Source organism: Lepidochelys olivacea (assembly GCF_965140295.1).
Source record: "Lepidochelys olivacea isolate rLepOli2 genome assembly, chromosome: 24".
Taxonomy (NCBI): domain Eukaryota; kingdom Metazoa; phylum Chordata; order Testudines; family Cheloniidae; genus Lepidochelys; species Lepidochelys olivacea.
The window spans coordinates 800150-934877 of NC_140434.1; the positions used below are offsets into that span (position 1 = coordinate 800150).

Genomic DNA, 134728 nt, shown 5'->3' on the forward strand with positions numbered 1-134728 from the left:
CTGAAAGGCAGGGTCAGGAACTCGCAGAGCCCCAGAGGGGTGATAAAGGCTGATTTCAGCCGGGCATCTGCATCCAGTGGCACTTGCCAGTAGCCCTTTGTAAGGTCCATGGTGGTGAGGTACCGAGCTCCTCCCAGCTTGCCTAGGAGCTCGTCCGGCCTGGACATGGGGTAGGCATCAGATACAGTGATGGCATTGAGCTTCCAATAGTCCACACAGAACTGGATCGACCCGTCCCTTTTGGGGACCAGCACCACCGGCGAGGCCCAAGGACTGGCCGATGGCTGGATCACCCCCAAAGCCAGCATGTCCCGGACCTCTCTTTCCAGGTCCTAAGCAGTTTTCTCTGTGACTCGGAAGGGGGAGCATCTTATCGGCGGGTGCGACCCTGTCTGCACCCGGTGGACAGTCAGATTAGTGCGTCCAGGCTGGCTGGAAAACAGCTGTCGGTACGGCTGCAGCACCCCCCTGACCTCAGCTTGCTGGGCAGGGGTTAGCTGATCCGAGAGGGGAATTGTTTCCAGGGGGGAACCAGCTCTGGTCCCAGGGAATAGATCTACTAAAGGGTCATCTCCCTGCTCCTCCCACTGTCCACGCACGGCCAACACCACATTCCCCCTGGCATAATATGGCTTCATCATATTTACATGGTACACCCGGCGGTGGTGCGCCCGGTTCGACAGCTCCACCACATAGTTTACCTCGTTTAGCTGCTTGACAACCTTGAAAGGGCCCTTCCAGGCGGCCTGTAGTTTGTTCTTTCTCACAGGGATGAGAACCATCACCGGATCCTTGTGTGGTCCTACAAGGCCTTCTGCTTCCTCTAGGCTCTGGCTAAATTCTCTCTGGCCAGGCCCATGAGTTCCGCCAGTCTCTCTCGGAAGATCAGGACATACTCCACCACTGACTCTCCATCGGGAGTGGCCTTCCCCTCCCACTCGTCTCTCATCAGGTCCAGGGGGCCCCTCACCCTCCTTCCATATAGCAGTTCGAAAGGCGAAAATCCGGTAGACTCCTGGGGCACCTCCCTGTACGCGAACAGCAGGTGAGGTAAGTACTTGTCCCAATCCTGCGGGTGCTGGTTCATAAAGGTTTTCAGCATCATCTTTAGCGTCCCGTTAAACCTCTCCACCAGCCCGTTGGACTGGGGGTGATAAGCTGAGGCCCAGTCGTGCCGGACCCCACATTTCTCCCACAAGCACCGGAGCAGGGCCGACATGAAGTTGGAGCCTTGGTCTGTCAAGACTTCCTTGGGGAACCCCACTCGGCTGAAAATGGTCAGGAGCGCGTCTGCCATGGTGTCGGCTTCAATGGAAGCTAAGGGCACTGCCTCGGGGTAGCGGGTGGCGAAATCTACCACCCCCAGAATGTATTTCTTCCCCGACCGGGTTGTCCTGCTGAGAGGCCCCACGATGTCCATGGCCACCTTCTGGAAAGGCTCCTCTATGATGGGCAAAGGTCTCAAAGCCGCTTTCCCCTTGTCCCGGGCCTTCCCCACCCTCTGACAGGGGTCACAGCATCGGCAATACTGCCGGACCGTGGTAAAGAACCCGGGCCAGTAAAAGTTCTGTAGCAACCTCTGCCGGGTGCGCCGGATTCCCTGGTGCCCTGCGAGGGGGATGTCATGGGCCAGGGACAGGAGCCTGCGGCGATACTTCTGGGGGACCCCCAGCTGCCTCCTGATCCCACAGGACTCTACTTCCCTTGTGGGAGCCCATTCTCGGTACAGGAACCCCTTCTCCCACAGGAACCTCTCCTGGCAGCCTCTCCTCATGGTCCGTACCACACTGAGGTCGGCCAGGTCCCTGAGCTTCCGCAAGGAGGGATCTTTCCTCAACTCGGTCTGGAACTCAGCGGCTGGGGAAGGGATGGGGCCCAGTTCCTTATCGCTGGCCAGGTCTGAGGCCTCTGCCTCTCTGAGCCGTGCCCCTCGGCGCTCCCTCCCCACCAGGGTAGGGTCCTGCGCCTCCGGTGTGGTACCCTCCCCAAGGTCAGGGTGCAGTGCCCCTCGCCAGCTCTGGCTACGCGTCACAACCAGGGCGGTCTGGGGCTTGCTTGGCCAGTCCTCTAGGTCTCCCCACATCAAAACCTCAGTGGGCAAATGGTGGTGCACCCCCACATCCTTGGGGCCCTCCTTGGCCCCCCATTTCAGGTGTACCCTTGCCACGGGCACCTTGAATGGGGTCCCGCCCACCCCCATCAGGGTCAGGTAGGTGTTGGGCACCACCCGATCTGGGGCCACCACCTCAGGCTGGGCCAGCGTCACCTCCGCGCCCGTATCCCAGTATCCATTGACCTTCCTCCATTCACTTCCAAGGGAACAAGGCACTCTCTCCGCAGGGACAGCCCCGCGCCCATCCTGTAAACCAAGAACCTTGAGTCCGGGCATCCAACCGCCGAGAGGAGCTGGTCTGGGGCCCTCCCCTTCCTGAGCAGTTGATAAGCTGCCAGCCCCCCTTGCCTGGGAAGCCTGCCCCTCATCTGGCTGGGTCCCTACCCAGTTAACTCTGTGTGGGTTCGGTCTGCTCAGTCTGTCCCTGAGCTTGGGGCACCTCTGGCCACAGTAATAGCAGCCAATGTCCCGTTGGTCTCCTCAAGCCGGTTGATTGGCCCTGACGCCGGATGTTCCCCTTGGGAAGGGGTTCTCCATATTTCCCTGCTGGGAGGTCCCATGGTGACTCTCTGCATCATGGGGGCCTGTTCCTTTGGGACTCCTCCTTGCCACCCTGTCCGGCTCGTCACAAACTCATTGGCCAGCCGCCCTGCATGTCACGGTTTCTCTAGCTTTTCATCCACCAGCCACAGCCTCAGGTCGGATGGGCACTGCTCATACAGTTGCTCTAGTATGATCAGTTTAACCAGGTCTTCTTCCGTCTGGGCCCCCTCTGCCCACTTGGTGGCATATCTCTCCATGCGGACGGCTAGTTGCAGATATGAGGCCTCAGGGGTTTTATGCTGACTCCGGAAACTTTCCCGATACATCTCAGGAGTCGGCCCAAACTCATGTAGCAAGGCCTTTTTGTGTAGTTCGTAGTCCCCTTTCTCCGTCCCTTCCAGTCGGTGGTACAATGCCACGGCCTTGGGGGTCCAGTAAGGGGGTGAGAGACCGGAGCCTGTCTGCAGGATCAACCTGGTGCAGCTCGCAGGCCGTCTCAAAGGCATCCAGGAAGTCATCCATGTCCTCCCTCTCCTTACACTGGACCAGGAGGCACTTATCAACGCTCCGTGCCGTCCTGGGTCCCCCCTCCCTCACCGCAGCCAGGGGCTCGCTGCTCCTCAGCCTGGCCAGCTCCAGTTCATGCTGTCTCTGCTTCTCTTCATGCTGCCTCTGCTTCTCCTTCTCCTCCAGCTCATGCTGATGCTGCTTTTCCCACTTCTCCTGCAGTTCCCGCTGCCTGAGCTCCAACTCTCTGTTTTAGCTCCTTCTCCCAGTGCAGCCGCCTCAGCTCCAGCGATGGGGAGCTCTGCCAGGAGGGTCCCCTGCGGGCCTCAGGGGTCACAGTGCCCTCAGTATCCACTGGGCTCCTCCCGGCCCTTCCCCTAGGCATAGGTCGGAGGGGTCTCGGGAAGCCCTCAGCAGCCACCTGTTTGCTCCCCGCTGGGACAGACACCGGTGTCCGCACTGCATCTGCCAGGCTGCTTCCCTCAGAGACAGGGATCGGTTCGTTCGAGGATCTCCCTCCTCCAGCTGGGCAATCAGCTGTTCTTGGGTCTGCGTATTGGGAGGCTCACCACTCTGCCTGCACAGCTCCACCAGGTCACTCTTAAGGCATTTGCTATGCATCTCCCTGCTGGCCACTCTCAGGCCTGTGTGCTCTCAGCTCCCCACGGACTCCAGGGAGAACCCCGAGGGTGCCAGCTCTTCTCGAGGTCACCACCTCTTTGCCAGGGTCGAGCTGCAGACTCCTCCGCCCCTGGGACCACTCGCTGCAATCCCCCGGGGGACCCTGTTACTGCAAAAGTCCTTCTCTCTGGTCACACACTCCCAAGGGTTAACCGCTCCCTGAAACCGTCTCTCTCTGAATCTTCAGCATGCCTGGTCCCCGTCAATCCCCCTTCATTTTACTGCTCCCCAGTCACTTACTGCTGGAAGCGCTGTCCATGGGGTGCAGTAGATCCCATGGCTGCCGCCAGTTGTCACGGAGTGTGGGGGAGTCCAGGCCCTGCACCCCTCTTCCTGGGATTCACCGCGAGACTCAGCCAGCCAGTAAAACAGAAGGTTTATTGGACCACAGGAACACAGTCCAAAACAGAGCTTGTGGGTACAACCAGGACCCCTCAGTCATAATCCTTCTGGGGGAGCAGGGAGCTTAGACCCCAGCATTGGGGTTCCCTGCGTTCGACCACCCAGCCCAAAACTGAAACCAAACTCCCCTCCCTCCCCCAGTCTCACTCCTCCTCTCCCCGGCTCCCTCCTCCAGCCTTTGTCCAGTTTCCCAGGCAAAGGTGTCATCTGGGTCCAACCCCTCCCAGCTCCAGTTACAGGCTCGGGTCTCCTCACTCCAGTGGAGTCACCCCCGGCTCTCCCATCTTCCGTGCAGACAGTCCCAGCGGAACTAGACGACATTCCCCGGTCAATCCACCCTGCTCCATCATAGGGCGTCCATAGCTCCTAGCTCTGGGGGCCACCCCCTGGCCTGCGGGGCGCTGGGAGAACAGGGCATGGGCGAGCTTGAGGGTGATGGAGAGTCTGCCCCCAGGGGGAAGTTGCCCAGAGGCAGAGGGGCCCCCCCAAGCCTGCCCCAGAGGTCGTGGTGCATGTATGGGGAAGGGGTGCCCCCTTGGGAATAGAGACAGTCCCCCACTCCCGGGGATCCCCCAGCCCTCCAAGCCCAGGCTGCCTGGCCAGTGCTTGAGCCACTGCGCCACCTAGTGGAGCATTGGGGTAACCACCGGGGGAATTTTGGGGTCTTGGCTCCAGCAAGCAGCCAGGCCAACCCCAGCCCCCCGGCCAGGAGAGACCTGGGCAGGCCAATGGCACCAGCTCAGAGCGCTCCCCCCGCTGGCCTGCCCTGACGGGAGGAGGCATTAGAAATTTGTTTCTGGGTCTGGGCCTTGCCACAGCGCCCCACAGGGTGGGAGGGGTGGCATTATATGGAGTATATGTCATATATAATGTCATATAATATCAGGGTTGGAAGGGACCTCAAGAGGTCATCTAGTCCAACCCCCTACTCAAAGCAGGGCCAATCCCCAATTTTTGCCCCAGATCCCTAAATGGCCCCCTCAAGGATTGAACTCACAACCCTAGGTTTAGCAGGCCAATGCTCAAACCACTGAGCTATCCCTCCCCCCTAGTTCCAGAGCATTGCCTGGTGACTCTGTGACACCCTGCAGCACCCCAAGGCTGAGGGGAACCCCCCTGAAGCCTCCATTAAGCCACATGGGGAAGGGATCTGACCCCCTGGAGGCCTCCTGGGGTCACGAGAGCACCACATGCCCCCCAAGGGAGAGCCAGCCCCAGGATGGGCAGCTTGGGCTCTGCCCTGGGCACTGCCTGGGCCCTGGCCTGCACGACATGCCACTCCCGGGGCACAGAGAATTCACGCTGGAGCAGAAGGCGTTAACTCAGGCAGCTCCCAGACTCTTTATTAGACAGTTTGCAGATGATCTAAAGCAGGTTCAGAAGCAGCCAGCGCCCCAGAGGAAGGGGGAGCCCCCACCAGGGAGTCCCTCCCCACACAGCCAGGCAGCGTCCCTGTGAATGGCTCTGGCGGTGCCGAATCTCCCAGGACAAGTTCCGGCACGCACCCACTCTCACCTGTGCTCCCTGCCCAGACGCAGCCGCTCCCCTGGGGTGCGCCCAGCCACACCCAGTGCTCGGAGTCCCCAGCACCCAGGGGCTCTCGGGGCCCAATTCCCAGGGGATTGGCAGGTCCAGCCGAGGGGATGGCGCCCTGGCAGGGTGTGGGCAGGCGAGGGGCTTTGGGCAAAGACCCAGGAACAGCGTCCACAGCACAGACCGTAACAGGCCAAGACTCCAGCAGCCCATGGCAAGTTCTGATCCAGCTCTGCAGCGTCCCCGAGCTGGCGGGCAGGGCACCTCCGTGAGGGAGGCGGGAGGAGCCCAGAAAGAGATCCCAGCGCTTGGGACCTTTCAGAGTCAGCGACGGAGGGGACATGGGGGGCCATGCCAGCGACGCAGGGACCAGGAACCCTGAGTCCAACAGGCAGCGACGGACGGGAGGTTCCTGAGGCCAGGCAGCCCACACACAGGGAGCAGTATCCGTCTCACGCTAGATGTCCTGGAGATGCCCAGCGGGGGGTGGGGGAGCTGGCCTGGGGGAGGGAGGAAAGAGGAAATGTGAAACAGATAAGTGGTGGGGGGGGGGGCGGTGTCTGCCTTAGTCACCCCCAAAAAGTCCCAGCTCAGCCCACCCCCTAGTGCCAGCGAGCGAGACTCCCCCGGAGCCATGTCTGCAGCCAGCACTCACCTGGAGGGCAGCACCATGACATGGGGGACGTAGGAGGGCACAGGGGACAGCTCAGGCCTGGAGATGAGGGGCCCAGTGGGGTCCGAGGGCAGCAGCCTCCTGGGCAGGGGTGGCTTGGCAGGGCCTGGAGGCTGCGGAGAGACACCAGGGCGAGTTACTGAGGAGGGCCCATGTCCTGGGGCCCCGTGCAGGCCCCCCACCCCCCGCCATGCCCTGCACATCCCTCGGGGGGAGACGAGGTCGATCCCCCCCACCCCACACGGGCAGCCTGGCACCTGCTTGGCCCCACAGCCAGACGTCCCTCCCCACACACAGACCGCGCCACCGTCACCATCACCCCGCGTGGCGCCCGCCGGCGCCGTTACCTGAGTGCCTTTCAGCACAGGGTCTGCAGGCAGCGGGCGCGTGGGGGGGGGCGGCCTGTCCCGCAGCAAGGCCTGGGCAGAGAGACAATGAAACAAACACAGCGCCCCACGCTGGCGGCTGCTGGGGGTCCGCACAGACCCCTGGGGAGGAGGCAGGTCCTGCCTGCCCCAGCTGGGGGGAGATGTGAGCCCAGCACTGGGTCGGGGCTCCAGGGGCAGAGTGGGGCCAGGGCTGCCCTGCGGGGAGACCAACGCCATGGGCTGGAGCTTCAATCTCCCCACCCAGGGGCAGCCCCAAGGGAAGGAGCTGCAATGCCAGGGGGCCCGTGGGAGCTGCCAGCCTAATGCACCACCCGTGGCCAGGCATGAGAGCCTAGGGCAGGGCGCGCGGGGCCCCTGGGCGGGGGTGTGTGGGTCAGGCTTGGGGGAGACTTTGGGGCAAAGGCCACACGTTGGGTGCTTGCTCCGTCCCATGGCAGCACCCAGGACCCCACAGCCCGGCACAGGGGGTTCCTGGCCCATGGGGCTACACCCCGCCCCCACATTGGGGTTGGGGAAGAGAGACTTATGGGTGACGTGGGGTGGTGGGATGGGGCAGCCCCCCAGACCCTGCGGGCGCCAGTTTCACACTCAGGCCCTGCTCTCCGCTGCTGCTCTGACCCCATCACCCCCCCGTGCACGGGAGGGGAGGCAGAGCCAAGCCCTGGAGCCCAGCCACGTGGGGGCAGAGACCCGGTCAGCCGGGTGCCCGCTGGGAGGACATGCAGTGACAGGCATGCAGGAGCCTCTGCGGGGGGGTTAGAACAGCTGCTGCCCTGGGCCCCCATCCGCGCCGGGCAGGGCCCAAGGACGTTACCTGGGATTCCTTGGGAAGCGGGTCAGGCGGGAGAGGCTTGGAAGGCGGGTCGGGCCTGGCCCAGCCGTGGGGAAGGGGCTGCAGAGAGAAGAGGAGGAGAAAGCGGCAGCCGGGGGGGCGGGGTTGTCAGTGAGATGGGCAGGGGGGTGTAAGAGAGACCAGGATGGGGGGGTAGGAGATGGGCCGGGGGACCATGCAGGCGGGGGTCAGTCGGTCAGTCAGTGGCCATGCAGCATGCGGAGAGTCAACGCACAGGACAGACGCCCGCCCGCCTGCCCATGACCCCCAAGACAGAGCAGATTGCCCCCCCCACCCCCCACCTCCAGCGCAGGCTCCACTCGCAAGGACCCCCCCAAGATCCCAAGAGGCCGCAGCCCATGGACAGGAGCCCCCCACACCAGCGTCAGGGGGCCCTGGGCTGAGGCACTGCCCTGTACCAGGCTGCTCCCCGGGCGGGAGGCCCTTTCCTTTTGGGGGGATGCACAGCACATGATGGCTTCAGGCCTGGTCCCCACTCCTTGGGGGCCGATCCCCCCCCTCACACTGGGGCTGGCCCAAGGCTCCAGATAGCAATCGGACCCCACCACCCGAGAGCCCCTCGCCCAGCGGCATCCACTGCCCACTCCCCTCCCTCCCTCCCTCCGCCTGGCAGCGTCGGAGGGGGCGTAGTGCCGGGATCCGCATCCCAAGCCTTGTGGCCGGGCCAAGAATGGTCAGCAAGCGAAGTCCTGCTGTATCCCTAACCCACAGATCACCTCCAGCCCCACAGCAGCCCTATACTGGGGCCAGCAACTCCTGCTGCCCCCCCATCCCGCTCCCCGCGGCACGCCCCCCGCCCCACTCCATCACCGCCCCGGGGCCAGCCCCGACGGCCAGGGGAGAGCGCCCCCTGCTGGCCCCCGCCCCCCAACCCCGCCCCGGGGCCAGCCCCGACGGCCAGGGGAGAGCGCCCCCTGCTGCCCCCCGCCCCCCCATCACCGCCCCGGGGCCAGCCCCGACGGCCAGGGGAGAGCGCCCCCTGCTGCCCCCCATCACCGCCCCGGGGCCAGCCCCGACGGCCAGGGGAGAGCGCCCCCTGCTGCCCCCCATCACCGCCCCGGGGCCAGCCCCGACGGCCAGGGGAGAGCACCCCCTGCTGCCCCCCATCACCGCCCCGGGGCCAGCCCCGACGGCCAGGGGAGAGCGACCCCTGCTGCCCCCCATCACCGCCCCGGGGCCAGCCCCGACGGCCAGGGGAGAGCGCCCCCTGCTGCCCCCCGCCCCCCATCACTGCCCTGGGGCCAGCCCTGACGGCCAGGGGAGAGCGCCCCCTGCTGGCCCCGCCCCACGGCGCAGGGTGTGACTTGCCGCGCTGGTGCAAGGGGCAGCTGAAGTGGCACCGCCGTTCCCCACACCCCCCCCGGCCGCAGCCCGAACGCCCAGCGCAGCCCGGCACGCGCAGGGCTGACACGCTGCCCGGAGGGAGCTCACCGCATACACGCAGGCATGAAATGCAACCACTCGGCTGCTCATTCTGGGGGGGGTTAGACCTCCCGTTCCCCCCCCCGGCCGTGTCGGGAGCCCGACTCTCCCAAGTGCCCCCCAGGGCCAGCATGGCCCGGGGAGACCCCCTACTTGAGCACCTGCCGTCCGCCAGAGGGGCTGTCTTGGTAACGGTGGCAGACCCCATCCCCGGGCCATGGCATTGTCCATGGCGACGGGACCCCGGCCCCACAGCCCATCCCCCGTGGCCCCCCACCCCAGCCCTGGTGCCCCAGCAGGCATGAGCAAAGGCCTGTGGGGCCCCAGGGAGGGCGGGGGGCACCCCGGGGTGGGGTGGGGGGCACTATGCTGACTCCACCCTGGCACTCACCTTACTGGTGGGCATCACCTGCAGCTCGGTGCTCTGGGGCCGCGGGTGCCCGGGCTGGGGCTGGTTGGAGCCTGGCGGCCCCGGCTGAGAGATCCTGGGGAGGGAACATGTCTCAGGTGCCCCCAGGGCAGGGTCCCCCCACTTCACACATATCCCCGCCCCCAGGGTTAACCCTTCAGCCGCCCATTCCCTGCCATGGGGGGGAGGGGCAAGGCTGCACACACAGGGGTGGGTCAGTGGATTGCCCGGGGGTGGAAGTCAGGACTCCTGGGTTCAATTCCCGGCTGTGGTCCTGACCCCTCTCTGGGCAGGATGGGGCTGGGAGCCGGCGGAGGCGTCCAAGTCTCTGGCCAGGCTGGAGCCAGGTTCCAAGCTATGCAGGGCGGGCATCAGCACCCACCCCAACCAGGGCAGCCCCAGGCGGTCCCCAGGAGTGCCCAGCCCTCGTGTCCCCAATTCCCCAGCCCAGGGGCAGGCAGGACCCCCACAGGAGAGCAGGGCGTCATCTCCCTGGGGCAAGCTGCCCCCAGCATGGCAGGCCCATGGTGACCAGCCACCCCACTGCGTGTGCTGCTGTGGCCACACCCCCAACCTCCTTGGGGGGCCGATCCCCAGCCCCCGGCCAGCCCCCCACGCTCCCAACTGCCAGGCCCCACGGAGCTGGGCATGGGAGACTGGACAGTGCTCAGCGACCAGCAGAGACAGAGGGATTCCCTGTTCAGAGCCTGGGGGGCAGGGGACGGACAGATGGACACAACCCTCTGGGCAAGTGACTCAGAGCCCCCCCTACAGTGAGGGGAACCCATGACGCTCCCCACTCTATCCACCGGGGCCCGTGGGCACGGCACGGCCATGGGGAAATGCCAAGTGAGCCCAGCGTCCAGCCCTCCGCAGCGACGTTACCCGTTCGGGTCGGCCGAGACGCCTGCGCTGAGCAATTGCGCCTGGGTGCTGCAGGGAGAACAGAGTCAGGGTCGCAGCCCGGGCCCAGAGCGTACCCATGGGCCCCGTGGGGAAGCTCTGCCCAGAGCACGTTACCTGTACTGGCAGCTGGTGCCCTTGCCGAGCTGGCAGAGGTGCCGGTGCAGGCTGGCACGCTTGGCGTAGCAAAGCCCCAGAGCGAGGGCCAGGATCAGGGCGGCCAGGATCAGCAGGGTGGTGGGGAGCGCGCTGCCCCCTGGCAGGAGAACAGCCGGTTAGTGTCCCTGGCAGCAAAGCCCCCCACCCCCACCGGCGCACAAAGCCCCATTCTTCTCAAGCCCCACGCAGCTGGGGGGGGCCCTGCATGCACCGTGTGTGCCTGGCTTGGCCCTCTGGTGCCACCAACCCCACCCCAGGGGAGCCAGGTCTGAGGCCCTGCCCCGCCCTGCCGGACGCCTGGGTTCCAACCTCGTCAGTGTCAGAAACAGCGCAATAAGCCCTGCCCCCCATGCCCTGCCCTGCCCTCCCCCAGCCCCCTCACCTTGCTCCAGGCCCCCGGGGCCACTGTCCACGCTGCCCCCGGCCCCCGGGCTGTTGCAGGCGGGGGCAGCCCAGCCCGCCTCACAGTGGCAGTGACCCTTGTTGTTGCAGACCTGAGGGGAGACATGGAGCCTCCTCACTGACAGGCTCTCAGCAAAGGGACAGCACAGTCCCCCCCCGTCCCCCCCGACCTGCTGCCCCGCTCACCCCGTGCCCGTGGCATTTGCTCCGACACTCCTGCACCCCCAGCTCGGAGACGTCCCGGCACTGGCCACTGCTGCACACCTGCCCAGAGAGAGGGGGAATCAAGAGAGAGAAGGGGGGGTCCTGGCCCAGCAACCCCCTCCCCACTTGGCTCCTGCACCTGCTCCTTCCCTGTGCCCCGGGGCGCCCCCCCAGCTCACCTTCCCAGGGCCACAGGCCGTGCCTGGCAGTACCATGGCCAGGTCGCTCACATCCTCGCGCGGGGGCAGAGGGGTCCCGCGGCAACCGGGTGCTGCCCCATCCTGCCGTGCGCCCTGGGCTCTGCCCCCCTGGCACTGCAGCCTCCCGCAGCCAGCGTCCCTGCACGGGCAGACAGGGGTCAGGAGGATGGACCGACAGGGTGGGGGGCAGGAGACAGATGGGTGGTGTACGGGGGCACTCACTGCTGGGCACAGGGGACGTAGGTGCTGTTGGGGTGCTGCCCGCAGTGCCCGTGCTCATCCCCCCTGGCGTTCAGGGAGGCCATGCAGACGTCGGAGACGGGGCCCGAACCTGCATGGGACAGAGAACCGTGATCACCACCGGGGGCCTCGGCACCCACACAGCTCCCTAGCCCCCCTGGGGTGCTGATTCCCAGCAGCCCTCCAGAGCCCCCCCAGCTGTGCACTCCCCCACTCAGCTCCACGGCAACCCGTCCTCCCCTCCCACAGACCCCTGGCCCCTTACCTGGGCCCCACAGCTCCTGGCACTGGCCCTGGTAGGTGGTGCAGGTCCCCCCGTAGCAGTAGGCCTGGCCTCCGGCGCAGGGTTGCCCATCCTGCAGGTACGTGTTGCGGGGGCAGCGTGGGGACAGCCCGTCGCAGAACTCAGGGAGGTCGCATTCACCACGGGGCTCCCGGCACAGGGAGCCGGCCCCTCGCAGCTGGGGATCAGAGAGCATCAGAACGGCGGGGGTGGGGGGCCTGCCCTGAGGGACGAGGGGGACCCCTGGCACACCAAAGGGCCCAAGCTGGGGGCACAGCGCCAACCCCACAGAGCGGTGAGCCCCCCTTGCAGTAAAACCAGCTGTCGTGTGGGACGGTGCCCAAAGCCTGAGTAAACCCAACAGCTCCCGCCAGGTCTGTCTGTGACCCGTCCACAACGGCCGTTCCTGAGCACCTGCTCCAGGGGCTCCCGAGCCGTTTAACGGTTTGCTCCAGGCTCTTTCCAGCCAGCGAGGTCAGTAACGCCCTGGGCCCCACGTTTGCCCTCTCCACCCTCTGGGGGCTCTCGACAAGAAACACCAGTGGGTCTGTGATTGCTTCAGCTCGTTCTGGCAGCAGCCTGGGCCGCATCATATCAGACTGCCCCGGGATTCCAGCGATCGTAGCCCGTTACATAGAACCCCGCTGTTAATATTATTGTGCCGACATTTGGTCCTTGCACCCCCAGAAAGTGAATACGTGGAGCCCAGGACTGGGGTAGCAGGGGCTGTGGGTCAGGAGTGAGGGGCACTGGCAGAGCTTGGGGGGGAGCCCAGGGCTGGGGTAGCAGGGGGCTGTGGGTCAGGAGTGAGGGGCACCGGCAGGGCCCTTCCCACTCACCTTGCAGTCCTGGCAGCAGGTATCCCCCTTGGCGCACTCAGCTCCGGTGGCCAGCTGGCAGGTGCTGGCATTGCAGCAGGGGTCAGCGCACTCCTGTGGGGCAGAGGGGCAGCAGTGAGCGGGGCCCTGGGGTCGGCGGGGGGGGAGCTGTCATGGAGTCCCCGGGTGATGCTCTGGAACTGCTCCCCATGAAGCTGTGACGAAGTGGGACTGTTCTTAATGTTTCCTCCGAATAGTGTGGGGTGCCTCAGTTTCCCCTAGGCAGTTCTTAAGTATCTAGGTGGTGGGGTAAGGGTGTATGATCATTGCAGAGCCCTAGAGGGCAGGTGTGTGCAGGGGTCTGGACACAGAGTCTGGACACAGACTCACTGTGAGAAGCACACGGAGGGGCAGAGGAGGCTGAATGCTCCGAGGTCAGACCCAGGAAGGTGGAAGCTGTGTGAGCTGTGTGTCCTGAAGACAGGCTGCTCACAGAAAGGAGACTGCCCCAGAGTCCTGACTGGCTTCATGGGGAGCAGTTCCAGACCATCGCCCAGGGACTCCGTGACAACTGGTGGCAGAGTGGGATGTACTGCACCCTGTGGATGGCGCTTCCTGCAGTAAGTGACTGGGGAGCAGTAACACGAAGGGGGATCGCTGAGGACCAGGCCTGCTGAAGGCTCAGAGAGGAGCGGTTTCGGGGGGTGGTTAACCCCTGGGAGTGTGTGACCAGCGAGAAGGACTGTGCAGTAATGGGGTCCCCCTGGGGACTGCGGGGAGCAGTCTCAGGGGCGGAGGAGCCTGCGGCTTGGCCCTGGGAGAGAGAAGGACTTTTGCAGTAACAGGGTTCCCCTGGGGATTGCAGCGAGCGGTCCAAGGGGTGGTCTGCCGCTCGACTCTGGCAAAGAGGTGGTGACCTTGAGAAGGGCTGGCACACTAGGGTTTCTCCCTGGAAACCGTGGGGAGCTGAGAGCACACAGGCCTGTGAGTCCACAACAACTTGGGAAGAGCGAAGTGATGGCCTGTCACCATCTCCTTAAGAAGGACATTGTAACCCTGTGCAGAAAGAGAGGGTCGCGCATTGGAAAGTTCACCAAAGCAGAGTTAATCGTGCAGCTGGAGGAGGATGACCACCCTAAGGAACAGATTCCTGACCCCAAATGGGGCTATTGCAGGATCTGGGAGCAGGGAACTCCCTGGAGTGGGAGCCAGGCATGCCCAAGACTCCAGTCCCCAACCAGACGAGGGTCTTCACGATCGGGTTCCCCATCGGGGGATCGAGACGGATGGGATTGGAGCTGAGTCCGAGAGAGCAAGAGGACCGTGGGAGACAGCGAAAGCCCGAGAAAGAGCTGCAGAAGCAGCAGCAGCATGAACTGGCGGTGGTGGGGTGGAGAGGCCTAGGGGACCTCCCCGGGGTGAGTGGGGATAGACCCCGGGGGGCCAGTTCCGCAGGGAACCTCGAGACTAAATTGTTGCCCCTGGTTAAGGGGCGGGGATGTGGATGCCCCCCTCACTGCCTTTGAGCAGGCTGGCGATTTGAACCAGGGGGACCCTGCGGAAAAGCCCCGGTGTCTAGTTCCCTTGCTGGGTCCCAAGACCATAGACTCTGTCAGCCAGATGGGTGGGGAGGTGGACAGGCTCCCACTCCTGACCCCAACCTATATGTGTGACGAAGTGGGACTGTTCTTAATGTTTCCTCTGAATAGTGTGGGGGTGCCTCAGTTTCCCCTAGGCAGTTCTTAAGTATCTAGGTGGTGGGGTAAGGGTGTATGAGCATTGCAGAGCCCTAGAGGGCAGGTGTGCGCAGAAGTCTGGACACAGAGAATGGCCGACACCCTGTTTCCTGGCCACTGATGGCCTGGGCCCTTCCCCCCTGCAAGGTGAGAGCTGAAGGGGTTGGAGAACAAAGGAATCCGGTGACCTCCTGGCCCCGGAAAGGAACAAAGCCCAGAGGAGGAGGGGCTGGAGGGAGTTTCAGTTTGGGGCTGGCTGGGACATGGAGTGAAGGGCAGATGTTGTTGTCTGGCTCACTGCCCCCCAAAATGGACCCTGCTGAGGGGTCCTGTTCTCTGCACCTGCAAGCTCTGTTTTAGACCATGTTCCTCTCATCTAATAAACCTCTGTTTTACTGGCTGGCTGAGAGTCACGTCTGACTGCGAAGTTGGGGGGCAGGACCCTCTGGTTTCCCCAGGACCCCGCCTGGGCGGACTGGCTGTGGGAAGCGCACGGAGGGGCAGAGGATGCTGAATGCTCCGAGGTCAGACCCAGGAAGGTGGAAGCTGTGTGAGCTGTGTGTCCTGCAGACAGGCTGCTCACAGGAAGGTGACTGCCCAAGGAGGGCACCTGCTTCCTTTGTTCTCCAACCCTTTACTCTCACCTTGCAGGGGGAAGGGCCAGGCCATCAGTTGCCAGGAGACAGAGTGTCAGCCATTTATGTACCCTGGCCCTTTGCTCTGCAACAATTACACCCCCTTATCCCACCCCCTAGAGACTTAAGAACTGCCTAGGGGAAACTGAGGCACCCCTACGGTATTCAGAGGAAACATTAAGAACAGTCCCACATCATCACAGGAGCAGACATCCCCTCATGCACGTGCCCCCTCCCCTGCCCTCTCACCTCCCGCAGGCCGCAGTCGCACGTCTCGTCCTTCTCCACCAGCCGGTTCCCGCAGCGCGGGCGCACGGCCAGGCTCTCGGGCTCGGGCACGTTGAAGAGGCACCAGCCCTGGCCCCGGCGCAGGCTCCGCTCCACGTCCTGCTGGCTGCAGCTGCTGAAGCTCAGACCGGGCATCAGCCTGCGGAGGGGAGCCCGTGAGTGCGGGGGGGCAGGGACCGGGGACCCTCCTGCCCCTCGCCCCCCCCATCCCGCGGCACCCCCAGACTCACCCCGTGGGCGGCGCCATGATGCAGCTCCGCTCCTGGTAGGGGCCGACGCAGTCACACTGGCGCCCGGCCCCGTCGTGGCTCATGCCCAGGTTGTGGCCCAGCTGGTGAGCCACGGTGGAGGCCACGACCAGGACGCTGACCGAGTGATCCTGCGCGGAGAGGCCGGGTCAGAGCGGGCTGGGGCAGGGGCAGGGGCAGAGGCAGGGGGAGGGGTTGGGGGAGAGGCAGCTACTGACCACGCTGACCCCGCCCGATCGTGCGGCCGAGCACATGGAGGCCTGGGACGCCATCCCCACCGCCGCCCCCTCCAGCGGGGTCCCCCTGCAAGAGACAGCGAGCGTTAGGGGGCCGGAGCCGAGATCCCAGCCGCACGCCCGGCATCGGACAGGTTCCAGCCTGGCCCCCCCCCGGTCCCCGCACTCACGTGAGCAGCTGGGCGTTGTCGTGCGGGAGCCGGGGCAGCAGCTCCTTCTGCCTCCACTGCAGGAAGCGCTCCAGCGTGGCCTGGGCGCTGGGCCCCACGGCGATGGGGTCCCCCTGGTTCCACACTTCCACAGCCAGCAGCGCCACGCGGATGCCCAGGGGCTGATAGAACTGGGGGGAAGCTGGGGTTAGAGATGCTGGCCGGGCAGCGGGGGCCAGACCAGCCACCGATGGCACCACTGCCCGCACCAGGGCCGTCCAGACTGGGCGTCGGGCTGGGACAGCAGGGGTTGCAGGGCGGGAGGGAGGGGCACTGGATGGGATAACTGGGGCTGTGGGTCAGGAGGAAGACGACACAGAGCTGGGGTAACTGGGGCTGTGGGGTGGGAGGGAGGGGAACTGGCAGAGCCGGGGGGGGGGAGAAGAGGGCATCCCAGGGCCACTAGTGACCCACCGTGTCCACCTGGTTGGCGATCTCCAGCATCCGGGTCTGGATCCGTTCCATGTTGGGGTAATTCTGGAACTGCAGGGGGGAGACAAGGTGTCATGGGGGGACGGAGCCACCACAGGGCCCAGGAGAGTGAGGCAGGTCCCCCCCCGCCCCCCGAGCACAGCCAGGAGTCACTCACCTCTGCATGGTCCACCACCATCACCAACTCCACGAACGGCTGCTCTGGGGCTGCCTCCCGCTTCCCCTGGGGAGAAGAGCGAGCCAGTGAGGGGGGCGGGGGGGGGGCGAACACATGGACACAAGAGCCAGGACCGGGGCGGGGGGGCAGCGGGGGTTGTAACCCGAGGGGTCCCACAGATGAGGGAGGGCAGGAAGCAGTGGCCCAGGCAATAGCTCCCCCCATCCCAGAGACAAACGAGACTTGTCTGGGGTCACAGCTTCCCCCCCCCACCTCCCAATTCCCCTCCCCCACCTACCCTGTGCGTCTCCTGTTCCAGCAGCGGCTGCGTGTGGTTGGGGGGGCCCAGCCCACACTCCCGCCGTCCCAGTCGCATGTCCCGGGGCCTGTAGGCCAGGTGCCTCCCGCGGGGCCCCTGGGGGTCCGGCTCCAGGCCGTAGCTCCTGTTCTCCGAGGCCACGAGGATGCCGCTAGGAGGGGAGGGGGAGACGGGGCGTTAGCTGGGCGGCAGGGACGGGGTTAATCCTCAGGGCGGATCACAAGAGAGGCAGGGGTCAGGAGCTCAGCCAAACCGCAGCCCCTGCTGGGGAGTGGGGTGTCACGGAGTGTGGGGGAGTCCGGGCCCTGCACCCCTCTTCCTGGGATTCACCACGACTCTCAGCCAGCCAGTAACACGGAAGGTTTATTGGACAATAGGAACACAGTCTCAAACAGAGCTTGTGGGTACCCCCAGGACCCCTCAGTCACGTCCTTCTGGGGGAGCAGGGAGCTTAGACCCCAGTCCTGAGGTTCCCTGCGTTCCACCACCCAGCCCCAAACTGAAACTAAACCCACCCAGCAGGTTCCCTCCTGCAGCCTGTGTCCACATTCCCAGGCAGAGGGGTCACCTCCCCGTCCCCCTCCTGGCTCAGGTGACAGGCTCTCAGGTCTCCCAGTGAAACTCCCCTGCCACATTCCCAGGTCAACACCCTGCCCCCCGCCCCCGCTGCATCCCATCTCTCCCCCCTTCGAGACTGAACTGAGCGGGGTCACTCTGACCAATGACCTGGGGAAGTTCAGGGTCCACTATCATGTTGGCACTTCCCTTCACATGGACCACGTCCATGTCAGGAGCCTGCTCCTGCAGGATTATTTCATCTGGTGCAGCCAGGTCAGGGGAGAGGGGTCGGTGTAGATGGTGAAGTGTCGCCCGAAGAGATGGGGCTCTAGTTTCTTGAGGGCCCACACCATGGCCAGGCACTCCTTCTCGATGGCCGTGTAGTGTTGCTCCCGGGGTGGCAACTTCTTGCTCAGGTACACGATGGGGTGTCTCTCCCCCTTTTCATCCTCCTGCATTAACACCGCCCCCAGTCCCGTGTCTGAGTCGTTGGTGAACACCATAAAGGGCTTGTCAAAGTCTGGGTTTGCCAGAATTGGGCCACTGTCCAGAGCCTCTTTCAGCGCCCAGAGACACTCCTGGCACTGCTCGGTCCAGACCACCTTGTCTGGCTTCCCCTTCTTGCATAGCTCAGTGATGGGGGTGGCTATGGCGCTAAAGTGGGGCACAAATCTTCGGTAGTATCCTGCCATCCCAATAAAGGCTTGGACCTGCTTTTTGGTGTGGGGAGCGGGCCAATCTCTGATCACCTGCACCTTAGCTGGTTCCAGATTTAGGAGGCCGCTCCCCACCCGATGGCCCAGGTAAGATACTTCCGCCATCCCCACCTTGCACTTCTCCGCTTTTACAGTCAGCCCAGCCCCCTGGAGTCGGTCCAGCACTTGTCTAACCTGGGACACATGGTCCTCCCAGGTCTGGCTAAAGACACAGATGTCATCAAAATACGCCACGGCAAAACTCTCCATCCCCCTCAGTAGCTGGTCCACCAGGCGCTGGAAGATGGCCGGCGCTCCCTTGAGGCCGAAAGGCAGGGTCAGGAACTGAGAGCCCCAGAGGGGTGATAAAGGCCGATTTCAGCCGGGCATCTGCATCCAGCAGCGCTTGCCAGTAGCCCTTTGTAAGGTCCATGGCGGTAAGGTACGGAGCTCCTCCCAGCTTGTCTAGGAGCTCGTCCGGCCTGGGCATGGGGTAGGCATCAGATACAGTGATGGCATTGAGCATCCGATAGTCCACACAGAACTGGATCGACCCATCCTTTTTGGGGACCAGCACCACCGGCGAGGCCCAAGGGTTGGCAGATGGCTGGATCACCCCCAAAGCCAGCATGTCCCGGACCTCTCTTTCCAGGTCCTGAGCAGTTTTCCCTGTGACTCAGAAGTGGGAGCATCTTATCGGCAGGTGCGACCCTGTCTGCACCCGGTGGACAGTCAGATTAGTGCGTCCAGGCTGGCTGGAAAACACCTGTCGGTAGGGATGCAGCACCCCCCTGACCTCAGCTTGCTGGGCAGGGGTTAGCTGATCCGAGAGGGGAATTGTTTCCAGGGGGGAACCAGCTCTGGTCCCAGGGAATCGATCTACTAAAGGGTCATCTCCCTGCTCCTCCCACTGTCCACGCACGGCCAACACCACATTCCCCCTGGCATAATATGGCTTCATCATATTTACATGGTACACCCGGCGGTGGTGCGCCCAGTTCGACAGCTCCACCACATAGTTTACCTCATTGAGCTGCTTGACAACCTTGAAAGGGCCCTCCCAGGCGGCCTGTAGTTTATTCTTTCTCACGGGGATGAGAACCATCACCGGATCCCCGGTGGCGTAGGCACGGGCCCGCGCCGTGTGGTCATACCAGACCTTCTGCTTCCTCTGGGCTCTGGCCAGATTCTCCCTGGCCAGGCCCATGAGTTCAGCCAGTCTCTCTCGGAAGATCAGGACATACTCCACCACTGACTCTCCATCGGGAGTGGCCTTCCCCTCCCACTTGTCTCTCATCAGGTCCAGGGGGCCCCTCAGCCTCCTTCCATATAACAGTTCGAAAGGCAAAAATCCGGTAGACTCCTGGGGCACCTCCCTGTACGCAAACAGCAGGTGAGGCAAGTACTTGTCCCAATCCTGTGGGTGCTGGTGCATAAAGGTTTTCAGCATCATCTTTAGCATCCCATTGAACCTCTTCACCTGTCCACCAGACAGGCACTCTCTCCGCAGGGACAGTCCCGCGCCCACACTGCAAACCGAGAACCGGGAGTCCAGAGCCTCCAGCCCCCCAGAGGAGCTGGCCTGGGGTATTCTCCCCTCCTGAGCAGGTGGTAAGCTGGCAGCCCGCCTTGCCTGGGCCATCTGCCCCTTGTGCAGCTGGGTCCCTACCCAGTTAACCCTGGGTGGGTTGGGTCTGCTCAGTCAGTCCCTGAGCCTCTGGCCACAGCGATAGCAGCTCATGTCACTTTGGTCCCCTTGAGCGGGTCGGATAGTCTTGACTCCAAGTGTTCCCTTTGGGAGGGGGTTCTCCATATTTTCCCGCTGGGAGGTCCCTTGACGACTCTCTCTCTGCATCGGGGGGGGGGCCTGTTCTTTTGGGATTCCTCCCTGCTACTCCTAGACCGACTGTTCGCAAACTCGTCGGCCAGCTGCCCTGCGTGCTGGGGGTTCTCTAGCTTTTAGTCAACCAACCACAGCCTCAGGTCGGACGGGCACTGTTCATACAGTTGCTCCAGTACGATTAGGTCCAGCAGGTCCTCTTTAGCTTGGGCCCCAGCTGTCCACTTGCGGGCATACCCCTGCATCCGGTTGACCAGTTGTAGGTAGGTGATCTCAGGCGTTTTATGCTGACTCCAGAACCTTTCCCGGTACATCTCAGGGGTCAGCCCAAACTCAAGGAGCAGGGCCTGTTTGAACAGTTCGTAGTCCCCTGCCTCCGCCCCTGTCATTCGGCTGTACACCTCCACGGCTTTGGGGTCCAGTAAGGGGGTGAGGAACTGGAGCCTGTCTGCAGGGTCAACCCTGTGCAGCTCGCAGGCATTCTCAAAGGCCGTCAGGAAGCTATCTATGTCCTCCCCCTCCTTACGCTGGGCCAGGAAGCACTTATCAAAGCTCCTTGCAGTCTTGGGTCCCCCCGCACTCACCGCAGCCGGGGCCCCACTGCTCCTCAGCCTGGCCAGCTCCAGTTCATGCTGTCTTTGTTTCTCCTTCTCCTGACGTTCCCTCTCCTTCTCCTCCTGCTCATGTTGACGTTGCTTCTCCTCATGTTGACGTTACTTCTCATGATCCTCCAGCTCCCTCATTTTCATCTCCCTCTCCCATTCCAGCCGCCTCCGCTCCAGGGATGGGGAGCTCCGCCGGGAGGATCCCTGCTGGCTGCCGGGGTCAGGGTGCCCTTGGTATTCGCTGGGCTTCCCCCAACCCCTCCCCCAGCCCTAGGTAGGAAGGGTCTTGGGATGTCCTCAGCAGCAGTCTGACCCCTCCCAGCCCGGTCAGGCCCCAGGGCCCACGCTGCGTCCGCTGGGCGGCTTCCCTCAGGGACAGGGATCGGGTCATCCAAGCGATCCCTCTCCTCCAACTGGGCAATCAGCTGTTCCTTGGTGGACCTCCCGATGCGCAGCCCCCTCTGCCTGCACAGCTCCACCAGGTCGCTCTTCAGGCGTTTAGCGTACATCTCCCTGCTGGCCACTCGCAGGCCGGGCAGCTTTCCACGGTTTCCAGGAAAAGCCCCTCGTGTGCCAGCCCTTCTTGAGGTCACCACGTCTTTGCCAGGGTCGAGCTGCAGACTCCTCTGCCCCTGGGACTGCTCGCTGCAATCCCGCGGGGGACCCTGTTACTGCAAAAGTCCTTCTCTCTGGTCACACACTCCCAGGGGTTAACCGCCCCCTGAAACCGTCTCTCTGAGCCTTCAGCACTCCTGGTCCCCATCAATCCCCCTTCATTTTACTGCTCCCCAGTCACTTACAGCAGGAAGCGCCATCCAAGGGGTGCAGTAAATCCCACCGCTGCCACCAGCTGTCACGGAGTGTGGGGGAGTCCAGGGCCTGCACCCCTTTCCCTGAGATTCACCATTACTCTCAGGCAGCCAGTAAAACAGAAGCTTTGTTGGACAATAGGAACAAAGTCTAAAACAGAACTTGTGGGTACAACCAGGACCCCTCAGTCAAGTCCTTCTGGGGGGCAGAGAGCTTAGACCCCAGCCCTGGGGTTCCCTGCATTCCTCCACCCAGCCCAAAACTGAAACCAAACCCAGCGCAGCAGGCTCTCTCTTGCAGCTTTTGTCCAGTTTCCTGGGCAGAGGTGTTACCTTCCCCCTCCCGGCTCAGGTTACAGGCTCTCAGGTCTCCCATCCCCAATGAGAAAAGGAGGACTTGTGGCACCTTAGAGACTAACCAATTTATTTGAGCATGAGCTTTCGTGAGCTACAGCTCACTTCATCGGATGCATACCGTGAAAAGTGTAGAAGATCTTTTTATACACACACAAAGCATGAAAAAATACCTCCTCCCACCCCGCTCTCCTGCTGGTAATAGCTTATCTAAAGTGATCACTCTCCTTACAATGTGTATGATAATCAAGTTGGGCCATTTCCAGCACAAATCCAGGTTTTCTCACCCCCCCTCCCTCACACAAACCCACTCTCCAATGTGATCTATGCCATCATGTGCCAGCAATGCCCCTCTGCCATTTACATTGGTCAAACTGGACAGTCTCTACGTAAAAGAATAAATGGACACAAATCAGATGTCAAGAATTATAACATTCATAAACCAGTCGGAGAATACTTCAATCTCTCTGGTCACGCAATCACCGACATGAAGGTCACTATCTTACAACAAAAAAACTTCAAATCCAGACTCCAGCGAGAAACTGCTGAATTGGAATTCATTTGCAAACTGGATACTATTAATTTAGGCTTAAATAGAGACTGGGAGTGGCTAAGTCATTATGCAAGGTAGCCTATTTCCCCTTGCTTTTTCCTAACCCCCCCCCCCCCGACGTTCTGGTTAAACTTGGATTTAAACTTGGAGAGTGGTCAGTTTGGATGAGCTATTGCCAGCAGGAGAGTGAGTTTGTGTGTGTGTGTTCGTTCCCCGGGGGGCGCGGGGTGAGAAAGCCTGGATCTGTGCTGGAAATGACCCACCTTGATTACCATGCACATTGTAGGGAGAGTGGTCACTTTGGATAAGCTATTACCAGCAGGAGAGTGAGTTTGTGTGTATATGGGGGTGGGGGTGAGAAAACCTGGTTTATGCTGGAAATGGCCCACCTTGAGTATCATGCACATTGTAGGGAGAGTGGTCACTTTGGATAAGCTATTACCAGCAGGAGAGTGAGTTTGTGTGTGTGGTTTTTGGAGGGGGGTGAGGGGGTGAGAGAACCTGGATTTGTGCAGGAAATGGCCCACCTTGATTATCATACACATTGTGAAGAGAGTGGTCACTTTTGATGGGTTATTACCAGCAGGAGAGTGAGTTTGTGGGAGGCGGGGGGGCGGAGGGTGAGGAAACCTGGATTTGTGCTGGAAATGGCCCAACTTGATGATCACTTTAGATAAGCTATTACCAGCAGGACAGTGGGGTGGGAGGAGGTATTGTTTCATGGTCTCTGTGTGTATATAATGTCTGCTGCAGTTTCCACGGTATGCATCCGATGAAGTGAGCTGTAGCTCACGAAAGCTCATGCTCAAATAAATTGGTTAGTCTCTAAGGTGCCACAAGTCCTCCTTTTCTTTTAGCTTATCTAAAGTGACCACTCTCCTTACAACTAACTAACACGGCTGTTACTCTGAAACCTGTCATTATGCAAGGCACTGCATTTAGCCGTATGGAGTGGAAATCTATCAACTGCATGAAAAAACTTGTACGGATACAGACAGACATCATCTTCCTTTCCAAATGCAAACAGATGGACATCGTACCAAAAGGACTGAAGGTAAAATATCCATTACAATCTACATACCACACAGACTATGCAGACAGTTTGTGCCACACACTCTGAAAGAAACTGCGGAACCACCTGATCAACATCCTCTACAGCAAACAGGGAAAGATTAAGAATGAGCTCTCAAAAATGGATACTCTCATAAAAAACCAACCTTCCACACAAACTTCCTCGTGGCTGGACTTTACTAAAACTAGACAAGCCATTTACAACGCACACTTTGCTTCCCTACAAAAGAAAAAGGACACTAAACTTTCTAAACTACTACATGCCACAAGGGGCCACAGCAATGGTTCCCTCAACCCACCTAGCAATATTGTTAACCTATCCAACTATACTCTCAGCCCAGCAGAAGCAGCTGTCCTATCTCAGGGCCTCTCCTTCTGCCCCTCCACCCCCACAAACATGATACAGTTCTGTGGTGACCTAGAATCCTATTTTCGACGTCTCCGACTCAAGGAATATTTCCAACACACCTCTGAACAACACACTAATCCACAGAGACCTTCCTACCAAGACTACAAAAAGAAGGATTCTAGCTGGACTCCTCCTGAAGGTCGAAACAACAGACTGGACCTCTACATAGAGTGCTTCCGCCGACGTGCACGGGCTGAAATTGTGGAAAAGCAGCATCACTTGCCCCATAACCTCAGCCGTGCAGAACACAATGCCATCCACAGCCTCAGAAACAACTCCGACATCATAATCAAAAAGGCTGACAAAAGAGGTGCTGTTGTCATCATGAATAGGTGGGAATATGAACAAGAGGCTGCTCGGCAGCTCTCCAACACCACTCTCTACAAGCCTATATAAAGTCTGCTGCAGTTTCCACGATATGCATCTGATGAAGTGAGCTGTAGCTCACGAAAGCTTATGCTCTAATAAATTGGTTAGTCTCTAAGGTGCCACAAGTACTCCTTTTCTTTTTGCGAATACAGACTAACATGGCTGCTACTCTGAAACATCTCTACAAGCCATTACCCTCTGATCCCACTGAGAGTTACCAAAAGAAACTACACCATTTGCTCAAGAAACTCCCTGGAAAAGCACAAGATCAAATCCGCACAGACACACCCCTGGAACCCCGACCTGGGATATTCTATCTACTCCCCAAGATCCATAAACCTGGAAATCCTGGGCACCCCATCATCTCAGGCATTGGCACCCTGACAGCAGGACTGTCTGGCTATGTAGACTCCCTCTTCAGGCCCTATGCTACCAGCACTCCCAGTTACCTTCGAGACACCACTGACTTCCTGAGGAAACTACAATCCATCAGTGATCTTCCTGATAACACCATCCTGGCCACTATGGATGTAGAAGCCCTCTGCACCAACATTCCACACAAAGATGGACTACAAGCCGTCAAGAACACTATCCCCGATAATGTCACGGCTAACCTGGTGGCTGAACTTTGCGACTTTGTCCTCACCCATAACTATTTTACATTTGGAGACAATGTATACCTTCAGATCAGTGGCACTGCTATGGGTACCCGCATGGCCCCCAGTATGCCAACCTTTTTTGGCTGACTTAGAACAACGCTTCCTCAGCTCTCATCCCCTAACGCCCCTACTCTACTTGTGCTATATTGATGACATCTTCATCATCTGGACCCATGGAAAAGAAGGCCTTGAGGAATTCCACCATAATTTCAACAATTTCCATCCCACCATCAACCTCAGCCTGGTCCAGTCCACATAAGAGATCCACTGCCTGGACACTACAGTGCTAATAAACGATGGTCACATAAACACCACCCTACACCGGAAACCTACTGACCGCTATTCCTACCTACATGCCTCCAACTTTCACCCTGATCACACCACACGACCCATTGTCTACAGCCAAGCTCTGCGATACAACCCCATTTGTTCCAACCCCTCAGACAGAGACAAACACCTACAAGATCTCTATCAAGCATTCTTCAACTACAATACCCACCTGCAGAAGTGAAGAAACAGATTGATAGAGCCAGAAGAGTTCCCAGAAGTTACCTACTACAGGACAGGCCTAACAAAGAAAATAACAGAACGCCACTAGCCGTCACCTTCAGCCCCCAACTAAAACCTCTCCAACGCATTATTAAGGATCTACAACCTATCCTAAAGGATGACCCAACACTCTCACAAATCTTGGGAGACAGGCCAGTCCTTGCCTACAGACAGCCCCGCAACCTGAAGCAAATACTCACCAACAACCACATACCACACAACAGAACCACTAACCCAGGAACCTATCCTTGCAACAAAGCCCGTTGCCAATTGTGCCCACATATCTATTCAGGGGACACCATCACAGGGCCTAATCACATCAGCCACACTATCAGAGGCTTGTTCACCTGCACATCCACCAATGTGATCTATGCCATCATGTGCCAGCAATGCCCCTCTGCCATGTACATTGGCAAACTGGACAGTCTCTACGTAAAAGAATAAATGGACATAAATCAGATGTCAAGATAAGCTATTACCAGCAGGAGAGTGGGTTTGTGTGTGTGGGGGGGGGGGGGTGAGAAAACCTGGATTTGGGCTGGAAATGGGTATGATAATCAAGGTGGGCCATTTCCAGCCCAAATCCAGAGTTTAACAAGAAGGTCGGGGAAAAAACAAGGGGAAATAGGTTACCTTGCATAATGACTTAGCCACTCCCAGTCTCTATTCAAGCCTAAGTTAATTGTATCCAATTTGCAAATGAATTCCAATTCAACAGTTTCTCGCTGGAGTCTGGATTTGAAGTTTGTTTGTTGTAATATAGCAACTTTCATGTCTGTAATCGCGCGACCAGAGAGATTGAAGTGTTCTCCGACTGGTTTATGAATGTTATAATTCTTGACGTCTGATTTGGGTCCATTTATTCTTTTACGTAGAGACTGTCCAGTTTGTCAATGTACATGGCAGAGGGGCATTGCTGGCACATGATGGCATAGATCACATTGGTGGATGTGCAGGTGAACGAGCCTCTGATAGTGTGTGTGGGGGAGGGGGGGTGAGAAAACCTGGATTTGTGCTGGAAATGGCCCAACTTGATTATCATACACATTGTAAGGAGGATATGCATCCGATGAAGTGAGCTGTAGCTCACGAAAGCTCATGCTCTAATAAATTGGTTAGTCTCTAAGGTGCCACAAGTCCTCCTTTTCTTATTGTAAGGAGAGTGATCACTTTAGATAAGCTATTACCAGCAGGAGAGTGGGATGGGAGGAGGTATTTTTTCATGCTTTGTGTGTATATAAAAAGATCTTCTACACTTTCCACAGTATGCATCCGATGAAGTGAGCTGTAGCTCACGAAAGCTTATGCTCAAATAAATTGGTTAGTCTCTAAGGTGCCACAAGTACTCCTTTTCTTTTTGTGAATACAGACTAACACGGCTGCTACTCTGAAACTTGTCATCCCCAATGAAATTCCCCTGCCACATTCCCAAGTCAACACTCCCCCACTCCCTGCTGCCTCAGGCTGGTGCGGGGCAGGGCTAAGATGACTGCGGGGCTGCAGATCGGGACTGAGGGGCAGCCAGAGCGGTTCCTCTTTAAAACCCACAGAGGCACCCTCCCTGCCCTCTTCCACTGGGCGGGGCACCCTCCCCCCTGCTGCCCCTCCCCCATCATCCTCGATTTCAGCTCCCAGCCTGGAGCTGCAGAGCTCTCCCCACCTGAGTCCGGAGCAGGCGCAGATGCTGGCCCTGGAGCCTGGAACTCCCCGGACGTAGCCACGGTAGCAGCAGGTGCCCTGCAGCAGAGAGAAGCCGAGTTTAGCTACAGCTCCGAGCACGGGGGCCCAGCAGAGCTCTCAGGGGACCCTGCTGGGACCTCTCTCCCTGCAGAGCAGCCCTAGCCAGCAACAACGGGAGGGACACGGGTCCAAGTAATGGACCAGTACAAATACAACAGCGCCAATGACAGGGCACCCCCCTGGGGAAGCTCACAGCACCCCCCCACCTCCTGAGTCCCGCCTGGCACGGCCAGGGCATTGCAGTCAGTCACCTGCTGGGGGCCGGGAATTTTCTGTAGTATTTTTATGACCCTCACCCATGTGTGCCTCAGTTTCCCCTGTATTTTGCATGGCTGGGGGTGGCCTTTGCTCCCAGGGCAGCTGGAGACAGTTGTGAATGTCACCCAGGGAGGAGTCACTGATAAGAGAACAAAATTAATTACAGGAACAGTGACACCTGGCAAGGAGGCGGGGGAGAGCGGGATTTCACCTGCACGCAATCCCCCAGCTGGAGAACAAAGGATGGGGGAAGGGGAGGGACACAGCTGGGGGCTCTCACTGGGACCTGCCCCAAGGGCGGGGATTTGCAATGGGGTGACAGGGCTCGGAACGGACACTGCTTTCACCTTCAGCACCCAGCACCAGCCTGGGGGCTTCGGAAGCTGCCTCCAGGGAGTAATAAACCTGGTGGGGTGACCGTGCCGTGTGGGTGTCCCTGCCAGCACTGGGCAAGGGGCACCCGTCTGAAGTCTCTGCCAGGCGCCTGACACTGCCGCGGGAAGCAGGAGGGCTGGTGCCTCAGCGGTTCGGTCGAAGGAGGTGGTAAAGCTGCATGGCCTGCACTGGGGGAGGAGTGGGACCCTGGGGGTCTGCAGGGGTCTCCCAGAGCCTGGTCCTGTGGATCCGGGATACCTGCGTGGCCAGGTTTCTGCCCCTGCTGCTCCAGCCACAAACCTACCTGCGAGCCAGCGGCCTGCGTCACCCGCGTGCCGTTGGTCAGGTAATAGAACAGTGCCCGAGCACCCGGAGCCACCTCCCTGCCGGAGACAGACAGACAGTGAGAGCGAGCTCCACGGCCGGAGGGGCTTCCCCCCGCCCTGGGCTGCCACACTCCCCAGTAACGCAGACCGGGGGCTTCCCCCCGCCCTGGGCTGCCACACTCCCCAGTAACGCAGACCGGGGGCTTCCCCCCGCCCTGGGCTGCAAACGCCTCTGGGACTCCACCGGGCACGGGGAGCACGGCCCAGGGGGTGCAGCCCCCCCGACAGGCCAGAGGGACACTGCCACACTCCCCAGTAACGCAGACCGGGGGCTTCCCCGCGCCCTGGGCTGCCACACTCCCCAGTAACACAGACCGGGGGCTTCCCCCCGCCCTGGGCTGCGAACGCCTCTGGGACTCCACCGGGCACGGGGAGCACGGCCCAGGGGGTGCAGCCCCCCGACAGGCCAGAGGGACACTGCCACACTCCCCAGTAACGCAGACCGGGGTGTTCCTCCCGCCACGGGGCTGGGTGCAGCCCATCTGCTGCCAGGCCACTGCCCCTGCCCAGCCCCCCCAGAGCAACACAAAGGCGCCCCAGCCACCCCTGCAGCCCCCCAGCTCCTGCCCCCCAGGGTCTGCCCCAGAACAACGCCCGGGCACCCCAGCCACCCCTGCAGCCCCCACCCCAGCTCCTGCCCCCCAGCAGCCCCCCATTTCCTGCCCCCCAGCCACCCCCTGCAGCCCCCACCCCAGCTCCTGCTCCCCAGCAGCCCCCCATTTCCTGCCCCCCAGCCACCTCCAGCAGCCCCCCAGCTCCTGCCCCCCAAGAACAACGTGTGCGCTCTGGCCATCCCCTGCAGCCCCCCAGCTCCCTCCCCCCCAGGGCCCAGCAGAGCAGGCCCTGTGCAGCTCAGATGCTGCCCCACCCGGCGTGGGCACAGCCAGCTGGCAGGGAGGGGAGGAAGAGGGGTACAGGGAACACGCCCAGCCCCCCAACTCACCGGTTTTGCTCTAACTCCAGCACAAGACGTGCCCTTTCCAGGTCCAGGGCAACCTGCAGCCGGGCTGGGAAACCCTCCTGGGGGAGACCAGGGAGGGGGTTACAGGCCCAGCCCCCACGGCGCCAGGGACAGCAGCCAGCGGCCCCTAGCCTGGGAGTTGCCCCCAACACCCAACCAGGATGGAACATGGAGCCAGTCCCCACCAGGGGGCGCCAGCCCTAATCCGCCCCCAGGGCGGGGGGGGGGGTTCCCTGCCTCACCCCCTTACATGTCCTCTGAGGGGGTGGAAGGGAGTCTCCAGGACCACGGCAGGGGTGAAGCCAGTCCCTCTGCCCCTGCCCCATGGCTGAGCCCCCCATGCAGGAGGCTGGGCAGAGGAATCCTGCCAGGAAATGGCCCCATGGAGGGTGTTTGGGAGGAGAAAGCGTAGGGGGGCACCCGCCCATGCCCCCCGGCAGACCATGCCCCGGCTCACCCCGCCTGGCATCGCAGCTCAGCCCAGCCCGGGCCGAGTTTGTGCTTTGGCCAGGGCTCAGTTCCCCCGAGGGGGCCCGAGCTGTGCCGGGGGGCGATGGGGGGCCGGAGGCAGCGGTGCTCGGGGGCAGCCTGGTCTGGGTTAGGCCCCAGCGTGCCGGGGGTCAGGCAGAGGTCAGGATGGGGGTCCCCTCCCAGAGCGCAGCAGGAAGCGCCCCTCCCACATTAGCTCATTGTCCTGGGGGTGGGGTGTCGCAGGAGGTGTCCCGCCCCCGCCCCCCCCCACACCCTGCGCTTCCTGCCCAGCAGGGAGCAAAGAGGAAATGCCACAGAGGATCCCTGGCTGTGCCGGGCCAGGCCCTTCCGGCGCGGGGAGGGGGGAGGAGGAATGAGCTCACACAGCCGGCCTGGCTGGGGGGGGGGGGATTCCACGGGGACAGAGTCTCCTTCCCTGCCCCTCCCTCAGTGCGGGTCTGAGGGGACCTTCTCCAGGCACCCCCAAGTCCCCGTGTGGGGAGCCCCCAGATGCCCCTGAGGAAGCCCCTCATGGCAGTGGGGCCTGCTGGGGCCAGGGCCTCCCACACGGGGATGGGGGGAGTTGTAGGGGGGGGCAGCAGGTCCCTTCTCCCCCATCTTTGGGGGGGCTGAGGGTCTCCCCATGCCCCCGTCCCCCCAGAGGCTGCAGGTGTTTGCTCCCTGCCGGGACCCCGGAGGCCAGAGCTGGGACAGGAGCTGGGTTTCCTTTGCCTGGAAAGGGAGCAGGGGAATCCAGGGGGGTGCGGAGCGATGTGAGAGTAGCACCCATGGGGCTGGGAGGGCTCCCCGTGTGCCCCCCCAAAGCGGGGGGGTCGCACCGAATCCAGTGCGGGTGCCAGCCTGTGTGGGCACTGCCCCCTCCCTGCCAGCTAGACTGGGTCCCGCCTGGCCCAGAGAGAGGCCCCCCCCGTGGGACGAGCCGGGGCAGGGCGTTCAGCTGGGGGGAGCAGGGGTGCCAGGGAATGCAGCCATTGGCTGCTGTGGGGGAAGGGCAGAGTCCTTACCAAGCCCGTCTCTGCCATGCTGAGCATCCGGTTGCCTTGCAGGATCCAGGGCGTCACGTGCCAATAATGTCCCAGGTCCTCACGCTGCCGCCTGCTGCTGCCGCCTGCATGGGGCCGAGAACAAAGCCATCACCCCGGGTGCCCCTCTGGTCCCCCAGCCCTCGTCCTGGCCCCCCTTCCCCGGATCCTGGAGGCCCTTCCCCACCGCCCTGGGCTTCACCCCCAGACTGGCGCATGGGGCCCCAGATCCCCCCAGGGCTCTAGGCCGGGCAGGTGCACAGAGCGTGCCCTGGGATCCAGACCCCTGCGCTATTCCACATCTGACTTGGTGCCCTGGAAAGAATCGGGGGCAGGCTGGGAGCCAGGACTCCTGGGTCCCATTCCCAGCTCTGAGCCTGGCTCCCTGTGGGCCTGGTAAGCGTCTCTGGCTCTCCACCCCCCACACCATAGGTGGGGCGCGCGCCCCCCTCTCGGTGAGTGCTCAGAGTGAGGCCCGCACCCAGGGCCGGTGCAAGGATATTTTGAGCCCTGGGTGAAACTTCCACCTTGCAGGCCCCGGCCCCACCCCCGCACATCGGTTCATTCAGGGGCAAATCCCAATGAGCCTTTATAGCTGTTACCTCTTGATTATTAAAAAGATATTTCTTAATGATCAGGAACAAATACAAGCATACAATACAAGGGCAGAGGGGATATTTTATTCTTGGGTTATAAATCTTTTTCTCTTATAAATCACATATGCTGGGAAGAAGGAAGGTCTTGTGTGTGAGTCACATGCCTGGGAGTGAGCAGATCCATGTTCGATTCCCAGCTTTTCCTCAAAATTCCTGCAACACACAAATTCTCCTCCCTTGCAAGGCACCTCAGAGGAACATCTAGAAGAGCTAGCTCTTACAGAGACAATCTTTGGGGCAACATGACACCTCTATGCCTCATTTTCAATGGACTAGGCACATGGCCCCCCAAGAACTCCAGCAAGCAGGGATAGGGCGTCTGCAGGGCTCACCATCCCGAGAGGACAGGCTACCATATCTGCAACCACTGTGGAGAAAGGTGTAAGGGGAACATGACCACATCTGCAGCCCAGCACCTTTCAAGGGAATTTGTGCACCCAGGGTCCCCATAGTGAGTCCCTGAAGCAGGACGACTTGCAACCACGTCCTATGGATCCTAGGGTGCAGGACAACCCGAATCTGTCAGTTTATGGTTGAAGAGCACGTCAAATGCCATTGCATCTACGAACTGATGATTAGACAATACAGCACCGAAGCATGGCATAACTTCAACCAGGTGAGCCGTCCTGCTCTGTTTAAAGGTACTCACATGCTTCCATGCCTGTAGCATGGGGGCTGGAGAAATGCTCCTGCTCTGGATGGAGTTATGGGGTACAATTCCCAGGGTGCGGTGTTTTAAAAATATTAGTATTAAAGATCTATAGTGCCAGAGGCGCCAACCAAGTTGGGGCCCCATTGTGCTAGGAACTAAATTGATACGTGGTAAATGAACGTCCCAGGTGTTCACAGTCTAAGGACAGGATACAACAGGTGCATGGATAAACAACGGGGCAGGTTGTCATGGTGCATATGGCTGTGGAAATGTTTCTTTTAGAATGAAATCCAAATTAATAAATAAAGTCACTTGGCATAGCCTACCAACACTCAACTTTGCAGTTGACAAATCCCACTCAGTTCATTGCTCATCTAACTTTCAGCAACTTTCATGAAAATCTAGGCTCTTTATCTCTTTGATAAAAAAAACGTATTTCTCTCTCCCCCATCCTCTGAAACCCGAACTACTTGGTGGCTTAGTTGATACGAGTTCATTGTTTTTCAATTGACTTTCAAAATATGCCGTGCAAATATTTGAGGAACAAAACCTCCAAAGGCAGAAAAGGGGGGAAAAGGGCTGTTTTTCCATCCGCAGCTTTCAGAATCATTTTCTTTCTTTGTGAATTTTGAACAATATTAAAGTTAGTAAAACACGACTTGTTTTAAGATGTGCTGGTCCAAGTAGAAACAAACTCACTTTGGATAAACGCATGAAAATACTTTATATTTACTCCTCAACCATGTAATTGGTCTTTATTTATCTGAAATCTGAAGAATATTCCCATCTTGCAGGATAAGCTGTAATCTAGGCAGGGCTTCTTCTGAATTCTGTGCCATTGTTCTGGAAGGTAACCAAGATTTTCAACGGTGGACACAGAATCTGCTTTTCAAACACAAAAGGCCAAAAATGCAATGCGATGGGATATCAAGTTATTGAAGAACCCTAAATATGCATTTATGCGCCGGCCCCCGTGCACCCCGCGGCTCCCCCCTCGCCACGCTCGGGCTCTGCAGCTCCTGGGCACGTGAGCCGGAGGGGCAGCAGCGGCTCATGCTCCTGGGAGCTGCAGAGCCCAAGCGTGGTGAGGGGGGAGCCGGGGCGTGCACGGGGGCAGCCGCCCACGTGCATCTGGTGCAGCCTGCAGGAGCCCCCTGGGGGGGGCACCGAGCCACAGCCTGGGCGGGGGGCGCGGCTGTTCCCCGCTAGCAGTGTCACCGCCTTTGCAGGGCTGCTCCCCCCAGCGCCGCGCTGGCTCCTCCATGGCTGGGTTTCTGACCCCCCAAGCCGATGCTCTGGCTCTCCGGGGCCTCGGGAAGGTGGCTTCTCCCTGCCGAGCCAGGGCATCGCTTTTTGCCCCACCCGCCAACCACTTGGCGCCCTAGGCGACCGCCTAGTTCACCTAGTGGTTGCACCAGCCCTGCCCGCATCCTGTGCCTGCCGTTCGCCAGCGCATGGCCCCTGCCCCGCGGAGGGACAGCAGCACGTTCGGGATACGTAGGCCACGTCCACACTACGGCACAGCTCCTTGCCAGGGGAGAGCTCTCCCACGGCGAAATCAAACCACCCCTAACGAGCAGCGGTAGCGGTGTCCGCAGGAGCGTGTCTGTCGGGCCGACTTCGGGCTAACACGCCGGTGTGTTTGTCGGGCGGGGGGGGGAAAGGGGTGCTGGTTTAGACAAAGCCTGGGGAACTGAGGGCGTAAGTGGGGGGAATCAGGGTGACCTGGGTGGCTCCCAGCATGGGGCTGCGTGTGCAGGACGTACCCTGAGCAGGGAGACCTGCGTGTGCATCGGGGAAGAACCGCCAGGGGTCCCGATCCGAGATGGCCTGGCCAAGGCACGGCAGGCCAGGGCAGCCCCTGGCATCAGGGCTTGCGAGTTCGCACCCCAGGGCTCTCTCCTCGATTGATTCCATCCCAGGCTGGTGGGAAGATCAACCTAGCTGGGCCAATTCCAGCTGGCACCTCAGCAAAGCCACCCATGCCAGCCCCCAGCCCCATGGGGCTCCAGCCGCTGGGGCCACACAGCGAAGCCCTTCGCGAACGTCCCTGCATCTATGGCGGGGGCAGGGCCCATCCCTCCAAAGCTGCACCTGAAGCCAGACGACCCGGCGGGGTTAGGGTGGGGCAATCAGCCGCCCCCGTCCTTCCTCCCAGCCCCTGGCCACATGCCAAGCCCCTGGCACAGCAAGAGCAGGACCCTGGGGGCAGCCAGCGCTGGGTGGAGCTGGAGGAGCCGGTCGGGCCAGGATGCCAGCACAGACCTTCCCGCCCTGCTAGGAGACCACCCCCCCATCATTGTGATTCTGGATCTCCCAGAGCAGGGCTAGGTAACCCCAGCTCCCGCCATGCGCCCCCCCCAACAGGTGTTCAGGCTCCATGGTCCATTCAGCCCTGCTGAGATGCCAGCCAGGGGGCCGGGCAGCAGATAGCACTGGGGAGGGGATGTTGGATGGACATTCATCCCCTGGGCCCCAGAGCCAGCCTAGACTCCAGCCCCCAGACATGGCCAAGGATTGGGGTGGATGTCAGGGGAGAGCTCAACCCGCCCCATACCGATCTCCTCCCCAGCCACTACATCCGCTCCCACCCCCAGGCCTGTGAAGGCAAAGCTTACCCTGGGGAGGGGGCAAAGCTTACCCTGGGGAGGGGGCAAAGCTTACCCTGGGGAGGGGGCAAAGCTTACCCTGGGGAGGGGGCTCAGCCCCCCATCCCCAAAGGTCTGGTACGGTTACAGCTGAGTGACACCTGAGGCAAGTCAGCTTGACCTCCTCCTCCCCCACTGGTGCAGGGACACCATGGGGCTGCTTTCCCAGCCCCCTGGCAGCCTCCATGACCTGCAGCCCCCTGGCACCATACAGCTCTCCTTAGGGCTCGTAGATGCAGCCCGCCCCCCCGCCCCAGCGATGCCAGGCCCTGTGCCAACGCAGCCTGCCCCCCAACCAATTGTCGCAGGCTCTCTGCAAACACAGGCAGAGTCAGGTGCTTGATGAGGGGGGAAGCGGGGAAGCTGCTTTAAGTACTGCTCATGCAGCGAAACCTGCCTGAGTCTGCAGACAGCCTGGGCCAATTGCCCCAGAAGGGAGCTGCTCTCTGCCTCTCACTAGGGCATTAGCTCCAAGCCCCACTGCTCTGGGGCCCCCACCAACCTAACCCAGAGGGGTGCTCTGGTCACGCAGGCAAGGAAAAGCATCGGGGGCCCAGCTCCCCCAAGCAGAGCCATCCTAGCTGCTGGGGTGAGTACAGGGGCCCCGCCGGGTGTGGGGTGCGAAGGCACAATGCACCCAGGGCCCCCCGGTGCCTGAATCCACCCTTGTCAGACAGGAACACGCAGGCTCCCACGTCGTCCCGATGGCAGCTCGCCCCACGGCGCAGCCAGCCCCGACGGGCACCGGCGCAGCCAGGGGGCCCTGGGCAGGAGTCCCAAGGGCAGCCCCGGCTCGCTCACCTGTCGCGGCCTCTCCCTGCAGCGTCTCCAGGTGCTTGGAGAGGCAGCGCCGGGCTGGTGACTCAGCCCAAGTCCCGGCCGCAGACAGGGAGTTGAACCCAGAAGTGCCTCCTCCCGCCCCCCCAACCCCCCTCCTCTCCCAGCGCCGGGGAGAGAACCCAGGAGTCCTGGCCCCCCGCCCCCCCCCGGGGACTGGCGCGCTGGCTCCAGGGGGCTCCGTGCTCCCCGGCCCGGCCCCGGTCTCCCCCGCTCACCTGCGCGCCGGGCGCCCCAGCCGGCTCCGAGGTCCCGCGGCTCGGGGCCGGACTCGCGGCGGTGCCCGGGGAGCCCCGAGCCGCAGCCGCCCAGGGCCCAGAGCAGCCCGAGGAGCAGCCGCAGCCCCAGCCCCATGGCTCGGCTCAGCCGCCGGTCCTGGCTCCTGGCGTGCGGGGCGCTGCGGGTTTATCCCGGTCCGGGTCCCGGTCCCGGACCCAGCCCCGATCCGGCCGGGCCGCCCCCGCCCTCCCGGCTCGCACGGAGCGGGGCCGGGCCTGGCAGCGCCCGCTCGGCCGGGGAGGGGAACTTCCCGGCCGGCCCTGCCAGGGCTCGGGGCTACGCCCAGCGAGCTCCGCCTCCGCCCGTCCGCCCGGCCCCCGGGGAGCTGGGCATCGCCCGCCCCCAAGTGCCCTGCCCCCAAACACCCCCTGCTCCCCACCCCTGCCCCACAACTGCCCTGCCCCCAAACACCCCCTGCTCCCCACCCCTGCCCCTCAACTGCCCTGCCCCCAGACACCCCCTGCCCCTCAACTGCCCCTCAACTGCCCTGCCCCCAAACACCCCCTGCTCCCCACCCCTGCCCCTCAACTGCCCTGCCCCCAGACACCCCCTGCCCCTCAACTGCCCCTCAACTGCCCTGCCCCCAAACACCCCCTGCTCCCCACCCCTGCCCCTCAACTGCCCTGCCCCCAGACACCCCCTGCCCCTCAACTGCCCCTCAACTGCCCTGCCCCCAAACACCCCCTGCTCCCCACCCCTGCCCCTCAACTGCCCTGCCCCCAGACACCCCCTGCCCCTCAACTGCCCCTCAACTGCCCTGCCCCCAAACACCCCCTGCTCCCCACCCCTGCCCCTCAACTGCCCTGCCCCCAGACACCCCCTGCCCCTCAACTGCCCCTCAACTGCCCTGCCCCCAAACACCCTCTGCCCCACTCTCCACCTCTCTGATCCCTCTGCCCTGCTCACTCCCCAGCCCCTGTGCCCCCAAATCTCCCCCTGTGTCCCCACTCTGTCGTCCCCCCCCCCCCCCCGGAGGAAGGGGCTAACAGGAGAGGCTTTTCCTGCTGCCAAGGCTTCAGGACGACCTCGCTGGGTTGGGAGCCAGGGGGTCGCTTGGGGGGGGGGGCAGCCTTTGAATGAGGAGTTGGGTCCACATGTCCTGGAGCTGAGTCATACAGAACTCTGGCCTCAGTGGTGCTGGCTCCCAGCTGCTCTCGCTGGGTCATGGGCATTGAGGGGTGGGGCAATGGGCCGGGACACCAAAGCTGGAAGGGGAGAGTTGAGGATCAGCCCCTGCACTGCAAACACCAGCTCCAGGGGACTGCCCTGACCACAGGCTGCCAGCAGGGTTTGAACCCGGGACACTAGCACAGGCCTCCTCCCCTGGAGCTAAAGGACTAACTCCCTCAGCTGGCAGGAGTAGCAGGCTGTTATCCTGTCTGTGCACCAGCTGCTCGAGGGGGACATGAGACAGAGACGTTTTCACCAGCACAGGGGCAGCCGCCAAGGCCAAGAGCAGCGTCTGTTTAATGAGCCAGGAGCCCCGTCCTGGGGAGGAACCTCCCACTGGCCCCCCCACGCCTCAGTCCGCGTATGTCATCTGCTCCTCGCTGCTGCTGTCTCCAGGCAGGGGCGTGCGGCCAGGGGTGCAGGCGAAGCAGATCTGCCCCATGTCCCTCCAGCAGGACTGGCAGTATGTGGTGCCGCAGGTGGGCGTGGGGCACTGCGGGGAGGCAGGCGAGCCGCACAGCACACAGTACCGGGGCAGAGAGTGGCGCAGACGTGGCCACCAGAGGTAGAAACGCTCCAGCAGGGGCTTCTCCTGCAGAAGGGACAAGGCCAGGGGCTCTAAGTGGGGGTGGGCAGCGGGTCCTTCTCCCCAGGGACTCCGTGACAGGCAGGTTCCCTGGGGCTTTTGCTTGGCATCCTCCCCACAGCCCAGCCCGGGATCTTGTCCCGGCTGTGGGTCAGAGTGGGAGCCAGTCCCCGTGATGTGACGTGGGCCCCAGCTGCTGTGAGCAGGGGAAGCCCTGGCCTGGAATCCGCGATGGCAGACAGCGTGGGGGAGAAGCAGGAGTACCGTGAGCTGGGGAGGGCTGTGGGGGGCGGGGTGGCCATCCACCTGTGGCAACGGGCGTGGAACATCCCCCACAGGCAGGCGAGCGTGTGCACAGGTGTGCAGAGGGTGTGTGCAATGGCTCCCCCAAGCATGTGCGAGTATGTGCACAAGTGTGCAAAGGGGCGGGCCCATCAGGCTGAGTGTGGCTGCTCTCTCCACAGGCGCACAGAGGGGCGTGTTGCCCTGGGCGTGCAAGGCCGTTGGCGAGCTGCGGGGCAGGCAGAGGTGTGTGCATATGTGGGGACTGCAGGGCCATCCCTGTCCCTCGTCATCCCCGTGCCCTGCCCAGCCCGACGCCTGCACTCACAAAAGCCTGGTGCCGCCGGGCATGCCGGGCGATGCGTCTCCCCTGCAGCCGGACAAAGGCCTGGCGTTTGTGTAGCAGCTCGTTGTACAGGAAGAGAACCCGCTTCTTCTCCCGCTGGCCGGAGGGCAGAGCCTGAGGGGCAGCGGGGGCAGGGCGACAGAGCCCCCCCCCCAGCTCCACTCCCCTGGGATCTGGGGGTGACCCTGCCCCCCAGGAGTCTGGGGAGAGTGGGGTCTGAGCCCCCAGCCCAGGCAGGGGGCCCTGGCTGGAACCCACCTGGGCCCGATTAACAGAGACAGGAAGGAGGGGGGTGTGGAGGGACCAGAGGGGAGATGGAGGAAGAGGAGAAACATAGGGGGGTGTTGGGGATAGAGGGGAGGGAGGAGTCATGGGGGGAAGAGGTCAATGGGGGGCTCTCGGGGCAGGGGGTGGGGTCAGTGGGGGGGTCTCGGGGGCAGGGGAGGGGGCCGTGGGAGGCAGGGGCCTCACCTTGGGGAAATAGAAACATAGGGGGGTGTTGGGGATAGAGGGGAGGGAGGAGTCATGGGGGGAGAGGTCAGTGGGGGGCTCTCGGGGCAGGGGAGGGGGGTCAGTGGGGGGGTCTCGGGGGCAGGGGAGGGGGCCGTGGGAGGCAGGGGCCTCACCTTGGGGAAATAGAAACATAGGGGGGTGTTGGGGATAGAGGGGAGGGAGGAGTCATGGGGGGAGAGGTCAGTGGGGGGCTCTCGGGGCAGGGGGTGGGGTCAGTGGGGGGGTCTCGGGGGCAGGGGAGGGGGCCGTGGGAGGCAGGGGCCTCACCTTGGGGAAATAGAAGGCAGCAATGATGCGACGCAGACGGTAGGCATACACCTGCCCCAGGCACAGCAGCACCAGGGCCCCCAGGGGCAGGCAGCTGGCCAGGTAGTCGCTCTGTGTCATGGCCTGGGGCTGCGGAAGGCAGGCTGCAGGGGGGGGGTCGGACGGACAGACAGGCAGGGTGAGGCCTCGGCTCCATGTTCCCCTCGTCCCATTCCCCGCCCCCACCCCGGAGCAGCCAGAGCTCTGAGAAGGGGAGGGGGCACTGCCCTGGGGTCTCACTCGGGAGGCCCCCAGTGAATTCCCTGAGGGGAGGGGGAGCAGGGCACAGATGCCCAAGGCCGTGGACAGCAGCTGGGCTTGGCCTGGGCAGTAGCCCCGCAGCTGGGCAGAGATGGGCCAGGCCGCGGGAGCCTGCACCCGCAGGATCCCCACGTCTGGGGGAGGGCACCCTCCGTGTGGGGGAGGGGCGTCCATCTCCCCCCTCACCCAGGTTAGTCGACTCCAGCGCCATCTCGGAGGACGTGTTCAAGGCTCCAATGGTGCTTCGGAGAAGCCGGGCCAGCAGAGAGTGGCCCCCGACCCGCACCTCCAGGTGGTGGCTGCCTGCAGCAGGTGGAGAGATGGGGTCGTGAAGAGAAGGAACCTGGGGGACACACGCAGGTGGGGGTCTGCAGGGGCCTAGGGAAGGCAGGGAGGGGAGTTGACGAGCCCTGCCTGTGGGGCTGGAGTGCGGGTGCCCCCTGTGATGAAGTGGGACTCTTCTTAATCTTTTCTCCAAATACTGTGTGGGTGCCTCAGTTTCCCCTATGCAGTTCTTAAGTCTCTAGGTGGTGGGATCAGGGGGTGTGACTGTTGCCGAGCCCTAGAGGGCCAGTGTGATGGTGTCTGCACAGAGAATGGCCGACACCCGGTCTCCTGGCCACTGAGGTCAGGTGGCCTCCTTCCCCGGGAGAGAGACAAAGGCCAGAGGAGGGGCTGGAGGGACTTTCAGTTTAGAGCCAGCTGGGGAAATGGACGGAGGCCCAGAACCGGGGCCTGGGCTCCCTACCCCCAAAGATAGACCTGACTGAGGGGTCCTGGTCTCTGCACCTACAAGGTCTGTGTTAGACCATGTTCCTGTCGTCTAATAAACCTCTGTGTTACTGGCTGGCTGAGAGTCACGTCTGACTGCGGAGTTGGGGGGCAGGACCCTCTGGCTTCCCCAGGACCCCGCCTGAGTGGACTCGCTGTGGGAAGTGCATGGAGGGGCAGAGGAGGCTGAATGCTCCGAGGTCAGACCCAGGAAGGTGGAGCCGGGGGAGCTGTGTGTCCTGCAGACAGGCTGCTCCCAGAAAGGAGACTTCCCCAGAGTCCTGCCTGGCTTCGTAGGGAGCAGGTCCAGAGCATCGCCCGGGGACTCCGGGACACCCCCAGCCAGAAGTTGTGAAAGGCACTTGCCGCTGCTGAAGGGAGGCCACCATCCAGAGATGGTACCATGGGTCTGGGGGCACGGCCCCCTCTGGGGACGGTGCCCTGGGGCTGGGGTGCCGGGGGTCAGCTGTCTGTGCCAGGCACTCACTGCGGAAGGAATACTGCACAAAGGAATGGTGCCGGATGACGCTGAACATGGTGTAGAGCACGTGGTCCAGGCCCCAGGCCAGCAGCAGGAAGAGCAGTGGGGGGATGCACTCCAGCAGCTCCAGCATCTGGGGGGGTGCGGGTGCGTTACAGCCTCCCCCAGGCCCGCCAAACGTCCCGCAATCCCAGCCCAGTGCTCCCCCAAAGCACGCCGTGCGATGCTCGCTCAGCGCCAGCCCCACGGGAGTCACGCTGCCGGGCAGCCAGGAACACCCTGTGCCAGCGTGGGCCCCCGGCCCCCACTCACCAGGCTCTTCAGCTCGGGCGGCTGCACGGCCAGCCTGCATGGGAAGATCACGCCGGAGACCTCGGCCCGGCACAGGGGCAGCAACGTGCGCTTCTTCTGGAGAGACAAAGCGGGGCTGGCACCCAGGGCCTGCCCCTCCCAGGGGCCCTCACCCCCCCCCTCCTGGGGGCACCCAGGGCCTGCCCCTCCCAGGGGCCCTCACCCCCCCCCTCCTGGGGGCACCCAGGGCCTGCCCCTCCCAGGGGCCCTCACCCCCCCTCCTGGGGGCACCCAGGGCCTGCCCCTCCCAGGGGCCCTCACCCCCCCTCCTGGGGGCACCCAGGGCCTGCCCCTTCCAGGGGCCCTCACCCCCCCCTCCTGGGGGGGCCCTCACCCCACCCCTCCTGGGGGCATCCAGGGCCTGCCCCTCCCAGGGGCCCTCACCCCACCCCTCCTGGGGGCACCCAGGGCCTGCCTCTCCTGAGGGCTGTCCCCCCACCCTTCCTGAGGGCACCCAGGGCCCGCCCCTCCTATGGGCCCTCACTCCATCTCCTGGCCAGGGGCATTCACCTGGAATAGCCAGAGTGCAGGACAATTTGTGGACTCTCTGCCTGGGACCCTATCCCCGAGTCCACCGATCCCCAGCCCACGGCTCCCCGTGCCCTCCCCAAGCCGGCCAGGTGCCCTCACCTGCTTCCAGCGCCGGGCATCAAGCTGGCGGAAGTAGGTGGTGACGTAGAGGTTGTCGAAGCGGATGTCGTGGTTGTAGTGGTTTGTGTAGGAGAAAGCGCTGGGAGACAAGTGGGGGGAGCTGAGACCTGGGGCCCCACTGAGCCCCACCCCCCCATGCTGGGCACTGACAGACAGGCACATGGGGCACAAAGCCCCTTGCTGCCAGGGGAGGCCTGGTCCCAGAGTCCACACAAGCCCCAGGGCTCACACAGCTCATCCACAGCTCGCAACGGGCTTTATAAGGGCAGGATCCCAGTCTCTGTTTTACACACGGGGAAACTGAGGCACGGAGTCGGGACAGGACTTGCCCCAGGTCACCCAGTGGCCAAGGTGGGACTAGAAGCCCAGTCTCCAGAGTCCCAGGCCGCACTCTACCTGCTAGGCCAACCTGCCTCCCATAACACCCCCCAGGGCATGTGGGAGTGGGGGCTCGGGGCCCGTCCCATGCTCCCCGGGCCGGGTGGCCGAGCTCACGCGATGAAGATGAAGAGGAAGGTGCAGGAGAGCAGCAAGCGCAGCACGGAGATGGTCTGGCTCAGCCGGGCGCTCTGCTGACGCACGTGCGAGGTCACCTCCTCGGTGAGCCGCTCCCGGGACACGTTTGCGCCCACCAGTGTGTCCTGGGGCTCATGCTGGGGGGCAGAGAGCCTGTCAGTGGAGGGGGTGCAGCCCTCCCCAGGGCCTCAGCAGGCGTGGGGGCTGGGCAGTTCACCTCCGGGGGCACTCTGTAAGGGGGGTGCTACGCTCCATCGGGGCCTGGCTGGGGAGAAAGGTCGGGCTCAAACCCGGGAGGTGGGGAAGATGTTACACCTCAGGGGGGGCACTCGTTCTGCCTAGAGTGGTGAGGGAGGTAGTGGGGGGGTCACATCTTGGGGGGAGGGCCGGGGATCACACCCTAGGGTGGGGGAGGGGCATTCACACCTTGACGACCAGCTGGGCGCTGAAGTCCTGGCTGATGCCGACCACGGAGCTGTTCACCTTGTCATAGGTCTGGCCGAAGTTCCCCTCCACGGGGATCTTGTCCCTGCACCATGGGTACATCACTGCAGGGGGTGTGTGTGTGAAGTGATCTGCATGGAGTGGGGAGTGCCCCACTTGCCCCCATCCTGCCGCAGTGTGATGAAGCGGGACTGTTCTTAATGTTTCCTCTGCATAGTGTGGGGGTGCCTCAGTTTCCCCTAGGCAGTTCTTAAGTATCTAGGGGGTGGGGTAAGGGTGTATGATCCTTGCAGAGCCCTAGAGGGCAGGTGTGTGCAGGGGTCTGGACACAGGGAATGGCCAGAGGCATTTGGTGCTGGAGGGGGAGGCCAGCCAGCCCCAAACTGAAACCCTCTCCAGCCCCACCTCCTCTGGGCTTTGTCCCTTTCCCAAGCCAGGAGGTCACCGGATCCCTTTGTTCTCCAACCCTTTAGCTCTCACCTTGCGGGGGGGGGGGGGCAGTGAGGGAAGGGCCCAGGCCATCAGTTGCGAGGAAACAGGGTGTCGGCCATTCTCTGTGTCCAGACCCCTGCACACACCTGCCCTCTAGGGCTCTGCAATGATCATACACCTTACCCCACCCCCTAGATACTTAAGAACTGCCTAGGGGAAACTGAGGCACCCCCACACTATTCAGAGGAAACATTAAGAACAGTCCTGCTTCGTCACACACAGCCCCACCTGTCCCTCCCACCCGGGGTGCTCAGGGCTGCTAAAGGCGGTGGGGGGGCTTCCTGGCTCTTCTGGTCTCTGAGTTGGATGCTCTGCCGGGGTCTGGCAGCACCAGGGCCCCGCACGGGAGAGGACCCCAGCATGGGGGGAGCAATGGAATGAAGGGGTCTCACCCTCCCCGCCGCACCCCCTACGTCCCTGGACCTGGGCACACAGCAGCCCTGCTCTCCTCAGCCTGGGGCTCCCAGCTCCTCCACCATGGGGTCACCCTCTGGCCACCTCCTCTCCCCCAAAGCTGCCCCCAGCACAGGGGCTCCCTGGAGACTCACCCTGCACCACGTGGCAGAGGAACTTGAACTTCATGGGTAGGCAGAGCAGGTGGCTGATGAGGGGCACAGTGATGCTCCGCTGGCAGGCCTTGTGCTTGGCATCGAACCAGGCCTGGCAGCGCCTGATGGCCTCGTCAACTACGTCTGGGGAGGGAGCAGGTCACTGGGGCGTCTCGCCACGGCCCAGCGCAGCCCCCGGCTCAGCCGCACCCAGAGAGCGGAGCCGCAGCCCTGCCTGGTGCAGCCTGGCCCTGCCTTGGCCGCCTGGCACTGGGCCCCCCGCCCCACCCAGCCTGGGCACACTCACATTTGCAGCGCAGTTTGGTTTTCTGCTCGTACATCTGCTGTGTGCTGGGGGCGCGGTGCCCCTGTGCCCGGCGCGGGCGCCTCACGCCGTACCCCGCCTCACTTGCCACCTGCTTGTTCAGCCCCGCAAAAGCCTGCCAGATGTTCCGGGTCTCCGCATTGAGGGTCCGCCCGCCCTTCTGCTGGGGAAAAGGTGCTCATGGGGGGGGGCAGGTCTGCCCATGGGGGGGCGGAACCCTGCCCTGGGCTGAGTGGGGGACCCCCAGGCTCCACCACCATGTGCAGCCCTTACTCCAGTGCCCATCCCCAACCGCCCAGCTCCTCTGCCCGCCCAGCTGGGCTCCCCAGTGCTCAGCACCCCCTGGCCGGGCTCCCCAGTGCTCTGTGCCCTCCCCTCAAGCCGGGCTCCCCAGTGTCCCTGCGCCCCTCCCCCAGCCAGGCTCCCTGGTGTCTCTGTGTCCTACCTAGCCAGGCTCCCCAGTGCTCCAGGCCAACCCCCCGACCCCCCACACTCCCTCCACTGCACACACACCCCAGCCAGGCTGCCCTGTGCCCTCCCTGGCCCCAGCTCCTCATTGCCCGTCCCGGCCGGGCTCCCGCCCGTGCTCCCTGCTCCTCACCACCAAGTCTCGCAGCATGGCACGCAGGGGGGCCGTGGACACCCTCCAGATCTGCCGGCTGTGGTTGATCTGCAGCTCCACGGTGCAGCCCACGGAGTGGATCACCTCGTCCAGGTTGTGCCACATGTTGGCGATGGGGCCTGGGGATGGGCCGTGCGGCCAGGTCACAGCCTCCCCACGCCAGGGCAAGGCCCGTAGCCAGAACCACCTGGCAGCCCCCACCCTGCACCAGAACCACCTGGCAGCCCCCTGCTGAGATGGGGTGAGAAATGCAACCCCCCTCACCATACCCTGAGTGAGGGCGCAGTGGGGAGTGGGGGTCACCCCCAGGTACCCAGGTGAGGGTGCAGTGGAGGGCGGGGTGATGTTATTGACACAAACTGGGACCATATAGATCATTGTTGCAACCAAGGTCCTATAGTGGCATCAAATCTTGTATAAAGGGGGTCAAATAAGGTGTCTAAGACACGGTTATGGTTGGCTGGTTAGGGTTATGCTGTCTGGGTGCACGTACGTACCATTTTTATATTTAAAGTGATCAGTATTGGCTCTGTACTGTCTGTAGTTCAAACTTGTGCTAGGCTTCTGGGGGACACCTGTCACGGAGTGTGGGGGAGTCCGGGCCCTGCACCCCTCTTCCTGGGATTCACTGAGACTCTCAGCCAGCCAGTAACACGGGAGGTTTATTGGACCACAGGAACACAGTCCAAAACAGAGCTTGTGGGTACAACCAGGACCCCTCAGTCAAGTCCTTCTGGGGCAGCAGGGAGCTTAGACCCCAGCCCTGGGGTTCCCTGCGTTCCTCCACCCAGCCCCGAACTGAAAACTAAACCCCCCCAGCAGGCTCCCTCCTGCAGCCTGTGTCCACATTCCCGGGCAGAGGTGTCACCTCTCCCTCCTCCTCCCGGCTCGGGTTACAGGCTCTCAGGTCTCCCATTGAAACTCCCCTGCCACGTTCCCAGGTCAACACTCCCCCCTCCCTGCTGCCCCAGACAGGTTGGGGTCAGCTCTGCCTGGCCTGCTGGATGGCCCATTAAGGACCATCAGCGATACAAGTGACCCATTGAGGGAAGGCAGACATGCCTGGGGACTCAGCCAGGTGGGCAGGGCCCTGCCTATGGACAGGACTCTGGGGTTTTCCAGGCCATGGGCTGGGCAGCTTGTCCTTGGGACAAAGAAAGAGAAGCCGCATGGCAAGAGACTTTGAAAAGCTGCCGCAGCTCCTCCATCTTCTCTTCAGTCCTGCTTCTGGCCTCTGGAGGGACTTTGCTGCAAACGGGAAGCTCTGAACCAAGGACTGAAGGACCCGTCCCAGCTGGGGATGTTCTCCAGAGACTTGATTTGAACCTGCAGCTTATTCCATCCCTGCTGCAGGCCTGAACCAAGAACTCTGCCATTGCTGTGTGTCACTGATTCCACTGAACCAGTTCTAGCCCTCATCTCCCGCTCTTTCTTTTGATGAATAACCCTAGAGATTTTAGATTGTAAAGGACTGACAACAGCGTGATTCGTGGGTAAGATCCGATTTGTATGTTGACCAGGGTCTGGGGCTTGGTCCTTTGGGATCGAGGGAACCTTTTTCTTTTATTGGGGTGTTGGTTTTCACCACCATCTGTCCCCATGGCGAGGGCTCTGGTGGGGATACTGGGGCACTGGGGTGTCTGAGGGAATTTGCTTGTGTGACGTGTGGTTAGCCAGTGGGGTGAGACCGAAGTCCTCTCTGGCTGGCTGGTTTGGTGTGCAGGAGACCCCAGCTTTGGGCTGTGACTGCCCTGCTCTAGGGAACTTGTTTGTGGGGAGCAGGGGTCACACCAGGTGCCCGGTGAGGGGTCACTGCCCCGCCTTCTCCAGCCTCACCCCGGCTCCTTACCGTCATAGACGGCAGCCAGGACGTAGGTGAGCAGGTAGAGTCGCCCCTCCTTGCCCAGGAACTTGGGGGCGACCAGGAGGCTGGCACAGCGGAAGTGCGGGGAGACGCCCCAGCCCAGGGCACTGACACCTGCAGGGGAAGGGGGCTGAGACAGCTGGTGGCTTCTCCCCACAGCCTGCCGCCCAGCTGAGCACCGGTGAGGCCAACCCGCCCCCCACCCACAGGACACAGGCACTGCTCCCCTTCCATGGGCACCCTCCCACCAGGGGGCACCCCCTGTCCTGAGCACCCTCCCACCAGGGGGCACCCCCTCTCCTGAGCACCCACCCACCAGGGGGCACCCCCTGTCCTGGGCACCCACCCACCAGGGGGCACCCCCCTCCTGAGCACCCTCCCACCAGGGGGCACCCCCTCTCCTGAGCACCCACCCACCAGGGGGCACCCCCTGTCCTGGGCACCTTCCCACCAGGGGGCACCGACCCCCTGGGCACCCACCTGCCAGCCCGTACATCAGCTTTATCTTGTGACCCTCGTCGATGCTCATGGGGAAGATGAGGAGCTGGGAGAGGCCTGGACAGCCAAGAAGCTGGAATGTGGGAGCTGCCCTGAGCCCCTCGGGCCCTTCCCTGCCCACAGATCCCTCCCTCCAGCCCCACACACCCCCCACCCCCCAGCTGCACCATGCCCATGGGGCGGGGGGGCGGGGAGCGCTCAGGCCAGCTGCAGGAAGGCCACAGCCTGGCCAGCACAGGGCAATGGCCCCAATTTAACAAAATGGGGTTGGAGGCTGATGTGGCTAAACTGGGGTGACCCCCACCCCAATATCCCCCCGATACCCCAGTGCCCCCAGACACCCCAACATCCCTGTTGCCACCAATGCCCTGGCATTACTGGCCCCCATCACAGGCTCCCAAGCAGCCCCCCCCATGTGTCCACCCCACCCGCTCACCCCCACAGCAGGGACCCCCGTCTCCCGGCCGTTCTGGGCACTAACACCCCCGAAGGCCTCCCCAGCCCCCCGACAGGGCCCGGCTGGGAGGGACTCACCGAGGGCCAGGAAGCCCCCGACGCCCGCACCCAGGAAGAACTTGCTGAGGCGGAACTGGTCAGGCTGGCTCCAGAGGAAGCGGGCACAGCTGGAGGGCAGCAGGCCCACGGCTCGCTTCAGGGCTGTGGGGAGAGATGGGGTAATACCAGGTCTCCCCAGCGCGCCACGGGGGGCATAACAGGGCGCTGGGGTTGAAGGGGCTGGGGCCCAGGCCAGGGTCCCCGAGGGGGGGTCTCACTTGTATTGGGCGGTTTCTGCCGCCTCGGTCTCCCCATGCCAGCTGTGCTCTCCTCCCCTCGCTGTGGCTCCAGGACCCCCTGTGCCCGCCAGTGCCCCGTCTCCCGGCAACGGGCAACGACGCCTGGGGCCCCTGCGCCCGCCAGTGCCCCGTCTCCCGGCAACGGGCAACAATGCCTGGGGCCCCTGCGCCCACCAGTGCCCCGTCTCCCGGCAACGGGCAACGACGCCTGGGGCCCCTGCGCCCGCCAGTGCCCCGTCTCCCGGCAACGGGCAACGACGCCTGGGGCCCCTGCGCCCGCCAGTGCCCCGTCTCCCGGCAACGGGCAGCGACGCCTGGGGCCCCTGCGCCCGCCAGTGCCCCGTCTCCCGGCAACGGGCAACGACGCCTGGGGCCCCTGCGCCCGCCAGTGCCCCGTCTCCCGGCAACGGGCAACGACGCCTGGGGCCCCTGCGCCCGCCAGTGCCCCGTCTCCCGGCAACGGGCAACGACGCCTGGGGCCCCTGCGCCCGCCAGTGCCCCGTCTCCCGGCAACGGGCAACGACGCCTGGGGCCCCTGCGCCCGCCAGTGCCCCGTCTCCCGACGACGGGCCGCGACGCCTGGGGCCCCTGCGCCCGCCAGTGCCCCGTCTCCCGGCAACGGGCAGCGACGCCTGGGGCCCCTGCGCCCGCCACTGCCCCGTCTCCCAGCGACGGGCCGCGACGCCTGGGGCCCCTGCGCCCGCCAGTGCCCCGTCTCCTGGCGACGGGCCGCGACGCCCGCCGTGAAACCCTGCCCGAGTGGGACCTGGCGGGGCCCTGGTGCCTGCGACTCTCTGGCAGTGGGCCACCGGGTCCCTGCGCCGCTGCACAGCTGCCCCCGTCCCCGCTGCCGCGGCCCCTTGGCCCCAGGCCAGGCTTGAACGCAGACTGGGCTGGTGAGAAGGAGAAACAAGGTCCCCCAGTAGCTGGTGCGGGCCAGGGCCAGCTGGGTGCTACCACCCCAGAGCCGCATGGGCCAGCCCCAGCATCTCCCGCAGCAGGGCCCAGCTGATCTCTGCATCACACAGCCCCCCGGCCCAGCCGAGCTCAACGCCCCCCCGGGCTGAGCAGGCAGGAGCCAGCCCCATGCTCACCCAGGCATGCTGGGAGCCGGGCGCCCCGCGGGCACCTGGAGCAGGAGAGAGCCGAGCAGGTGCGGGGTGGGGCAGGGAGGAGGCGTGGGGAGAGGGGCCGGGGGTCTGGAGGTGTCTGGGTCCCAGCGATGCCTTGTCTCTCTGCAGCCCCGGGCCCCGTTCCGTGGGGCGAAGCGGAGGATTCTCCTGCCCCGCGCCAGCTCTATGGGGCTTGTCTCAGCTCTCCGCAGGGCTCTGGGCACATCGAGGCAGGGCCCACGTCCCAGGAGCAGGAAGGGCAGTGGCGGGCCAGGGCTGGCGGGGGAGAGCCCCGTGTGGGGCGTGGTGTGCAGCGTGCGTGGCTTCGTCCTGGGCATGACCCTGGCCAGCCTCTACGGTGCCCTGGTGCTCTTCGCCCAGAGCTACAGCATCTGGTACTGCCTGGTGTCCACCGCCACCCTGGGCACCGGCCTGGGGCTGGGCATGGCCTTCTCCAGCAAGGTGCGCGTCACCGTCCTGCTCATGCTGCCCCACGTCTTCTCCAGTAAGTGCCCCCCGCCAGCCCCAGGGTCCCCAGCCCCCTGATCCCACAGGGACCAAAACCAGAGCCGGGATCACCCGGCGTCACACCCCCTGGGGTCCCCGGGCCCAGCCCGACATACCGGCCGTGCCCCTGCCTGGCAGACCCTGCGCGGCCACAGGAAGTGGGCAGAAGGGGCAGCTCGCCCCACACCCAGCGCCCAGCTCCCAGCCTGCCCCCCGGGGCACCCTGCATCCCCCCAGACCCTGCCCTGCCTGCCCCACTGACGCCGTGGGGTGCCTGCCGCCCCCTGCAGAGCAGGGGAAGAACATGCTTCTGCTGGTGGCGCTGGGCATGGCCATGCAGGGGCCCTGCGCCAACATCCTGCGGAACTTCGCCCGAGCGGCCCAGTCCGTGTCCTGCGGGGCCGAGCTCACCCTCAACCAGACGGCCGAGATGCTGCAGAGAGCCAGGGAGCCGCTGCTCAGTGAGACGGGGAGCGGGGGGCGGGGGGTCACAAGTGGGGAGCTGGGGGGCCAGGGAGGGATCCATTGTGGAACCTGGGGGGAGGGCTAGGTGTTTCAGGGGGATTGGGGCATCCCGTGGGGGGTGCTATGGGGTGCCCCATGTGGGGAGCAGCGGGAGGCCCTTGGGGGGGTGCTCACCATGTCCCCGCCCCCAGACGCCCTGACCAGGATCAAAGCCATCGCCCAGAAGGCCAAGGTGGTGGGCGACCGCGTCCGCAAGTTCTTCCGCTCCGTCATGGACTCTGTGCGACACGTTGGTGAGTTGGGGGGGGGGGAACAAGGCACCAACAGCGACTACCTCCTGCTGGCCCCCCCAGCCCAGGTCAGCTCAGCCTGCAGCCTGCTCAACCCACCCCCGGCCAGCCCCCCACCTGCCCCCAGCCAGCCCCCCAGGCCATGGCCCCCCACCTGTCCCTGGCTAGTCCCACCCAGGTCAACTCAGCTTGCTGCCTGCCCCCTCCCCTGGCCATAACCCCCCTCCTGTCCCACCCTGCCCCGTCTGACCCCACCCCCTCAGCCACCCAAAACCCCAATCCCCCGCTGCCAGCCCTCAGCCTATCTGACCCCTCACCCTAGCCAGCCCCCAAACAGCAACCCTCAACTTGTTCCTCCATACCTGCCTCCAGGCTGGGACCCCATTCGCTACCCCCAGCCAGCCCCCAACCCCAGTCCCGTGACCTGTCCCCCCACCCCTTCCAGCCAACCCGCATCCAGCCCCACTCCTGCTTCCGTTCTGTGTGCTTGCTCGGGCGGGGGGAGGTAGGCACCAGCTGTGGCTTGGAGCAAAGCCCATCTCCTGCACCCCACATGGTGCCCCATGGCCCTGCCCTCATGCCCCAATCCCCCCCACAGCCCCGTGCCCTCCATGGTGCTGCCCATATGCCCCCTCCCCTGTGCCCCATGATTCTGCCTTCATACCCTGTCTTGCAACCCCTTACTCATGGCCCTACGCCACCTTGCCCACCCTCGAACCCCTGCCCTGCTGCCCCCCAGGATGCCCTGTCATGCCATCCCCACAGCCCGGGCCCTGCGGAACGTGTGGTACTGGTTGGTGCACATGGGCGAGGTGTGCAACCAGGAGCTGGGTGCCCCCTACACCAAGTGCCTGCGACTCTTCGACAATGCCAAGGACGAGTGTGAGCGTGTCATCCCCGCCCTCTTCTTCCTCTGCTACATCCTCCTCCTCTTCAAGCCGCTCTGTGGCCTGGCCAATGGTGAGTTCCCAGGGCAGGGCCAAGGGTGAGTTCCCCAAGTGGGGCCAATGGTGAGTTCCCTGGGGGGAGGGCTAATGGTGTGTAAGTACGCTGAGGTGGGGCCAATGGTGTATGAGTGTCTCCAGGGGGCAGGCCAACAGTGAGTACCCTCCAGGGGGGCGGGGCCAACATCTCCAGGGGGCGGGGCTATGCTCAATCAGAGAATCCCAGCAATGTGGGGCTGGAAGGGACCACGAGGGTGCAGCCCCGGGTGCCAAGGCCGGACCCAGTGACTCTAGACCAGGGAGTGTGGGGCCCCCTTGGGGCCTGCTGGGTAGGGCTGGCCGAGGCAATAGGTCCGAAGCCCCCAGCCCACCTGGGCACAGCTCCCCCCATGCAGCCCACCACTTTCCCCACAGTGCTCCTGGTCTTCTGCGTCATCCCCCAGTACGTGGGGCCCTTCCTGCGGAGCAAAGTCGTGGCCCGTGAGTGCCAGGGGCCTGGGTGGGGTGGAGTGGGGTGGGGCGGGGAGGGGGGGCATATCCCCAGGACTCAGCCCTCCACGTGCTGGGGGAGGGCTGGCGTGTAGGCCTGGGAAGGGGCAGCCCCCCCAGCCATGTGCCAGCAGCATTGCACTGCCCAGTGTCCGTTTTCCCCTGGGCCCCAGCCCCCCTGCTCTTCCCCCAGGTCTCCCCCTCCTCCAGCCCACTGGGGTCTCCCCCACCCACAGCCCCCTGCCCCCTCCAGGTCTCCTCCCCCTCCAGTCCCCTGTAGGGATTCACATCCCCCCATGGCTCTGCCACCCAGGCCTTGCCCCCCTGCAGCTCTGCCCCCCCACCTCTCGCCCCCCTGTGGCTTTACCCCCCCACCTCTCACCCCCCTGCGGCTTTACCCCCCCACCTCCCTATAGCTCTGTCCCCCCACCTCTCGCCCCCCTGCGGCTTTACTCCCCCACCTCCCTATAGCTCTGCCCCTCCAGTTCTCACCCCCCTGTGGCTCTGCCCCCCCCCCCCGCATCTCTCACCACCCTGCGGCTTTACTCTCCCACCTCCCTATAGCTCTGCCCCTCCAGTTCTCACCCCCCTGCGGCTCTGCCCCCCCTCAGCTCTCACCCCCCACCCCGCGGCTCGCCCCCCCAGCTGTCCTGAGGGTGCTGAACCGCGTGCGCAGGGAGTTTGAGTTCAACATCTCGGCCGTGAACCAGTTCGACGTCAGCCTCAACTCCACCAAGAGCCTGGCCCAGGTGGCCCTGGACATCATGGAGGCCATTGGCCTGCGGCTGCAGCCGGCCCGTGAGGTGCTGAGCCTCTGCACACACATCTCCTCCGTCGTCCTCCTCTTCCTCTACCTACAGTGAGTGCTTCCTGGGGGAGCCCGCCGGGGACAGACCCCGGGGCCCCTGCTCCAGCCACCAGACCCCATTGCCCCCAGAGCGGGGGGGAGAACCGGGGAGTCCTGGCTCCCAGCTCCCTGCTCCAACCACTAGACTCCACTTCCCTCCCAGAGCCAGAGGGGAGAACCCAGGAGTCCTGGCTCCCCTGCCCTACTCCTGGGGCTGCTCCCCCCTGTCACGGAGTCCCTGGGCGATGCTCTGGAACTGCTCCCCATGAAGCCAGGCAGGACTCTGGGGCAGTCTCCTTTCTGGGAGCAGCCTGTCTCCAGGACACACAGCTCACACAGCTTCCACCTTCCTGGGTCTGACCTCGGAGCATTCAGCCTCCTCTGCCCCTCCGTGCGCTTCCCACAGCCAGTCCGCCCAGGCGGGGTCCTGGGGAAGCCAGAGGGTCCTGCCCCCCACTCCGCAGTCAGACGTGACTCTCAGCCAGACAGTAAAACAGAAGGTTTATTAGACGACAGGAACATGGTCTAACACAGAGCTTGCAGGTGCAGAGAACAGGACCCCTCAGCCGGGTCCATTTTGGGGGGCAGTGAGCCAGACAACCACATCTTCTCTTCACTCCATGTCCCAGCCAGACCCAAACTGAAACTCCCTCCAGCCCCTCCTCCTCTGGGCTTTGTTCCTTTCCCGGGCCAGGAGGTCACCGGATTCCTTTGTTCTCCAACCCTTTAGCTCTCACCTTGCAGGGGGGAAGGGCCCAGGCCATCAGTGGCCAGGAAAGAGGGTGTTGGCCATTGTCTGTGTCCAGACCCCTGCACACACCTGCCCTCTAGGGCTCTGCAATGATCATACACCCTTACCCCACCCCCTAGAGACTTAAGAACTGCCTAGGGGAAACTGAGGCACCCCCACACTATTCAGAGGAAACATTAAGAACAGTCCCACTTCGTCACACCCCCTCAGCCTGGTGTCCCCGCAGGGCCCTACTCTATCGCAGACGGTACCTGCACGACGACGACTTCGACAACATCTATATCACCGAGCGCTTCCTGGCCATGGACGTACTGCGGGCGCGGCAGGGCAGGCCCACTGTGCTGCCCCTCTCCGCGCGGGAGAGCACCAAGTACATTTGCCCGGGTAAGGGGCTGCGGGCAGGGCCCAGCGGGGAGCAGAAGGGCAGGGCCTTGGGCCAAGGGGGCTGCTCCCACCCAGCTCCCACCCGTTCTCAATGGAGCACCGTCTCCCCCCTGGCACAGGCTCCCCGTTCCTGTCGCGCCGCGAGCGCTTCGGTTACAGCCTGGCCCTGGTCGGCGTCCTGCGTCACGTGCTCCTCGGCCTCACCCTCATCCTCCTTGACTACGGTGTCTTCTGGCTGCTTGACCTGGTCCGCTACCAGCTGCACGGCGAGATCGTCGCCAGGGGTGAGTGCCCCGGCCCAGCCCCCGCCCCTCCCCGGCCACCCTTCGGGACTCCCTCTTTGGGCCGGCCGAGCCCCCTGGTGCCCCAGGGATGGCACACTGGGGAGCAGCACATTACCACTAACCTGGCCCTGCTGGAGACCGGGCCCCCAGCTACTCCCCGCCCACTCCCGGCCCTGCCAGCCTCTGGGCCCCAGCCGCTCCCCGCCCACACCCAGCCCCGCCAGCCTCTGGGCCCCAGCCGCTCCCCGCCCACACCCAGCCCCGCCAGCCTCTGGGCCCCAGCCGCTCCTGGCCCTGCCAGCCTCTGGCCCCCAGCCGCTCCCCGCCCACACCAGGCCCTGCCGGGGACCGGGCCCCCAGCCACTCCCGGCCCTGCCAGCCTCTGGCCCCCAGCTGCTCCCCGCCCACACAGGGCCCTGCCGGAGACTGGGCCCCCAGCCGCTCCCCGCCCACACCGGGCCCTGCCGGAGACCGGGCCCCCAGCCACTCCCCGCCCACACCCAGCCCCGCCAGCCGCTGGGCCCCCAGCCACTCTCCGCCCACTCCCGGCCCTGCCAGTCGCTGGGCCCCCAGCCACTCCCTGCCCACACCCGGCCCTGCCAGTCGCTGGGCCCCCAGCCACTCCCTGCCCACACCCGGCCCTGCACTGACCCGGCCCATCTGCCCACAGCCCCCGTGGTGATGAGCGTCAGTGTGAACGGGACGGGCTACACGGGCGAGATCTACCGCGACCTGGTCTCGTCGTTCGACGCCCTGCAGCGTGGCAACGTCAGCGTGCTGTCCCGCCGGTGCCACCTACGTCCCGCCGAGCCGGACTACCGCACCTACCTGCTCATCGGTGACCAGCCGGGGGGGCGGGGGCGGGGGCGGGCACCCCCCCTCGCTGCCTGAGCAGGCCTGGGCACAGCCAGGTGCACGTGTGTGCTGGGCGTGCCCCGTCTGCGTGTGCGAGGCCCCGCGTGGCCAAACCTACGGCTCACCAGCCCGCAGGGGAGAGCTGCACCCACAGGGCTCAGCCTCAGCCCCCCTCCAATCAGCATGGCTGGCAGACGCCCCCCACTGTGCCCAGCACCTCCTCCCACATTGTGCCCCCCTGCTGTGCCCAACAGCCCCTGTCCCCCCACTGTGCCCAGCCCCCCACCTGTGACTGGCACCCCTTCCTGCTCACAGGCCTCATGTATGGCGTGTGCTTCTTCATCGCTATCTTCGGCAGCTACGTGGGGCGTTTGCGCAGGGTCGTGTGCGCCTCGTATTACCCCTCCCGCGAGCAGGTGAGAGCCCCCCGTTAGCCAGAGGGACGGTCGGCCTGGGCCCTTCCCTGGGCCCTCAGCCCGGGAATCTCTCCACACCCCCGCCAGCGATGGGCATGGTCCCCCCAGCCGCCCGCCCCGTGCCGCTCACACGCCCCCTCGCACCCAGCCCCTGCCCCTATGCTCATCCCAGGCCCAGCCCCCCCAGTGCTCACGCCCCCTCCCCCCATGGCGCTCACCCCCTTGTGCCCTAGGAGCGGACATGTTTCCTCTACAACAGCCTCCTGACGCGGCGGACAGGCCTGGCGAGCTCCCTGCTCCGGGCCACGAGGCAGCGGGCAGCCGACGAAGGCCACACCAACCTGCTCCTCATCCTCGCCTCCAGGTAAAGGAGCCCCCTCCCCCTGGGGGCCAGCCCCACGGTCTCGAGGGGCCAGTGGGAGCTTCGGAGCCAGGTGCCTGGGCAGGGTTGAACCGTCCCTGGGGCACCTGCAGGGGCCTGGTGCTGCCCAGGCCCCTGGGTCTTTCCATGCAGGGGCTCATGGGATCCATCCCAGGCCCTGGCGGCCAGCCTGCTCCATTCACTCCCGGGGAAGGAGCCAGGAGCCTGGCAGCACCGCGGCCCCTGACTGGCAGCTATGGAGACCTGGGGGGGGGGCCTGTGAGCCCCTAGTGCGAGGGATGGCATGACCCAGTCTGAGATCCCGCGGGCCTGTCCCCCCTACCCTGTGTAACCCCCTCTGTGACCACCTCATCAGCCCCCCCGCAGTGCAATCCCCCTTCCTGTGCAGGTTGAGTGACCCCCACACTGGGTAACCCCCACTCCCCACCCTGCAACCCCCCCACTGTGCAACTCCCTGTTGTGCATGCCCAGTGACCCCCCCCCCGTGCAATCCCCCCTCCTGTGAGTGACCCCTCCCCGGCGCTATGCCCATAGGTTGCCCCTGTGCGCCTGGCTGGCGCGGAGGATGGGCGTTCACCAGCAGTACTGCATGGGATGTGGGCGCATCAGCGGGGGGGCCGCCAGCCAGGACTTCATCACCTGCATCACCCCTGGCTGCAGAGGTAGGAAGTGGGGCGCAGGCGACAGCGAGGGGAGGGGAGCCTGGGACTGAGGGGGCAGCAGAGGGCAGGGCTGGAGGGGGAACGGGGGGTGGGTGACACCCCCCCGGGCATGGGCAGCCAGAGCGGAGTCTGACACCCCTCCCTGCCCTGCTCTGCTCCCCTCCCCAGGGATCTACTGCAGGGCATGCTACCAGCAGCTCAGCAATGTCTGCGCCATCTGCATGGCCCCCCTGGCCTACCAGGGCGACGTGGACGAAGAGATGTGAGTGAGGGCGGGAGGGGCACTCGTGCCCACCATGGGGCACAGAGCCCGCGGCAGGGGGGCTGGCATCAGCTGGGGCGTCATGGGCATGGCTTGCGTGACTTGTGCCCTTCAGGCAATGCCACGAGAACCCCCGGGGGAGGGGTGACATCCCCCCTCCCATTGGCTGCCTGCCCCACCGTCCCACCTCCTTGGGCAGGGTAGCCAATCAGCTGCTGGAGGAGGCAGGCCGTGTTCTCGCCCCCTCCGCTCTCATGGGGTGGGGAACAAAAGAAATAGGATCTCAGGCCGTGCCCCTTCCCCCCCACCCCCCCGGCTCCTGTGACCAATGAGATGGCTCCTCTGCCCCCCACCAACATCCAGCATAGAATGGGGAGAGGGGACCCCACTGCAGTGCCCCCCCCGGCCTGGGAAAGTGGGTAAAGAGCCCCTGGAGGAGCAGAGGTGGGGCTGGGGGGGGAGAAGCAGGGCCAAAATCACCTTAATGAATCCGAGAGCCATGGAAACACTAATTGTCCCTCTCAGCACCAGGGTGGCGGGGAAATAAAAATCAAAACACCCCAAAACCCACCAGCTCATCTATATTTACAGATCTCTGGAGCATGGGGGCCAATCATGTAACGGTGGGGGGAGGGGGGTCCGATGCATTATTTCTGCCCTCCCCCCGGCTGGCATTGGCCGTTTGATGCCGGGCGTTTAGAGCTCCAACTTGGATAGCTGCCGACACAACATGCCAGCTGGGGCAGGGGGAAGGCGGCTCGGGGCTGGAGCTGGCGTTGCCGGCTGGGCCCTGGGCTAGGCTCCCCCCAGGGCTGGGGTCCAGGCTGTGGGCGGGTGCGAGCCCAGCGGGAGGAGGTGGCCCCCCTGCCGCAGCCTTGCCCTGGGCCCCACAGCGACTCCAGTGACGAGGAGACCGTGGGGCTGTGGCTGGGTGCCCTGCGGGCACTGCGGGGCCAGGAGCAGGAGCAGAGGTGCCGACTGCGCCAGCTGCTGCGAAGGCGTATCCGCCAGAGGGTGCAAGGCCGGGGGTCCTGCCGGCGCCTGCCCCAGGAGCTGGCCGAGTGGGTCTGGGCCCAGCTGGAGGAGGAGGAGAGCGGAGACAGCACTCCCAGCCCCAGGGCAGCAGCTGACGACAGCTCCAGGTGAGCGGCTGGGAATGGGGCAGGGGCGTAGGCCCACGGGGGCCAGGTCCAGGCGCCAGGGCCCATAGGGCAGAGCCCAGAGTATAGGGGAGGGCCCTTGCCTGCCCCACACTGCGTCAGCCCAGGCTGCCTTTCCACCCACTTTTCCGGCCTCCGCCCACCCTGGCACGACTACAGCCCGGCCCGAAAGGCCGAAGGGATTTCGACTGGGGGGCCCTGTGACCTCATGCAGGGGTCTTGCTGCCACCCAAACACGGCCCAGTCCGGATTTCTGAAAGACAATGTTGGCAGCCGCGGGGGGGCGAGCTGAAGGGCCCTGGGGAGAGGGCTTCTGGCCCCCTGGAAGAAGCAGAGAGGGGAGGAGGAGGGAGAGCTGGTACACGGGGCCCAGCAGGATTGCATGGGAGGGGAGTGCAGGGGCCAGGTGCTGAAGGCCGATCTGCCAGCACTGATCTCATGGGCCTCCTCTCTCTGCCCCCCAGCGACCTGGACTTCAGCTACCAGAACCAGCCTGAGGACAGTGACGGGGAGGGAGGGGCCCTGCCGGGGCCCAGCCCCCCAGAGCGTGGGGAGCTGGAGGAAGTGAAGACAGTCCCAGATACCAGCCAGTGAGGGAAGCACCAGCAGCCTGGCCCGTGCCAAGGAGACAGATGCACAGGGCAGGTGGGGGCACTGGGCAGATGGTCCTGCCCCCCAATGCCCAGCTGGCTTCGGAGTTGCACAGACTCTGGCCTGGGCACCAGGGGGCTTCCCCCTGCCTGGGAGCCAGTCCCCAGGGACTGCGCGGGAGGAGCAGCAATTAATAAAGTGCCCTGGGGCTCAAGCTGATCTGTGCACTGAACTCTCTGCCACCGGGGGAGGAGGGGGGGCGGCGGCTCTGGGTGCAAGATGCCCCCCAGCAGGGCTATAAGGAGAGGGCCTAATGTCTGCATCCCCCCATCTCTCTGTGGCCAGGGGCTGCTGTTACCCTAGAACCCCCCATTTTTCCCCTGCCCCAACAGGGGGTGCTATTGACCCTGCAGAGCCTGGGCTCTAGGGCCAGGAGCAGGATCAGCCCAAGAGCCCTGGGTCCCCAGCACAGGCAGGGTCCGGGGGTCTGGGGCCAGGCCCTGCTCCCCGAACCAGCCAGCCAGCCACACACAGACAGGAGCGCCGAGGGTCCCTGCTTCTCCGTTTATTATCAAGCAGCCTTCGTTTAAAAAATAAAAACAGCAACCGAAAAGCGCGTGCGGGGCCCGACCCTGGGCCAGCTCCCGCTGATTCGAGTCGTAGTTTGGTTTCTTTACACTAGAGAAGTTCAAGTAGCCGAGATTTCAAGTTCACCATAAGGCACTTTAAAGCCAGGCCAGGCCCCCCGCCCCGCCCCCGGCAAAGGACTGACACTGATGGCAGACAGCACTGGGGGCTAGGAGGGGGGAGAAATATATTACATCATCTCTTTAAATATAGATAAACTCTGATTTGGGGCTAATACTCCCCGGGTGCTCCGGGGGCTGGGGGCGCTGCTGCCAGGGCAGACGGGAATGTGCAAACAGCAGAGACGCCCCTCGGGGGAGGAAAGCCGCAGCTCTGAGGTGGCCCCTGGGGCTCATCTGCCTCCGCGGGAGGGTATGGGCCCCCAGCCCACAGAACGGGCCCTCCTCCCCTTCCCGGGCAAACTTGCCCAAATAGTGCAACCAGAGAAAGCAGCGAGGAGTGCAGGGGCGAGTGAGGCCCGCGGGGGGTGGGGGCCTCCTCAGTTAAGGCATGGAGGTGTGCAGGGCACCCTAGATTTGCATTTCCCTGCAGTGGACAGCTGTGGGCAGGGGGCTCTAAATGACACTGACCCACAGTCCAATTCCACAAGCTATTTACAAGGGGGTGGGGGGGGCTGAGAAAGCCAGTGGGCGCTGTGGGACACCAGCTCTGCCCCAGGGCATTAAGTGCTTTTCCTCCGCCCAGCCGGTAAATAGAAACATACAGCTTTAAAAACCAGGGGCTGTCGAATGCACGGCAGGGGGGTGGGGGGGGCAGCACAGCTCCTCCCAGGGCATCGCTACGTGACCCCTACATCCCCAGGCCCTGCAGGGCCCTAGGCACGCATGGCGCCTGAGCCAGCCAGCCCCACAGGAGGGGGGAACGTGAAGTCCCCACCCTGCAGAGCCAGTTCCGTGGGGTGCAGGGCCAGCCACAGGCACCAGGGAGGCCACCAGGTGGCGCCCCGTGGCCGGCTGTCAGGGTGGCCCGGCACCCAGTGCTGGGGGTGCAACCAGGCCTGGCACACGGAGGGTTAAACACACCTGATTCATACAGGGAAGGGGCACCTGGTACAAACTGGCTCCAGGTAGAGCCTGTCCCACCCGTGGGGCTGGTGGCTCCCTGCCAGCTGGGGCGGTGTGGACATGCTGCCCCCCCCCCCAGCTCTGAGCACCAGCCAGCAGGGAGGGGCTGTGAGCTGGCAGAACTGCGAGCTCCCTTCTCATCCCCCCTTGGGCAGCTCAGGCACACCAGCCAGCACCTGGCACTGCCCCCCAGGCTGTGGGAGGGGCAGGGCGAGGCCCCCCCAGCATTTCATTGTGCAAATCCGCCAGGGGGAGTTTCCCCCTTTGCATAATTCAGAACAAACAGCGACGGGAAAAACAGGAACAGAAACTTGCGTCGTCAAGTGAGAGAGAGTTTGTGTAGGGAATAGCTTCCCGCCCAGGGAGCAGGGTCAGGCTGCAGCCCCGCCCCAACCTGGGAACAGAAGCCAGGAGTCCTGGCCCCCAGATCCCTGTTCTGTAACCCCCAGACCCCACTCCCCTCCCAGACCTGGGGACAGAACCGAGAAGTCCTGACGCCCAGGCCCCGCATTCTAACCCACCAGACCCCACCCCCCTCCCAGAACCAGGGATAGAACCCAGGAGTCCTGACTCCCAGCCCCCGCATTCTAACCCACCAGACCCCACTCCCCCCCCAGAACCAGGGATAGAACCCAGGAGTCCTGACTCCCAGCCCCCGCATTCTAACCCACCAGACCCCACTCCCCCCCCAGAACCAGGGATAGAACCCAGGAGTCCTGACTCCCAGCCCCCGCATTCTAACCCACCAGACCCCACCCCCCTCCCAGAACCAGGGATAGAACCCAGGAGTCCTGACTCCCAGCCCCCGCATTCTAACCCACCAGACCCCACTCCCCCCCCAGAACCAGGGATAGAACCCAGGAGTCCTGACTCCCAGCCCCCGCATTCTAACCCACCAGACCCCACTCCCCTCCCAAAGCCGAGGACAGGACCCAGAAGTCCTGGCTCCCAGACCCACCTGCTCTAACCCACCAGTCCCCCTCCCCTCCCAGAACCCAGGAATCTTGATTCCCAGTCCTCTGCCAGCTCTTTGAAGAGCGGTGAGACACGAGGAGAAGAGGCCCAGCCTGCAGCCCCCGCTCCAGGGGAGCTGGGATGTACTCCCTGGGCAGCCCCGCCTGCCGCCCCCCCCACAAGACCCACATGCCCGAAAGCCCCAGACGGTCCTTATTGCTTCTTGTGCCCGCTCCCAGCAGGGGCAGGGTCCATGGGCTCCAGCTGGGGGCGCCGTGATGCACTATCCCCAGGGGGTGCTGGGCCTCCGCCCCGCCCAGCCCCTGCTCACCCCACTCCCAGCCCCAGAGCGGGAGCTGCTGGGGCTGTGCCCGCAGCAGCCCCCCACCAGGGCAGGGCAGGGCAGGGCAGCACCCGCCCTGGGGATAGTGCCTGGGGCAGGGCCCTACGCCGTCTCCACGGGGACGGCCCCGTCCAGCTGCGGCCCCTCCTCCCCCTCCTCCTCCTCCTCGTCCTCGTTGGGCGGAGGGGCGCGGGCCGGGTCCCAGAAGCGGGCCAGCGAGAGGCGCAGGCTCTCCAGGCGCCCGTTGGACAGGTCGAGGCCCGGGGGGCCGGCGGGCGGCGGGGGGGGCTCCTCACGCCGGCGCCGGCGTGTCCGCACCTCCAGGCAGTTCTGGCCCTTGAGGTGGCGCTGCAGGTGGTCGTCCTTGGCGAAGGCCTTGTGGCAAAGGTAGCACTCGTAGGGCCGGGCGCCCGTGTGCAGGTGCATGTGGTTCTTCAGGTCGTAGCTGTGCAGGAAGCGAGCGCTGCAATGCTGGCAGGAGTAGGGCCGCTCGCCCGTGTGCTTCCGCATGTGGATCTTCAGCTTGTCGTTCCTGCGGGGGGCGGGGGAGAGAACCGTGAGCGGGGGGCGAGGGCGGGGGCCGCCCGTCGGCGGGGGCCGGGAGAGGCCCCAGCTCAGCCTACGCAGGGGGCAGGATCACACGAGAACTGCCCCTGCCCCCCCGGCACAGCACTGCTCCCTGCCCCCCCAGCGCGCACAGCCATCGTCCCAGCTGGGCGCCGTCATCCATCCCCTGGCATGGGAACATAAGAAGGGCCCTACGGGGTCAGACCAAAGGTCCATCTAGCCCAGTGTCCTGTCTTCCGGCAGTGGCCAGTGCCAGGTGCCCCAGAGGGAATGAACAGAACAGGGACTCACCAAGTGATCCATCCCCTGTCGGCCACTCCCAGCTTCTGGCAAACAGCAGCTAGGGACCCCATCCCTGCCCATCCTGGCTAACAGCCATTGAGGGACCGATCCTCCATGAACTGATCTAGTTCTTTTTGGAACCCTGTTATGGTCTCAGCCCTCACAACATCCCCTGGCAAGGAGTTCCATAGGTTGACTGTGCGTTGTGTGAATAAAATACTTCCTTTGGTTTGTTTTAGACCTGCTGCCTATTCCTTTCATTTAGCGTCCCCTCATTCTTGTGTTATGAGAAGGAGTAAACAACACGTCCTCATTTACTTTCTCCACAGCAGTCATGATTTTATAGACCTCTATCGTGTCCCCCCTTGGTCGTGAAGCAGGGGTGCGCGTGGGGAAATCAGCAAGCAAAGCGGGGGGCAGGGGTGCACAGGAGGGAAACCTACAGGGGGAAGTGGGGGGTGCCGAGGGCACAGCCGGGCACTCACCGGGTGAAGCGGGGGCGCTGGGGGGACGCAGTGGGCGAAGCGGGGATGCCGGGGGCACTCACCGGGTGAAGCGGACGCCACACACCTCACAGGCGAACGGCTTCTCACCGGTGTGGGTGCGCATGTGCCGGGGCAGCTTGCCCGCACCGTGGATGACCTTGTGGCAGACGGGGCACTCCTGGGGCATCTGGGAGCGACGCTTACGCACCAGCTTGTCGGGGCTGTCCAGGCCAGGGGCCAGGGGCTCCTGCTGCAGGGAGCTCAGGTAGGCCATGAGGTCAGGGTCAATGGGGTCCTCGTCAGAGCCAGCGTCCTCGGGAGACAGGGCTGGCTGGTAGGGGTACGGGTAGGGGTAGGGGTAGGGGTGCGGGGGCAGCTCCTCCTCCTCAGCCACCTCGTAGCCCTCGTAGGGCTGGGCCAGGCCCTCGGGCGCCGGGGGCGGCAGGGGAGAGGGCTCCCGAGGCTCGGGCAAGGGGCTACCGGGGCCCGGCTCCTCAGTGTGGTGGTTGAGCCGGGAGGATCGAGCCTGCAGGAACTTGCGGGTCTTCTTGCTGCGGCGGGGGGCCGGGCGGGCAGGGAGCAGGGTGGCCCCGGTTCCGTCCGGCAGGGCGGCGAAGGCCTCGAGGTAGCGACGCGCCCGCTCGCAGTCCCCGTCGTCGGGCCCGGGCGCCTCCCGCCCGCTGCCCTGCAGGATCTCCACGCAGGCGGCGATGACGCAGGGGATCTCCAGCAGCTGGGCGGCCTGCAGCACCTCACCCATGTTGGCGCTGCTGATGGTGAGCGTGGCCGTGTAGGCGAACTCCAGCAGCGCGCCCAGCGCCTCGGGCCCCACGAAGTCCAGCTCGCAGACCTCCTGCCCCGCGCCTGGCCCCGGCCCCGCGAACAGCTTCTTGAAGTAGCGGCTGCAGCCAGCCAGCACGGCCCGGTGGGTGCGGTACTCCAGCCCCCGCGTCTTGATGGTCACGTCGCACAGCACCCCGAGCTGGCGCTGCTCGTTCAGGCTGCTCAGCAACTCGCTGCTGTGGTCCGGGAAGGGGATGCCGATCAGGTCATCCTCGGGGCTCCCCATCCTCCTCACCTGCAGGCAGAGACAGGGCCTGGTCTGAGCCTTGCACTCCCTGCGGCACCCGCCCCGGCTTCTGCGAGTCTGGGCCGGGGGGCAGCGAAGGCAGCTCCCACGCTGGGACTAGCCCTGCCCCGAGCCAGGCCCTACAGGGGGCTGGGCCCCCTCCCCAGAGCGCCAACATTCAAGCCCCAGGGATAACCCCCTCCACTGCCCCAGGGAGCAGCCAGGGCCCTCAGCCCTACAGGGCCCAGGGGGAGGGAAGCAGCCCACAGGGCCGCATGGAAGTGGGAGGGAGCAGCCACTCAAAGGAAACTTCTGTGGTGAGAGCGTTAGGTGGCTGGCTCCGCCACCGGTGGAGGAAACCCCCCCGCCCCGGAGCGATGCCAATGGCGGTGTGCAGGGGGAGTGGGCGTGCAGCCCCCCAGCACAGCAGATTCCTAGAAGAGATAATGCCGGCACCACGCTCCCATGGCGCCGATAAAATCTGCCCCAAGGAGCTCAGACTGACGCCGGCCGGGCAGGGGGAGCAGAACTTGTGGGACCCCTAAGCAGGGGGCAACGTCTGGTGCTGGGAAGGTGCACCTCAAATTCAGCGGCTCCTTGCCCCCCATCTCAAGGGTGTCAGCAGCCCCCCCCCGCCCCGCAGGGCAGGGCTCACGGGCAGACCCCCTGAGCTGGGGATCCGTTTGCACTAAAGCCAGATGCTGCTAGGGGCTCCCTATCCCCAGCAGGTACCAGCCGCCTCCCAGAGCCGGGCAGGGGGAGAGAAGTCTGTGCAGGAGGCCAGAGCTGGGGAGGGGGGAGCAGGGCAGGGGACGCACCTACACCCAGGGCTTAGATTCACGCCTGGGCAAAGGCCCCCTGCCAGGAACCGGGGCTTCGTCTTCCCCCGCAGCCCAGACACAGCCGCAGCACCCGCTCGCCGCCCCCCTCGGTACGACCACACCAAAGGGGGAAATCTCAGCACGCCGCATTTGAATTAGCACCCGGCGCAGGCGGCTTCCTGAGCCGCCACTCACAGCCCCCCAGCGCCCAGCCCTGAGACCTCCCCTGGCACGCACCAGCTCCCCACGTGGGCATGAGACATGGGCACAGGGCCCCAACCTCACCACCAAGCCCCTAATGGGGCAGATGCCCCCATCCCCGGGGCACACACGGGCCCTGTGCTGGCAGCCCCAGCAGAGGCCGAGCGGACTGGCCTCTCTCTGCCCCAGACAGTGAGGGGACCGGGGGTGGGCAGGGGAGCGTGTCCAGCTGCTACCCGGGCTGCACTGGTGCCGAGCAAGGGTCCCCTGGGCTCTCAGCCCAGTGAAGGGAGCCATGGACCCTGATACAAGCCACGCCAACCGGGCCCCTCCCCCCCCCCAAAGCTGAGGGCAGCAGGGCCATGGAGACCAACCCTCCTCCCCATCTGGGACACGGGGCTGGGCTTTGTCTGGGGCAGTACCAGCCCCCCCACAAGGCCCAGCCCAGCCTCACCCCACCGCACCCCCCTGCCCCAGCCGCACCAGCATTACAGCCCCTAAGAGCTCCGAGGCCCAGTGACATCACGAGCTCCGAGAGCCCCAGACCTGCCAGGGAGCCAAACAGTGCAGGGGCAGCTGGGACTTAGCCAGAGCCGGGGATAGAACCCAGGAGTCCTGGCACCCACTGCCCGCCTCTCACCACCAGAGACTGCTGCTGCTGCCGGGGGAGCCTGCCCCAGCGCTCCCCACACTGAGCTGGTGAGAGGGGCCAAGTGGCGCGGGAGGAGCGCCCAGCGCCGGGGTAGGGCAGGACCCATGGCCGCGGGCGGCTGGGCTGGGGGCAGAGCATAGCGAGGAATGAGGGTGAGTGAGGGGCCCCTCCCTGTCCCCAGCTGTGCGGGAAGGCAGGGGACATGCCCCCTCTTGCCCAGCTGGGGGAGGTGTGGACGGCAGCCCCATGGCAAACAGGCCCTGCCCCCCACGGCCGCTCCCTGTGCTTGGGTGCCAGCCAGCTGGGGCTGCCTCCCGGTGCAGGGAGGTGGGAACAGCGCTGCCCCTCCCCTCTCTGCCAAGCAGGATCCACCGGCAGGGCAGGCAGCAGCCTCCAAGTCAAGCAGGCGCCCGGGAAGGAGGCCGCGTCAGGGCTACTGGGGCGAAGCAGAGCCGGGCTGAAACCCCATCTCCAGGGTTTGGTCCAAGCCCCTGCCCAGATGCCCACACAAGGGACCTGCCAGCTACGCAGACCCTGCTGCCCCGCAGCACCCTGCTGCCCCGCAGCACCCAGCCCTCCTGCCACGGGGCACTCTGCCTCTCCCATCTCTGGTGATGCTCCGCTCTGGGCTCAGCCCCACCCCAGCCACAGCAAGGAGCCCCCACTGCTGGGGGATGGGGCCCGAGGCTAGGGCTCCTGCTAGCTGGTGCTTGCCCCTGTTCAGCGCCTGGGGAGTGGGGCTACTGGATGAGAGGAGGGCAGGGACTGGTCCGTGGTCACACAGCAAGCGGGGAAGGGAACCCAGGAGTCCTGGCTCCCAGCCCCACTCACTAACTCACCAGACCCCACTCCCCGCCCCGAGCTGGGGACAGAACCCAGGAGCCCTGGCTCCTAGCACTGGGCATTGAGCACTAGGCCAGGCCTTCTCCCAGCAGCCTCTCTCTCAGAGGGTGCAAGCCTGGCTGGATGAGAGGGAGCAGATTAGCACGGATTAACCCATCCCACCCCTCAGAGCAGACAAGCCGTGACAAAACCCCAATCAGATTAGGGAGGAGATTAGCAGGGGGGATTAGCGAGCAGGAGATTTCACACACAGCAGATCAGCCCCAGTGAGCGGAGGGCACTGGAGTAGTTGGGGGACACCCCCCCACACACAGAGCTAGGAGATCCTCAAGGAGCCCCTCACCCCAAGCCAGAGGCACAGGCTGCCCCAGGGCCGGGGGGCTCTCAAGGCAGGGACCGTGTCCCCAGAACCCAGCACAACAGGGGCTGCCGTGACACAAAGCACTGGCCCAGACCGGGACCCAGCCAGCCCTGGGACGGGGTGCTGAGCTGGGGATACCCGAGCATCTGCCAAGGGCAGAGGGGGAGCAGAAAGACTGTCAGGAGGGAGGGGGGCAGACCCGGGAGAGGAGGCAGCTCCAGGCTGGGAGGGAGGGGCACCGGCAGAGCTGGGGGGCAGGCCTGGGCTGGCAGTGAGGGGCACCGGCAGAGTGGGGGTGGGGGTGCCTGGAATAGCGGGGGGCTCTGGGGGGCGGTCTGGGATTGCCATTTCTCATTCTAGCAGGCCCAGCACACAGGAATCCAGCCCCCACATATTGTTTTGCTCCCTGTATCCTGCCGCACCAGGGAGCTGGGGCCAGCCAGAGCCGCCCAAAACCCAAACACATGCACGGGAGAGGGGCGCCCGGCCTGGCCCTTCACGCTCCACAGCTCTTCCTGTTTCCAGGGCAGCACCAGATTGCCTGGCAGCTAATGGCCAGGGGGGTGACACATCCCCCCCCACCAATACACCCAAATGGCCCAGGTCCCTGCTGGGAAAATTCCACAGCAGCTCAGGGGCCACATGCAGGGGGACGGGGCCCCTCGCACCGACCTGGGCAGGCCCCCTGGGGCTCCACATTCGGGGCCCCTTGCACCGATGCCCCCACAGAGCCTTGCCCCCTTCCCCGACTGTGCCCCCCCCCGACCCGCTCCCCACAGGGCTGATGGCTTGGTGCAGTGAGAGCTAACTGAGAACCCCGGCGTTTCGCTCTCGATTCCCCTGCCGGAGTCAGATCCGCCCCCACCCCCCCACGTCTCTCGCAGTTTCACAGCTCCTGCCCCCACCCGGGTGCAACTCTCCCTGCGGGTGAGAGAGAGGCCCCCACGCCAACAGCGCTTCCCACCCTGCTGCTGCGCCCAGCCAGACCTGCCAGGCCCCGCAGCCAGCACCTCGCCGCTCCCTTTCTCCAGCCCCGGCGGGACCCCTGCTACAGCCCTTTGGGCAACTCCTCAGGTGGCACCAGCCCCCAGGGGCGCCCCCCACTGCCCGGCATGCCCCAGACCAGGCCCCAGCTCAGCCGGCTAGGGGGCCCCTACATCACAAGTGGGAATCTCCAGCCATTAACCTGCAACCTCTTGGGCGCAGAGGAGAGGGAGGCGAGGAGCAGCGTGCCCCATGCCACAGCTCAACGTGGGACCTACCCTGGGGTCACTGCGCCCGACACAGCGACGGGGGGGGGGGCTATGGCCCAGCTGAGCTAGGAAGTGGAGGGTCAGCTGCCTCATAACCCCCTGGCCTGGCAGATGGGCAACGGTCGGCACACAGACCGGATGGCACTGCCAAGGGGCAGGCCCGTCCCAGTGGCGGGCGGGCGGACTTTCCATCACACCCACTGCCTGTTACTGCCCCCCCCCAGTGCATCCTCCCCACAGGAGCAGCTCTGCATGAGGAGCCGGAGTTACCATCGAGCCAGATGAGAGCGATAAGCGACGCGGCGGGGGGGCAGGTGTGTGGGTGCAGAGCGCAGCCCGGAAATGGAGAGCGGCCGCACGGCGCAGCCCCCGCCCCGTGGAGCAGCCAGGCCCCAGGGCTCTGACCCCACGACCCCCCGGCCAGCCCCTTCAGAGATGGTTCCCCAACCCCTCCCACGGGGGTGTGGGGGGTGAACCTGGGCTCGGCGCAGGGAACCACCCCCCGCAGCTGCGAGAAAACAGCAAGTCCCCCACCCCCGTTCTTCTGGGCCAGGAGCCACAGCACCTCCCCGGCCCCGCTGGGCCAAGCTGCTTGGGGCTCTCGCCCCACCCAGCCTTGCTGCAGAGCACAGCCTGGCCTGCGCGGGGGTACGGTGGGTCACGCATGGGCAGGGATCCTGCAACCCAACCCAGACCAGAGACGCTCGTTAGGATCCCAACGATGGGGAGGAGCGGGGGCCTACGTCTCACCCCCTCCCCTGGTTTACCCAGTGCTCCCCCCCCAGCCCCCAGCTCAGGCCCATCCACAGCACCCAGGCCCTTCCCCTGCCGTGAATCATCCACGGCCCCGGCTGGGTGCTTGGGGACAGGGCTCACCCGCGACTCAGCCCTGCAGCGCCCAGCACCATGGGGCCCAGCACAGAGCAGGGCCTGCAGGAGCCGACGGCGCCCCGAACCAAGCCAAGGTGGCACCCTCGCTCTCCCCCAGGCCAGCCATGGAGCAGGGGTCGGGGGACCCCCTGCTCCCAGCACAGCGGCTGGGCCTGCAGCAGCGGGGCCGGGCAGGGCGCCTGGAAGCTGCGTCAGCTCCCGGGCCAGGCCTGGGCCCAGGGTGATCTCACTCTTTCCAGCACAGTGCAGCCAGCTCTGGCACCGGAAAGCAGAGCCAGTGCCGGTAAGGGGGGCCTGTTCCCAATCGCTGCGGTGAGCCGGGGCCGAGGCAGCGCGGCTCCCCACGCCCACGGCTCCTCTCCGAGCTGCCGCATGGCCTCCCAGGGGCCCAGCAGTCCCACCGAGCGGGGGCGGCCTGTCTCCCCAGGTCCCAACAGGCCCTGGCCGTCTCCCCTGGTAACAGGGCCACAGCCCCTGGCGGGGAACAATGCAATCCCCAGCGGGTCAGCCTGACACCATGTGCCCGGCAGGCTGGGCCCCGCGCAGAGGCCAGCTCCGCCCCGCCCCGTGTGTCAGCACGCAGGAGGAGCCCTTGTGCAACTTTATTAGTTACCTGCCCTGCTTCACCTGGCAACCAGGTGGTTCCCAGGGAACGAGCCGCAGCCCAGGTCAGAGCCCTGCCCCTGGCACCGCGAGGGCCTGGGAGCCACCTGGCAAGGGCACAGCCCAACTGCTCGGCTCCTCCTTGCTCTCACGGCCCTTCGTGCGAGGGGCAGGTGGCCAGACCCAGGTCCTGGGAAACCCTCTCTGCGGGGCTGCCTCAAGCCCCTGCCGTTCCAGCTGGAGACGCTGCATCCAGCGCAGAACTGGGCAGCATTGTCGTGCGTTATTCAACAGCCACCACACCCCACCCTAGAGGCAGCTGCCTCTCAGCACCAGGCGAGGGATCGCTGGGCACTTCACAGAATCAGCAGCTGCCGTCCCCACAGTCACACCTCAGAGCCTGCGTCAGACGCAAGAGCAGCCGCCCCATCCAGCTGCCCCCGCGGGGCCCCATGGGAGGCAAACCCCCGAGGTACTGGCAAGCACTGCCCAGCACCCAGCTGGATCCGGCCCTGCTCCAGCCACTGGGGCAATCCAGAGAACCCGCTGCCCTTCACCATCATCCACCCCAGCACCAGCCTCCTTCAGAGCCCTTCCTTCGAGCCCCACTCCCTCCTTCCTGGGGGCAGGACTGGGTTCTGGCTGCTGGCCGGGGCCCCATGGCAATGGTGATTTAACCCACAACTGGTGGGACCCTGGGGGGAACATGCAGGGACTGGAGAGCACCCAGCCCCTCAGCCTCAGCAGCTGTTAACTGTTCAGGTTACACCAGAGCCAGGGGCCCCGGGTGAGGGACGCTCTCGAGGGACTTCACAGCTGCACTGGGAAATGTGAGTCACGGGGGAGGTGAGAGCAGCTCTAACCACTGGGATGTATTTCCTTCCCACCCATCCCCAGAGCCGGGAGAGAACCCAGGAGTCCTGGCTCCCAGCCCCCCTGCCCTAGCCCTGAGACACCGCTCTCTCCTTAGCAGGACAATTTCCTCTTTAGTGCAGGGTCCGTCCCAGCGTCTTTGGGGTGGAGGAAGGGGGGGGGTCTCACACACCCTGCTGTGGGCTAGAAAGCTGTCCTATTGAATTGCGGCCCCAGCCTGCCCCCCCTCCCCCCGGGCTCAGATATGCCCTCGAAGAGCTGAGCCCAGTTGGAGCGGCTCACACCCCCTGGCCTGGGCTGCCCTCCTCATGGCCCACCACGGGCCGGCCCAGCGGGAACCAAACCCACAAAGAGCCAGGCACAGAGCAGGCAATCGCCCCAACTCCCTGTAGGGTCTGGCCGCTGGGCTCGGCTACCCCTAGCTGGCCCCTGAGCACTGGCAGCTCCCCGGCCTGGCCCTGCGGGGCTGCCCCACCGGGGGAAGGGGAGCATCTAAAGGGGGAAAACCAGATAAGACAGAGCCCCCCCAGGGGAGCTCCAGCCAAGAGAAGGGGGACACAGCCAGCGTCTCGCTGCCGAGATCAGAGGTCACCCCCCCACCCGAGCCAGCCCCATGACCGGGGGGCTGCCATGCCAGCATCTGGCGGCGGTGGGGCCCCGTTGTGCAGGCAGGCAGGGGGATGGGGGCTGAGCGGGTTCTGCTCTTTGAAAAACAACAAGCACACAAGAAAGGAAATGGTTTTAAACACGGAGGAAAACAAAACCCACCCACCCCATGGCGGGGGGGGGCATGGAGCCCCATGGTGGCGGGGGGGAGGGGAGTTGTGTGACACACACCCCCCATTCTGTGCAGCGCGCTGTCAAGCTGCCGGCAGGAGCCAACTGTGCGTCGACCTCCAAGTTCAACTGCATCCATCACCGCATCACCCTGCCAGGTGGCAGCTGGAGCAGAGCGACAGGACCACAGACCCTCCCCCAGGGCACAGCGATGGGACCACGGACCCCCCCCACACACACACATGGCACAGCGACGGGACCACGGACCCCCCCCCAGGGCACAGCGACAGGACCACAGACCCCCCCCCCCAGGGCACAGCGACGGGACCACGGACCCCCCCCAAACACACACATGGCACAGCGACGGGACCACGGACCCCCCCCCAGGGCACAGCGACAGGACCACAGACCCCCCCCCCAGGGCACAGCGACGGGACCACGGACCCCCCCACACACACACGGCACAGCGACAGGACCACAGACCCCCCCCCAGGGCACAGCGACGGGACCACGGACCCCCCCCACACACACACGGCACAGCGACGGGACCACGGACCCCCCCACACACACACGGCACAGCGACGGGACCACGGACCCCCCCCCCGGGCACAGCGACGGGACCACAGACCCCCCCCCCAGGGCACAGCGACGGGACCACGGACCCCCCCCACACACACACGGCACAGCGACGGGACCACGGACCCCCCCCCGGGCACAGCGACAGGACCACAGACCCCCCCCCCAGGGCACAGCGACGGGACCACAGACCCCCCACACACACACACACGGCACAGCGACGGGACCACGGATCCCCCCACACACACACACGGCACAGCGACGGGACCACGGACCCCCCCCCCCGGGCACAGTGACAGGACCACAGACCCCCCCCAGGGCACAACGACGGGACCACAGACCCCCCCCCAGGGCACAGCGACGGGACCACAGACCCCCCCCCACACACACACGGCACAGCGACGGGACCACGGACCCCCCACACACACACACACGGCACAGCGACGGGACCACGGACCCCCCCCCCCGGGCACAGCGACAGGACCACAGACCCCCCCCCAGGGCACAGCGACAGGACCACGGACCCCCTCCCACACACACACGGCACAGCGACGGGACCACGGACCCCCCCACACACACACGGCACAGCGACGGGACCACGGACCCCCCCCGGGCACAGCGAGGGGACCACGGACCCCCCCACACACACACACGGCACAGCGAGGGGACCACGGACCCCCCCACACACACACACGGCACAGCGACGGGACCACGGACCCCCCCCACACACACACACGGCACAGCGACGGGACCACGGACCCCCCCACACACACACACGGCACAGCGACGGGACCACGGACCCCCCCCCACACACACACACGGCACAGCGACGGGACCACAGACACCCCCCCCAGGGCACAGCGATGGGACCACAGACCCCCCCACACACACAGCACAGCGACAGGACCACGGACCCCCCCGGGCACAGCGATGGGACCACGGACCCACACACATGGCACAGCGACGGGACCACAGACCCCCCCCGGGCACAGCGACGGGACCACGGACCCCACACACACACACACGGCACAGCGACGGGACCACGGACCCCCCCCCCCGGGCACAGCGACGGGACCACGGACCCCCCCACACACACACACGGCACAGCGACAGGACCACGGACCCCCCCCCGGGCACAGCGACGGGACCACGGACCCCCCCCCCACACACGGCACAGCGACGGGACCACGGACCCCCCCTCACACACACGGCACAGCGACGGGACCACGGACCCCCCCCCACACACACACGGCACAGCGACGGGACCACAGACACCCCCCCCAGGGCACAGCGATGGGACCACAGACCCCCCCACACACACAGCACAGAGACAGGACCACGGACCCACACACATGGCACAGCGATGGGACCACGGACCCCCCCCACACACACACACACAGCGCAGCGACAGGACCACGGGCCTCCCTCCCCCCATAGGGCACAGCATCGGGACCACGGACCCCCTACACACACACACACAGGGCTCAGTGATGGGGCCACGGACCCTGCCCCCCAGGCACGGGGCCAAAGACCCCCCCCCACACACACACACAGGGCACAGCAACGGGACCACGGACCCCCCCACACACAAACACGGCACAGCGACAGGACCACAGACCCCCCCAGAGGGCACAGTGATGGGGCCACGGACCCCCCCACACACACACAGCACAGTGACAGGACCACGGGCCTCCCTCCCCCCACACAGGGCATGGGGCCACAGACCCCCCCCACACACACGGCACAGCGACGGGACCACAGACCCCCCCCCAGGCACAGCAACGGGACCATAGATGACCCCCCCACACACACACACGGCACAGTGACGGGACCACGGACCCCCCGCCCCTCAGCACATAGTGATGGGACCATGGACCCCACACACACAGCGCAGCGACGGGACCACGGGCCTCCCTCCCCCCACAGGACACAGCATCGGGACCACGGACCCCACACACACATACAGGGCTCAACGGTGGGGCCACGGACCCCGCCCCCCAGGCACAGCGACAGGGCCAAGGACACCCCCCCACACACATATACAGGGCACAGCAATGGGACCACGGACCCCCCCCCCCACACACACACAGAGCAAAGCCACGGGGTCACCCCCAGCCCCAGCGGGGAGAACTCACGCCTTTCCCTAATCCTCTAATGGGCTGGGGTGGTGTGTGGGACGCGCGGTCCCTGCAGACACCTGCCACTGCCCCAAGGAGCCAGGGCAACCCCCCACCCCCACCAGGCCGGGCCAGACACATCCTGCCTGGGTCAGATGCCAGAGCAATCCCACCCCAGGCCCAGTGCCAAGGAAGGGGGAACCCCGTCACCCCCACGGCCATGCCTGCTGTCTAGCAGGCTGCAGGGGAGGCCAGGCAGCAAGGCCCCCTGGAGCCAGGCCCCCAATGCATGTTAAACCCCAGCCCACCCCCAAATGCAGGGCTCAGGCGAGAGGCACCCAAGGGGGGCAGAGCCAGGGAGACCAGGCTGATCCAGGACTGACGCGCACCCTCCCGGTGCCTCCAGCCACCCACCAGGCAGAGCCAGGGCATCAGGAGCAGGCCCCTAGATGTGGGGCAGCTCCACAAGTGGGGGACATCCAACCCCTCAGATCCAGCACCAACCCCACCATAGCGCCCGGGGCCTCCACTCTGCTCCACGGTGCCGAACAGAGAGACTAGGTGGCCCAGCTCCCCCAGAGCCTGCAAACTACCCCCGTGCCAACAGGGCCTGCCCAACCCCGACTCCCCCATGGCCTGCACACATCCCCCCACAGGGCCAATCTGTCTCCGGCTCCCCCAGAGCCAACCTGCCCCCAACTCCTCCATGGCCTGCACACTGCCCCCCCCCCGCCACCCTTCCCACACACACACACACACACACAGGGCCAACCTGTCTCCAGCTGCCCCAGGCCCCCAAACCACACACACATCCAGAGCCAGCCTGCCCCCAGCTCCTCCAGGGCCTGCAATTCCCCCGGCCTCTGGCCAACAGGACCAGTCCAACCCAGGCTCCCCCAGGACCTGCATCCCCAACCCCTTGGGCCTGTGTTACCCCCCACCCCCAGGCAGGGCTGTCCCAACCCCATCTCCCCCAGGCCTATGCTCCCCCCTCCCCCACCGGGCTGACCTAGTGTAGCTGGGTCCCAAGCGCTGAGGGTCTCCCCACCTTGTGCAGATGGGTCCAGCTCACTGCCTCAGTCCCACTCCAGCCTATGGGGACCCCTTTGGGCTGGCAGACCCGGGACAGCACATCCAGCCCCCGGCAGAGAAAGGGATCGTCCCCCACCGGAACCCCCACAGAGCATGCATGGCGGCCAGAGGGGGCAGGGACAGCCTGACACTAGGCCACCGGGCTGAGACCTGGGGGCACCTGGCTCCCGTTCCCAGCCCTGCCATAGCCTCTCGCTGGGACCCCAAGCCAGTCCCGCCTCTCTCAGGCCTTGGCTCCCAACTGGCCCTTCCCTCCCAGGCAAGCAGCTGCAGACCAAGTCTGTTCGGGATTGTGAGGCTCAGCCCCGCCGGGAGGAAGCCAGGGCACAGCCCCCCACCTCCGCAAGGGGCACCTGCCATACTAGCAGGGGGGCAAGATGTCAGCATCCCCTTCCCACAACACACAGCCCCCCAGAGCCTCCCTACCCCAAAGCCATGGGGGCACGGAGCTCCCAGGGGAGAGCGCCCCCCAGACAATCCCAGCACTGCCTGGCGCCTGCCAAGCAGGCACAGCCAGGGCACAGACGGACGCCTCGCTCCGCTCGCCCCTGCGGGTGCTGCCAAGCCCACTCCTCTGCTCCCCGCCAACCTTGCCAGCGCATCCCCCGCGCCCATGGCCCCTTACCTTCGGCTGCGTCCCTGCGCGGCTAGCTCTCAGCAGGGCGGCTGGGCTCCGTGTGAACCTGGCCCCGCTCCCCGCTCACACTTCAGCTCCCATCCCACCTCAAAAGGAGTCGACGCCCACACCCCAGGTCATGCACCTCCCAGCCCCGCTCCCCAGAACACAACGGCATTAACCCTTTGGCAGCGGGCCGCAGCGCCAGGGGCCCTGCCTGCCACGGGGGGGCAGCCCCCCCCGCCCCGAAAGAGAGGAAATTCCCAGCACACCAGGCCAACACGTCAGAGCACCCGGGGTGAGGCACAGCCGGGGGAACCCCCTCCCCACATGCCAGACCCTGTGGGGATGGGAACAGGGGTGCAGAGGCCAATCGCATGGGGAAGGGGGCTCAGGGCTGCCCCCAGCCCAGCCATGGGGGTGGTGTTCCCCCCAGGTCCCCTGCTCCAGCCCACCACTGCCACCCTAACGGGGGCCCTGCTGCCTGTGGGATAAGGCTCCACTTGCTGGCTTCGCTGCAGCCCCCGCACCCCGGCCAGCTCAGCCCCCCGGGAGCCCCTGGGGTGGGTGCGCTGCCCGGCCCAGCAGGGAGCCTCGGCGGCCGGCAGCTGTGCTCCAACCCTGGGCTCGCCCCAGGGCGCAGGGCTGCATCACCACCAGAGCCAGGCTCTGCGCTGCGTGCCGTGACCTGCCCAGCCGGCCGACCCCAGGAGCCACCCCAGCCTCCTAGCCCCAGAGGGACCTGGCCCCGCATGCCAGAGAAAGACTGGGGCCGGCAGCTGGGTTGCCCCCAGTGCCCCGGGGGTGAGGGGCAGACAACCTGTGTCTGCCTGCAGGCCCCCTGTGTCTGCCTGCAGGCCCCCTGTGTCTGCCTGCAGGCCCCCAGCTCCCATGTGCATGGCAGGAAGGTGCTGGAGAATGTCTAGGCCACAGGGGGCTCCAGCATAGCCCCCTTGGGACTGCGTTCAGGATGAGCAGCACTCCCGGGTGATCAGCAAGCTCCCACCAGCACCCAGCCAGGGGAGCCTGGCCAAGCACCGCCGTGTAGGGCGGGGAGTGAGACAGGCTCCTGGCAGAGCTGGCCAAGCCGTAGAGCCAGCAAGTGGCCCAGATCCCAGGCAGGGCATGGGGCAGGTGCCGTGCGCATGTTGTATCTCGCACGCTGTTCCTGACCCAGACCCAGACCCCCGCCAGGAGCCAGGTCCCCCTTTGCTGAGCTTCACTCCTTCCTCCTCCTATGCGTCAGGGGTGATGCCCCGGGGCTGGTGGGGGCCAGCCCCCTCCCACTGATCTGCACCCACTGTGACGAGCAGGGAGTGGGGAGGATTGACCTGGGGATGTCGCAGGGGAGTTTTCCTGGACTGTCTGCATTGGGGATGGAATGGCATGGAGGGATGATACCTGAGCCTGTAATCTGAGCCGGGGGGGGGACAGGGGACACGCCAGGTGACACCTTTTGCCCCAGGTGCCACAAGTACGCCTTTTCTTTTTGCGAATACAGACTAACGCGGCTGTTACTCTGAAACTTTTGCCCCAGGATGCTGGACAAAGGCTGGAGGAGGAGCTGTGGGGAGGCTGGGTGAGACAACTGGAGGGGTTTGAGTTTGGAGAGGTCTGGGGAAACGGAGGGAGCCCTAGGGCTGGGGTCTAAGCTCCCTGCCCCACAGATGGACCTGACTGAGGGGTCCTGGTCTCTGTACCTACAAGCTCTGATTTGGACTGTGTTCCTGTCATCTAATAAACCTTCTGTTTTACTGGCTGGCTGAGAGTCGCAGTAAACCGCAGGAAGTGGGGGGTGCAGGGCTGACTACCCCACACTCCGTGACACCCACACACTGTTGCCACTGCCCCCCGCCAGGGCGCTGGGTGCTCCAATCCCCTGGGCAGAGCCTACGGTTGCCAGCTTTGGTTGAACAGATTCCTGGAGGTTTCATCACACGACACAATCTTTAGTTCCTGGAGACTCCAGGACAATCCTGCAGGATTGGTGACCCTAGCAGAGCTGCGGCTTTTCACAGTATCTCCTCCCCACCCCGCCCAAACACACCTGCCACAGCCCGCAGCCCACCCACAGCGCTTGCCGGGCCCTCACCCTGGGCAGCCCACAGCCCCGCTAGGCACACGGGCAGCAGCAGAGAGCACTCCTGGAGCGGCCGCATCGCCCCGCTCGCTGGGCACCAGCTGTTCTGGCAACGCTGGCATCCCCAGGGGCTATGGTAGGTCGCAGGGGCGGGCACTGGGAACCCAGGAGAGAAGGAGCAGCAGCAGGGACCTCTGCCCCAGCACCCGCAGTCCCCAGCCCGGCTTGGTCAGGGCGGGGCAACCGGCCCTCCCGTTGGGGCCTCTCAGAGAGAGACAGGCCACGCCAGAGGGGTGGGGTGGTGAGAGGGACCACAGGCCAGTGCCGGTTTCCCCACCCCACAGCCCCCCAGAGCTCCCCACCGAGTCCATGCTCACACCACGCCAATCCCCAGGAATGCTCGGTCCCCTGCCCAGCAGCACTGGGGGCCCCTGGCAGCCAGAAAGGGGGGAAGGGAGCAGCAATCTAGGGCACTCAAAGGCACCCAGCCCCCCCAGGGAGGGAGCAGAGATGCACCCAAGACCCCTCCATGGCGGCGAGTCCTTACCCACCAGGTGCTTCACAAATGCAGCCAGAGGAACATGCCGAGCGCAAATCCAGAGAACAATCACACTGCTGCTCCGCACGGAGCCGGAGCCGGGGCCAGGGCACTGCCCCCCATGGCACTGCTCCCCCCACCTCACTACCCCATGGCACACCGACCCCCCACTGCCCCCCATGCCACACTGACACCCCCCCACCTCACTGCCCCCCATGCCACACTGACCCCCCCCCTCACTGCCCCCCATGCCACACTGACCCCCCCAACTCACTACCCCCCCATGGCACACTGACCCTCCCACTGCCCCCATGGCACTGCTCCCCCCACCTCACTACCCCATGGCACACCAACCCCCCACTGCCCCCCATGCCACACTGACACCCCCCCACCTCACTACCCCCCATGCCACACAGACCCTCCTACTGCCCCCATGGCACTGCTCCCCCACCTCACTACCCCATGGCACACTGACCCCCCTCCTCACTACCCCCTGCCACACTGACCCTCCCACTGCCCCCATGCCACACTGACCCCCCCAACTCACTACCCCCCATGCCACACTGACCCTCCCACTGCGCCCATGGCACTGCTCCCCCCACCTCATTACCCCATGGCACGCTGACCCCCCTCCTCACTACTCCCCATGGCACACTGACCCTCCCACTGCCCCCATGGCACACTGACCCCCCAACTCACTACCCCCCCATGCCACACTGACCCTCCCACATCCCCCATGGCACTGCTCCCCCCACCTCACTACCCCATGGCACACCGACCCCCCACTGCCCCCCATGCCACACTGACCCCCCCCCACCTCACTACCCCATGCCACACTGACCCTCCCACTGCCCCCATGGCACACTGACCCCCCTCCTCACTACCCCCCATGGCACACTGACCCTCCCACTGCCCCCATGGCACACTGACCCCCCCAACTCACTACCCCCCCCCGCCACACTGACCCTCCCACTGCCCCCATGGCACACTGACCCCCCCAACTCACTACCCCCCATGCCACACTGACCCTCCCACTGCCCCCATGGCACTGCTCCCCCCACCTCACTACCCCATGGCACACCGACCCCCCACTGCCCCCCATGCCACACTGACACCCCCCCACCTCACTACCCCCCATGACACACTGACCTCCCCCACTATTCCTCTATGCAGCAGACACCCTCCCATTGCCCCCCACCCTGCACTGACCCCCCAGTGTTCCTCCATGCCACAGGACCCCCTCCCACACTGCCCCCCACCACATGACCCCCCAGCGCACCCCCCCCTTATGCTGGACCCACACCCCAGCAGGCAGGTGCGGAAGCCGAGCCCTGTGGGACGCAGCCAGGGAACATCTATAGAAGCAGCCTTGACTTTGGGGTCTCCTTCTGCGGAGGGTTTAAAGGGGCCCGGGTCCCAGAGGTGCTCTGTGCCCCTGCTGGAGTCAATGGGAGCTATGGGTGCCAGGCCCCCGCAAGGCATTTGGAGGGGTGTCAGGACTGAACCCCCGCCACGGGGTTCTGGCTCCTGGCTGCAGCCATCTGGCAGAGCAGAACCGATAGGCGGGAGTCAGAGCATCACCTGTGCCACCCACACACAGGAGGGCAGGAGCCTTGCCCAGCCAGCCTGGCACCGAGCCCCCACCTTGGGGCAGAGTGGAGCCCCTCCCCCCAGCCCTGCCCAGGGCCTTGCAGGGTCAGTCAGAGCAGCCACCGGCCCAGGGTCCTACTGCGGGGAGCACCAGGACCCAGCCGCCAGCCAGGAGCGGAGCAGCCAGCCTGGGGCAGCAGAGGCTGGCTCTGGGCGCCCGGTGGGCACAGCCCCGAGAGGAAGGGCACCAGGCACCTGCCTGCCAGCCCTCCACACCTGCCCTTTGCCCCCATAAAGGAGGGGAACGGCTGCAGCTGAGCCAGCCCCCCAGCCCAGGTGCGCCAGGTGCTAAGGGCAGGAGATAAGGTGGGCGAGGCGGGCAGGGAGGGGCATGGGCACAGGGAGTCGCACGCAGCCCTGAGTCAGAAGGATCCCGGTGGTGGCAAGTGAGTCACCGGGTTGTCCCACCCCCGCCCCCCAGGGGTGTCGCAACCTCCTGCTTTCAGTCACCAAAGCAAACCACAAACTGCTCCCTGTCACTGGCAGGGACGGGGCTCCGTGGGGGGCTCCAGAAGCCAGGCCAAAGCCAGGTGGACTCCAGCAAACCAACTACCAGACCCCCCCAATGCAAGCTCAGAGCCAGGGCAGGGACAGCTGCCTTCCCACTACCCCTACCATGCCAGCCTCAGCCCAGACCCCCCTTGTCCCCAGACGCATTCGCACTCCACAGCTGCCCCCCAATGCACCCTCGGCACCTGCCACGGCTCTGCTCCCAGCACCCCTGGCAGCCCCAGGGTGCGAGCTCCCCATCTGCCCCGAATCCCCCATCCAAGGCGGGTTACAGCTCCTTCTATGGCAGACGGATGCCCAAGGCCAATGTCAGCAGAGCCCCCAACCCAGCCGGCCTGGGCACCCACAGCTCCCAGCAACGGCTGCGGGCGCCCAGTACCCCGAGGAGCAGGCCCTATTCGGACAGGTTTGTCCGTCCCACCCCCCCACCGAGACAGTTCCTCCATTGCCAGTGCCAGGGCCCTACAAGAGCCCAAGGAAAGGGACCAGTGGGCAAGGGCCAGCCCAGGTGCTGGGAGATCTTGCCCAGCCAACTCCAGGGAGGGAGGTCCATCCCTGTTATTCACCAAGGGATTTGACCTGGGATGCCAGCTAGGGCTGTGCACCCCCCAACCCCCCACACCTTTGGCCCCATCGGTGTCACTGCCAGAGCAGACAAGCAAGGCGGCACAGATCCTCAAACCTACTCCCCCTGCCCCAGCACAGGACACCCCCCTGACCCCTGACCCCCGCAGGCCTCTGGCCCTGCCCCCCACAAGCAGGACACCCCCTCAGCCCTGCCCCCCCGTCAGACAGCTCCCCTGTCTGCCCCCCGCACAGGACACCCCCCAAGTCAGACAGCTCCCCTGCCTGCCCCCCCCCAGCCGAACAGCTCCTCTGCCTGCCCCCCGGCTCTGCCCTCCCTTCAGGAGAACAGCTCCCCTGCAGGACCCTCAATTCCCAATCATCAAGACCCACCCCCAGGCAGACTGCAGGCCCCAGAAAGCTGCCAGATGCTCCAGGCAGCATTGCATGCTGGGACTCGTAGTCTCCATGAGTTGCCCCAGAGGGGTCCTGGTGCTGACCCATGGGACAGGCCCCAGCCCCACGGGGCTCATGCCAAGGGCGCAGACCCCTTGCGGATGGCTGGGGAGCAGCGTGCCAAGCGGGTGGGCATTGTCATGGTGCAGGTGGGGGGGGACAACAACATCCCTGTATCAGGCTGTGGCTGCTGGGGGAGCAACGTGTGAGGGGGAGACCCCCAGCCACACCTGGCCCCCCTGCAAGGGGAGGCGTTCCACAGGGCAAGCCCCGCAGCCCAGCGGTGGCTCTGGGGGGCAGTTGGCATGAGGGGGGACAGGGCCACGTGGGAGGCAGGAGTAGCGGAAGGAAGGAGTTGCTGAAACGCAGTCGATGGGGGAACAGGAAGGAAATATTAAACAGCAAAAAACCCCAAACCAGAGGGAGACGAACTCAGGGCGTGAGTCCCGGAGGCAGGGCACAGACTTCCACCCCACCCCCCACAGGATGGGGGCCCACTCAGCCTGTCCTGCCTGGGACAATCCAGAAACCTCAGCACCAGGCCCATTCCCCCCACTCCCCACCCCCACTGCAAGAGGGAGCCTGGGCAGACAGTCCTACTAGCCCTGGGGCTATGTGGGGCAGGGGGAGAGGACTGGGCAACTCCAAGGGCCAGGAGAGAAAGCCACCCAGGCAGCTGCCCCTCCGACCCCCCGCAGAGGGACCCTCCCATGGGGTATGCACCCCAAGGCCTTCAGAGGGACACCCATTCAGCCACAGCTGCTTCCCACCCACCCAGGCGCTGGGGGGCAGTGTGCCGGGGAACCCCCACACCTCTACAATCTACAGAGCCCTCAGCCCAGCTCAAACCATGGAGCAGGGCTCCCCCGCCCCATGGGAACCTCTGCGACAGAGCACAAGAGCTGCAGAGCATGAGACGCAGAAGAGGCTGGCTCGGTGCAGCCCCTCCAGCTCTGCCCTTGCGGGAGGGCGGAACGGGCACCTCGTAGCCCAGGTGGCTACTGCTGCCTCAGGAGGGTCCCGCTCCGAGACCCAGTGCTGCAATTAGCCACTGCCTCCACACCTGGCCCTGGACTAGAGGGTTAATTCCTCCTAGGCTCAGCCCACAGCGAGCCAGCAGCAGCCATGCTCTCCCCTGGGATCAGCCCCCCAGTCTCTGTCCTGCCCAGCTCTGCAGCCTTGGGGTGGGGGACAGGACCCCCCTGCTGCATTCAGCTCCCGCTTCCCTCAGCAGCTTCCCCACCCAGACAAGTGCAAACAGTCACGGGAGCTGGCTGGAGGCCGGCCAGCCCCTTGCTGTGGGAACAGGCAGGGCAGGGCCCCCGGGCAGTGCCAGCTCCCAGCCTGGCACCAGGTGGGAGCAGAGTGCCAGCTGGCCCATGCTGGGGCCCAGGAGCAGTGCAGTGAGCTGGGTCAGATCTCAGCCCAGGAGGCCCCTCTGGCCCAGAGCCCACCATTGCCCCTCACACCTGGGCGCTGGGCTGCTCTGGTCTCTGACACTAGCAGCCCCAAGACCCAGAGAGCAGAGCAGCCCAGCCTGCGCTGAATGGCCAGAGCACAGGAGTGGGGACCACAACCCCCCATCCAGGGGCCTGCAAGCAAGGATCCCCTCCTCCCCCCAAGTGCCAACGGCATGGAACGAGCACATCATCAGGTGCAAGGCAAATCCCCAGCCAGCTCAACGCTGCAGCTCACGGGGGAGGCCGGCCCATCAGCCCCCCCCAGCGTCGCCCCGCTCCCCCATCCCTAGAATCCCCCCGTATATGGGGGTGCAGGGCAGCAGGGTTCCCAGCCTTGCTACAACAGGGCCAGAGTTACAGACAGCAGGGGTGCTGGGCTCAGCACCACGACCAGGCCAAGCCTCTGAGCCACTCCATGAGGACAGTGGCTGCTTGGAGCCCAGGCTGGCCCTCAGTGTGCCCCCCCCCCCCACCCAAAACAAAAATAGCTCGGCTTCCGCCCCCAAGGCAGCTGCTGAGGCCACCAAGCTGCACCTGAGCCCAGTGGCCAGGCCAGCGCTGATCCCCGCCAGCCGGAGTGGGCGGTGCTAATCCCCACAGCCCCACAGCCTGGAATAGAGCTCAGAACTAGGCCACTGCCAAGATCCCAGCCCCACCCCGCCCGGCTCAACCCTCCCACAGCCCACGCAATGCCGGCTGCCACGCTGGGGCAGGCCGTGCTGGCCTCCCAGCCATGGGGCTTGGGAACCGCTCCTCACAGCCCTGGGCAGGATGCAGCAGCCATTATGCACCGGGGTAGTGAATGTCACAAGGGGCAAGTGCCCCCTAGTGCTGCCCCCGGGCATGGGGCCAGAACTGACTGCCAGGTGAGAGCGCCCCTGCTGAGCCCCCACCTGCTCCCTGCAGCACAGCGCCCCCTAGCCCTGCACCGGGGTCAGCCCTGCCAGGTGAGAGCGCCCCCTGCTGAGCCCCCACCTGCTCCCTGCAGCACAGCGCCCCCTAGCCCTGCACCGGGGTCAGCCCTGCCAGGTGAGAGCGCCCCCTGCTGGGCCCTGCCGCCCACGGGTGGGGGGGCGTGGAATCATTCCCTCTGCAGTCCCACATGCTTCTCCTGCCAAACCTCCTCCTCATCAACCCCTCTCAGTCAGGCCCCACCCCACAGCACAGCATGTGCAGGGTTAATTACTACTGATTAGGAGAGGACTCTAATGTCCTTGCAGCACACTGAGCACCTGGGGGGTGGGAGGGGGGCATGACAGCCCGTGCCGGCACCAGGGAGGCATCAGGGCCACAGGTTGGCTTGGACAGGTGCTGAGCAGCGGGAGGTCCCCGGGCTCTGCCCCCCTTGCTCGGTCTCCCAGCACCGGGGGGCCTTCACCGGCTCCCTCCCACCCCGCTCTGACAGGGCAGGTCTCCCCAGCAACTGACAGCCGCTAACCCCCAACCCTGGAGATGGGGAAGCCCAGCAAGGCACCTTCCCTCACTCTACCCCTGCCCCAGGCAAAGCCTCTGCCCCCACCCAGGAGAACCAAGCCGTGGTGCAGAGAGCGGAGGGGCCCTGGGCAATTCCAGCACCTGGCCAGCTCCAGTCCGGGGGTGGGGGGAGGACACCCCGGGGGTGGAGCACAGAGTGACTGCGCACTAGGCCAGCAGGGCCTGGATTCAGGAGCTCCCTTGGGGTCAGGCCCTGCTCCCCCACAGTGATCAGCCAGGACACAAGCAAGGGGGCTCAGAGTCAGACTGGGTAAGTCGTCCCCCGCCCGACCCTCCAGGGGAACATGGAGTGGGGGACAATTGGAGCAAGAGCCAGGGGCAGCCAGTGGGGGAGCAGAGCTAGCCCCCCCCCGCACTGGGAGCCCCTGGGACAGCCAGGCCCCCCCCAATGGCTCAGCCTGACATCAGTGCCTGGGCTGCATGCTGGGAGGAGGGGACGCCCCTGGGCAGCAGGACCCCGCCCAGGGGGGGCAGGGCACGGGGAAGCACTCACCACGCTTGCCGGGCGCGGCCCATCGGGGCCCGGGCTGGAGCAGCAGGGACAAGCTGGCAGCAGCAGTGCACCCCGAGCCAGGAGAGGCCAGCGCTCGCCTGACCTACTTCTCCTTCCGCATCACCTGCTTTCATTTTCCCTCCCGCAGCTTGGTCCCCCCCGCCCACCCGCCCACCCGGGGAACCCGGCCAAGCCACACCGGCTGCTCCCTGGGGACGTGGGGCTCCAAGGCCCAGCAGCTCCAGAAGGTGCCAAGAATGCACATGGGCAGGGCAGGGACACCATGAGCGCCTCCCCGCAGGAGCTGAAGGTCACCAGCCTTGGGGGAGCGGGCACGGGGGCAGGGATGGACCGAGCGGTTCCCTGGGGCTCCTCGAATGGGCGCCTGGGGCATCTCAGCCTGGCGCCTCTTAGCACAAGTGGCCTTAAAGCCACTGTGGCACTGGCGAGCCCCCTGGGCCCCCACAGCAGGGAGCAATCCCCCAGGGCCAGGCTGAGACCCATCGTCTGCAGGACTTCAGACTCCAGAGCCCCGTGTGGGCGCCCCACTCCTAGGACACCCCATCTCGCTCCAGCCAGGGACACTGCATGCTGTCTGTTCCCTGGGCCCAATGGGGCTCACCCTGCCCCCCACGGGGAGCACGAAGGAGACATCCAGCAGATCCAGACTCTGATCTGCCCCCGCCCCCACACACGACTCCTGGAACTCCATCCCCCCCAAAAGCTGGGCCCCTCCTCGTCCGGGCCCCTCCCCCAGCATGCCAAGGTTACTACGGCAGGCCCCAAGGCACAGCGTGGGCTCCTGGGGCTTCCAGCACGCTACCAGCAGCTATTTCTCTCTGGTTTCATCATCCACCCTCTCCTGCTGGGGGAGAGGTTCCTGGGCTGGGCATGGCAGCAGCCCCTGCTCCTCCGAGCCCCAGCCAGTAACCGGGACCCAGAGCCGCCCGGCCGGACCAGGCTGGGCCACTCTGGCCCACTGACCCCCTCCTGCTGCACCCCTCACAGAGGCCTGAGCTGGGGAGGGCACCCAGTGCACCAGCAGACATGGTCTCTATGTTCCCTGGGACCCAGAGGGTGCCCCCAGCCAGGGGACGTGGATTCAGGGGGTGTTTTGAGGAGCTGGGGCCCAGCTGGATTCCCTGGGTCTCACATCACATTACTGGGCAGGGAAACGGCTCCAAGTCCCATTGCTCAGCACCCTGTGTGATGCAGCTGGGACTCCCCGGGGTGCTGGGGGCGTCCTCGGCAGACCCCTCCCCTCAAATACCCTCCCGACCTCGGAGCCTCCCCAGGGCACTGCACAGCACGGCACAGCCAGGGCCACCGAACTCCCAGGATTACACCAGCCGGGGGGCCAAGCAGCATTGCCTCCCACCTGACTCCCACAGCTCACACCGCACCCACCCCACACCTGCCCCTCCCCACAGCCGCTCCTCACAGCCAGCAGCGCTTCCTGCCTCGGCCGATGCACCCCCCCAGGGACGCCTGTGGTTCAGGCAAGCTCCAGCTGCAGACATAGCCCACCTGCCCCCCAGCCTAGCCTCCCTCCACCCCCAGGGCCCCCTAGCTCTGCCTTCTCCCCCACACCAAGCTCAAGCCCCTTGTCCCGCCCTTCAAGGCCCTGCAGAGCTCAGCCCCTCCCTTCCAACCCACTGACACTTCCCCAGCCATGCCCCCGCCCACCCTCTTCATACATTGCGGTACATGCCTCCAGAGAGACCTGAAAGGCCCACTCCATGCCCATGGGATGCCAGCTAAGTGAGGGGCCCAGCAGGGACAGCCCATAGGTACACCCCTGGACAGCCCATAGGTACACCCCAGCAGGGACAGCCCACAGGTGCACCCCTGGACAGCAAGCAGGCAGAACCCAGAGGTGCCATCAGAGTGCAGCAGCCTGCCCTACGCTCAGCAGGAGTCAATGCCCTATTAGGGAGGGAGAAACTGAGGCACGGAGCCAGGAAGGGACTCGCCGCCCAAAGCCGCAGTGTCAGAAGCTAGAAGTACAAGTCCTAGTTCCCCCCCGCCCTCTAACCACTAGACCCCATTCCCCTCCCAGAGCCAGGATAGAACCCAGGAGTCCCATGCTCCCTCCATGAGAACACCCCCTGAACTCCGGCCCAGTGCAGGAGCCACGTGCCTGCTGGAGCTGCCCTGGGAAGGTAGATCCCAGCAGGTCAAGGGGAGCCTCAGCCCTGAGACAGCAGCTGCTCGTCATCCCGCTGTGGCCCAGACAGTGTTGGGAGGGTAAATACATGCCCCACCCCCTGGGTAAACACCGTGACCAGGGGCCGGCTTGGGTGGGAACAGCTGCCATGGGCTTGGCACACTCAGGGCAGAGTCCAGCAGCCTCAGAGCAAGGTGAGAGCGATGGGGCACCGGCTTCCCGGTGGGCGGCCCCAGAGCAGAGTCTGACCCAGATGTCCCAAGAATCCCTGTGCCAGACACACACAGTCATCCTGGGATACAGAAGCGTTAATGGGGAGCAGGGGGCAGGGATTATCCCTTCCCACCGAGACCCCCTTCCACTCAGGGACAGGTGACACTTCCCCTGAACATTCCCTCGCCAAGGGACAGCCAGAACACACACCCCATTTCCTGTAGGCCCTACCCAAACAAAGTAGATCAGGTGTGCTAAGCGATGGCTGGGGCGGGGGGGAGGGGGCGGGGCTTTGGTTATGTGCAGGGCCTAGTTCAAGTGCCCCAGGCATTAGTCGGTGACTACTACAGGATAGATTATGGTGACAGTGTCACCCAGTTCCTCCCCACTCTGCTGGCCCACCGGGGGGGGGGGGGGGGGCTGCTCCCTTGGGCCACCCACTCGCCATCAGAGTGGGCAGGGCACCGGAGGGCAAAGGGCCCTGTGCCCAGCAGGACACAGAGAGGGGGTGAGCACACTCCAAGTTTGTTACTGTTGGGTCGCAAGCCAGACAGAGGTAAACAGAACCCCAGAAGGGCCGGATCAGACCATCCTCCTTCTGGGGCCTGCCCAGCCATGAGGGAAGGGCCCCAAGGCCTGAGCAGGCTGCCCCACAGATAGCACATGTCGCCGGTGGGGGGGGGGGGGGGGCAGAGGTCTGCTTAGCTCTCGCCACCCGATTCCTAGCCCAGCACCAGCCCCCTCCACCGCTGCCCCGTGCGGGCACAGCGAACCAAGGCAGGAGCCACGCTCCCACTCCCCACCCCCTCCAGCTTCGCCCCATAGGAGTCAGACTCCCCCACCCAGACGCGGGCAGTGCAGGGGATGCGACGAGTAATCCTCCCCACCCCACCCCTCTCCTCCCGCCTGGCACCCTGCCCACCCACAGCTTCCAGGAGAGCCAGAGCCAGCGGCCTGGCGACGTGTCCACATTCGCTGTAACTTGCCGCTCCCCACGGGCGCACTCAGCGTTTCCATTCCCACCCCCCGGCGCACCAGGGGAGCAGCACCCAGTGGGGCCCAAGCCCCAGGCAACCCTTTACCCCACCGGAGGCCGAGCCGGCTCGCCGCGGGCAGCCCCGAGGGGCATCAGCCGGGGCCCCGACAGCGCAGATCCACTGAGCCGGTGTCTCGGATTCCCCAGGCCAGGCTGAGCCAGGCCGGGCCGAGCCGGGCCAGGCACGCCCGCCCTGCCACTCTCCTACCAGCTTAAGGAGGATTATTTATAACCAGGACCTGAGCCACCAACCCGGCCTGCTCCCCTCCCATGGCAGCCCTCCCCCAGGCGATGATGGGGGGCTCCGCTGAAGGGACCACGACGCACCTGGCGGAGTCCGGGGAGGGACCCGAGCTGGGGCAGCGAGGCGGCAGGAGCCAGACCACCAAGGGGTTCGCCAATGGGGCTCGGGGCAGCCGGGGGTCCGGGCAGCTCCGGGCGCAGGACTCACCGGTCTCCGCTCGGCTCAGGTGCGGCAGGCGGGGTCGGTGCGCTCCGCTGGGGGCCGGACGCCAGGGGCCCCTCGCTCCGCCCGCCCCTCGCTCTGCCCACCTGGCCCGCCCCGGTCCCCACCTCACCTGGCCCGCCCCGCCCCGCCCCACCTGTCCGCCCCCCCGCGGTCCCCCGGCCCCGCCTCGCCGCGGCGCGGCCCCTCCCCGCCCGCCGCCGGCCGGCTGGCTGGCCGGGCCCCCCCGCTCCCCTCCCGACCCCTCCCCTCCACCTGGCCCCAGCCGCTCCGCATCCCCCCTCGCCCTCCCCAGCCGGCTACCAGGAAGCGCCCGCCCCCGCCCCAGCTCATTGGGCAGGGGGTGGGGTCCCAGCCTCTCATTGGCGTGGGGTGCTGCCCTTCAGGGCCCCCCCAGGACACACCCCCAGGGGCGGGGGAAGGAGGGAGGAGTCGGGGGAGCTGACAGTGTCTGCAGCAGCAGCGGCTCGGGCCCCCCCCGACGAAGGGTCCTTTAAAGCTGCGCTGCACCCGGGGAGGGGGGGACCGTGCCCGGGATGGGGGAGCTCGCAGCGCTGGCGGGGGGGTGGCCCTGCCCGGGATGGGCTGAAGCGGGGGGGCTCGCAGCGCTGGGGGGCCCTGCCCGGGATGGGTGGGGTGGGGCTCGCAGCGCTGGCGGGGGGGCTGCCCGTGGGGGGGCTCGCAGCGCGGGCGGGGGGGGGCTCGCAGCGCTGGGGGGACCCTGCCCGGGGGGCGGCCGGCCGCAGGGCGGGGCTCGGGCCAGGCGAGCTGGCGGGGAGGAAGGGTGAGTCAGAGCTGGGGAAGGAGGCTGAAGATGGAAAGTTTGACCCATCCCTGGCCGGACTCGTACCCGGGGAGGGGGGCCGGCCTGGCCCGGGAAGCCTCGGGGCTGGATGCCCCCAAAGGCCCGGCCAAGCTGCTGGCCAGTGGCTGCAAACTGCTGCGGCTGGAGCTAGCCGTTCCTCCCTGGCCCCCGCAGGGCCGGCTTGCCAAGCCTCCAGGACTGGCCTGGAGTCTCCAGGAATTAAAGATTATGTCATGGGATGGAACCTCCAGGAACACGTCCAACTAAAATTGGCAACCCTAGGGCCGGGGGGAGGGTTGTTCCCCCACGCCCTGCCCCGGCTGGCCCGCTGGCCATCTGTCCCTCCTTCTGGCCGTCTGGCCATTCCTCTGTCCATCCCTCCGTCCATCCATCCATCCCCACACATATCTCTCTGTCCATCTGTCTGTCCATCCCCACACATATCCCTCTGTCCATCCATCCATCTGTCCATCCCCACACATATCCCTCTGTTCATCCCATTGTCTGTCCTGCCATCTATCCCTCCATCGTCCCCTCCATCCGTCTGCCTGTCCCTCCATCCAAATATCCCCACACGTATCCCTCTGTCCATCATCCTTCCAGCCACCCCTTCATCCATCTGTGCCCACATAGACCCATCTAATCTAGCGCAGTCTCCCCGTGGCTCCAGGTACTCTGTCAACACACCACCCCAAGCACTGAGGCACCAAAACAGCCAGAATGGGGGACGCTTTCCCTCCCCACAGCCCCCACCTGACTGGCTGTTCTCTCAGCCAGCAGGGAAACTGGTTGGCCCACTCCCAGCCCCACGCCCTGGGCCCTGCTTGTCAGAACATAAGAAGGGCCAGACTGGGTCAGAGCAAAGGTCCATCCAGCCCCGTGTCCGGTCTGCCGACCGTGGCCACTGCCAGGTGCCCCGGAGGGAGTGAACAGACCAGGGACTCACCCACTGCCAGGTGCCCCGGAGGGAGTGAACAGAGCAGGGAACCACCCAGTGACCCGTCCCCCGCCGCCCGTTCCCAGCCTCTGGCAAAAAATGTCCGAAGGTCTCACCTGCACCCGGCAGAGTTACCCCCAGCCAACAGGGAGCCCAACGCCTGGGCTGAGGCACTGAGGGAAGAAGATGGATTTGGGCCAGAACACAAGACTGGGAGCCAGGGCTCCTGGATTCTGTCCCTTTCTCTTTGAGGGGAGTGGGGCCTATGGGGTTCGAACAGAGGGGCTGAGAGCCAGGACTCCGGGGTTCTAACCCTGTCTCCGCCAGAGTCGCTGGGTGGCCTTTGGTGACATCCCCCAGCCCCAGCTTGCTGCACAGAGGTGGTGGCGGGAACTCAGAGGCCTAGCCCCTAAAGATAGCCCAGGCCCTGCTTTCTCCGGGGGCAGGGAGGTCTCTGAGGTGATGGGAGAGAGGTATCCACCCGAGTACACATGCCTCATTAGCCTCCCTTTCCTGTGCCTGCCTGGGAGAGTGGCAGGAAGGACCTGGGGCAATGGGGGCTCATGGAGAGCAAGACACTTGGAGCAGGCAGGAGGGCAGGGCAGGCCAGGGCGGGGCAGACTCCCCGAGCAGCAGCAGCTCCCCCCACCTGTGCAGGTGACTTGGGTGGGGTTACAGACACAACCTGTTTGGCCACAACCGGCGCCCAGGAGGGAAAGAATCAAAATGTTCTGGCTCCTTGCTCACCTCAGCTAACCCCCCCCCCCCATGCCTGTCCCTGCCCTCCAACCCCCACCCCTGCCTGCTGCTCCAAGGAGGGGCTCCCTGGCGGCCTGATTCAGACATGGCCCTGGGCCAGGCCCCCACTGCCCTGCCACCAAGCCAAACAGGGGCCCTGCGCAGACATTAGCTCACTGGCAGGAGGCAAGTCCATTACGGGGGCAGGGATCCAGCTCCGGGTCTCCCCTCCTGCTGGATCACTGCACCCAGAGGCCATTGCAATGGGCACAGATCCAGGGCCGGATCACCCCTCTTGCTGGGGCAATTACCCTGCACGTACCTGGCTGCTGACCCAACAAGGGGGTTCAGCCCTTGGGGCCCCCATGTGTCCCCAGTGGGGTGGGGGAGGGTTGCAAACCTGTCCTCTGGGGCGATGGCCCTGAGGTGCCTGGCCCTGGCTGCCCCCCATGCATTCCTCCCACCCCACTGGGGCAAGTCCTCTGCATTGGCCAGAGAGAGAGAGAGAGAGAGCACCTTTGGTCCATCTGCTCCTCCACCCACCCACCCGTCCATCCATCCCTCTCCCCCTTGCTCAGCAAAGCCCTCGCAGGCTGCTTACAATAACCCGCATGCAGGGTGGGGGCGGGGGCAGAGGGAGATCATGCAGGAGCCACCCAGGGGCCTGGCCAGAGCTGTGGTACCTCCAGGGAGTGGCCTGCCTGGCCCAGCCCGGCTGCTGTCTCTCCCTTGGCCTGAGCAGGCAAGGGTGGGAGGGGGCTGCTGAAGAGCTGGGGACGCGTGGGGACGGATGAGGCGAGTGAGGGGGAAATCCAGAGAAAATCCCCTCTTTGGTGCTGACTTGCAGCCGGCCCAGCCGCCCACCTGCCCGAAACCAGCCTCCCACGGCCCCTCCCACTTTCACTTTCAGGGGCCATGCAGCTGCACCCCGGGGAGGTGGGGGGGAAGGCTGGGGGGCCGGGATGTGGCTGGCAGCCCCAGTCCCTGGGAAGATCCTGGAATCAGGGCCACCACGGGCCTAAGGTGCCAGGCGCTGGGCAATGCCAGGCAGGCCTGGCCCAGGCCTGCTGAGGGCTGGGCGGCATTCTTGGCCCCCGTGTGCCGGGTGGGGGGCACCGCACCCTGGGATATGGGATGCAGTGTTGCAGACCCTGCCGCACAGAGACATCCACGTCCCTGCCCGGCTCCTGGGGGCCCCAGATGGGTGGGGGGAGCTTCCGAGCTTTCCTGCGCCCCAACCACTTCAGAGGCAGCTTGGGGGATGAAAGGCGCCCAGCACTTCGTGTCACAAACCCCCTGAGGCCGCCAAGAGCCGAAATCAAACCCACCGCAGGCCCCGGCGTCGCCAGCTATTTATAGATGCCGCAGGGGAAATGGTTCTAAGGAGGAACCGGCAGGAGGGGCAGGAGCCCCCAGCTCCCTGCACCCGCCCAGGCCTGGCCACGGCCTCCCACTTCCGCATAGGGCGGCACCCAGGGCTAACGGGCAGCCCAGTTCAGCTGCCAGAGCCCATGGGGATGGGAGCCTGGCACTGGACGGAGAGATTCCTCTGCAGAGCGAGAGGCCAGGGACAGCGTCCAGCCCCCTTTCACCCTGGCCTCCCCGCTCCAGATGGTGCCAGCCAAGCCCATTGCTGGCTGCTGGAGTCAGGCCTGGGCGCTGTGCGGGCACCTCCCCCCCCCCACCTCCTGGCTCCAGTGGGTGTAGGGGGAAGTGCTCGCAGCTGGCAAGGCCGCACTCCTCCTCCCTCGCTTCCCCATTCCCTCGCTCTCTCTCCCCTCCCCCGGTTTTCTCTAAGTCGGGCGGCTTCTCTGCAAGCCCCGTGGGCTGGATTGGTGCATGTTTATAGGAAAGAGTCTCTCCCCCTTGGCCCCGCCAGGCCTTGCTGAGCCCGCAGCCCCTAGTGTTCTAGGAACCAGACACCAAACCACACAGCCCCCCGGTGCCCCACCCTCGCCCCAGCGCAGGCTGGCAGATACCAGCCCCCCCTCCGCCGTTGGGGGTGCACTGTGCTATTTTTAGGCACCAGTCTATTTTGGGGTGTGGGGGCTGTGGCTATGTCCCACGGGTGCTGGGCCCATCCCCGTCTCTCCTGCCAAGGGACAGCCCTTCAGCCAGAGCCCCTGAACTGCCCAAGGGCAGCTGGCACCCCCATCGCAGACCCTGGCTCAGCTCCAGCACCCCCAACACAAGAGCTGGGAAGTCGCTTGGCAGGTGCCCTGTCCCCACTGAGCCCAGGACATTCCCATGGGCCCCGAGCGGGACAGGCGGGGGCATCGACGGGCACTCACCTTCCGCCCCCCCAGGACAAGGCCCCTCCGGGGCACTGGGCAGCACAGCAGAGATGAGGGCGCCTGACGGCAGCGGGGCCAGCCTGAGGACAGGGAGCCTCTGATCCCATCTCTGCCCAGCCGGGCAGCGTGGCAGGAAGGACCGGGCGGTCATTGCCGACAGCTGTGGGCGGCCTTGGCTTGTTCTGGCCTGCAGAGGGCACTGCTGGGCACCGAACGGGGAGCCGGAGTGCAAGGGAGAGCCGGAATGGGCTGCACGTGCGTGTGTGTGTGTGTGTGTGTGTGTGAGTGTGCAGGGGTGCATGTGCCTATGTGTGTGTGTGCATGCTAGCCTGTGAAGTGCATGGACATGCATGTGCAGCTCTGTGTGTGTGTGTGTGTGTGTGTGTGCAGGGGTGCATGTATGTGTGTGTGTGTGCGCGTGTGAGGGTTTGTGTACGTGTGTGTGTGCGTGTGTGAGGGTGTGTGTACGTGTGTGTGTGTGTGAGGGTGTGTGTGTACGCATGTGAGGGTGTGTGTACGTGTGTGTGTGTGCATGTGTGAGGGTGTGTGTACCTCTGTGTGTGCGTGTGCAGGGGTGCATGTATGTGTGTGTGCGCGTGTGAGGGTGTGTGTGTGCGTGTGTGTGTACGTGTGTGTGTGCGCGTGTGAGGGTGTGTGTGTGCGTGTGTGTGTACGTGTGTGTGCACGCGCGTGTGAGGGTGTGTGCACGTGTGTGTGTGCGCGTGTGAGGGTGTGTGTACCTGTGTGTGTGAGTGTGTGTGTGCAGGGGTGCATGTATGTGTGTGTGTGCGCGTGTGAGGGTGTGTGTACATGTGTGTACATGTGTGTGTGCGCGCACGCGTGTGCATATGCACGCTAGCCAGTGAGGGGTGCGTGGACACGCGTGTGGCACACCTGGTTAGGCTGCCCAGTGTACCGGCTGTGGTCTGTGCTGTGGGGGTGCCCGGTGTTTGGGGTTGGGGAGGTGCACATCAGAGCCATGGCAGGAAGGCCCCCAGCCCCAGCCATGATTCTCAGGGAGGCCAGGCACCCACAGGCTGGGGGTCCCTCCCTGCCCCACGCCCAGACCCAGCTGTGGACGGGCCGATACCTGTCGCACCCAGCACTGTGGGGCTGGCCCCCTCGCCAGCTGCCATGGTGGTTACTGAGCTCCGCTGACCCCCCCAGCTCCCTGGGCCGCGCAGCAGCTCCCCACGCGCTGGACACAGGAGGTGGGGCCGGCGCAGGGACAACACCTGGGACAGCAGCGATTCCGTGGCACCGTTTATTGGAGTTATAAATAACAGCGCCGGGCCGGGCAGCTCCCGGCAGAGTGGCTGTGGCTATAAGAACTTAGAGCTGCTCCACGCAGCACCGGTGCGGCCCAGCCAGGCCCCTGTGACTGGCAGGGCGGGCTGCGGAGATGGACGGGTCTGCATTGCGGGGGACCTGCAGCACGGCCCTCTGCCCTGCCAGGCTGGGCCCGGAGCTGTCTGCTGCATGCAGGACACCCTGCTAGTCACGAGAACTTCCCCCGGAGGGGCTGCCCCCCCAGCCCCTGAGCCCTCCTAACACGGGAGCTTTGGGTGCTGCTGGCCACCGGGACCCTGCTCCCCCCCCAGCCCTGCTGGCTCCTTCTGAGCTGCCCCCAGCCTCTCCCCACCACTCTCTGTGCCTCCCCCATGCACGGACTGGCCTCTGTGCCCCCACCCCAGGGCCCAAGGTTCCTCCTGAGCCCTGGGGATAGGGGCCTGGTCAGAGCCCCCAGGGCCAAGAATTCGCCCTGTTCTGAGTCCTGCCCCACTGCTACCTCCCTCCTGCTTCACCTCCTCCCCCCTTTGCAGACGTGCTCAGCCCCTCTCAACCTCGAAAACCCCAGCCCAGCCCAGCAGGCTCCCAGAGGGGGCTGAGACTCACCTGGCCACCACCTGGGCCAGTGCCCAGAATGGATCAGCTGGCCCGGCAGGTGGCAAGTGGGCAGGGGGTCGGACTGGCACATGGAGCCGCTCCCGCCACACTTGACAGGATTTTAATCTACGTTTCTTTACAAAAATAAGATAATTTGAAATAAATGTGAGAACTGCCTCCCTGACAAGTGCGCCCGGCACCACAGGGCAGGGCAGGGGCTGGGGGGGAGGGCAGAGGGACGGTGGGGCTGGGGGTAAGGGGAGATGGGGTGGGGGAGGGGCAAGGCAGGGGGAGGGGGAGGGATAGCCAGAGGGACGGGGGTGGGGGGCTGGGGAGAAGGGGAAGGGGGAGAGGAGGCTGGGGGGCAGGGAGTAGGGCAGACAGGGGCTGACCAGGGCCATAGGACCCAGGCTGGGGATGGCTGGAGAGGCCCATAGGCCCAAGCTGCAGGCTCATGATGGGGTCGGGGCGGAGGGAGGCTGCGATGGGGTTTCTCGGTAGAGGGGACAGAGGCAGCGGGGCCAGGCCTCAGGGGTGGGGGCCCGAGGGACGCTCCCCCACTCTACTCGTCTGGCAGGGCCTGTGGCCACAGTGGGAGCGGCTGTGCTGGGCTGTGCCCCCGGTCAGCGGGGCTTGGTGAGCAGGATCTCCAGCCAGCAGGGGCAGGCGGTGATGAACTGGCGGGAGTAGCAGGGGCCCCAGCCCTTGGCGAAGCTGATGCGGATGCTGTTGGGGTCGCAGGGCCCATCACCCGGCCTCCGCCAGCCGGCCTGGCCACCCACACGCTTGTAGTCAAACACCTGCAGAGAATAGCCGGGCAGCACCTTGTGCACGGGCGGGCCGCGGGCGCCGGGGGGCCCCAGCGTGGCGGAGCTGACGAAGATGGGGTGCTCACTGCGGTTGTAGGCCCACACCCCGTCCCATTCCCGGCTCAGCAGCAGCCCGCGGCCGATCTTGCTCCGGGCCCGTCGCACGGCCGCACTGCGCCTCTCGGCCTGCAGCTGGCCCAGGGAGAAGCCGCTCCCCTGCGGCAGCTCGCAGAAGATGTTGACGGAGGTTTCGTGCACGGCGTAGAGACGGCCCACCCGCGTCCGGTGCTCCCAATAGGCCAGCTTGCACCAGCAGCCGTCCCTGGTGGTGCTCCTCTCCAGGCCGGAGTCTGCAGGAGTGAGAAGGGACCTCTGAGCCCATGCACAGAGCAGCCCCCGCATCCCCCCATTGAGCTCCCAGAGAATGAACAGACCACCCAGGGACCCTCCCCAGCGCTGGGACGCAGCCCGTCTGGGGTGGGGTGCGGGGATCGGTTATACAGAGACCCCTCGCCCGGCGCTGAGATGCAGCTGCCTCTGGGGTGGGATGCAGGGGGTGTTTATACAGGGACCCCTCCCCCCGTGCTGGCTGTGGGGGACACACGTGAGGGCTAGTTATACAGAGACCCCTCGCCTGGGTGGGTGAGCTGCAGGGCTCTGGATACAGCCACATAGAACCAGTTTTGGTCGTCTCTTTCAAGCGGCCGGGGGCTGGGGGCAGGCCGGCCTGAAGGCCCCAGATTGAAATGCGGCCCGGCCAGCGGTGTGGGCGAGTGGGGAACAGGCCCTGGGCTCTGCAAGGGGCAGTTTCAGGCCCCGTCTCTGCTGATGAAGAGGAGCTGCCTCGCTCTGTGTCTCAGTGTGGCTGGCGGGGTGACTCCTGCGTGGGGGCTCAGCCCCGCCACACTGGCCCTCCTGGGGTTCTGGCTGCCCGACCCCGCTGGCCCCGAGCAGAAGGACACGACCCCCCCAATGCCCCAGGCTCGGCCCCCCTGGGCTGGAGCAGGGCATCCAACGCCACCGTGGAGCCAGACAATCACGGGGGGCGTGAGTCACGGGGGGGGGTGTGCTGTGATCCGGCACGTAGGCCGGGGACGACCCCAGCCACCGTCCCAGGGGACCGCCTGCCGTGGCGCGGCAAGGGGGGGGCGGGCCCGGCAGCAGGCGCCGGTCCCAAGGCCCTTGAGCTGAGGGAGGGAAGGCGGAGCCCGGGGAAGGAGCCGGTGGCCGGCAGCCAGGCCGGAGCGCGGCTTGTGCGTCAAGGCACATTGTGAGTGTCCCTGTGGGCAGCACTTCCTGCGGCGGGGAACGCGGACGGGCCAAAAATAACAGGCGCAGCCGGGGCTGGGGGACGGGACGGAGCCACCCCCGCAGACAGGAACCCCCCGGCCCTGGCTGCTCTGAGCAGCTTTTCCTCCCGGACTCGGTGGGGGGGCCTGACTCAGGGGTGGGGGCTGGTTATCACCCCCAACCCCCTCCCCTGAAGCCCCAGGGGAGATGGGGGGCAGCAGCAAGGTCAGATCTGCTCTGGGGCTCTCGGGGGGGCGGTGGCTGGGCCAGACCTCACCTGCCCTTCCCACCCCCCAACTCCTTCTGACCTACCGAAGTAGCCCCTGACCTACTGTGAGGGGCTGAGCTGGCAGGGGAGGGACCAGGCTGCCCCAGGGGCCCCATGTCGGCAGCTCTCCAGGCTCTGAGGGCCAGGATGGCTCAGTGGGTGCTCCGCGCCCCCGACTCACAGTGGGGATGGGGGGTTTACCTGACCCACACCCAGTGCTGCTGGCTCCTGAGTGGTGGGCTTCTCCATGGCTCCACCATAGGGCCCTTCCTCTCCAGTGGGGCCCCCAAAACCTCACGCGGGAGGAAGGTGGCGGCAGGATCCCCCTGATACCCAAGGCTGCAGCCTGGCAGGGCTGGTCCCCACACAGCCCAGGGCTGGTCATCCGGAGCCCCCTGAAGCTCCCTGCCTGGGCCTGGGGGTCACATCCCCTGGGTGCCCCCCAGTCCCTCTGGGCACCCCTTGCCCCCCGGTCCTCACTGTACCTCGCCAGTCTCCGTGGGCATTGCAGCCAGACTCCGGGTGGCTGGAGTTGGGGCGCTCCGACACCTCTGTCCATGGGCAGCTGAAGGGGTAGATTTTGGAGTAAGGGGGTGGCGGCGTCTCTGAAAGGGAACCAGACAAGAGCGGAAACCAGTGAGCAGCTGCCTCTGGGGCAGCCCGCTCCCCATCCCACTCCGATGCCAGCTCTCCCCTTCCAGCCCAATGCAGCCCCAAAACTAGCAGGGCAAGGGGGACCAAGTTCTGGGGATAGACAGATAGACAGACAGAGGGGGTGTCTGGGTGTGATGAAGTGGGTCTGTTCTTAATGTTTCCTCTGAATACTGTAGGGGTGCCTCAGTTTCCCCTATGCATTTCTTAAGTCTCTAGGGGGTGGGATAAGGGGGTGTAATTGTTGCAGAGCAAAGGGCCAGGGTACATAAATGGCCGACACTCTGTCTCCCGGCAGCTGATGTCCTGGGCCCTTCCCCCCTGCAAGGTGAGAGCTAAAGGGTTGGAGAACAAAGGAATCGGGTGACCTCCTGGCCTGGGAAAGGGACAAAGCCCAGAGGAGGAGGGGCTGGAGGGAGTTTCAATTTGGGGCTGGCTGGGACATGGAGTGAAGTGCAGACGTGGTTGTCTGGCTCACTGCCCCCCAAAATGGACCCAGCTGAGGGGTCCTGTTCTCTGCACCTGCAAACTCTGTGTTAGACCATGTTCCTGTCATCTAATAAACCTTCTGTGTTACTGGCTGGCTGAGAGTCCCGTCGGACTGTGGAGTTGGGGGGCAGGACCCTCTGGCTTCCCCAGGACCCCGCCTGAGCGGACTCCCTGAGGGGCAGAGGATGCTGAATGCTCCGAGGTCAGACCCAGGAAGGTGGAAGCCGTGTGAGCTGTGTGTCCTGGGGGACAGTCTGCTCCCAGAAAGGAGACTTCCCCAGAGTCCTGCCTGGCTTCATAGGGAGCAGTTCCAGAGCATCACCCGCCTGGGGACTCCGTGACACTGGGGATAGATAGATAGATAGATAGATAGATAGATAGATAGATAGATAGATAGATAGATGGGGGTGTATGAGGATAGATAGATAGACAGACAGAGGGGGTGTCTGGGGATAGGTAGATAGATAGAGGGGGGTGTTGGGGTAGGTAGATAGACAGACAGAGGAGGTGTACAAGGATAGACAGACAGGAGGTGTATGAGGACAGACAGGCAGAGGGGGTGTCTGGGGATAAATAGATAGACAGACAGACGGAGGAGGTGTATGAGGACAGGCAGACAGACAGAGGAGGTTTATGAGGATAGACAGACAGACAGATGGAGGAGGAGTATGAGGACAGGCAAACAGACAGACAGAGGGGGTGTCTGGAGACAGACAGACAGACAGACAGAGGGGGTTTATGAGGACAGACAGACGGAGGAGGTGTATGAGGACAGGCAGACAGACAGAGGAGGTTTATGAGGACAGACAGACAGACAGACAGAGGAGGTGTATGAGGACAGGCAGACAGACAGACGGAGGAGGTGTATGAGGACAGGCAGACAGACAGAGGAGGTTTATGAGGATAGACAGACAGACAGACGGAGGAGGAGTATGAGGACAGGCAAACAGACAGACAGAGGGGGTGTCTGGGGACAGACAGACAGACAGAGGGGGTTTATGGGGACAGACAGACAGACAGACAGACAGAGGAGGTGTATGAGGACAGGCAGACAGACAGACGGAGGAGGTGTATGAGGACAGGCAGACAGACGGAGGAGGTGTACGAGGACAGACAGACAGACGGAGGAGGTGTGTGAGGACAGGCAGACAGACAGACAGACAGAGGGGGTGTCTGGGGACAGATTCGGCAATCGAGTGGTGTGGGTGGGCCAGCCACCCTTCCCATGCTGACCCCCCAGCTCCGAGCGGCGCTGCTTGGCCGGGGGGCCGGGGGGGGGGGCTGTGCCATGTGTGGCCCCCCACCCGGCGCCCCGCCCCACTCACCGGGCCTGGCGAGCCGGCTGAGGTGGTGGGGGTTGCAGCAGAGCGTGGCCCCCTCGCCGCAGCCCCCGAAGCTCTGGCAGCCGCTCAGGCTCTTGAGCTCGTGGGGGTGCCGGAGGTCGGGCCAGCGGTAGAGCCGGCAGAGCAGCACCTGAGGGGGCAGGGCCTGCTTGGTGCCCCGCAGCTCCGCCCGGGCCACCCAGACGCAGCCCGACTGCCCGGCTCCCCGGCTCTCCACCGCCTGCACCAGGAGCTCCAGCTCCTCGTCCTTCAGCTTCTTGAAGAGGGCGTGCGCGGCGGGCTTGAGGGCGCCGGGGCCATCCTCGGGGCCGGGGGCCGCACAGCGGTGCCTCCAGAGCCGCCGCACCAGGCCGGCCCGCCGCGAGCGGAACATGGGGCGCGGGCCCCACCTGCGGGGGAGAGAGGGGTCACGGGCCGCTCCAGAGATCCCCACGGCCCTGCCCGCCCAGGCCCGGGGCACCCAGCCGCGCCGGGGGTAAGCAGGTGCTGCCCTGCAACTCCCCGCCTCCCGCCCCCGGCGTCAGGCGTAGCAGGGATCCAGCCGGACACCGGGGTCCCCACGCCGCCGGGGCTGGACCCGCTCCTTATTGCGGCTGGGCCCCAGCCCGGGGACGACACCAGGCCGGGCTGGCTGGGGCTGCGCTGAGCCAGTCTCCCCAGCGCGGCCCCCAGGCCAGCTGGGCCGGGAGTCTGAATCCAAACCCCCGGGGCCGGAGGGAGGGGGCAGGGTCTGTGCTGGGAGCTGGGCAGCGGCCGGCGGCTCTGAAAGCCGGGCAGGGATTCTCCACCTCTGGCACCCGCTGCCGGGGCCGGCGTGAAGCCCCCGAGGACGCGGCGGGGCGCCCCTCGCCCCTCAGCAGCACCCACCGGGCAGCCACGTCCCCGGGACCCTGGCAGTCAAACCGAGAATTCGATTCACTCCTGACACACTCACTGCCACTCATCTGCTGCTCACTGTCACACACACGGTCCCACACACTCACGGACACCTGCACAAACACACAATGCAGCACACGCCCACGCTGCCGCTCACGGACACACACACTCACGGACCCACACCCTGACTCCTGTGCAGACACACTGCAGAACACACACACAGTCACACCCACGCCGCTGCTCACGGACACACTCACAGACACGCACACTCACGGACACACACCCTGACTCCTGTGCAGACACACTGCAGAACACACACACAGTCACGCCCACGCTGCCGCTCACGGACACACTCACAGACACGCACACTCACGGACACACACCCTGACTCCTGTGCAGACACACTGCAGAACACACACACAGTCACACCCACGCCGCCGCTCACTGACACACTCACAGACACACACCCTGACTCCTGTGCGGACACACTGCACAGCACACACAGAGTCACACCCATGCCGCCGCTCACTGACACACTCACAGACACACACACTCACAGACCCACACCCTGACACCTGTGCGGACACACTGCAGAACACACACACACACAGTCACACACTTGCTGCACAGGTCGATGCAGCGGCTCCCTCAGGCCGTGCCGAGTGTTGCTGGCCAGCTCCAAAGCCAGGTAGCACCCCCGTCTAGTGACTGGTGCACCCCCAGGGACGGGCCAGTCCCCCGGTGTGACGGCCCCCCCCAGCCAGCTCACCCCGCCCCTGACGGGACACGTCCCGCGCTGGCAGCACCTCCACCCACTGCGTCCGCACTCGGGCTGCGCCGGGGTCTCTGGTGTGCGTAGCTCGGCCCTGCAAGCGTGCAAGGGTGAGGGGCAGAGCGCCCCGGCTGGGACTGGGGCCTGGTCCCCGTGCTGACCCCCCAGGGAGAGAGCGAACCCCCCCATGCCCACAGAACAGCCAGGCAGGGTCACGCAGGTAACACCCACCAGCCCCCAGACCTGCCCCCCTTCCCCACATACCTCCTGGCTCCCCGGGGGGGGGGATCTGATGGACCCAGCCTGTGATGAGCAGCATTTATGGTCACGGTGGGGGGGAAGGGGCGGGGAAGGGCGGGAGGAGAGAAAAGGAGCCAGAGACGGGGCAGGGAGGAGGGACAAGGGCCTAGGCTCGGCTGCCTCCCACCCAGAACCCCGAGAGACACAGCCACTCGCACACACACACACACACACACACACACACACACACACACGTCCTGCCTGACACACGTAGTGCCTGGCGCGCACACACACACACCCCTTCTGCCTGACACACGTAGTGCCCAACACATACACACACACATCCTGACACACGTAGTGCCTGGCACGCACACACACACACACAAAAAAACACATGTCCTGACATGCCTGGCACACACACAAGCATGCCCTGACACACATACTACCTGGCACACAGATGCGTCCTGACACAAGTGGCACCCAGCACACAAACATGCATCCTGACACATATGCCATTTGGGGCGCGCACACCCTGACGCACGTACCGCCTTGCACATGACACACACATGCCCTGACACATGTATCACCTGGCACACACGTGTTCTGACACACATGGCACCTGGTGCACACACACACACACACCCCCTAACACATGTACTGCCGAGCACATACACATGCCCTGACAGGCGTGAACATGCCATCGCACACAGCACATGCTCAAACACTCATGCAACCCCTGTGCCATGCACGCGGTGACACGCGGTCACATTGACACACATGCAGAGCACATGCTCACAAACACGCGTGCACACAGTGACACGCACACGCCAGGTGCCAGGCAAGGCCACAGCCCCCCGTTGGCAGAGCGGGGGTGGCTCACTCACGGTGGGGCAGCCGGGGGGCGCGGTGCCTGGCGCTGGGGCTCAGTGGTGGGGCCCTGCTCTCCGGCGGCTGGGACACTTCTGCCTGGCGCACTCTGCGGCCAGGGCTTTTTCCTGCCGGCGGCTCCCCTCCCACGGCCCTCCCAGCTGGGGGAATTAATTGATTCGAGGCTGCTCAGACTTCTTGGCTGGGCTGCAGGGAGGGAAGCTGAGCTCAGTGAAAACAGTGCAACAGGGAACCCCAGGCTGGGGGGGGAAAGAGGGGGGCAGAGCCCTGGGCAGGGGGGAGTGTGGAGTGAGGGGAAGCCCAGGGGGGCAGAGTCCTGGGCTGGGGGGTGTGGGCTGCCCCCAGAGACAGCCAGACGGATGGCGGCAAAGTGCAGCAAGGGGCCGGGAGCTGGGCAGATGCCAGGACCCTCACCACGACCTGGGCAGCATGTGGACAGGCGCCAGCTCACCCCAGGGCTCCCGTTCACACAGAGACCCCCATCTTGGGTTATATTCATGGCGTTAATGGCAAGAGGGGCCAGCAAGATGGGGGGGTCACACTCCAATGGGGGTCACATGCTGCCTTGGGGTTGGGTTGCCCCTCGAGCCAGAGTCTGCCCTGCCCAGTGGGGGAGGCTCTGTGTTGTGGGGCAGGCAGACTCTGCAGTGCTGGTGGGGGCTCTGTGGAGCACGGGGGGGCTCTGAAGCGTGGGGCCATCTTGGTGTCTTTTCTGGGTTGGCCGGTTTTGCTGTCACACCCCTTCCAGTTCTGGTTCTTGGGTCCTTCATGGTTGGGGGGAGCGGGGCCCTGGCAGAGCACTGGGGTGAGACGGGCTCCAGGCCTCCAACCCCACCCCGTCTGGGCACCCTGGGCAGTCACACCAATGCACCGAGGCTACTGGCCTGAGAAGCCAGCCCCATGCCCGTCGGCCCGCTCTGCCAGCCCCACTGCTACCCCCACCCCGCCTCCGCCAGCCCCATGCCCGTCGGCCCGCTCTGCCAGCCCCACTGTTACCCCCACCGAGCCTCCGCCAGCCCCATGCCCGTGGGCCCGCTCTGCCATCCCCACTGTTATCCCCCACCCCGCCTCCGCCAGCCCCATGCCCGTGGGCCCGCTCTGCCAGCCCCACTGCTACCCCCACCCTGCCTCCACCAGCCCCATGCCCGTCGGCCCGCTCTGCCAGCCCCACTGTTACCCCCACCCCGCCTCCGCCAGCCCCATGCCCGTGGGCCCGCTCTGCCAGCCCCACTGTTACCCCCACCCCGCCTCCGCCAGCCCCATGCCCGTCGGCCCGCTCTGCCAGCCCCACTGTTACCCCCACTGAGCCTCCGCCAGCCCCATGCCCGTCGGCCCGCTCTGCCAGCCCCACTGTTACCCCCACCCCGCCTCCGCCAGCCCCATGCCCGTCGGCCCGCTCTGCCAGCCCCACTGCTACCCCCACCCCGCCTCCACCAGCCCCATGCCCGTCGGCCCGCTCTGCCAGCCCCACTGTTACCCCCACCCCGCCTCCGCCAGCCCCATGCCCGTCGGCCCGCTCTGCCAGCCCCACTGTTACCCCCACTGAGCCTCCGCCAGCCCCATGCCCGTCGGCCCGCTCTGCCAGCCCCACTGTTACCCCCACCCCGCCTCCGCCAGCCCCATGCCCGTGGGCCCGCTCTGCCAGCCCCACTGCCACCCCCGCCCCGCCTCCGCCAGCCCCATGCCCGTCGGCCCGCTCTGCCAGCCCCACTGCCACCCCCACCCCGCCTCCGCCAGCCCCATGCCCGTCGGCCCGCTCTGCCAGCCCCACTGCCACCCCCGCCCCGCCTCCGCCAGCCCCATGCCCGTCGGCCCGCTCTGCCAGCCCCACTGCTACCCCCGCCCCGCCTCCACCAGCCCCATGCCCGTCGGCCCGCTCTGCCAGTCCCACTGTTACCCCCACCCCGCCTCCGCCAGCCCCATGCCCGTGGGCCCGCTCTGCCAGCCCCACTGCCACCCCCGCCCCGCCTCCGCCAGCCCCATGACCGTGGGCCCGCTCTGCCAGCCCCACTGTTACCCCCACCCCGCCTCCACCAGCCCCATGCCCGTCGGCCCGCTCTGCCAGTCCCACTGTTACCCCCACCCCGCCTCCGCCAGCCCCATGCCCGTGGGCCCGCTCTGCCAGCCCCACTGCCATCCCCGCCCCGCCTCCGCCAGCCCCATGCCCGTCGGCCCGCTCTGCCAGCCCCACTGCCACCCCCACCCCGCCTCCGCCAGCCCCATGCCCGTCGGCCCGCTCTGCCAGCCCCCACACTGCTATCCCCCCAGCTGGCCCCCTCTCTGCTCCCCTCTACCTAGCCAGCCCCCGCCCCACCAGCCCTGCACCCAGGGCCCTGGCTGAGCAGACCCTGGGGTTCGGCTGGCTCAGGCTGTGGGGAGGGGACTCCCCGAGGCTGGCGCTGGGGGGTTGTCCCTTTAAGAGGGTGGGAGCAGATTCCATGGAAAGGCGGTTAATGTAAACGGGCCCTTATCCCACTCTCAGCCGGGCTTCCTGCTCCCAACTTCCCACTGAGATAAGGCCGCTGTCCTGGCGCCAGCCACTCAGCTCTGCTCCGGGCCCAGGCCCCGCGGAGCCTCCGCACAGTGGGTCCCTGCCGGGGCCGAGACAGCGCCAGGGGGCAGCCCTTCTCCCGGGCGGGCAGCATGGCGCAGCGAGGGGCTCTGGGGACACACATGCCCCACCCCCAGCCTTCCCTCTGGGCTCCCCCAGTCGCCTGCACGGCCATGCCCAGGCTGGCAGGGGGAGGCCGTGGCTGGGATGCCCTGGGCCAGGGAGGTCCTGCAGGGCCTGGGGTACGCCAAGCTGCCGGTCAGCAGCCGGTCGGTCTGTGACCTTTGCTGGAGCTCCAGCCAGTCTGGCCCGCTGGGTGCATTCCTGCCTCTGCAGCTTCCCCCTGGCTCTGGGGGGCAGGAGACAGGAAACGGCCTGGAGTGGAGACAGGCCGAGAAAGCAACTCTCTAAACAAGGAACTGAGTCACAGCCAGATAAACGGAGGGGAGGGGAGGGCTGGTAGCAGGGGCTAGTGGTGAGAGCAGGGGGGCTGGGAGCCAGGACTCCTGGCACCCTGAGACAAAGGTGGTACAGCACAGCGGTGCCCGATCCCTCCCAGGGGAACCCTGTGCTGTGGGAAGCAGTGGTGGGCTCCGATGCCTCTCATGCCATTGTGCTCAGCTGTGGTGCCCTGGCCTGGCACAAGAACCCCGGCATCCTGGCTGCAGATCATCTGCTCCCAGGGACCCTTGCACCAGAGCTGGGCTCCTTCAGCACTTTCTGCCCAAACCACTAGGCAGCGCTGCCTGGTGCTTAGCCCCAGGGGCCTATTCCCTGCCCAGCGCCGGGGCTCCATGGCTGAGGGGGGACAGACGCTCCCGCTGGGGGTTGAGCCAGATCCTGGCCCAGGGCATTTGGCCCCCCGTGAGCTGTGCAGAGTCCCCCGTCCCAGGGCACAGCCCCATGGGGCCATTCCTTGTCTCCTTGCCCATGCCAGCTTCACTTTGAGCGGCATCCCAGTGTGCTGGGCAAGGGACCCCTGCCTGCCCAAGCGGGGGCTGGCTGGGGGAGGGGGCTGGGCCCATGCTGATAATGTCCCAAGCACAGGAAGGAAAAGTTGGATAAACAGCAGGAGCTTTGCAGGAAACTCGGCCCAGAGACTTGGCCGCCAGGCCCTGCCCCCCACCCCACACAGCCCCGACCAGCTCCCAGGCCTGGCCGGGGTAGATGTTTGGAAGGTTCATTGGGCCTGGCGTCAGGGCAGCTGAAGCAGTCAGATGGAGCACTCGGGGAAGTCATGCATTGCCCAGGTTTATTGGGAAGCGCTGAGCAGGGGGCCAGGCACCCACCGTTGAGTCCCCTTCCCGTCCTGTCAGGGCTGGAGAGCCGGGATTCCAGCTAGAGGAGAGAAAACACAGCCAGTAGCCGCGGCTCGGATGCAGCCTGGAGCCCACAGATGTGGGGGGAAAGAGCTGCCCGTCCCCCGCAGGTGTGACAGCACCTCCCACTGCCCTGGGGACCCTGCTGAGCAGAGGGTGCCAGACTGGGGAGCCAGGCTGGGGCACGCTGGCATTTGGGAAGGAAGGAAGGTGTCCTTGGAGCCCCACTCTGATGGCTCTGAACTGCGTGGCTCTGGGGTGGCCATGCCAGCCCGACCCATTCACCTGTTGGCTGTTGCTAGCCGCAGACAGGGGCACTGGGGGAGCCACTTGTGGATTTGCCTGTTGGGGGTAGACACACCCCGCTGGATCTGGGTCCCTGGGAAGGGGCTCGGATCCTGGCCCCACTCTCTGACCAACGCTGGGCTGGCTAGGCAGGAGGCAGTGTCAAGGCTGGGGGACCTTCGTACCCACCTTCTACAGGCTCAGGGCGTCCCAAAGCGTCCCTCTGGTGGGAGCTCCGTCGGCTCCAGGCCCCCCAGCAGCATGGGGTCAGGCGACCACAGAGTGCAGCCAGTGGGTCTAGCCCTGTGGAGGGGCGGGGGGGCTGGGAAGAAACGCACACGGCAGCACGGCACACGAGGGGGCGGGGGGCTAGTCCAGCAGTTCCTTGATGCACCAGCAGCATAGCAGGACATAGGCGCACTCCCGCAGGACGTCCAGCAGCCAGTAGCTGAGATTCAGCCCCACGGGGCCCTTGGGGACGGGCCCCGGCCGCACCATGCCTTGAACCGCCCGTCGCAGGGGGTAAGGGGCCAGCTGCGCCAGGGGGTAGCGGGCCAGGGACCGGGACTGCCAGGCCAAGCGTCTGCCCAGGAGATGCATCGTGTGGGGATGAGCTGCCTCTGGGCCCTGCCGCGGGCAGGGGAGAGCCGCGTGACCCAGCCAAGCCCCTTGTGCAAAGGCTGGAAGCTGCTGGATTCTTTGCAGCTGAAAGGGCTGCATGAATACGGCCCCGGGCAAGGTGGGGGAGGGGCTGCTGCCTGCGCCAGGCCTGGGCTCGCTCCCACCCCCAGGGGGCCTGGCCTCCAACCGGACTGAACCTGATGGAAAAGGGGGGCAGCCTCCCTAGGAGACCTCCCCTTGGACAGGGCATGGGGCCCCAGCCCCTGGTGCCCAGGTGGCACCAGTGAGATGCCAGGCCTGGAGTCCCATGCCCGGCGCTGCCCCAGGGAGAGTGCGGATGGGGAAACATGGTGCCAGGGGCAGACATTGCCAGTGACCAAGCAGGACTGGCGGGGCTCTAGCTGTGGTTGGCCTTGGCGGGGGGGGCTCCCTGCCAATGGTTCCAGGGAGGGGTCAGATTCCCTGCAAATCCAATCTCCCAGAATCCTCTGCCCTCCTCAGGCCAGACTGCCATGTACCCACTGACCCACACCTTGGGGGTGATGCTCTGAACCCACAGGGAGCCGGCGCTGGCAGGAGAGGCAGGAGGCTGAGGTCAGCGGGTTTATTCATAGGGCCCCCGGGCCCTCCCTCCGCATGCCCCAGTCAGCAGTGCCCAGCCGGCGGGGGGCACACGGCTGGCATGGGGTGCATCCATGGCATGGGGAGGCAGCGCCCGTGGCGGAGGAGTTGGTAGAGCCGGGGGTGGGTGTCCCGACGACAGTGCCCGGGGGAGCAGCCCGCGCTCAGTCCAGTTCACCACCGAGTGGGGGGTTCTTGTGGCCGGGGCCCGCCTGGCAGGATCTCACTGGCGCGAGGTGCGCTCCTCCTCCTCGTTCTCCAGCAGGTAGGCCGGCCGGTAGCTCTCCTGGCCCAGGGCGTTGGTGTAGCGCAGTGCCGGGTTCTTCTGTGTGTTGCTCATGCTCCCCAGGGAGGTGTAGCTGCAACAGGGGGAGGGCGGCTGTGAGCAGGGTGGGGGCACAATGGGTCCTAGATGCCAGGCGCTGCCCAGTGCCTCCTTCTGTGCGAGAAAGCTCCTGCACCATCCTGGATGGGGCGAGTCTGGCCATGCGTCTGGCCCCGTGCATCACGCCGCCCCATCCTGCCACCCCCTCAGCTCCCTTCCCACACTGCTCAGCCCTCACTCTGCCCCTCCAGAGCCTGGGCAGCACCCAATTGGCACTGACCCCCAGCTGCCCACCCCCAGCGCCATGGAGCCCAGCCCAGCTGGTCCTGCTGGACGAAGGCGCAGGGAGCAGTGGGGGGGTTGGGGGAGGGGAGGCACAGCGCCCCCCAAGCCAGGCTCTTACCCCTTGTCATACAGAATGCAGTAGGGGACGAAGAGCGTGCGCAGGAAGTGCCAGATGTCCCGGTACGTCCAGTCCTGCAGGCAGAACAGAGAAGTCACTACAGCAGCCGTTTGAGCTCCCTCCCCCCGTTTGAGGCCGGCTGGCTGTGAGCCCAGTGGGCACGGGGTGGGGAGAGGGCTGTGTGGGGCTCAGCCAGTCCCTGCTCCATGCCACTGGCATCCCTTCCCCAAAGGCATCAGGACTGTCACTCTCCCCACAATGCCTTCCCTCTCGGACACACCAACCATCCCCTCAGCATGGCCAGATGGGGGGTGGAGGGAAGGGTGAAACAACAGGGCACTGCAAAGCAGGTCAGGGACCCGTGGGGTGTGGACCCGGGCGCACAGGAGGGCGGAGAGCCGTGGGGTGCGGACCCAGGCGCACAGGAGGGCGGAGAGCTGTGGGGTGCGGACCCAGGCGCACAGCAGCTTTAACGCCTAGCCCAGTTTTCTTGGGGCTAGTCCGGAGAACTAGCTTGGGACTGGATCACTGCTGGGAAGGGCCTGAGACAACCCACAGGCGTCAGAGTCTGAGCGGGAGCAGAGGTGGTTGCTGCCCAGGGGAGGCAGGATGGATGCTGTGGGGAGGGGAGAGGTGGGTAGGAGGAAGTGCCGGGCAGGAGAAGGGGACCAAGGTCTCATCCCTTACACCTGATTCCCAGCCCCCCTGCTCTAACCCCCTAGAGCCAACTGCCCTCCCAGAGCTCGGATAGAACCCAGGAGTCCTGGCTCCCTGCCCTGTGCTCAAACCGCACTTCTCTCCCTGACGAGTAGCGGCCCGAGCGCCATGACGCACCAGCAGGGGGTTCACCCGCATGTACTCAGGCCAGCCGGGGTCGGTCATACACATGGGCGTCAGAGTGCGGGAATAGGGATCGGTCCTCCTCGTCCCCATCAGCACGGCCTGCAGCTGGGGGTGCTGGGCCTTCAGGTCTGCTAGTGCCTGCTGGATGTGGCCCTGCACTGTGCAGAGGTGGAGGTTGTACCTAGCACGCAGAAAGAGCAACAGGGGAAACAACATTCAAGGGTGGGAAAGCCCTGTGGGAATGTCAAGGCCCCCACCACAATGAACTGGTTGGTTCATGAGAACGTATGAAAGGCCATACTGGGTCTGAGCAATGGGCCCTCTAGCCCAGTGTTCTGTCTTTTGACAGTGGCCGGTTCCTGATGCTTCACAGGGAATGAACAGAACAGGGCAAGTATCCAGTGATCCATCCCGTCATCCCATCCCAGCTTCTGGCAGTCAGAATCATGGGGGATTCCCAATGATGGGAATGGGGGAATGGGGGACTCCCAACATTCTCTTCGCCTTTTTGACGGCCGCTGTGCACTGCGTAGATTCCTCAGAGGACAGTGACTCCAAGATCTCTCTCTCGAGTGGTAACAGCTGATTTAGAGCCCATCATTGTACATGTATAGTTGGGATGATGTTTTCCAATGTGCATTACTTTGCATTTATCAACATGGAATTTCATCTGCCATTTTGTTACCATGTCACCCAGTTGTGTGACATCCCTTTGTAACTCGTTTGACTTAATCTCCAGTAATTTAGTATCGTCTGCAAACTTGGTTACCTCACCGTTTACCCCTTTTTTCCAGATCATTTATGAATATGTTGACCGGCACTGGTCCGAGTACAGAGCCTTGGGGGACCCTGCTATTTACCTCTGTCCACTGTGAAAACTGACCATTTATTCCTATCCCTTGTTCCCTCTTTTAAGCAGTTACCAATCAGACCTTTGCTCCTATCCCCTGACTCTCTGCTTTGCTTAAGAGCCTTTGGCGAGGGACCTTGGGAAAGACTTTCTGAAAGTCCAGATTCATTGTATCGACTGGATCCCCCTTCTCCACATGTTTTTTGACCCCCTCAAAGAATTCAAATAGTGCTGAGGCATGATTCCCCTTCACAAAAGCCGTGTTGACTCTTCCCCAACCTGTCGAGTTCAGCTTTGGGTCTCATTCTGCTCTCTGCTGTTGTTTCAGCCAACTTGCCCGGTACTGAAGTTAGGCTCACCGGCCTGTAAGTGCCAGAGTTGCCTCTGAAGCCCATCCTGCCTGGGCTGTTCAACTGCAGGGAAGTGGGGAGCTACCTGGAAATACAGCCCCACCCTTACCTCTGGGTGGTGGCCTGAATGAACTGCTCCATCTCGGGGAAGGGGGACACAATGCGAATATAGAGCACCTGCAGCTTCTCCTCCCGCTGTGGGAATCGCCTGGAGAGAGAGACATCCGTCACCACGACACACCATCCCCAGCCGCCTGTCCTGGCCTGTGCAGGGCCATGCAGCGACTCAATGACAGAGCTGGGACCAGAACTATACCCCAATTATACCCCAGTCAGACCAACTTCAATCCCTGGACAGATCCTGGAACATGCTATTAAACGATCCAGTCGTGAGCACCCAGAGGAGATCAGGGCGATACGGAACAGCCAGCATGGGTTTGTCACAGTCATGCCAAGCCAGCTCAATTTCCCCCTCGGACAGGGTTACTGGCCCAGGGGATGCGGGAAGCAGGTCATGTGAGAGATCTTGAGCTGAGTGAGGCTTTTGACACAGTCCCACATGACCTTCTCACAAGCAAGCCAGGGTCTAGATGAAATGACTCTAAGGTGGGTGCACAGCTGGCTCCAAGGCCGTCTACAGACAGTAGTTAGCAGTGGCTCACTGTCAGAGGAGGAGGGCGTACCTAGCGGGGTCAGGCACAACTCCGTATTGTCACTGCTGACTGGGAGAATGGAGTGGAGCACACGCTTACAAAATACGTGGATGGCACAAAGCTGGGAGGGGTTGCAAACACTTGGGAGGACGGGATTAGAGTTCAAAATGACCTTGACAAAATTGGAGAATGAATCTGAAATCAACACGATGAAATTAAGAAAAAGACGAGTGCAAAACATGACAGGCGGGAAGGGAAAACCAAAAGCACAGCTACAAACGGGGACTAATTGAAGGGCGGGGGGGGTGTCACACGGCTGGAAAGGGTCTGGGGCTTACAGTGGACCACAACCTGAATAGGAGTCAACAAATGATGCAGCTGCTAAAAAATCCACTATCTTTCTAGGGCATGTTCCTGGGGGTGTTGTGTGTAAGACACAGGAGGTAAGTGTGTCATGGAGCGTGGGGGAGTCCAGGGCCTGCATCCCTCTTCCTGGGATTCACTGTGACTCTCAGCCAGCCAGTAAAACGGGAAGGTTTATTGGACAATAGGAACACAGTCTAAAACAGAGCTTGTGGGTACAACCAGGACCCTTCAGCCAAGTCCTTCTGGGGGGCAGGGAGCTTAGACCCCAGCCCTGGGGTTCCCTGCGTTCCACCACCCAGCACCAAACTGAAACCAAAAACCCCCCAGCAGGCTCTCTCCTGCAGCCTTTGCCCAGGTTCCAGGGCAGAGGTGTTACCTCCCCCTCCCGGCTCAGGTTACAGGCTCTCAGGTCTCCCATCCCCAGTGAAACTCCCCTGCCACATTCCCAGGACAACACTCCCCCCTCCCTGCTGCGTCACAAAGTGTCACGCTCTGCTCGGCAGGGCTGAGGCCCCAGCTGGCCTGTGTCCAGTTCTGGGTACGGCCTTTAAGGAAGATGGGGACAAACTGGAGGGTCCACAGGAGAGCCACAAAACTGATCACAGGTTTAGAAAACCTGACCTGGGAGGAAAGGCTCAAAAACAGGGCACGTTCCGTCTTGAGAAAGACAACTGAGGGGGCCTGAGAACAGCCTGCAAATCCGCAGAGGCGGCTCTACAGATGGGGATCAATTGTGCTGCACCCCACTGGAGGCAGGACAAGCAGCGACGGGTGAATCTGCAGCGGCGGAGATTCAGGAAACTCTTTCTGACTCGAAGACAAGTGACACTCTGGAGAGGGAGGCAGTGGACTCTCTACCATGGCAGAAGTTTCAGAAAGTTGGACAAACCTCCATCAGGGATGGACTAGCTTGACTTGGCCCTGCCTCAGCGCAGGGGGCTGGACTTGATGACTTTGTGGGGTCCCTTCCTGCCCCACATTTCTATGACTCTCCCCAATAGCTGCCCTTCCCCGCCCCTCCCAGAGCGGGGAATAGAACCCAGGAGTCCTGACTCCCACCCCACTGCTCTAACCCCTAGACCTCACTTCCTCCTTTGAGTGCTATGCCCAGCCCGCTGTGGGTGACTCTGCTGCAGGCCGGACCCTGCTCTGCGAGCGGGGTAGCGGAAGCAGCGGGTACCTCTGCACGGCAGCGTGGAACAGGTGCAGCAGGGCCGTGCAGTCCTTGCCCCCGTTGAAACCCACGCAGATCTGGGCCAGGCTGAACCGATCCAAGGCCTCTTCGATGGTCCGGAGCGCTGCTGCCACCTTCTGGCCCAGGGCGGAACCTGCCACAGAGGAGAGGAGTCAGCGAGGACGCATGCGGTGGGATCTCGATGGGGGATTGGGCTCGGAGACTCCTGCCCCCCTTCCCCCGCCCCAGCTCCATCTGCTGCACGGAGTCAGCTCAGCAGCCAGCAAGGTAGGTCCCAGCCTCTCAAAGCCTGGGGCTGCCCCATCTCGGAGGTTGCTGGTTACACTCCTGGCCAGGGAGCTGCGAGTACTCCCCTGCTCCCCATCACCTTTAAGACCCACCACCTGTCCTCCAGCACTATGTGAAAAGGGACCCTCTCTCCACAGGGCCCCTGGAAGCCTGGCTTTGGGGGTGGGGGGTCTGAACAGGGTTAGCAAAACCATCCTTGAGATCCATGCCCATGTGCCCGTGCAACACAGCCATGCCGGGAGGAAGAGGCCGACCCCAAGGCCCACACGGCGCTGACAGGTGACCCTGCCCAGCTGTCGACTCTGGGGACATTTCACCAACGCAGCTCTGCTGGCACGAGCCCTCGCAGATGCATTTATACTGGCAGAACCGTGCCGGGGCAGGGAACTGGCACAATCGATGCCACCCAAAGCAGAGTTCTCCCAGTGCTGCTACGCCGGGAGGGCACGGCTGGTCTCATTAGGCTGGCATTGACGAGGCCTGCCTGATCCCCAAAGACACGGAGGCTCCAGAGACCTTCTCCACCATCCTTAGCAGCACATTACGGCTGTGCCTACAGGCCCCGCCCATCGTGCCAGGCGCTGCACGGACACAGAGAGAGACAGTCCCTGTCCAAAGAGCTCACAGGCCATACCAGACTCAGCCAGGGCATACACGTCCGTGGCTGCCCGTGCCACAGGCTCTGTCACCAGGGGCACGATCAGCGCAGGGGGCAGGTTCTGCATCAGGAAGCTGTAGGCTTCCTCCAGGTGCTGCTCGGACTCTGAGTCCAGGGTCAGCCTCACGCGGTAGTAGTTGTTGACCCAGTCAGGGTAGGAGCCCAGGTGTGCGTGGCGCCCGAAGCGGGCGTTGGCCTGGTTGAGCACGGGTGCCAGAAGCGTCTCGTCGGCGCTGACGTAGATCTCCCGGGAGTGGAAGCAGGTCTGCTCGTTGCGGAAGAGGTGGCCGAGCCCCTCCAGCGCCCGCTCCATCAGCGCCGGGATGCCTGGGAAGACGTAGACGTTGCGCACACTGACAAGGGGGTATTTCAAGGCATCGCCCGTCCTCTTGTTCATGCCGTAATTGAGCAGCGAGGACTCAGGGACGTGTGCCAGCTTCATCTCGGGGCAACACACGTCCGTCTTGCCAAAGAACCTGTGCACCAGGGTGACCAGCTCTGGGTGGGGGCAAACCTGCTCCCCGAAGGCTTTGGCCACCGCCTCAAAGGTCACATCATCGTGGGTGGGGCCTATGCCCCCTGATGTCAGCACATAGGTGAACTTGGCTGCAAAGGAGGAGATCTCTGTGGCGATGGTATCGACGTCATCGGGTACCACAGAGATTCTGGCAACTTTCACCCCCAGCGACCGCAGCTTCTGGCACATGAAGAAGGAGTTTGTGTCTTGGGTGAATCCCTGTAGGCAAAACTTTTGTGAGATACCCCCCAGCCAGCAAAGGGGCGGTGCATCACAACTGGCCACACGCTGCAGAACTAGGAGATGCCTCTGGGAGTGGGGTTGGGAGTCAGGACTCCTGGGTTCCATCCCTGCCTCTGGGAGGGAGTGGAAGCTAGTAGTTAGAGCCGTGGGGACTGGGAGCCTGGACTCCTGGGTTTTGTCCCTGCCTCTGGGAGGGAGTGGGGACTAGTGGTTAATGCCTGGGACTTTTCAGACCCTCAGGGGGAAGGTGCTGTCTTTGAACATTGTCCAGGCCGTGCACTTCGACCTCCCCACAATATGGATGTCCTAGCTAGGCCCCTGAATAAAACTCAACAGGGACTCTTGGGTGAGATCCACTAGCTTAGGGCCAAATGGGGGCCCCTCCATCCTGCCAAGTAGCCCCGGGTTGGCCCGCAGCGTGAGGCGCCACCAAGGTGAGCATGGGCGATGCAATCTGGCCAAGCGTGGGGGAAGACAAAGGTCACGGCCAGCCTCAGAAATCGTTGTCCCAGTCTCTGCCTACACGGAGCCTGCCCCCAAACGGTGTGACACAGGCGCAGAGGACGGCAGTACTGTACCTTCAGGATCTCATCTCCGATGATGATGATCCCGGCTGTCACGGCAGCAGGGCCGTTCTGCGCAGGGAGGGTGCTGCTCTGTGCAGCCATGGCTTGGAAAGGCCTGCTCTCCCGTCCCACCCGCCCAATGCTCCTGCAGATCCTGAGGGCCCACTGCATGGACACCTCCAGTCAGGTCCCCCCAGCTCTAGAGATGACACCCAGGCATCTCCAGGACAGCGGCACCTGCAACCAAACATCAGAGCGCTCACAAGGATGCTAAGGCGGCATGAATGTGAATGCCTGAGAGAGCAGAGAAATGACCCAAAGGAGAGAGACTGGGTATGAGAGCTGGAAACAGGGTCAGACCACGAGTGGGGGCAGAGCTGGGAAAAGAACTCAGGAGTCCTGGCTCTCAGTCTCCTGGCCCTAAACACTAAACCCCACTATCCTCCAAAAGCCAGGGAGAGAACCCAGGACTCCGGGCTCCCAGCCCCCCTGCTCTGACCCACCAGGCCCCCACTCCCCTCCCAGTGCTCGGGAGAGAACCCAGGAGTCCGGGCTCCCAGCCCCACCCTGCTCTGACCCACCAGCCCCCAGTCCCCTCCCAGAGCCGGGGAGAGAACCCAGGAGTCCTGACCCCCCAGGCCCCCACTCCCCTCCCAGTGCTGGGGAGAGAACCCAGGAGTCCTGACGCCCCAGGCCCCCACTCCCCTCCCTGAGCCAGGGAGAGAACCCAGGAGTCCTGACCCCCCAGGCCCCCACTCCCCTCCCAGTGCTGGGGAGAGAACCCAGGAGTCCTGACGCCCCAGGCCCCCACTCCCCTCCCTGAGCCGGGGAGAGAACCCAGGAGTCCTGACGCCCCAGGCCCCCACTCCCCTCCCAGTGCTGGGGAGAGAACCCAGGAGTCCTGACGCCCCAGGCCCCCACTCCCCTCCCTGAGCCAGGGAGAGAACCCAGGAGTCCTGACCCCCCAGGCCCCCACTCCCCTCCCAGTGCTGGGGAGAGAACCCAGGAGTCCTGACCCCCCAGGCCCCCACTCCCCTCCCAGTGCTGGGGAGAGAACCCAGGAGTCCTGACGCCCCAGGCTCCCACTCCCCTCCCTGAGCCGGGGAGAGAACCCAGGAGTCCTGACGCCCCAGGCTCCCACTCCCCTCCCAGAGCCGGGGAGAGAACCCAGGAGTCCGACCCCCCCCCACCTTCCATGCCGCCCGCTAGCAGCCCAGCGCCTCCAGTCCCGGCCCCGCCTCCCCAGCCCACAGAGAGTGAAGCCCCGCCTCCGCCGAGCTCTCCCGGCCGCCTCAGCCCTCTCTCCTTTCATTGGATAGTCGGGATGCCAGTCAGTAGACAGGAAGACTGTAAATGCGCTGATTGGCCAGTCTTGACCCGAGCGAAAGAGACGTACGTCAGAGCCGGAAGACTCCTGCTCTTCTCAGGGCAAGGGCGGAACCATTGCAGCCTGCGGAGGGCTCCTCCCAGCAATGGCACTTCCTAGCAGCTGATTGGCCTGCATCTTCCCCGTGGGCGGGGCGCTGATGCACAGGGCGTGGCCACAGTCCGAGCGATGGCGGGGCACGGACCGGCGTGCCCTTGGGACCCTTCCCTGGGCGCCCCCTGGTGGGATCCTGGCACACTGCAGGGATTGGCTCGCTGCCCCCCCACCCCACGAGGCCCTACCTAGGCACCCTTCCCTGGGACCTCCTGGTGCTGGGATCCGGGCTTGCTGCCTAGCTAGGGAGAGAACCCAGGAGTCCTGCCTACGCATGCACCCTTCCCAGCGAGTTTCATGGTACTGGGATTGTGGCATGCTGCGGAAGTTAGGCTTGCTACCCTTCCCTCCCTACACCGTGGGGCCCTGCCTATGGACACCAGACCGCAGCTGGCTCTGGCAGCCTGTTTCAGGGACAATTAGCTGTTGGCAATTAGAGTGAGGGGCATGGTTCCTGCCCATACCACTTTACACTAACTAGCTCCTTGCTTCACTGCTCAGTCATGCCGCACTAAAAAAAAGCTGCCAGTAAGGGGGCTAACAAGGATTCAGGGTATCAGGGGCCTGCAGCTACCCCCAGTCAAGTGCTTGACCGGTTTCTCTATGAGCTAAGCAGAGGAGCTATACATCAATAGCTGAGAGACTCCAAAAAGGACATAGGTCATCTCCCCACTAGGAAAACCAACTTTAGCATCTAGTTAGACAGTAGGATGTCTTCTAAACCACTGGTTTTCAAACTTTTGTACTGGTGACCCCTTTCACATAGCAAGCCTCTGAGTGCAACCCCTCTTATAAATTAAGAACACTTGTTTATATATTTAACACCCTTATAAATGCTGGCAGCAAAGCAGGCTTTGGGGTGGAGGCTGACAGCTTGTGACCCCCTAAGGGGTCCCAACCTCCAGTCTGAGAACCCCTGTTCTAAACCTTGAATGCTAAAGACCTAACCATACTTAAACTCTCTACTATGATTATTGCCTTGATGGACAGAAGGTTAGCCTTGAAGCCCTAACATGAATTTTGCAGACAAAGGGTGGGGGTGGGTTTTAGAGAAACACTGGGTACTTAGCAGTGAGGTAATAAGCCTTTTAAAGAGTTAAATAGTCTCATCTCTTTTAGGAAAGATTTTCTGAGAGCAAATGAGATTAAGGCACATTACTAGAATCCTGCAAAGTTATTTCTCTCTACACATCTGTGGAGGATTAACACTTGAAATTAATGAAACAAAGACATGTGTTAGCACCACCTGGTGGGGGTGGGGGAAGATATCCAGTGTTTAGACAACAAAAGGTGGCAGAGAGGATTGTTTCAGATGAATGAGAGGAAACCCATGTTTTTTTAAAAAAACTTCCTCTTTATTGAAGGACTTCAACCACAGATTTTGAACAGACTTTCTAGAACTTTAAAAATTATTCAAAAATACAGATTCAAAAATACATATCAAACAGTGTTAAAGCAGATGCCAAGGAAGTGGATACAGTGTCCACCTGGAATAAAGTCCAACATACCCCCTGGAGTAAAAGGTACAAGCAGCAACTATCACGTGCCAAACAATGTTAAAATATTTATGCTTCAACTGGTGAAGTTTAGATTTTGCAGTTAAAATCTCTCTGCTCAAGTAGAACTCAGGAGAGCATTGACACACTCAGTAGGTAAGAATCATTGGGTTCTATACAACAGGATATTTCTTATGTAAAGGCCAGACTCTAGTTTTGAGTTAAGTCATTTTCTACCAGCCACTATTGTCATGATGATTGGATTTGCTTGAAGTTAATCGCCAGGAGTTTTAATGTATTGAGACATTTGTCAGACATTTTAAAACAGGAGACAAAACCTCCAAAGGTGCATGTATCTAAGAGAAGACAAAGAGGGAGGTTCTATACACAGGTCAAGTGTAACAGGTTCATTTTTCTGGCTTCTTTGGCAGTGGCCGTCGGAACAGCAGTATGTGAGGCTCTGAGAGGAGATGGAGAGCAGAGCATTAGGACAATCTGCAGGTTAAAATGCACAAGCGTTCTGTTCACTTATTCCCTAGTTCCCAGTGTTTGGAAAGGGAATAAAACCATAGACCCGGAGCCCTGTAAATTGACACCGACAATCTAATCTAATTTGCCAGAAGCCCCTTTAGCCAGGTGTGTCATTATATAGTCACGTTATAGATTAGGTCTCCCCCAGGAGCGAGCCAACAGCCCCAGAGTTCAAATGTGCTCAAGCTTGCAGACTGAAAGGGATCCCAGTTGACTGATGACAACGGGAGTTTTCCCTCTTGAACATCCCATATTGCTACAAAGATCACTTCTACAATACCCTGTCCCTCAGCACCTCACTTGGCATACTGAGCCCTCAGCTTCGGTTCTGTCCCCAGGCCAGCTGGGGGACAACGCTACCGTACACAGCGGCCCGCTAGCATGCAGCGGGGTTTATCCTAGGAAGGAACTGCAATGGCAGGAGTCTCTAAATTCAGATTTTGAAGCGGGTGCGGTCTCTTTCTGCAAAGCTCATCACCATTAGTAACAGAAGGCTGGGCCGGCGGCAGGCTCTGAATGTCGCCGGCAATGGGGATGTTCCTGCTGGGGAGTCAGCAAGCCGGCTGCGGGCCGGGCTCCGCTCCCCGCACTTGCCCGTGACTCCTACCGAAGGCAGGAGGGAGACACGTGGGACCGCAGCACAAAACCTGCCCCGGAGCCGGTCCCCGATACGATTCCGGCTTCCCGCCCATCCCCCGGGCGCCCCGCGGCCCCCGGGCGCCCCGGCCCCGGCCCGCTGACCTGGCTCGTGGACCATGTAGTGGACCCAGCCTTGGCTCTGCTGCACGCCCAGGTTCCGCCACTCGGACTCCGACATCAGGTGCGTCTTCGGGACCAGCCTGGCGAGGTCCTTCGGGAGCATCACGTGCCTGCGAGCGGGGGGGGGGGGGCAGCGGGCGGTCAGTCAGGCGGGCGGGCCCGAGCCCCTCCTCCCCCCCCCCGCGGGGCTAGGCCCGAGCCCCCCCCCGCGGGGCTAGGCCCGAGCCCGGCCTCGCGTCTCTCGGGCGGGGCCCCCCGGGCCAGGCCCCCCAGGCACGGGCCCGCGCGGCGCCGGGGGAGGGGGCGGGGCCCGCCCGGCGCCCCTCCCCCCGGCCCCGCCCCCTCTCACCGGTACTCGAACTCCTCGTCGTCGTACTTGTCCGAGTAGTAGATCTGTTTGTGCGCCATGCTCCCGCGGTCCGCCCCCTTCCCGGCAGCCCCTGCGCGCTCCCGGGCCGTACGCGCCGCCTGGGTCGCTCTCGCGCCGCCCTCCCCCCCGCCGGCCTCAACGGCCGCTTTCAAACGCCGCCGCCCCCCGCGCCCATTGGCCCAGCCGGAGGAGGCGGGGCGGACTCCTCTCACGTGATCGCCCGCGACGCGACGGACTGACTCCAGCGGGGGGCGTGTCCCCGCCCGGATGCCGTAGCGCTCTCATTGGCCAAGCCGAGAGAAGGGGGCGCGCGTTCCTATTGGCTCGTCTCCGGCGGGGGTGGGGAGCGGAGCGCGCCCCCGTCACGTGACGGGGCCCGCTGAGGCCGAGCCGGGGCCGGCGGGGCCGGAAGTGAGTGGCCGAGGGAGGGTCCGGGCAGAAGTTTGTGCTGGAGCCGCGGCCGCCGGCAGCCGAGCGAGCCCGGAGGATCCATGGTGCCCCGGTGAGACCCGCCCCGGGCCCGATCCCCCCCCCGCTCCGGGCCCCCCGCCCCGGGCCCGATCCCCCCCCCGCTCCGGGCCCCCCGTCCCGGGCCCGATCCCCCCCCCGCTCCGGGCCCCCCGCCCCGGGCCCGATCCCCCCCCCGCTCCGGGCCCCCCGTCCCGGGCCCGATCCCCCCCCCGCTCCGGGCCCCCCGTCCCGGGCCCGATCCCCCCCCGCTCCGGGCCCCCCCCCCCATCCCGCCCCGGGCCCGATCCCCCCCCCGCTCCGGGCCCCCCGCCCCCCCCCCGCTCCGGGCCCGATCCCCCCCCCCGCTCCGGGCCCCCCGCCCCCATCCCGCCCCGGGCCCGATCCCCCCCCGCTCCGGGCCCCCCGCCCTCATCCCGCCCCGGCCCGATCCCCCCCCGCTCCGGGCCCGATCCCCTCCGTCCCGATCCCCCCTCGCCCTCATCCCGCCCCGGGCCCGATCCCCCCTCGCCCTCATCCCGCCCCGGGCCCGATCCCCCCTCGCCCTCATCTCGCCCCGGGCCCGATCCTCCCCACAACGATCCTGTCCCGGATCCCCCAGACTTGATCCCGGCCCGGGCCCCCCGCCCCCATCCCGCCCCGGATTCCCCAGACCTGATCCCGCTCCGGGCCCGATCCCCCCCATGCCGCCCCGGGCCCGATCCCTCCCGCCACGATCCTGTCCTGGATCCCCCAGACCTGATCCCGCCCCGGGCCCGATCCCCTCCGCCCCCCCCCGCCCCCATCCCGCCCCGGGCCCGATCCCCTCCGCCCCCCCCGCCCCCATCCCGCCCCGGGCCCGATCCCCTCCGCCCCCTCCCGCCCCCATCCCGCCCCGGGCCCGATCCCCTCCGCCCCCGCCGCCCCGGGCCCGATCCCTCCCTCCCCCGGGCCCGATCTCCTCCGCTCCCCCCCCACGATCCCGTCCCGGATCCCTCCCACCCCGGGCCCGATCCCCCCATCATGATCCCAACCCGGATCCGCCAGACCTGATCCCTTCTGCCGCCCAGCCCACCAATCCTGCCCTGGGTCCGATCCCCTTTTTGCCCTGCCCCTGCCCCACTTCCTATGGTGCCCCCTGCTTTACAGGGTCTCAGCTCCCTACTGCCTCTCCACAGCTCCCCCTTTGCCCGCTGGTCTCTATGGGTTCAGGCTCCCCGGGTGTAACAAACCCCCTTGCTCTGGTGCCCCCCAGGAACCTGCCTGCGTCTCCCCAGCTCGTGCTCCTCCTCTCATGGACTGGCCCCAAGCTCCCCTTCCCCGCAGCCTCCCCGGTGCACCCTGCTTCCCCCCCTTGGCAGCCCCCTCGCTCACTCGCTCTTGGTCCCCCCCAGTCGCCCTCTCTGCCTGTTCTCCATCACCCCCGCGGCCCGTGTAGATGGTTCCAGCCATGGACCGGTTACTGTCACTGCACCTGCTCTGGGTCTGTGGTGGCCTTTCGCTCCTTGCTGGACAGTTAAAGTCTCGGGGTCCGTGAGACGTCCCTGTGGGGCACCCTGAGCGGGGCGGTTATCTGCCAGTGGCTGGGAGCCTCTGGGTGCTTGTACTTTCCCCTGTGTGTCACGGAGCAGATGGTGAGTAAGCGAGGGCCACTGGCAGGGTGAGATGGGGCCAGGCTCCCAGTGCCTCAGACCTGGGCTGGTTGGGTCCCAGCGTGACACCCGTAGCCACCTCGCTTTCAGCCTCCATCCCTGCAGGGTGACTGCCAGGGCAGCCCCGCTCTGCTCCGTGAACAGGAGGTGTGAGAACAGGCCAGCACTGGCTGCTCTCCGGTGAGTGAGGAGCCTGATGTCAATGCTCTTGTCAGTGGTAACCGGGTTCCACTTGGGACGGGGTGTGGGAGCAAGTCGCTCCTTTTCCCATGTGGGTTGCGCAGGGCAGCATTGCTCTCAAGTCCCAGCCTGGGTGCAGTGGAGCCAAGGGACGGAAAGCTGTGACTAGCTGTGTCTGTGCCTCGTGTGGCTTTCTTTGGCTCCCCCCACCAGACGCCCCCTTTCCACAGGAAGCGGGTGCTCAGGGCCCCGCTTGGTGTTTACATCCCTGGTAACCTTTGTCCAGCTGTGATTTCACCTTCCTCCCCCGGCTGGAAACATTCCTGGTGTTTCTTCATTTCCTGTTGCTTCCCGGCAGCCTCTCCTCATCCCAGCCTGCAAGGAGTCTGCCTCTCCCTGCTTGTGCTGGCAGACTGAGTAGCTCTGGTTTGCTCTCGGGGGGCGAAGGGTAACGTGTCCGAACGGTAAATCCCTCGGCTCAACGCCTGGCTCTGGGGCGAGCAGACCCATCACACGCTCAGCTGCAGAGCTTTGACTGAGTTTGGGAGCTGTTTGGGAAGGTCTCAGCAGTGGCTCGGGCCGGTGCGTGGCCCTGGGAACTGGGCACTGGTGCTTTGTAAAGTCGCGCACTGCTGGTAGCTGTGCCAGGCGGATCACTCTGGTCTCTGCACTGTGCTAGCTTGAGCCCGCTCCTTGTACAGAGTTGGCCAATGGTAGTGTGAGCAGAGGACGCGTGCTTGAGAGCCTGTGATCCCAAAGGGGCTCCAAGGGGTTGCCCAAGCAGGGGCTGTGTGTTCTAACGTGGCAGGGGGCAGGGCAGGGGGGATTTAAGTGTCTGACCATGGGGAGCTTGCAGCTGCTGACCCTGTGGGCGTGGCAGCTGTGCGGAATGCTCACCCGTCAGCGAGACCTTGGAATGTTTGTCTCCTGTGGAGGGTTTTGGAGTCACGTCTGGCCTGCTGTTGATCAGGCTTCATCGCCTTTGGCACAGTCTGGCTCATCTGTTGCCCAGGGCCCTACAAGCACTAGGACCTTATGCACCAAAAGAAGGATCGACCCCTCCTGCTGTGTTAGACGCTGTTGTAAACAAAAGGCGTAGACTCTGTGCAGGGACGTGTACTGGGCTGTCGCTTGTTGGGTGTATATTTCACAGGCTGGACTCTTCACCTTGAGAGGCAACTGGGCTGGTGCTATTGAGGCCAGTGCAGAAATGCCAAGTTCAGGCTGCAAGTGCAGCGTTCTTTCATCACCGAGCCCAGCCGTGTTGCATAAATGCAGCCTGGGTTCTCACCCAGCCTGTGAATTTCCTGCCTCTTGTGGTTTGCTGTCAGAATGTGAGCGTTGTTTAAACTTTGGGTTTTGTAGCTGATGTTGGTAAATTACAGTGTGCGGTGGGGAGAGCGGGTGAGTAGGATTAGTCACTGGTTCTGTTGCTAGGGACTTGGATTAACACCTAAATTGCTGCCTTTGTGTCCCAGCCTCACAGAGCCTCCCCTCTGGATGTATTTTAAGAACCTCCCCGAGGTCTTGGCATCAGAAGCTGCAGTGAGCAGGAATACTCCAAAAGCCCAACGGTCCCTCATGCTTCCCCTCCCATCTCTGCTCCCCCTCCAGTACACAACAGCCTCCAACCTGAGCCCGGGCATGGATCTGTGCTGTGCTCTGTCCCGGCTTGGGATCCCCCTGGTTGCTGCTGCGTGGGTAGCTTGGAGCGTGCCCTGGAGTGACAGGGGGTGAGCATCACTTTAAGGGCACCGGGTCTGCTGGCAAAGCTGCTGAGGTTTTGCTGCCTTGCCCGTGTTGTGCCTGGCGGCTCTGCCACGTGATTTATTGCTGGCTGCCCAGACCCTAATGACTGCGAGTGGCAGCCAGTGCTGGCCTGTACTCACGTTTATTTATGTCTGAACTCTTCCCCTGTGGGCCAGGGAAATAATCTGGGCCTCTCTAGTCCCAGGGCCCTCCCTGAGTGAAGCTCCTGGGAAACAGCCACTAGTTGAGCCTGCTGCTGGTGTGACTCCCCTGCCCTCGCCGCACTGCATGGCAGCTGCCCAGCCAACCTGCGTGCCAGGTGCTGCTTTGTTCAGACCCAGCTCCCACCCTGTGGGCTGCCAAATGATGTGCGCAGAAATGCTGAGTCAGGAAACAGCTGATCGGAAATGAGATTTAGGCTGCAGAGAAGCCTCCTGTGTTGTGTATCTTCATGGCCCCAGCAGGCTGAATGCTCTGGCGGAACCAGGTGGGCCCAGCTGTGGCTCATAGCTTGGTAGAACAGATGTGGGCCTTGGACTCCAGGGCATATCTTGCTCCATTTCCGGGGTGCTAATCCTCTGGCTCACAGGGAAGATGTGAGTGGGAAGGGGTAGCCCTGCCCTGCGAAGAGTGGGGCTTTGGTTCACTTGGGCCAGCCAGAGCCTGGATCCAGCCCTGGATGGGAAAAGCCCTTTCGCTGTCTCTGCCATTATGAGCAGAAGAAAGGGACTGAAATAACCCCGAGGACGCAGGCTTTGAAAGCGGATTTCTCCTGCCTTGTAGGAGGCGCTCGACTTTCCAGGTGTCCGAAATGGTTTGGCATTGTGTGTGCCCAGGGCTGCATGCTGGGGGTTGCCCCAGTGTCCGTACCATGGTGGGTGCTCAGTAGACGCAGCCCATGCCCCAAAGAGCTTCCCGTCTAGGAGGCCAAGGGGAGAGACCACTCCAGCCTCTGGCCAAAGTGCTGCTGGGCGCCTGTCCCGCGTCTGGGAATGGGCTCAGCGCAGCTCTGGGGGGCCAGACGTGGTGTTTGTGGGGGAGGGGGGGCAGCGCAGACTGATTGGGGTTTACCCTCAGCTGCCTTTAGCTCCTGCACCCCTGGGGAAGGAGGGGTGCGTGTGGGGGGGTATTCCTGTGTGAAGGGGCCTTTGGCTGGGCTGGTCGGAGAGCCCCTGGGGGCTACCAGGGCATCGCCTCGTTCCAGCACCTCTGGGGTGTCTCGAGGGCTCCTGGGCTCCCCAGATGGGGCCTCTCCCAGGCTCCCATGTCCCACCCTGGCAGTGGCTGTGTTGCCTTCTCCCCTCCCTCTGGGGTGTGTTTCCCTGTGTGTCCTTTAACTGGGTCCTGGGGTGCCCTGGAGCGGAGCTGAGCGCCCCCCAGCCCCGCCGAAGGCTCAGCTAGCTATGAACTTCTCACACTGGCTCATGCTAAATGAGCTGTTACCCTCGGACCCGGGGTCAAAGGGCAAGTGACGTCTCCTCCTGGCTGGCCTGTCCTGGGCTCTGTGATGTCCCCAGGGTCTGCGCAGAGGAGCTGGAGGGGTGTCCCTCACTTGGCCCGTCTCAAGGGAGCAAGGGGCCATCTCTGCTGCAGACGGGCCCCTAGGAAGGACCCAGATAGATAGTTGTGGCTGTGCTCAGTGGGGCCCAGGCGCCCACCCCAGGGCCGGGCTGCCCAGGCAGCTGCATGTCTCCGGGCCCAGGTGCGACCAGAAAGTAGATTGGGTTTGTTTCCCTGCTGTGCTTGGAGGGCAGTTTCCTGTCCAAAGGGAGGATGGGCGGTCGAGCCAGGATCCGATGCAGTGAGCTGTAGCTCACAAAAGCTTATGCTCAAATAAATTTGTTAGTCTCTAAGATGCCACAAGTCCTCCTTTTCTTCTTGGAGCTGAGTGGGACATTTCTGGGCCATAGAAGGAGCCGTGCCCACTGCCCTGGCCATGTTCTCCCTGGGCCTGGAACCTCCTCCCCTTCCATGCCCTGTGCTGGTCTCTGCCTGCCAAGCTCACTGGGTGCAGCTGTGGGCAGGAGTCAGGCGCTGGCTGGGCTGCGAGTGCTGCTCCCCCAGGCGGAGGAGTGGCTGGGCCCACAGGGGTGGTTCCTCGGGAGGTGAGCGCACAGTCCCCACCCGCGGGCTCTGTATGCTGCTGTGGGCCCCGCCAAGGGGCGCACGAACCCAGAAAAGCTGCAGTGTCCTGGGGAGTTCCAGCAGCAGCCTGGGCGGCTCACTCACCTTGGCACTTGGGGAGACCCCATGGTGCGTGGGCTATGAGGGGGCCGAGACTAGGTGCAGCCCTGGGTGTTTGCTGGGACCCAGCCACAGGCCCCCACTTCTTTGCTCCTTCCCGGCTGGAGGTGCTGGTGAAGGCTCCTGGCTCTCCCTGGCTGTGGGGGCAAGAGCCCAGCCTCTCTCTGTGGGGTGCTTCAGTCTGGCCCATGGCAGCAGCATCACAGAAGGTTCTGTCTGGAGGTGGGCAACCCCCGGGCCCGGTTGCTTTGGTCTGTTCCACTAGAATATGGGCTTCCAACGTCGTCTCAGTGGCTCATTGGGTTTGCTGCTCCTCTAAGGGAGATTCCCATGGGCTGGCTGGATGTATGTGTGGCAAGCAGCGTCCCCAGGCGTCCCTTCATGTCCCCACCGCACCCCAGCTGCTCCAGGCCCCGGCATCTCCTGGCAGATGGAGCCAGGCTCACCTTGGCTGAGACCCCAAACTTCCCACACTTGTCTGCTACGCCTCCTCCGGGGAAGCGGGTGCCAGGCAGCCTCCCAAGCAAGCAGGGATCCAAACGAGGAGCCAGTGCCAGGGGTTCCCCTGTGTGATCTCCAGCAGCCAGACACCATCTCTTCCCTGGCTCGTAGTGACCTCCTGGGGCAGGCCTGGCTTGGACGGAGCCAAGCAGCAAGTCAGTGGGGAAAGAGGCTGCCCCAATGGTGGGGCTGGCTCCAAGAGACATGGCGAGTGATTCACTTCGTCCGGTCAGTGCTGAGTGCACGGCAGCCTCCTTGGGGGCTGGGCCAGGCCGGCTAACTCCCTGTTTGTCACTGAACCGCAGGTTGGACTCCACGAAGAGGGGCTTTGCAGCTCTGCTCCCTGTGTGCGGCGCAGATGGAGTACGTGGTAAGGCCAGCGGTTCTCGGGGACTGTGGTGGTGGGTAGGCGGCTTTGGTGATGGACCAGACTTTCTTTCTCTCACTCGGACCTGCTGGTCCCCGCTGGCCTCTCCTGCGTCTTCTTACTGGGCTCTGGTGTGTTTCTCACTGAGTAGCTGTGCCCAACCATGGGGTCATGACCCCAAAGGGGGCCATGAATGTGACTCCTGGGGGTCCCACAATTTTCTGTCCCCCTTGGTGATGAAGAGCCATTCCTGGACACACGGCTCCTGCTGTTGCAGAGAGTTGCAGGGAGCCTGGGTGTGAGAGAGGGAGAGAGAGCTGGCGTGCGCGTGAGATCTGGGAGATGGGACACAGATGCTTTCACCCCATGGGATCGGGTAGCGGTGTCACCGGTGCCTCTGCTGTGTCACTTGGGGAAGGACCTGCCGCTGGCCGAACGTCTGCCTGCCTTCCTGCACGTCTCCCTTCTCTGGTGTGTTTCCTGAGCCGCACGCCCTGCCCGCAGGGAGCACGTCCGCAGCCTGTCGTGTGGCTGCACATCGGGATCGCAGTCTGCCGGGGGCTCTGGCCTGTCCAAGAGACCTTGTGTCAGCTCTGGGCGAGAACAAACAGCTTGCCCACAAGTAGCCATGTCTCCTGGCTGCAGGAGGGAGCAGGTGGGCATGTCAGCCAAGGAAGCATGAATTGGTGCGGCGTCTCCTGAACTCGCACAGACTCTCTCTGTCCGGCTCTGTGCATCATTGTGTGTGCACGGCTCCACGTGGGTTTCCTCCCAAGCTGCTCGCCTGCTCCAAAGCTCTGTCTCAGCTCCCGGGCTTGTATTTCCTAGGAGGGCGTCGGGTGCTGGACCCTGTGGCAGAGGCCCAGGCAGAGCCACTGTGTGCGGCCGCCCCAGAGAAGGAGTTGGGAGGCATCCAGCACGGACCCGAGGGCCCCCGGCCCTTGACCTCTGCTCCTCAGAGCATCCAGCAGGGCTGGAGGAGTCTCCCGGTGTCTCTCAGACTGCTCGCTGGCTGTGGGGGGAGGGCTCTCTGCAGGGCTTGTTTTCCCCACCAGCTCTCCAGAAATGGGATCCAGCACGCTCAGCCCTGGGATGGAGCAGCTGCTTTGGAAGGGGCTGGATTCTGTTGGAGTCCGACAGCCAGAGAGCACGTACTGTGCCCAGCCGCTGGGCTGCAGTCTTCTCTCTTCTGGGCCCCTGCCTCACAATGCCTGGCTGAGGCCGCGCTGCATGGGCCCTGCTGTCTGGCCTTTGCCAGGAGCGCGGCAGGGTGGCTGGAAAGCACAGGCCTTGGTCTCCAGTGAGCCCACAGAGCCTGGGGGCCGGCTTCTCTCCTGGCCCCATGCTACCGCCTGGGAACTCTGGGCAGGCTGTATGTGCCTGGCGGGGAGGGCTCTCTCTGTGCACGGGCGGCTGAAGAAGAGTTAGGCCTCACCTGGCCGCAGTTGTTGACAGGCTGGGTCAGCCCATGTGTCTCTCTAGCCCGGGCTCCTGGCCCACCTGCTTTCCCGGTCTCAAGGGATCTGGGCAGGGATCAGGGTCTGGCTCTCCAAGGGCCCTTGCTCCCCGTCCCCCAGGCCTTGTCCCTGCATCATCCCAGGGCTGGGAGAGAGCAGCTCTGCCTCCACCTCCCTGCAGCATCCAGGGCTCCCCCGTGGGGCGCTGAGTTAACTTCCTCTTAGCCATGGGCTCCCTGCCCTCTCCAGCTCCCCCACCCGCGGCTGTGGTGCTGCAGTTAAACCTCGCTAATGGCTCCGCCGCACACTGGCTGCAGACTCTCCCTTTCTGGCATGGGCTAGCCCGGGCTACTTCCCACACCTGCCTGCAGCCGGTCCTGGCACGAGGGCCTTGCTCCTGGGGCCGCTGGTCCAGACGCAACCAGGGGTGTGTTTTAACCTGGTTTCCCAGCGTATGACTGGGAGTTGTTTACCCCGCTGTCCGTTGGGGGCTGTGCTGGGGGGAGCCGCGCACACTTCCTTGTGTTGGGGCAGATCTTGGTGAAGCCCCAGCTTGACTGCTTGTCTCTGCTGAGGTGCTTGCTCACGTAAACGGGACTCTGGAGACCAAGGAGCATCCATGCTCGCCAGGAGTGGCTCCGCCTGGCCCACGTCACATGTGAAGTGAGTTGTCCAGTCCTATTCAAGTCCCACTTTGTTCTTCTTGCTAAATCTCTGCAGTTTGGATCAGGTCCATGTAACCCGTGCTCCGTGTCTGGGAAACCAAGGACTATTTAGCAGGGGGACCGTGGGGCAGCAGTGAGGGGCACCAGCAGAGTTGTGCAGGGGAGCCCAGGGCTGGGCTAGCAGGGGCTGCATGTCGGGATTGAGGGGCAAAAGCAGAGCTGGGGGAGTCTGGCTGGGATAGGAGGGGGCTGTGGGTCGGGACTGAGGGGCACCGGCAGAGCTGGGGGAGCCCAGGGCTGGGATAACAGGGGCTGTGGTTCAGGATTGAGGGGTGTCACGGAGATTGGGGAAGTCAGGGCCCTGCACCCCCACTTCCTGCGATTCACCGTGACTCTCAGCCAGCCAGTAGAACAAAAGGTTTATTAGAGACGACAGGAACACAGTCCAGACCAGAGCTTGTAGATATGTGCCCTCAGGGGCTTTACGCTGACTCCAGAACCTTCTCCTGTACATCTCGGGAGTCAGCCCAAACATCTTCCTGCTGGCCACTCGCAGGCCTGTGTGCTGGAGCGGTGGTGTCCAGGAGGAACCCCTACTGTGCCAGCCCTTCTCCCGGTCACCACCTCTCTCCCAGGGTCGAGCTGCAGACTCCTCCTCCCTGAGACTGCTCACCGCAGTGCCCAAGGGGACCCCTTTATTGCAACAGTCCTTCTTGCTGGTCACACACTCCCAAAAGTTAAGCGTAGCTCCTCCGGCCCCCGAAACCGCTCCTCTCCGACTCTTCAGCACGCCTTGTCCCTGTCAATCCCTCTTCGTTGTTCATGGGTGCAGTAGATCCCACCTCTGTCACCAGTTGTCACTGAGATTGGGGAAGTTAGGGCCCTGCACCCCCACTTCCTGCAATTCACTGTGACTCTCAGCTAGCCAGTAGAACAGAAGGTTTATTAGAGACGACGGGAACACAGTCCAGACCAGAGTTTGCAGACATAAACAGGACCCCTTAGTCAGGCCCTTCTGGGGGTTAGAGAGCTTAGACCCCAGCTCTGGGGCTCTCTCCTCTTCCCCAGCCCACTCCAACAACGGAAACTCCCTCCAGCCGGCTCACCCGGCCTCCCCCCAGCTCCTCCTCCAGCCTTTGTCCAGCTTCGCAGGCAGAAGGTGTTACCTGGCCCCAGCCACCCTCCCGGCTCAGGTTACAGGCTCAGGTATCGTCCCAGCCAGTGAAGTCACCCCCTGCTATCTCATCACCGATGCAGAAAGTCCCAGTAAACTCCCCTGCCACATTCCTAGGACAATCCGCCCCACTCAGTCCCCACTGTGTCACAAGGGGCACCAGCAGAGCTGAGGGGGGGGAGCCCAGGGCTGGGATAATGGGCTGCGGGTCGGGATTGAGGGGCACCAGCCGAGCTAGGGGGAGCCCAGGGCTGGGCTAGCAGGGGCTGCGGGTCAGGACTGGGGGAACCTGCAGATCAGGAGTGAGTTCGTGGAGCTCAGGGTTTGGATCAGTTGCATAGAGCCCCGCACCAAGCCCTCGCTGCCCATGCCTGTTCCCCCACCCCTGTGCTCCGGGGCTCTGCCCGGTCTGGGAGTGAAGGAGTTAAGGCAAAGCCCTGAGCCGCTCCCTTTGCCCCTCACTCCCTACTCCCATGGGCAGCTGCTTCCTGTGTGTGACTCCAGCCAGCTTTTATCCTGGCCCCTGTGCTGTCCTCGGAAGCTGCTCCAGAGACGTGGGGCGGGCAATGAACAGACCCTTGGCTCCAGGAGGAGTGGAAAAGGCGCAGAGCAGGGAGGTTCAGGCGGGGGCTGCTCTGCCCCCTTCCTGCTGCTGCTGGGGCTAGTCTGCACCGGGCACCTGATGCCACCGGCAGAGTACGGCTCCAGCCCCCCCTGCCCCCTTGTGATAGGCAGGTAGGGCACTGTGCTTTGGTGCTCGGTGACCTTCGACCCCATTTCCATTGGCTGGCTGTTTGCCCCTTCCAGCAGAGGGCAGTGCACAGCTGCCTGGCCTCCGGGGGGCGCAAGCCCCTCCATTGCCTGCCAAGAGCATGCAGCCGGGCTCGGCTGTGGGGTAGAACACGCAGGGCTCGGCTCAGGGAAATCCCGGGTAGGTGGGTCGCTGCTTCCTGCATGCCTTTCAAGTGGCTGTGCAGCACTGCTGGGCCCCAGGCAGAGTGAGCTCTGCTCTCGCACGGACTGTGCAGGGACCCCTGGAATGGTCATTCCCTGGTGCGAGAGGCTGTGGTGAGCGCTGGTGAATGGTGCTGGGAGGGGTGTGTGCACGGGGGTCTCCCGGGGGTGGGGCGCAGAGTGCACGGGGATCTCGTGGGGGCGCAGAGTGCACGGGGATCTCCCGGGGGTGGGGTGGGGGCGCAGAGTGCACGGGGATCTCCCGGGGGTGGGGGTGGGGCGCAGAGTGCACGGGGGTCTCCCGGGGGTGGGGGTGCACGGGGATCTCCCGGGGGTGGGGTGGGGGTGCAGAGTGCATGGGGATCTCCCAGGGGTGGGGTGGGGGTGCACGGGGGTCTCCCGGGGGTGGGGGTGGGGCGCAGAGTGCACAGGGATCTCCCAGGGGTGGGGGTGCATGGGGGGTCTCACCGCTGCGCCCAAGGACTCTTGTCTGTGGTGCTGGTGGCTCCCAGAGGCCGGCTGAGCCTCCCTGCTGTGGTTAGCAGCAGCACTTTGGCGACGCGGGAGGCTATTTCCAGCCTTGGCCAGATTTCCATTTCCCTTGCTGCTCGTGGCTGCCTGCCAGGGCTCGCACCGCGGCTGGGAAGCGCTGACACCTGTATGGGGGACGTGGCCATGGCAAGTGGCCGGTGCTGCTCCGAGGTCTGGAGCCGGTGCTCCCCTGCGATGTGTCTGGCTGGGGGAATGTCGTTTACTCATGCTTAGCCTTTGGGGCTGGCCACACCCAGGAATATCCGTCCTGCCCTGCGGGGCTCAGCTCTGGCCTCAGCCTCCATTCAGAGCCAGAGCAGTCGTAAGGGGACCCGCCAGTGAAATCTCATGGAGTTGGGTCCAGTGGTGGAGCCAGGGCCTTTCGTTTGCTAGGAGTCCACCCCTTGTGTTTCCAGCCCTTCTGGCTGTAGAGCAGCCAAAGGGATTTGCGTGGAACCGAGGTAGAGCTGTTGTCCTGAGTCTGCAGAGAGCCTGAAACAATAGCTCTGAGCGGTGTGGCCTGAGGTGGGTGTTAACTCTGAACACTAGTGAGGACTGCCCACCAGCCCAAACTTCCCTCGCCCGGGCCCGCTGGACTAGAGAGCTGTATTCTGCAGACGCGGTTCTGTGGCCCAGTGGGGAGCTGGCAATTTGCAAGTAGCCCTGGGGGCTGTTGCTGATTGTATCCTTCTCGCTCTTCAGTTAGTACAAACTCTGACCCGAGCCTGCCCCAGAGGCCTCGGGCCTCAGCCCAGTGCTGCCGTGTCCAGAGCTGGCTGCAGCAGCATGTGTGGGCGGGGGGGTGCTGCTCCCCGCGGCTTGGGCCTAGCTGAAAGTGACATGCAAAGGGCGTGAGAACGTGGGTCTCACGTGCCCCGGCTGCTGCCCCCCAGCACCCGCAGTGCTGGAGCAAGCTTGGTGCTCAGAGTGACTGGCAGGTTTGGGAAGGGCAGGGACGGCTGCTGCGGGTGACAGGCGCTGCAGAGGAGAAGGCTCTCTCCACCCACAGCGGGGAGGGGCGGAGCGTCTGGCACAGCATGGAAAGGGGAGTTTGGAGTCGGGTGCCACGGGGCCCTGCTTTACCTGTCCTGCCGGGGCTGGAGAGCTGGCACCCAGCGGGTGTTGGGCCGGATGGGAGAAGGGGGTGAGCATGGAGAGCCGTGGTGCCCCTGCCCGGCACACAGGCCCACGTGTCCCTGCAGAGAGAGGGCACCCCCGGTCTGTGCTCCCCCCTGGCTCCGCCCCACGCCTGTGACCTTGATTTTCTGCTCTAGATACTCCCTGCGACCACACCCCTTCGGGAGGGAGCCAGCGAGTGAGGGCCCCCCCCTCCCCCCTGCTGTGGGCAGAGGCTGTGAGTCAGCACTGCCCTTCCGATTGGCAGCAGCCCCCTCTCCTCTCCCGGGAGCCGCAGTCACTTAGAGCCAGCTCCATGCAGGAAGCAGCAGCTCCTCCCCAGCTCCCGGCAGCTGGGGAATCTCCGCCTGCACCTCTGGCTGCGGCCGGCTGAACGCACCAGCTTCCTGCGCCCTGCCCGGCTGGAGCTGGAGCACCCAGCCCTGCTCAGTCTCTGCCCAGCTCCCTGCTCCTCTCAGTCGCTCTGGGGCCCCAGGCCCTGGCTGGACACGTGCAGCAGCCGCATCTCGCCTTGCCCACGGGACCCCCGCCAAGCCTGCGTGGCTGCCCACTGCCTTTGAGAGGGGAGCATCCCTGGCCCCAGCACGTGGGCCAAGGCACCCACGCCCACGGAGGGGGCCTCGTCGGCTCCAGGCTGGTGCCCAGAGTGCAGCCGGGCTGGGCTGGAACACGCTCTGTGGCTGCCTTGTCTCCGGACTTTAAATATTCATGCCTTTGATTTCCTGCTAGCTGGAGACAGCAGGAGCTGGGCTGGAGGCAGGGGTTGGCGCAGCAGGCCAGGGAGTGCTGGCAGGCTGGCAGGGCTGGGGGCACTGGACTGGACAGTGGTCTCTGGGCAGCACGGCTTGAGGATATCCTGACAGGTGGAGGAGCAGCAGCCCTGGGCTCAGCTTGTGGCTCCGACTGCCTCGCCCACTGGGCCCCGTCGGGTGCAGCCAGCGGCCTCGCCTGCTTCCTCTCTGCAGCTGAGCTGGAATCGTGCAGGGGGCAGGGGTTGCTCTCCAGCCGGCTGCACCAGCGTGTCCCTCCCTGTCCTGCCCTTGCCACGCTGCTTGTTATTGACTGGCTGTAACGAGGTGGGATCCGTCTGCCGCTGCCTGGGGAGCGCTGGTGCAGGGGGCTGTGTGTTGCGGGGAGATGAGCTTTGACTGTGACCAGACGCTGCTGCTCCCTCCTGCCTGCTCCCAGTGACGCTCACCCGGCGTCCCTTTGGCCGGGGGCTCGGGGCCGGCTCTCCCAGTGGTCACGCTGCGCTGGCGGGGGGCTGGCGTGGGAGCTGGTCTAGCTGCATGTTTCTGGAGTCCCTGCTCCACAGGGTGCTGGCTGCCCTAGGCTCTTGGTCTCTTCAGGGGCAGGCCGTAAGGGCCAGGCCAGCCACCCTGCTCCAGAGCCAGATTGGCCTGCCTGAGCCCCTCCAGTATGGATCTGCTGCAGAAGAGTAAATACAGCCACCTCCGGAACGAGTCGGTCTCCTCCCTGGAGGAGGCAGTGGCTGGCGCAGGGTCCCTGGGGTCCCCAGTGGAGTCCCTCGTGCCCAGTTCCCTGTCGTCCTCCTCCCTCAGCCCCATGCTGCCCATCGGGGAGCTTTCGTCGGAGTCCGAGGACAGCCCCACCACCCTGTGCTCCTTCTTCCCCAAAATGGCCAACCTGAAGCTCTCCTACCCCGCCAACTTGCTCGGCCTGCGGGGCTTCTCGGCTGTCAGCATGAAGGAGGCGGGGAGCCTTGGGGAGCCGGGTGCGGCGCTGGCTGCGGTGGACGCCCCCAGCCCCGATTCAGCGGGGCCTGTCGCTGTCTGTCCTCAGGATATGAACAAGCTGAGCTGCGGGAAGAAGACGCGGGTGGAAGGCGGCCAGCTGGGGGGCGACGAATGGACCCGCCACGGCA

The 134728-nt window shown here is 64.5% G+C and overlaps 7 protein-coding genes, 1 long non-coding RNA gene and 1 pseudogene across 24 annotated transcripts in view; 2 read left to right on the forward strand and 7 right to left on the reverse strand.

Annotated features, from left to right (window-relative positions):
* Positions 1 to 5563: 5563 nt before the first annotated feature.
* On the reverse strand, positions 5564 to 36045 carry ADAM15 (ADAM metallopeptidase domain 15). Of its 8 annotated transcripts, none has more exons than XM_084613061.1 (25): positions 35711 to 36045; positions 30682 to 30785; positions 29168 to 29244; positions 28143 to 28221; positions 27126 to 27202; positions 16974 to 17145; positions 16676 to 16741; positions 16510 to 16569; positions 16048 to 16217; positions 15860 to 15944; positions 15624 to 15772; positions 15355 to 15532; positions 12756 to 12848; positions 11899 to 12094; positions 11616 to 11724; positions 11373 to 11532; positions 11176 to 11253; positions 10970 to 11081; positions 10546 to 10684; positions 10411 to 10458; positions 9508 to 9601; positions 7656 to 7733; positions 6800 to 6871; positions 6435 to 6565; positions 5564 to 6279 (listed from the first exon to the last, which is right to left on the reverse strand). In XM_084613061.1, exons 1-25 carry the CDS (start codon positions 35844 to 35846, stop codon positions 6237 to 6239), a joined length of 2706 nt encoding a protein of 901 aa, XP_084469187.1. In that variant the 5' UTR covers positions 35847 to 36045; the 3' UTR covers positions 5564 to 6236. The 8 variants fall into 8 exon arrangements, with proteins under 8 accessions (XP_084469187.1, XP_084469186.1, XP_084469188.1 ...); XM_084613060.1 differs by having other exon boundaries at positions 16501 to 16569; XM_084613062.1 differs by lacking the exon at positions 10411 to 10458 and having other exon boundaries at positions 16501 to 16569.
* A 1248-nt stretch (positions 36046 to 37293) lies between these two features.
* On the reverse strand, positions 37294 to 46829 carry DCST1 (DC-STAMP domain containing 1; the record flags this gene model as incomplete). The annotated part of the gene is made up of 14 exons (XM_084613434.1): positions 37294 to 37533; positions 38138 to 38251; positions 38936 to 39078; positions 39422 to 39538; positions 40494 to 40620; positions 40800 to 40895; positions 41469 to 41568; positions 41985 to 42142; positions 42432 to 42553; positions 43490 to 43633; positions 43797 to 43974; positions 44416 to 44555; positions 46286 to 46414; positions 46781 to 46829. The coding sequence occupies 14 exons, from the start codon at positions 46827 to 46829 to the stop codon at positions 37294 to 37296; spliced, it is 1857 nt and encodes a 618-aa protein (XP_084469560.1).
* On the forward strand, positions 45797 to 58175 carry DCST2 (DC-STAMP domain containing 2). The gene is made up of 16 exons (XM_084614012.1): positions 45797 to 45929; positions 48834 to 49209; positions 49502 to 49672; positions 49868 to 49969; positions 50732 to 50926; positions 51325 to 51390; positions 52045 to 52258; positions 53224 to 53381; positions 53501 to 53665; positions 54336 to 54503; positions 54836 to 54936; positions 55170 to 55300; positions 55853 to 55980; positions 56149 to 56242; positions 57136 to 57384; positions 57867 to 58175. Exons 2-16 carry the CDS (start codon positions 48891 to 48893, stop codon positions 57994 to 57996), a joined length of 2391 nt encoding a protein of 796 aa, XP_084470138.1. The 5' UTR covers positions 45797 to 45929; positions 48834 to 48890; the 3' UTR covers positions 57997 to 58175.
* A 2532-nt stretch (positions 58176 to 60707) lies between these two features.
* ZBTB7B (zinc finger and BTB domain containing 7B) lies at positions 60708 to 93097 on the reverse strand. 4 transcript variants are annotated; one of them, XM_084613971.1, is made up of 3 exons: positions 92980 to 93097; positions 62399 to 63414; positions 60708 to 61534 (listed from the first exon to the last, which is right to left on the reverse strand). In XM_084613971.1, exons 2-3 carry the CDS (start codon positions 63403 to 63405, stop codon positions 61105 to 61107), a joined length of 1437 nt encoding a protein of 478 aa, XP_084470097.1. In that variant the 5' UTR covers positions 63406 to 63414; positions 92980 to 93097; the 3' UTR covers positions 60708 to 61104. The 4 variants fall into 4 exon arrangements, with proteins under 4 accessions (XP_084470097.1, XP_084470096.1, XP_084470095.1 ...); XM_084613970.1 differs by lacking the exon at positions 92980 to 93097 and adding an exon at positions 88194 to 88294; XM_084613969.1 differs by lacking the exon at positions 92980 to 93097 and adding an exon at positions 88070 to 88294.
* A 2085-nt stretch (positions 93098 to 95182) lies between these two features.
* Positions 95183 to 101686, reverse strand: LOC311512096 (mothers against decapentaplegic homolog 6-like; annotated as a pseudogene). Its single transcript, XR_014714632.1, has 4 exons — positions 101632 to 101686; positions 99702 to 100108; positions 97722 to 97841; positions 95183 to 96028 (listed from the first exon to the last, which is right to left on the reverse strand). The product of XR_014714632.1 is annotated as a mothers against decapentaplegic homolog 6-like (transcript).
* Positions 101687 to 107861: 6175 nt separating this feature from the next.
* On the reverse strand, positions 107862 to 116452 carry FLAD1 (flavin adenine dinucleotide synthetase 1). Its single transcript, XM_084613123.1, has 8 exons — positions 116340 to 116452; positions 115162 to 115386; positions 113800 to 114559; positions 112863 to 113010; positions 110773 to 110871; positions 109455 to 109644; positions 108621 to 108694; positions 107862 to 108251 (listed from the first exon to the last, which is right to left on the reverse strand). Exons 2-8 carry the CDS (start codon positions 115318 to 115320, stop codon positions 108116 to 108118), a joined length of 1566 nt encoding a protein of 521 aa, XP_084469249.1. The 5' UTR covers positions 115321 to 115386; positions 116340 to 116452; the 3' UTR covers positions 107862 to 108115.
* Positions 116453 to 117969: 1517 nt separating this feature from the next.
* Positions 117970 to 119923, reverse strand: CKS1B (CDC28 protein kinase regulatory subunit 1B). The gene is made up of 3 exons (XM_084613713.1): positions 119765 to 119923; positions 119398 to 119525; positions 117970 to 118585 (listed from the first exon to the last, which is right to left on the reverse strand). Exons 1-3 carry the CDS (start codon positions 119821 to 119823, stop codon positions 118533 to 118535), a joined length of 240 nt encoding a protein of 79 aa, XP_084469839.1. The 5' UTR covers positions 119824 to 119923; the 3' UTR covers positions 117970 to 118532.
* Positions 119924 to 120150: 227 nt separating this feature from the next.
* Positions 120151 to 134728, forward strand: part of SHC1 (SHC adaptor protein 1) — a 26894-nt gene continuing 12316 nt past the window's right edge. Inside the window, exons 1-3 of one of the 6 annotated variants that reach the window (XM_084613708.1) lie at positions 120201 to 120287; positions 126864 to 126928; positions 134647 to 134728. The exon at positions 134647 to 134728 is cut by the window's right edge and continues 80 nt beyond it. In XM_084613708.1, the coding sequence (XP_084469834.1) occupies positions 126917 to 126928; positions 134647 to 134728 (94 nt within the window). In that variant the 5' untranslated portion in view covers positions 120201 to 120287; positions 126864 to 126916. Of the gene's footprint in view, positions 120288 to 126863; positions 126929 to 130936; positions 130957 to 133786; positions 133920 to 134051 lie in introns of those variants that run through there. The other 5 variants (XM_084613709.1, XM_084613712.1, XM_084613711.1 and 2 more) reach the window with 5 other exon arrangements.
* Positions 129454 to 132433, reverse strand: LOC311512502. Its single transcript, XR_014709469.1, has 2 exons — positions 131644 to 132433; positions 129454 to 129968 (listed from the first exon to the last, which is right to left on the reverse strand). It is a non-coding gene; the product is annotated as an uncharacterized lncRNA (long non-coding RNA).

Excerpts from the sequence above, each read along its gene's own strand:
- ADAM15 (XM_084613060.1), bottom strand. The coding sequence starts at position 35,846 with ATGGGGCTGGGGCTGCGGCTGCTCCTCGGGCTGCTCTGGGCCCTGGGC. Across the intron at positions 12,095-12,755 it reads CCTGCTGCCAGGACTGCAAG|CTGCGAGGGGCCGGCTCCCT; the intron begins GTGAGTGGGAAG and ends TCTGATCCCCAG. Across the intron at positions 6,280-6,434 it reads GTCATGGTGCTGCCCTCCAG|GCCAGCTCCCCCACCCCCCG; the intron begins GTGAGTGCTGGC and ends TCCCTCCCCCAG.
- DCST2 (XM_084614012.1), top strand. The coding sequence starts at position 48,891 with ATGGGGCTTGTCTCAGCTCTCCGCAGGGCTCTGGGCACATCGAGGCAG. Across the intron at positions 49,970-50,731 it reads GGACTCTGTGCGACACGTTG|CCCGGGCCCTGCGGAACGTG; the intron begins GTGAGTTGGGGG and ends CCATCCCCACAG. Across the intron at positions 55,301-55,852 it reads CTCCTCATCCTCGCCTCCAG|GTTGCCCCTGTGCGCCTGGC; the intron begins GTAAAGGAGCCC and ends CTATGCCCATAG.
- ZBTB7B (XM_084613971.1), bottom strand. The coding sequence starts at position 63,405 with ATGGGGAGCCCCGAGGATGACCTGATCGGCATCCCCTTCCCGGACCAC. Across the intron at positions 61,535-62,398 it reads TGTGGCGTCCGCTTCACCCG|GAACGACAAGCTGAAGATCC; the intron begins GTGAGTGCCCCC and ends CGCCCCCCGCAG.
- FLAD1 (XM_084613123.1), bottom strand. The coding sequence starts at position 115,320 with ATGCAGTGGGCCCTCAGGATCTGCAGGAGCATTGGGCGGGTGGGACGG. Across the intron at positions 110,872-112,862 it reads TTCCACGCTGCCGTGCAGAG|GCGATTCCCACAGCGGGAGG; the intron begins GTACCCGCTGCT and ends CTCTCTCTCCAG. Across the intron at positions 109,645-110,772 it reads ATTCAGGCCACCACCCAGAG|GTACAACCTCCACCTCTGCA; the intron begins GTAAGGGTGGGG and ends TCTGCGTGCTAG.
- CKS1B (XM_084613713.1), bottom strand. The coding sequence starts at position 119,823 with ATGGCGCACAAACAGATCTACTACTCGGACAAGTACGACGACGAGGAG. Across the intron at positions 119,526-119,764 it reads GACGAGGAGTTCGAGTACCG|GCACGTGATGCTCCCGAAGG; the intron begins GTGAGAGGGGGC and ends CCCCGCTCGCAG. Across the intron at positions 118,586-119,397 it reads CTACATGGTCCACGAGCCAG|AGCCTCACATACTGCTGTTC; the intron begins GTCAGCGGGCCG and ends ATCTCCTCTCAG.